General features: G+C 39.3%; 4 protein-coding genes and 1 long non-coding RNA gene across 12 annotated transcripts; 3 read left to right on the forward strand and 2 right to left on the reverse strand.

Annotated features, from left to right (window-relative positions):
* Positions 1-2,292: 2,292 nt before the first annotated feature.
* Positions 2,293-64,867, forward strand: RAF1 (Raf-1 proto-oncogene, serine/threonine kinase). Of its 7 annotated transcripts, XM_083352663.1 has the most exons (19): positions 2,311-2,465; positions 17,221-17,311; positions 27,223-27,453; positions 34,359-34,465; positions 35,215-35,317; positions 36,891-37,048; positions 41,570-41,665; positions 42,431-42,584; positions 43,544-43,603; positions 45,454-45,481; positions 46,358-46,482; positions 47,551-47,668; positions 52,348-52,432; positions 54,947-55,123; positions 55,849-55,895; positions 56,793-56,911; positions 57,781-57,912; positions 62,903-63,037; positions 63,789-64,867. In XM_083352663.1, the coding sequence occupies exons 2-19, from the start codon at positions 17,276-17,278 to the stop codon at positions 63,927-63,929; spliced, it is 2,052 nt and encodes a 683-aa protein (XP_083208789.1). In that variant the 5' UTR covers positions 2,311-2,465; positions 17,221-17,275; the 3' UTR covers positions 63,930-64,867. The 7 variants fall into 7 exon arrangements, with proteins under 7 accessions (XP_083208793.1, XP_083208789.1, XP_083208790.1 ...); XM_083352667.1 differs by lacking the exon at positions 27,223-27,453 and having other exon boundaries at positions 2,293-2,465; XM_083352664.1 differs by lacking the exon at positions 43,544-43,603 and having other exon boundaries at positions 2,312-2,465.
* Positions 64,868-65,500: 633 nt separating this feature from the next.
* Positions 65,501-82,277, forward strand: LOC310634363. Its single transcript, XR_014491213.1, has 3 exons — positions 65,501-65,633; positions 72,852-73,133; positions 81,909-82,277. It is a non-coding gene; the product is annotated as an uncharacterized lncRNA (long non-coding RNA).
* On the reverse strand, positions 72,407-91,841 carry MKRN2 (makorin ring finger protein 2). The gene is made up of 8 exons (XM_083352673.1): positions 91,691-91,841; positions 90,236-90,364; positions 88,924-89,111; positions 86,346-86,653; positions 85,096-85,310; positions 84,105-84,215; positions 73,517-73,661; positions 72,407-72,759 (listed from the first exon to the last, which is right to left on the reverse strand). Exons 1-8 carry the CDS (start codon positions 91,717-91,719, stop codon positions 72,616-72,618), a joined length of 1,269 nt encoding a protein of 422 aa, XP_083208799.1. The 5' UTR covers positions 91,720-91,841; the 3' UTR covers positions 72,407-72,615.
* Positions 91,842-94,392: 2,551 nt separating this feature from the next.
* Positions 94,393-101,787, forward strand: MKRN2OS (MKRN2 opposite strand). The gene is made up of 5 exons (XM_083352675.1): positions 94,393-94,677; positions 94,975-95,024; positions 96,979-97,141; positions 99,019-99,284; positions 100,802-101,787. The coding sequence occupies exons 1-4, from the start codon at positions 94,460-94,462 to the stop codon at positions 99,251-99,253; spliced, it is 666 nt and encodes a 221-aa protein (XP_083208801.1). The 5' UTR covers positions 94,393-94,459; the 3' UTR covers positions 99,254-99,284; positions 100,802-101,787.
* On the reverse strand, positions 101,229-117,187 carry TSEN2 (tRNA splicing endonuclease subunit 2). 2 transcript variants are annotated; one of them, XM_083352670.1, is made up of 12 exons: positions 116,570-117,187; positions 114,614-114,834; positions 114,427-114,508; positions 112,976-113,012; positions 108,398-108,884; positions 107,860-107,937; positions 106,748-106,798; positions 106,118-106,256; positions 105,042-105,078; positions 104,083-104,194; positions 102,775-102,864; positions 101,229-101,462 (listed from the first exon to the last, which is right to left on the reverse strand). In XM_083352670.1, exons 2-12 carry the CDS (start codon positions 114,800-114,802, stop codon positions 101,406-101,408), a joined length of 1,359 nt encoding a protein of 452 aa, XP_083208796.1. In that variant the 5' UTR covers positions 114,803-114,834; positions 116,570-117,187; the 3' UTR covers positions 101,229-101,405. The 2 variants fall into 2 exon arrangements, with proteins under 2 accessions (XP_083208796.1, XP_083208797.1); XM_083352671.1 differs by lacking the exon at positions 106,748-106,798.
* Positions 117,188-144,179: the final 26,992 nt, after the last annotated feature.

The following is a 144,179-nucleotide window of genomic DNA, read 5'->3' on the forward strand; positions in this document are numbered from 1 at the left end:
ATTCTACATAAGGATTTTGCCTCAGTTCAAAACTAGATTTGTCCAATTGGATGAGGTTAGCTCTTTGATAGCGATTCAGCTTTTTCTGGCACTCAGCCACTTTATTTTAAACTCTGAGAAAAGTTACTTTACACAACACTGGAGATTGCGGGAGGTCCATTCTCTCACCAGCCTCCTCTTGGCTCAAGCAATCTATTTTTTTCAAAGCAGGCATTGGAAAAAAAAATTGCAAGCAGTCTAGCATTTTGCATATTGACTGGTCTCCTGCCAAAGAGAAGGGGGAAGAATGTGTGTCAATTTCACCCTGCAAGGGGTACAAGGAATTGCACATGCCAAAACAGTGTAGCTTATCCTTGGCTGCATTTTAATATAGAACTTCTGGTATCTGTGTGCCTTGCTTAGGACTTATTCCCCCACTCTAGCTATTATAGCATCATAGCACTATAACATACTAAGTATTGAGAAGTCATTAATTGCAAAATTGCCAGTATAAAATCATTAGATTTTAAATACTTTAGTATGCACCAAAGTGAATGCAAGGCAACTTGGATTTTTTCCATCACAGCAAAATCATTGCATTTGGAGGGGGGAAAGGAGAAGTATATATATGGATCACTCTTTCTCCATTCTTCCCTCTCCTCTCCAGGATCCACAGGAATGTGGGGCACCTGGGACACTGTTTTTTTGCACTTTTTGTTCAGGTGGAGGGAGCATAATTTTTGACTTCTGGTGGTCACCACATATTTTCTGTGCTTTAAGAGCAGCAGTGAAGACAAATGTGTGTGCTTCAAATGTGTCTTAGAAGGAAACAGATAGAAAAACGATGGTAATGTAGAAGGGTCCTTAGTTTCTTAAGTGTTGAAATACTTTTCCTTTTTGCTCCCAATGGTGCTTTTAAGGATAAGTAGAGATTGATTGGATCACAGTTTCCACCTCATTTCTTCTACTTTCCACTCCCTTTGGATATGCTTTCCCCTCACATTACCCCCTCCTTTCCCTTCCCACTTTAAATAGCGACAGACAGCTTTTGTTTTTTAAATTTGGCTATGCTGCAGGCTAAGTTGTAATTGCCCTCTGCATTATTTTTTTCAGGAACGCTGCTCCATTCTTTTTACAGTGTTGGTGGGACTGATTTGGGAACGTTCTGAGGTGAAAAGCGAGATTCTCTGCCTCTCAATCTTGCCCTTAGGCTTAAACTAAGTACTCTGGCATGGCCATCGCTCTGGAAATCATTACAAAATGATAAGATTCAATCATCACACTATACAATGGTTTGAAATTGAGTGAGCCACATTTTAGTGGGCTTACGCACGCTAAATCAAATCAGGGCTTCGTTTTTTATAACAAGCCGAAGACCTTATTGTTTTCCGATTTACGAGCACACCTTGTTTTTGTTTTTTTAAAATTGTCTATTTCATCCTATGTGACAGGTTGGGTTTGCCCAATACAGACTAAGCCAGGGGTAGGCAACCTTGGCTCTTTTATGACTCGTGGACTTCAACTCCCAGAATTCCTGAGCCAGCACAGCTGGCTCAGGAATTCTGGGTGTTGAAGTCCACGAGTCATAAAAGAGCCAAGGTTGCCTACCCCTGGACTAAGCTGAAGCCTGCTTGCTTAACGATTAGAGCAAACCTAGTCTGTACGTTAGTTTGTGGTTCAGTGAATTTTGAAGTAACCCCCCCCCCCGGGCAAGCACCTGGATTAATTCAAGCACACCAGGCGCTGGCGTCTTATGTTAACGCAGCCCTAGATTAATCAATTGCTTCCAGTCTTAGTCGTAGTAACTCTCCGGTCTCAGAAGTACGGACAAGCAATAATGCATTCCTCGGCGTATCAGCTGGAAATGGCAGGAAAACGGAGGGGAAATGGCAGGAAAACGCCCCTCTTGATGTTCCATTGCAGGGGTCTTCAAACTTGGCCCTTTTATGACTTGTGGACTTCAACTCCCAGAATTCCTCAGCCAGCAAAGCTGGCTGAGGAATTCTGGGAGTTGAAGTCCACAAGTCATAAAAGGGCCAAGTTTGAAGACCCCTGTTCCATTGGTTAGAAGACCTACATGAAAACGAGGCACATCTGGGAAACTTAATCCACCTAAACAAGATTAAGCAGCAATAACACTGAGCACCTGCCGCGCTCTCTCCTAACCGGGACTATTCTCCCGCCTCTCTTGGCGGGGGGGGGGATTTCTGGCCACCCCCCCCCTCCTCTGGCTCCCCGAGGGTAGAAGTCGCAAATGGCGGCGAGACAGTCGGGAGAGCCCCAGGGGCGGGGCAGAAAGCCGCTCGAGACGCTGAGGTCTCGGCGCTCCAGACTCGAGAAAGCGAGCGCCGAGAGCTTGGATGGGTTTGCAATAAATGTCTCGCTGTATACCCGGCCGCCATTTTAGATGACGAGAGGAGTGGGAGGCTTCGAGTGAGGGAAAAGCCCTCGCGGCGGGGAAGCGACAGCACCCGAGAAGCGGGCAGGTATGGCGCCCGTTTCGTGCGAAGGGTGTGTGTGTGTGTGTGTGTTTGTTTCGCGGTCGGAACCCGGGACGGGATCGGGTGGAGTAAGGAACGCTTGGCTGCCGGCTGGAGAGGAAAGGGGTACGTGTGTACGGTGCACAGTAGCGGGGCTCGGACAAACTGCGGGAGGAGCAGTTTCCCCCCCCCTCCCAGCCGCGTTTGCAGCTTGGCTTCTGAGTTTCTGCCTCGGGCGCTTGCAAGGAGCGCCGAGAGAAAAGGCGTCTGCATTGGAGTGGGCTGCAACCCCGCTGCCGCCGCCGCCGCCGCCACCGATCTCGGCTTGCTTCGCCCTCTTGCACGGGATGCCTGCTTTGCAGCTTGTCTGCGAAGGAAGGCGACCCAGTGGAGGAGTCTGGTTTTCTCCCCGTTTGCTTTTGCCATTTTGGGCTGGCTCTCTCTCTCGAGCTGCTTCCTCATTTTCTTCTCTTCGGGAGGAGGGAAAGAGTCGGAGCATCAGCCTGTCCTGTCGGGGGTGGGGGGGAGGACTTGAGTCCGTGTTGGGGACATCTTGTCTGCTGGCGTCCGAGGCTGCGGGACCTCCGTTTATTAACAAGGGCAGAAAGGGATGCTAGCCCTTGCCGCTTGTTGGTGCTGCCGCCTCCAGCCAGCTGTCATCGGGACAGCAGGTTGGCGCGCTCTGGCTTTGCGGGGTTGTGCGGAGCATCAGAAGCGTCGGCTGGGCGGGCGTTGAACGAGACTGGTGAGCGCAGCGGGACCCCGCTGAGCGAATCCCCCGGGAGAGGCTTTGGAATTAAACCTGCAGGAGACAACGAAGACGGGAAAGGCTCTTGCTAGGTGGAGAAAAGAAAAAAAAGAGAGGCAATTGCGGTTTGCCGCCAGGAGATCGAATAGAGAGGAATTTGAGCTGCCCCATAACTTCTTGGTATAATTTATGGCTGATGGGGAGTTGTGAAAACGATTTTGGCTGCGTCGAAGTGAAACGTTCTGGAGAGAATCTATTCTTAATTTTATGGCTGGGATAATTCTCGGTGGGTCCTAAGAGGCATGCCTATTTGCCTTGGTTTTACCCTATTTAGATTTTCTTGGTCGCTAAGTGCCCCCCCCATTTATAAAAGATCAAAGAAAGTGAAGTAATACAAACCAAGCCAGCGATGGTAATATAGGTTTGCCTTGAATAGTCTTGTGTAAGTAAGAATATTACTTTCCACTAATAGCTCAGATTTATCAAGATTGAACTAAACTAAAAGTTCTGATTTGAGTGATATTTACTTTCAAGTAAATGTGTTTATGATTGTAACATGAAAAACAAAATGGATTACTTAAAACAACAGTGCTTCCAGTCAAAAGAAAAAGAATAAACTGCTTTATGTCTTTTCAGGTGAACCTCTATGAGCCATCTGTATGGCAGTACATACTTGATGAAATTGTATTTTAACTCATGAAAGGTGTGTTTTTCACTAGGTGGATTGATACATTGTTCTAAACCATGATTTACTTAAAACTGATTTGTTAAGCTACCTTGCAGGGATACTAAATAAGATAATTAATTGTAGCCTAATGGCTGAATTCATATATAAAGCTAACTCAAAATGGAACAAATATTAAAACTTAGTGAAGCATGCTTAACCAACTTGAGGAAAAAACCTAATTATGTACAGCTGTTGTTTAAGAACATAGACATATTATTGGTTTACCTTTCTTTAGGCTACTTGTAACATGGGTGCTTGTGTGGCCATTTAATTCTAATAAAAACTATATTAGCATTTTTTTCAGAATAAATCAGATGTATCATATGTACACAAACTTAGGCATATGGTGGCTGTTATGTCTATGTATTAGACTTTTCAGTACTATCTGAGATATTGTGATATTTATGATGTGTGAGTGGCTATTCATGTTCCAACATGGTGTTCCAGTACAGCTGTGGTGTAACCAAAATTGCTTGAATACTGGCAAATACTCATAAAACTATCAATTAGCAATGTGTTCCATTTACTGTACATAATTACATTTAAAAATGTTTGGGGCCTCTAGTATATTTTTAGATTGTGAACTGATTGAGGTTGGTTTGCCGACTGCTGGATGGGTGTGGTGTTAACAGTAATTAAATTTGTTACAGGATTTTAGACCCAAATAATATTATCATTAGTTATATAGAATACATGAATCAAGGAAACATTTTTGCTAGCTATAGAATAGGTAAAAATCTAAGGACACAGTAACTTAATAGAGGAAGAAGTATATCATTATATTAATATTTAATTGATATGGATTGAAAAGTTTTTTTCCATTCAGTTCAATTGTTCTACTTCTTGTAGATTGCCTGGATAAGTAAGTCCCTGAAGTTCTTTGGCAAGGTTTTTCAGAAGTGGCTTGTCATTTCCTTTTTCCTAGGGCAGAAAGAAAGTGATTGGCGTAAGGTCACCCAGCTGCCTCTTGTCTAAAGCAGGAGTAGAATTCACACTCTTAGTTTCTAACTTGATGCCTTAATTACTAAATCAAAAGTATATAGTCCTCTATATGTGTATTCGGTATTTATGAAACAGATTTGCAGTCAGTTTTTAAATAAAGTTTAGAGTTGGTATCCTAGTTTTTTTTATAAGGTTTCCTTCTTAAGTAACCACAAAATAAAGCCCTTTCCCCAGGCTTTTTTTGCTTGCAATAAAATGTGTATTTGTTTTATCCAATCTTATCAGCAATCTCAAATATCCTAAATTATTCTAATTCTATTATAACATCTTTGCATTGATTATTTTATTTTAAAAAATCTTCATTGAATTTGGCAATAAAATATTAATAGGGCAATGGATATTTATGGACTGAAAATTTGGGATCTTAGAGTTAAATGGTTCAGTATACATTGAATTTTAAAAGTCCATCTCAATTCCTCTCTCAAATTTTTCATTGTAAAGCACAGGCCAGTGGCAATGCCAAAAAAAAAAGCTGTGATACGTTGTGACATGTCACGTGGCGAGTTTGACACTCGTGTTGTAAAGAGTCGCTTGACAATGAGACGGGCAGCATATAAATGTAATGAATTAAGGAATAATGACACAGCTCTAAATAAAATATGTTATAAATTTTCCAAAGTTCCAAACATGTCCTGTTTGATTTTTATATTGCTACAATTTTTATTACCGTATATTTAGGAGGGAATAAAAATCTTCCACAGCCAATTTCATAGGAAACATTGCTGAGAAGGTTGTGTAGATAAGAAAGAAGAGTATTTTACTTATGAATGGAAGACTCTTTGAATCTATTGAGCTTCAGGTTTTTTACCTTGATTCATATAAGATATAGTGAATTGCATATAACCAGTCTCTATTTCAGACATCCATAGCACATAAAACGCAAACCAAAAGTTAAACTAGTAAAATATATATTCTGTCAGTGAACCTGGAGACCCCAGGCTGACATGGAGCGGATCAAGTGGCCATTGTGTTTGTGCCTGTATTGCCACCCCTACAAGATTGGAGTCGCTATGTGTGAGTTAGATGGCCATATAAAGGTGTTTAAATAAAATAAAATTTACTGTTAAAGATTATAACTTATAAAGTGCTGGCCTGTATTTGAAAAGATTTGTTGAAAGTAATGTTCCAGTAGGTTTCATTTACATCAGACAAGCAGCAGATAACAGAATCAAGTAATTTTAGAAATGAGCTGTAATCTAAAGGAAAAACTAAAGGGAGAGTTGAATGCAGGAGAGCGATTGAGTTTTCTTTCTCAACCTTTTAAAAATTTGCTGAGTTAGCTGTACTTTGGTATTGTAGCCAAAGAATTATAAAAAGAAAGCCAGCTAATGCTTCAGACTAAGCAGCATCCATATAGCTGGAAGACTCTTCTTTGGCATCTTTCATAGTGCTATTTTTAATTATTCCAGAGGATCCCTTGTAATTTTAAGCCAAAGGAGAGCAATTGAAATTTGTTTTATTTGTTTTATACCCAGAAAAAATATCTAATAGGATAAAAAATGTGATTATTGACCACCTTAATGCTTTGCTTACATAATGCAATGAAAACTGATTTTTTTTCCGGATGTATTTCTGGTTCGGCTTTATTAGTTTCCTTGTTGATTTTGAATATTAGCTTCTTCATTTTGTAGAAAAAGTTTTCTAGAAACCTTAGCACTGTAGTGAGATTTTTATTAAAATATATAATTGTGTCAGAGACATGTATTACAGCTTTCCCTGACCTATGCATTTTTTAAGATGTTGGACATCAACTCTCAGCAATGTTGTCTATGGAGCTAGAGATTTCTAAGAGCAGAGAAGGCTGACTTCCTAGACTCCATCAGATAAAATTCTTTAACCGACAGGGTCCATAACATATGCTTCCTGCATTACTGGTTGGGATGGGTTATGTAATTGGAACAAGACGATTCTTCAGGTAATCTGGTCCTGTGCCATTAAAGGGCTTTAAAAGTGAGGACCAATACCTTGAATTGGACCTGGGAGCAAACTGGCACCCAATGCAGCTCATGTAGCAGAGTTGTCACATGTGCAGCCCTTGAGGGATCCAAAACTGCTTGCATGGCCACATTCTGCACGAGCCGAAACTCCAGGGTATTCTTCAAGGGTACTCTATGTAGAATGCATTGCAGTAGTCCATATTCTTCCAGTTTCATAAGATCGGGGAAAACAAAGTGTTTCAAAGACCTTTGTGATTCTCACAAAAATCAGACCCAAAATCTTGTTAAATGTGTGTACTGTGATTCCAGAGAGTAGACATGATAGGGAAAAAAACCCTATATAAAATGTAGCCATTGCGTCATATAAAAAGTTATGTGACCTTTATTACACAATTGAGTTTGCTACAAAGGAATGCCGATTTCAGTGATGGCTAAAATGAAAATTGAATCCAGGGTTTCCTTACAGTATTGATGCTCCTCACTGGTATATTTCATTAACTCAGTACAGGTAGTCTTCAATTTACAACAGTTCATTTAGTGACTGTTCAAAGTTACATCATTGCAGCATCGCCATCATGTTTTGATCAAAATTCAGATGCTTGGCAACTGGTTCATATTTATCACAATTGCAGTGTCCCAGAATCGTGTGATCACATTTTGTGACCTTCTGATGAGCAAAGTCAATGGGGGAGTTAGATTCATTTAACAACTTTGTTACTAACTCAACAGCTGCAATGATGTCACTTACAACTGTGGCAAGGAAGGTCATAAAATGGGGCAAAATTCTCACTTAGCAACAAAAATTTTGGGCTCAATTGTGGTTGTAGGTCCAGGACTACCTGTAGAATTATTGGTAGAGAAGCCTCCAGGGAAGTTTTACATTGGCATTCTGTTGCATGAAAAGATAGAATTAATTAGAGACTTTACTTGGGAATGTGTTTATATGTGCATTTATTTCTGGACTGACTAGTCTTAAATCAGGTCTTCAACACCATAGCTGCTTCCTTTTTGTGCCAACCAGTTAGGCTTTTCATGAGAAGTAATCATGTTGTTCTTTATGAAGAAATCTTCATTCAGGGGGTTTCCTTATGGATGCAAGATGAACATTTTGGTACAGAAAAGAGAAGGTAGATGCGTCCTGTTTTGGGCCCTGGGATTGCAGACAGCAGCAGCCTGCCTTGTATTTGCTTAGAAATTTATACATTGTGTATTAGAAATCTTATGACTGGGTGTATGAGAGATTCTTCGTTGTTCGAGTTGTAGATATCGATAAAAATTTACAAACCAGACAGTTTCATTTAAGGCTGGCAGTAATTCCTCGCCTTGCAGCTGTTTGAAAAAGTGCTACAACAATCAGAGGGATTTCAACAGTCTGACTTTGCTGTACACATGATTGTTATCCATGGGAATTCATTTATTTACTTGGGGTTCTATGGTACTTCAGTGCACAAGAATCAGACTTACAATTCTCATTCCTAGTTATTAAGTTTAAAACAAACTAGATCCTAAAACAATGACTAGTAGCAATCAGGAAAGCAACATAGTAAGATCACTAAAAAAATCATAAATTGTAAAGGGAAAGAAATGTGTTGTTTGAATTTGTCAGGTTAAAAAAATAACATCTTGCATAACTAGAACATCTTTTAGATGCTAGCATTATTATGCCAGACTACTGTTAACCCATGATAGTATTATTAGTTCATCTCTTATTCTTATCCATATCAGAAAATTTACACATTCTCATCTAACAGGCATAAAAATGAATGAGCAGTTGAGAAGTTCTTATCTGGTGTGCTAAACTGTCACCATTTTGACAGAAAAATGTTAGTTTATTATAGAAATTCTGTTTAGCATATTTTGCAAGATTGCTGTGAACTTTGGGATTCTTTTGACAATGTACTAGTTTAACAGAATTTCATTGGGATTTGATATGTTTTGTATTCATGGAATCATGGAGGTTTTCTAGCCCAACCCCCTGGTCAAGGCAGGAGACCTTATACCAGGGGTAGGCAACCTTGGTTCTTTTATGACTCGTGGACGTCAACTCCCAAGGAATTCTGGGAGTTGAAGTCCACGAGTCATAAAAGAGCCAAGGTTGCCTACTCCTGCCTTATACTATCCTGGTCAAATTGTTATCCAGTCTGTTCTTGAAAACCTTCAGTGATGGAGAACGTACAATTCTGGAAGGAATACTGTTCCATTGATTAATTGTTCTCGCTATCAGGAAACCTCTCCTTACTTCAAGATTGGATCTCTCTTTAATGAGGTTCCACCCAATACTTCTTGTCTTTCCCTCGGGTGCTTTGGAAAATAAGTTAACCCCCTCTTCTCTGTGACAGCCTCTCAAGTACTGGAAGAGAGCTGCAATGTCTCCCCTCATTCTTTTCTTAGGCCAGACATACCTAGTTCACAACCATTCATCTTATGGTTTAGCCTCCAGCTCCCTTATCATCTTTGCTACTCTTCTCTGCACACTTTTTTAGACGTTTAAACAGTACAGTTGTATGATCTTTTTATTCAGAAGTTGCAGCATGGTGACATATCCATAGAGTATATAGAATAAATAGAATTTTCAGTCTTCATAATATTGCTTTTAGGCTTAAATCTGCTAATTGCTACAGGATATATTTAGAATTAATCAGTTTTCCAACTAAGCATAGTCCAAGTGCTTTGGTGTTCTCTACAAAGGATTGAGTAAATTGTTTTGATACTAAGCACAGAAGAATATCTACTTGGTTTGCGCATGATCTTCTATTATTCCTTTTCCTTAAAAAGATCAGATGTTAAACATGCAGGTATTAAACTTTTCTTGAATCATCAACACCTGTTTTCCATCCTATTATTGAACAGCTAATACCATACAGATACTCCTAGTGACATTCTTTTTTTTTTACTTCAAAGACAAATAAACATTTTGTACATGCTCCTCAGGAGGTTGCCATATGACTAAACCAACCAGAAATTCATAAGCTATAAACATAGGCTGAATGTTCTTGGAGGATCCAATCTGAGTCAGTCAACGGGACCAGAGGCTTTTTCTTCCAAGCTTTTGGACTCATCTTGGAGTCGATCCTCGGGGAACTTCTCTATTTCATGCCTACCTAAACATGATTATTCAGATTGTGATGGCCTGTCGGAACATCTTCAGACAACCTGTATGACGTGGATTAGATATTTTATGTACAAGTAGTCCTCTAGTTACAACCATTTGTTCAGCAACTGTTCAAAGCTATGGTGGCATTGAACAAATGGTACTTATGCTCAGCCACTGAAGTTATGTCCATTGGAGTGGGGTTCCCCCCCAACAATCACATGATCAAATTTTGGCATCCTGCCTGCACTTATGAACTACACGCAGGGGTGTCAAACTCAATTTCATTGAGGGCCGCATCAGCATTGTGGTTGCCCTCAAGGGGCCGGGTGGGTATGGCCAGGGTGGGTGTGGCCTACTGGGTGGGCGTGGCTAGAGTGCATATGGCCTACTGGGTGGGCGTGGCCAGCTCTACATCGTTCGCATCAAGGGGGCCTGGGCAGGAGTGGGACAGATCTGAGGGTCTCTGGCAAAAGGAGGGTCTCTGGGCCAGGGCCAAGGCAGTGGGGGCCGTTCCCTCACTGTTTCCAGGATGGCTTTGCGGGCCACATGAAACCACTTCGCGGGCCGGATCTGGCCCCCGGGCCTTGTGTTTGACATGTCTGAACTACAGGGATTCTTCAGTTCCCGCCAGCTGCTTATTCCCTTCTCCCTGTCTGACTGCCCTGCATTGTGGCATTGCTCAGTGGTGGTGCTGGGATAGTAGAAGCTCAATCTCGGCTCGATGCCCCTGGGCCTAGCCACAGCCTTGCCACTACCACTTAGAAGTGCCACCTCAAGCCCCATGCTGGTGCCAGCCACTCCAGCACTATAGTGCAAAGCCCCAGCTCCCCCATTGCCCTGTGTTCCACTATCCTGCTGCATTCAGCCGATCTTTGATATCTCCACTGCTGATGAGGCACATCTGGCTTGGCCCTGTGTAAGGCAACTGCTGGCTGGATGGCATGGCCAGCAAGCTCAGGTGGAGAGGGCTGGCAGAGCTGCCAGAGAGGGTGAAGTGTAGGGTGGCAAGACAGATAGGCTGGCAGGGCGGCAAGGTAGGCAGAGGCAGTGGTGTGCAATATCTGAAGCTAATACAGTGAAATTAAGTGTAATAGACTTAATTGAGGCCAGTTGTCTTTTGTTTCAGGTTGCTGTAATTATGCAAATGAGTAATAACTGCATAGGTTATAAACTTAAGGTAAAACTTAACCAGAAGGTAAAATATTTTGAACGCAACCAATTAGTTTATGGTTTAAGGTTTTGTTTGGGTCCATTGCATCCAAAGTCCCTTAAATGGGGACTGTTAAATGGGGGTCAGTTAATTTGAAGCTGTACAGCAGGGTTGTCAAACTGCCGGCCCGCAGGCCGGACACGTCACAAGGAAATCACGCCCACCCCATTGCCGGCAGTGGGGAAAAAGCTCCGATACACGTGATGTCGCGAGTTTGACATGTCTGCAATACAGTATTATAAGCAAAGGGCAACCAAACATACTAACAAATCATGGTTTATAACTGATTTACTATCCTGACGTGTTTGTGCATACTGAGCTACAATCCTGGGTTCAAACATTATAGTTATTTCTTTCTTCATTTGGTCACTTGTCTATAAATACAGTGGAAGTGAATGGATTGAATACAATAATATGCCATCAATGCATGTTAACTCTATTATTTTTTTTTCTTTCTAACTAATTTCTATTCATCAGGGATGTTACCTATGTGGAAGTCATCCAAAGCATAAGTTGTTTAGGTAGAATTCCTCCAAATAATTAGTACTGCTTTTGCTTCTATTCTTATAATATGCATATAGCCGTACCCTAATTTTTTTTGTAAAGTTACCTATTTTACCTTGGAATCTGTATGCCTAGGGAGAAGTTTGAAATATGGGTTTTTTAAAATTGGTCTTTTAGGATACATTGGGCTTTCTTGTGCTATTTAGGAATGAGAATATACCCCTTGATGTTCTGGAGGCTCTTGCATGCTGGGAAAATAAGAGAAGGCAAGCTACTGCAGTCTCTTAATCTATTAGTCAGGGTTACTGCCCCATTCAGTTTGATTAAACTGCTTTAAAGTTTAATTCATAGATTGCTGCTCATGAATTTAACAGGTCAAAATCCTTTTGAACCAATCATTAATTTAATTTTAAGATCTCTTTTGGCATCTTAAATTAGTAGTACTTATTTTATAAAAAGCTGTTCTCAACTAAATGGAATTTTCTTATTCAGTTGTACGGTACTATTCTCACGAACATTTATTTAGGAATTCCTAATCCTACATTTTAAAAGCTTGTATATTAAATACGCTACCATTTTTTACTTCTAAAATTATTTTACTATTTTGTTGATTTTGAAACAAATCATTTTGATAATATTTCACTGGTGCAAGTATGCACAAATGGTAAATTTTTATCTTTTATTACTCTAAATTCTTTAATAAGTAAACATTTTGCATATTCTAGAGATTTTTTACACGAATGTAATCCGTTTATTTGTATAGTGATTCTAAATTTTTTGAACTGTATAACCATGTATCTGTTTGGTCTTTATTAAATCTATAGACCATTTTATTTCCAATTGTGTTCCTTTATTGAAGTTCTGAAATATTGAAAATTAAGCTAGTATCATTATAAGCGTGTTTGTGCTTATACTGTAATTAAACATGAGTGTTATATACATTCTTTGTGCTAAAGCTGCCAATTATATCAATATATTTTCTAATAAAATGTCACTAATAGTTTTGAAAAGAGTCTCTTTGGGTGATCATGAGTTCTAATCCTGGCTTAGGCATGAACCCAGCTGGGTGTCCTTGGGTCAAACATACTGTCAGCCCTAGGAAGAAAACAAGGGCAAACCACTTCTGAAATCTTGCTAAGAAAACTTCAGGAACTTGTCCTGGCAGTCACCAAGAGTTGAGACTGACTCGAAGGTTAAATAAGTAATTCAAACTATTATAAAAAGATAAACAGATGAATCTTGAATAAAGTGTATGTGAATGTAGAGTGAAAAATATGTTATATGCTCATTTTTCTGATTTTAGAATATCTGTATAAGTAAACAATCCATTGAATTAAAGGATTTGAAACCTTGATATGCAAATTATCATTACTAGATATTAGTATCTCCCATCTTTAAAACATGTTGAAAGCTGAGAGGCGGTGGGACGGAGTGGGTGGTGCGTTGAGATTGCCTGCCCCAGCGTGTCCGCGGGCAAACTGAGAGATGGTGGGATGGAATGGGCAGCGTGCCTCCCCCCCGCCTCCCCCCCAACTCTGCCTCTGTTCTTGGACTTACCTGTACTACATGAGCTGCGGCTGCTGCCAGACACCATTGGCCCCTGCATGCTTTTCGCTGCCTTGCTGGCCACCCCCCCCAGGTTATTTTTGGTGTACGGCTTATATTAGGTGCACCCTAAAAAATCACTAGGGCTTTTTTTCTGGGTGGGGCTAATTTTCAGGGAAACACAGTATATATCAAAACAGCAGAACAAATTGGCAATTGAGATGTTAACCAATATGCTACCATAGTATCTAGAGATAAGCTTACTCAATATTCTTCCCTCTCCAAGGGAATAATACTTAGGTCTTTAATTGCTGGCAGGGTCTGCGTGATCTGAATTCTGGATTAGCAGACATCTGAAACAGCATGGAATAGATAATTTATGAATAAGTTCTCTCCCAGTTCCAGTGTTGTAACAGTCAGTGAAAACATACCACTAAATTTCATTCTAAATTAACTTTTCATTAACATTGCTCTTCTTTTTCCAAATAAAATACTCTAACCACCATCCCTTGTGTTTTTTAATTTTCATCTAAAACCTACTTTGTAGAAATGTAATGTCAATATAGCTCATATTGCCACTTTAGTAAATTCTGAGATATCTCTACTTTGATGAAGTAATGTGATATTGAAGAAATTAAAATGTTTTCATGTATATTAACTATGATGCAAGTAAAACTTACCTTAATTTTCTTCTGATCCTATTAATATTTGCATTAATTGCAAAATCAATAATCCTCAAATAATTTTGGCAATATTTTAAGAAGCACTACATAAGAAAGGAATTTGAGACTGTTTATAATATGTCGTGATTCCAGAGCCACTGTGTTCTGTACCATCAAATCAACTTCCAGTTTTTGAATATGTTATGTAACAGTTATTCTCATTAGCTCATTTGAATTAACTAGAAGCACAAGCACGGTATCTTTCCTCCTTACAAATTATTTCTCTATCTTTTATATAGAAATCTTTAATAAGCATAATTTGAATTTAGTTCAACTTTTATTTTGAAAAATATTTTTTTTCAGTTATAGTGAGATGTGTCAAATGGTGTTTTTCAGAAGAGTATTAATGGCCAAAGTGGTAGACATTTGTTCCATGTTGTACATTACCATTTCTGCCTAACTCTGCTTCAGAAGATTAGAGTACTTTCCAGAGCAGGGCATGCAGAGTTTGTCCTGAAGAGAATTCTGTTAATTAATTTGCAGTTCAAGCTTCTCAGTTTTCTTCTCTTATCAGACTGTGTTTAGCTTGTGTTTTCAGCATGTTGCCCTTCATAGCAATGTTTAAATAACATGCATATTTTCTTTACAGGATTAGAAACCATTAACCATGCAAATACAGAAATATAACTCCAGTATTTGTACACATTATCCATAGAAAAGAGAGATTATTCTGATTCCCAAGTTCATGAAATATGCAGCATTGCATTCTTTAAACCACATACAGTATAAGGTATGACTGAAACGATGCAGCTTTTTCAAGTTGACTGCATTGAGGGTTAATCTTGTATTGATGGAAGAGCTTTTTGTAGCAGAGTACTGAACTGGTGGGGTGGAAGATTGGAGGTCTCTTGGGTTTCACACTCACCCAGTCTTGTGCCTTGGGGTTAGCAGCTTGGCAATTCCCATTGCCAGCACCTATTTTCCCGGGGTGCCTCACCTGGTATCCACCCTGTAATTTAAGTTTTAATATTAATTGCTATGGTAAAGTAAAAGCCCCTAAATTTACAAGAGTGTGGTTATTAAGGTGTGTGTTTGTTGTGTGTGTGTGTGTGTGTGTGTGTGTGTGTGTATCTTCATCAACTTCCCCTTAATGTAGTGGAATTGTGAATACATTTTAAAAGCCCCCACCTTTACAAGAGTGGTCTTACTAAGGGATTAGTAAATGAATTTGGTAAACAATTCTGATATTGCAGAAATAAGAAATTATTGCAGAAGTAATATTATAAGTATCATTAATGTCAGTTAATAAAAATCCTGGATTTATATATTGTGTAATAAATAGCTGGGTTAAAAGCCTCTCTGATGTGACATATCTCAGAATTACATTTAAGTAGTCTGAGTAAAAGTTATAGAAAACACATTTAAAATACAACATATATTTTGCATAGTTGATTTGAATCAAATAAGATTCCCTTCTTCCCCCATCTTTCAAGTCCTTTGTGTTGCTAATTCATGTCATTGCCATAATTTTCGTAAAGTTAGTGTTTTTCTGTGATTAAAAGACTAAACTACAATGGTTTACAATTAATGCTGACATAATATATTGGCATCTGCTATTATGGTTATTATGACATATACAGAATTTCATGAACCACTAGTTTTCATTTTTCCACTTCAAGGTATTCAGAGAAACTTGAACTGAGTTATCTTACAATTAGAGGAGTTCCTTCTGTTTATTAAGGGGACCCCCAATCTAGAGAACTTGGCAGGACCTAGTTCTAGGGAGAAGATGGGTCTTTGCTAATTCAATATTTAATCTACATCTCTAGGATTGATAGCAGTACCCTTTGGTGCACATTTTTAGCATTTCTTTTACTATGATGATGATTAAAACTTTATGCTTTGTATAAAATTGTATTTCTGAAGAAGAATGCTTCTCAAGTTAAGTTATTAAATGTTATAATGCAGTAGTAGATTCCTGGGCTTGGCAGAGGCTTTTATTAGATCACTAATTCTCAACCTGTCGTCTGCGGACCCCAGGGGGCCCACGATGTCACAAGGGTCCATGAAGGCTTCAAGAAATGTTATGAGTTAAGTCTTAGTGGTCCATGGCCACAAAAAGTATTTAAAGGGGCTCTGTGGTGAAGTAAAGATTGAGAACCTCTGTATTAGATGATCTTCTAGATCCCTTGCTAACTTTATATTTTATGAAATGACACTGGGTGATGGAAAGAATGGGCTAGGCTGGGCTAGTACGGATACTCCTGAACATACAACGACAACTGAGCCTAGAATTTCTGCTGTTAAGCGAGACATTTGTTAAGTGAATAACTGCAGTTGATAAGTTAGTAACCCGGTTGTTAATGAACCTGGCTTCCCCATTGACTTTGCTTGTGAGAAGATCGCAAAAGATGATCACATGACCTTGGGACACAGTCATAAATAGGAGTCAGTTGCCAATCATCTGAATTTTGGTCCCATAATCCTGGGGATGCTGCAAAGGTTGTAACTGTGAAAAATGGTCACAAGACACATTTTTCACTGCCGTTGTAACATTGAACAGTCACTAAACGAACTGTTACAAGTTGAGGATTACCTGTAGAAGCATGGGCAGAGAGATTTTAAAAAATTATCTTGCTTTTTTTCTCATGGTTAACGGTCCTTCAGTAATCAATCTATCCTCTACACCAGGGGTTCGCAACCGGGGGTGCTCGTACCCCCTGGGGGTGCAAGACGATATTCCAGGGGGTGCGAAAATTTGGGTTTTCAAAATTATAGTGTATATGCATAATTTGTTGCCATTATTTTTAACTTTGTAAGGGGTGCAAGAATGTATCAGAAGCGTTCTAAGGTTGCAGGGTATAGAAAAGGTTGGGAGCCGCTGCTCTACACTGACCTTGAATCTAATGTCTGACCCCAAATCTAGGCAATTTTAAAAGAGTTCAAACAAGCATCTTCTGTGGTTGTAAAAAATAAGTGACTCTGGAAACTAAAAAGCTTGTTGATAAATCTTACTGATAACTAAGGGTTCAGAATTAAACTGAATTAAAATTCTGAAAATATTCTTTTAAAAATGCATGTGTGGGATGTAAAACTTTTGGTAGACAAAACTTTTTTTTCATGAGATTGTAATTAGTCAGGGTACAAGCTCAGTGATATAGTGGAACTTGAGACCAAAGAGAAATGTTGAAGCTTTGGTGTGTACTAAGATGGGAAATGGAAATTTATCACATTGAGGAGTTGTTAATTTGAGCAGATTATATATGGTATATCACTTTAATGTACCTGGTGTGGCCTAGTTATGATCAACATATTGCATTTGATATTCTTAGGGCTGGAGCACATAGCTACATTTGCCATGGTGGAGATGTTGCTGAAAACGGGAGCATGGGATATCAGTGCATGATCACGGAGCTCCACACAGTAAGTACTTCTGTATGTTCTAGCCAGGATGGTGATGGCAGCATCCCCGTGGCAAAATATGTGCACTCCAGCCCTTAGTTTTTAATTGTTGTGCCATCTCAGCCCTTGAAAATAAAGACACTTGAAAAGAAGAAATTGACACTTTGAAAACGAGAATCCGGGTTGATAGGTATAAGTTTTAGAAACGAACATCATCGAATTCTGAAGGATTAGGGCCGTGGTGGCGAACCTATGGCACGCGTGCCACAGGTGGCACGCAGAGCCCTCTTTGTGGGCATGCGCGCTGTCGCCCCAGTCCTAGGCCTTCAGCTGGGTTTCATAAAACATTTTCGCTTTAGGACTCCGCCATGTGCAAAAAAAAAAGGTTCAATCAATTTAACTTCTCCGGTTAAAAAAAAGATCTCACAATGTTGGAATTGATTGATTGAACTTTTTAGTCCCACCCAGTCTACCGTTACCACCGTAGCCATGCCCACCCAATGGGCCACACCCACCCAATGGGCCATGCCCACCCATCACCCAAGGATACATAATTGGGTTTTGTTTTGCGGTTTGGGCACTCGGTCTCTAAAAGGTTCGCCATCACTGGATTAGGGTATGAAGTGCAGGTTTTACAAAGTAAAGGCAAAAAGCAACACATAAAAATCTGGTACAAATATGGTACAATCAGTAAAGATTACGGTATGTCTCTGCCTTACTGTATGTGGAAGAATTCTAAAAGGAAACTCCAAATTCCTGATTACATTTTCAGAACTATTTATACTTTTTCATGTAGTTTACTAGTTTTAGTTGTTTAAGGGATTACAGGGTCATAAAAATGGAGTTTTTTTAGTTGTTTAATTGGTAAGACATTTAACTTTCCATGAAAAAGTTAAACATTCACTTTTTCCTAATAGTCATCTCTCTCTCTCTGTTTTTGGAAAAACATGTTTGTGTACTTTTTAAAAGAAAAAACAGTTCATACAGATCTTCCTCAAAACCATTCAATTTATGGCTGCTGCAGAGATAATATAAAATTTGTTCGGTGCCCAAAATGCATACAATTCTTTTACGGGAAATGGCATCTCATTTTTAAAGGCCCATTAAAGCCCAGAACTTTCCCATTGTGGAATTTTGAATAAGGGACTGTTTATATCTCCCTTCAAAGAGCCATTGGGCCGCCATTATATAAATAAATGCCCAGCATTATATGAGAGTATGCTGATAATTTGGTGGTGATTACATGCTTTGTAATATTTATAGTTCAAGTTCAGCATAACATCCTCAGTTCTTGATACTAATACCACCAGGTACTCTTAAACCAGTTTGATGGCTGCATTATTTTGATTTGCCATAGTTTGTGTTACATCATGCAAAATAAGTAATATGAATGATCCAAAAGGAAGTAAAGAAGGACATGGCATATTTTGATAAGAATGACAAAAGCAGATTTATTTATTTATTTCTACCTGATAGTAACATAGATGTCAGTATATTAAAAGCTCACTGATGTAGAAGTTTGTCATCTTAGTAGGGTGAGATATTGGTATAAAATTATTTTTCACAGCCACACAGAGCAGAAGCTAGGGATTAAATGTACTTAAAAAAATCTGTCTCATATTTGTTGCTTGGTAACTTTCCATTCTTAGGGACGCGGTGGCTCAGTGGGTTAAGACGCTGAGCTTGTCGATCAGAAGGTCGGCAGTTTGGCGGGTCGAATCCCGAGCGCCGCGTAACAGAGTGAGCACCTGTTACTCGTCCCAGCTTCTGCCAACCTAGCAGTTCGAAAGCACGTAAAAATGCAAGTAGAAAAATAGGGACCACTACGGTGGGAAGGTAACAGCGTTCCGTGTGCCTTTGGTGTCTAGTCATGCCGGCCACATGACCACGGAGATGTCCTCGGACAAGCGCTGGCTCTTCGGCTTTGAAACGGAGATGAGCACCGGCCCCTAGAGTCGGAAACGACTAGCACACATGTGCGGGGGAACCTTTACCTTTACCTAACTGTTTCCATATTATAAATTAGGATATAATTTATTTATTAGATTTTTCTCCCACCTTCGTTAGAGGAAATGAATTTTCCTCTAACTGAAATAATATTAGTATTTTTTGTGAGAGTTTCATGTGAATTTTATATCTGATATATAAAAAAGACTGGAAATAGCTAAACTCTTTTATTGAAAATAAAATATTGATGATGTATTAATTTCTGCTTAATATTGTTTCTGTGAATTGATTATCTCAGACTTCTGTGTGGTACGTCTGTTTTTGGTACAAGGAAATTTAAACCCCCTAAAATGTACACTATATCAGACTGTTTACCCAAAGGAATTATTTTTGCCAACTCATGTACTTTTGAGATACCTTTTTGAAGATTCATAGTACCTTCCCAAAAATCATAGATTTATTAAGGAAGGCTAGTGATATTTTCTAATACCCTGTAAATATTTGGAATATCTGTTTTCAAAGATTATGTTTGGTATGAGAAATGGCACAGGGAACTGTACATGAGTTGGCAAAAATAATCCCTTTTAGTTAACACAACTGAATAAATAGCCTTTCCACAAATGTCAGGTCAATGATAATATTTTTTGAACCTCAGATTCTTATAGTGAATAGGTAGTGCACCACCATAACTATAAAATCCAAAGATGAGCCTCTAGCATGTTAAAATTTCTTTGTTAAGAAACTGAGCTAAGACTAGAAAACTTCATGTCAAATATCTACAGTCATGAAAATCATTGGTGTCACTTGCTATCTCTCCATCTAAACTACTTCATAGGTTTGTTGTGAAGAATATATTTGGACAGTTTTCTTGATTTTCTAGATAAAAGGTGAGTTATCAATGTTTTAAATGAATAGCATAGACAAGGAATATCAAGTGCAAGTTGTGAGTTGTTTGATTTTGCTGTGGTGAACAACAGACATCAACATTTGAAGGCTGATAATGTTTCACCTCCTTTGCCACTCTTGATAAGAGACACTGGCTGAACTGGCAGTTCAATGAACTGTTCTTGATGTCATTATTGACCTATAAAAATGTTGATATTGGAATCACTGCAAATGTACTAATGTAATAATTATATTACATTATTTAATGTAATATGTGAATAATTTCTGCATACATTTTAGAAGCGCTTCACCAGAGATAGTTTTCTAAAATATACTAATAATTGTCATAAATTTTGTAGGCTTCTTGGATCTATTTTCCTCTAAATCTTATAGTCTATTAAATGAACATGCAAAATAGAAATTAACCAAAAGAATGTTTAATACACTGAAACCCATGAGAACGTGCTGAAATGAAATTCAAATTATATGTGATCATGACTCAACAATCTGTAACATAAACCTAAAAATGCTTCTGTGAAATAATTTCTATTTAACACTTAACCCTTCCCTGATCTGAGGGCTCCCTATAAGCAAGAATGTGATCATGGTTGATAAAGGTTCATTTAAATCATAGTTTATTCCTTTGATTCAAACATACATTTACATAAATAACTAATGTCTCAAATACATTTGAAATAGTAAATTTGAAACATTTTATATGATTTCACATATTTACCCATGGGACGCGGTGGCTCAGTGGGTTAGGACGCTGAGCTTGTCGATCAGAAGGTCGGCAGTTTGGCAGGTCGAATCCCGAGTGCCGCGTAACAGAGTGAGCGCCTGTTACTCGTCCCAGCTTCTGCCAACCTAGCAGTTCGAAAGCACGTAAAAATGCAAGTAGAAAAATAGGGACCACTCCGGTGGGAAGGTAACAGCGTTCCGTGCGCCTGTGGCGTCTAGTCATGCCAGCCACATGACCACGGAGACGTCCTCGGACAAGCACTGGCTCTTCAGCTTTGAAATGGAGATGAGCACCGGCCCCTAGAGTTGGAAACAACTAGCACACATGTGCGGGGGAAGCTTTACCTTTACATATTTACCCATAGTCTCAAACTGAAGAATGCTATGTTTGAACCTAACTGAATTGCATTTAATAATTTCTGAAAAATAGATTCAAAATATTCCAGAAAAATTCTATTATTGTATAATAATGCAGCATTGTTGAATAAATTATAGTTGGTTGGATTAATTCATTGTGCTAGACGTACATTGTGTTTTATAAACCACAATAGCTATAGTTATTGAACATATTGTCATAGTGTAACAAGGGATGGTCTTCTACAGCAAAATAACAAAACCAAACAATAACAAAAAACAGGATTAAGAGAGTCTTGTGGCACCTGAAGGATTAACTATTTTATTATAACGTGTAGGATTGTATTTTGCATGCCATATAATTATTTCCATTTTTTTCTTTAATAATCACGCTTATTTTAAATGGTTTTAAATGCTATTCAAAATGTTTTGTTTTTCCTCCAAAATAATGTAAGCTCTAGTAAGTATACGGTGCTGAGATTCTTACACTGCTTAAATGTCAAGAAAAATACATAAAAGCTGAGAGCTGTTATTCCGCCACTAGAACCCAAAACCCACATTCCTGTATGTATTGTCAGTATGGAATGTCTGTATGCATGATTCATACAAAAATGTTTGTTTATTAGAATACTAACACTGTAAAATAGCACGTCTTTTAATATGGGAACTTTTCCCACAGAGAAATATAACTCTGGAAAATGTCCTGTCTCAATGCTTATTCTATACTATTTTCCTGTGCTGCTATCCCAATTCTAGGTTGGTTTTTGCCTTTCTTTGCCATTCAGTACTTAGCCAGAGGTCATGGAGGGACACCAGAGGCTGGTGCATTTTTCTCATCTGTTCTTTGTGGAGGTTGTCAAAGCATAGCTCCTTTCTCCCTCCTAGTGGCAAAAAATGTGATAAGAAGTCAGACTGGGTGAATTCATCTGTTCTCATAAAAATTTAAGTGAGTCATATTTGGCTGGAAGTGTCAGCGTGCATGTGTCTTATGGATGGTATTCTATGAAAATGACAAACCCCTCTGACCTTAACAAGGTGAAATCTCAGTGTTTGGTGTACATTGCAAAAATAATACAAAATAGGTCACATAAGTAAAAGCAAGATGCCACTAAACCTAATTTGGAATGGGTAGAATAGATTGTATTTTCTATTTTCACCATTCAGACTACTTGTTCTCTCCAATTTGTGTGCAGAATTCTAATTGTTGAAGATTCTGTTAACAAATTAAGCTGGTCAGTTTTTTTTAATGAAAATGACACTACCGTTTTAGAAATTGAAATAATATTCAGTACCGTATTTTCCGACGTATAAGACGACTGGGCGTATAAGACGACCCCCTACATTTCCTGTTAAATTATAGGGTTTGGGCTATACTCGCCGTATAAGACTACCCCTCTTCCAACGCACACCAAATAAAAATTAAAAAACATCAGATTTGATTTTAATATGGTAATTTTAATTCAAATGCTATGACATGCAGGTGCTTAGTAGGAAAACTGTCACTTATAAACATAAGGCTGTTTGTCATCAAACATCTAAACATAAAACAGTGCAAGTGGATTAATAATAATAATAATAATAATAATAATAATAATAATAATAATAATAATAAGAAGAAGAAGAAGAAGAAGAAGAAGAAGAAGAAGAAGTTGTTGGAGGGGACCTTTGAGGTCATCTAGTCCAACCCCCTGCTAAGGCAGGAAACCCTATACCATTTCAGACAAATGGCTGTCCAGTCTCTTCTTAAAAACTTCCAGTGTTGGAGCATTCACCACTTCTGGAGGCAGGTTGTTCCACTGGTTAATTGTTCTAACTGTCAGGAAGTTTCTCCTTAGTTCTAAGTTGCTTCTCTCCTTGACTAGTTTCCATCCATTGCTTCTTGTCCTGCTTTCAGGTGCTTTGGAGAATAGCTTGGCTCCCTCTGCTTTGTGGCAGCCCCTGAGATATTGGATCCCTGCTATCATGTCACCCCTCACCCTTCTCTTCGTTAAGCTACACATACCCAATTCCAGCAACCGTTCCCTATTTTCCTAATTCACTTTTTCACTTTTCCTAATTCACTCTAAAGCTTTCCCTGCACAGAGCCTTAAATAACACCAGCTGCCTGACACTTCCATCCTTCCGAGGTAGGTAAAATGAGGACCCAGATTGTTGGGGGCAATAAGCTGACTTTGTAATAATGTTGCTTGGGGGTGTGTGAAAGCCCTAATAAACAGGCATATACACAGAATGAAGGCTATTGCTAAGCACATTGATTTGTGCTTTAAATTGTAAGCCACCCTGAGTCTTCGGAGAACGGCAGGATATAAATGGGATTTTTTAAAAAAAGACCAAATGGGAGATCCGCTCCAGGTTTTTCAGCCAGTCCGCCCAGTTCCTGAGTCAAATGTGACCTTAGAGCTAAGCCGCTGCTCTGGCTGCTGCCTTCCCCACCTGCCTTTCAAGTTGGGATAGACTACAGCTGCTCTTCAACTTTAGAAGGAAAGACGTCCAGACCCCAGCCTGTAAAAAATCACAGACTGCAGCTTCTTCTCCAATTGGTCCCGCTTTCCCTGCGCAGACTAAATGGGAGATCCGCTCCAGGTTTTCCAGCCAGCCCTGTCCCTAAATTTTCAGCACCCGGCATATAAGACCGACCCCTGACTTTTGAGAAGATTTTCATGGGTTAAAAAGTAGTCTTATATGCCGGAAACTACGGTAACTGAATAGATAATTTTAAATTGTACATGCTTGTACTAATCTAATATAAAAGAATAGTGTTTAAATCCAGGGTTTAGTTCCTAGATCAAATGGGGAATATTAAATTTCAAGATCAATTTTGATTGGTACTGATAGTTAAAAGTATATTTGCTCTCCAGGCTATTACGGTAATAATGAGATCTTGTCTATGTCTGTTAACATTGTATTAGTATTTAACATTCTGTGTAGGCTGATGAAAAAAAAAATCCCTCCAGCATAAAGATAGAGCTACTACCTTTTAAAGAAGTTGTTAGCAAACAAATATGTCTTATTAGAACTGAAATAAAGTAGTCTTTGTAATTGATTAGGCAATTGTCTAATCAATTGTCTGCATTTAATTCCTGATAAATTGTAGTAAGGGAGTAAGAAAGGTAGTAAGAAAGGCACTAGTAGCTGAGTTGCCTCATCATTCTAGGTCAGAAACATACTTGAATAAGTAACAATAGCCTGGTCTGTCCAGTACTAAACTCCAGTGGGTAGACTCAGTTACTATCTTAAGACACATCATGGCTTAGCACAATATTTACAGGGAGTGCAGAATTATTAGGCAAGTTGTATTTTTGAGGATTAATTTTATTATTGAACAACAACCATGTTCTCAATGAACCCAAAAAACTCATTAATATCAAAGCTGAATATTTTTGGAAGTAGTTTTTAGTTTGTTTTTAGTTATAGCTATTTTAGGGGGATATCTGTGTGTGCAGGTGACTATTACTGTGCATAATTATTAGGCAACTTAACAAAAAACAAATATATACCCATTTCAATTATTTATTTTTACCAGTGAAACCAATATAACATCTCAACATTCACAAATATACATTTCTGACATTCAAAAACATAACAAAAACAAATCAGTGACCAATATAGCCACCTTTCTTTGCAAGGACACTCAAAAGCCTGCCATCCATGGATTCTGTCAGTGTTTTGATCTGTTCACCATCAACATTGCGTGCAGCAGCAACCACAGCCTCCCAGACACTGTTCAGAGAGGTGTACTATTTTCCCTCCTTGTAAATCTCACATTTGATGATGGACCACAGGTTCTCAATGGGGTTCAGATCAGGTGAACAAGGAGGCCATGTCATTAGATTTCCTGCTTTTATACCCTTTCTTGCCAGCCACGCTGTGGAGTACTTGGACGCGTGTGATAGAGCATTGTCCTGCATGAAAATCATGTTTTTCTTGAAGGATGCAGACTTCTTCCTGTACCACTGCTTGAAGAAGGTGTCTTCCAGAAACTGGCAGTAGGACTGGGAGTTGAGCTTGACTCCATCCTCAACCCGAAAAGGCCCCACAAGCTCATCTTTGATGATACCAGCCCAAACCAGTACTCCACCTCCACCTTGCTGGCGTCTGAGTCGGACTGGAGCTCTCTGCCCTTTACCAATCCAGCCACGGGCCCATCCATCTGGCCCATCAAGACTCACTCTCATTTCATCAGTCCATAAAACCTTAGAAAAATCAGTCTTGAGATATTTCTTGGCCCAGTCTTGACGTTTCAGCTTGTGTGTCTTGTTCAGTGGTGGTCGTCTTTCAGCCTTTCTTACCTTGGCCATGTCTCTGAGTATTGCACACCTTGTGCTTTTGGGCACTCCAGTGATGTTGCAGCTCTGAAATATGGCCAAACTGGTGGCAAGTGGCATCTTGGCAGCTGCACGCTTGACTTTTCTCAGTTCATGGGCAGTTATTTTGCGCCTTGGTTTCTCCACATGCTTCTTGCGACCCTGTTGACTATTTTGAATGAAACGCTTGATTGTTCGATGATCACGCTTCAGAAGCTTTGCAATTTTAAGAGTGCTGCATCCCTCTGCAAGATATCTCACTATTTTTGACTTTTCTGAGCCTGTCAAGTCCTTCTTTTGACCCATTTTGCCAAAGGAAAGGAAGTTGCCTAATAATTATGCACACCTGATACAGGGTGTTGATGTCATTAGACCACACCCCTTCTCATTACAGAGATGCACATCACCTAATATGCTTAATTGGTAGTAGGCTTTCGAGCCTATACAGCTTGGAGTAAGACAACATGCATAAAGAGGATGATGTGGTCAAAATACTCATTTGCCTAATAATTCTACACTCCCTGTAAATGAGAGTCTTGATCAGTGATTATTATAAAGAAAGCTTCTTATATAGTATACAAGCCTTTAATGGTGTAACTGGGGATTAATTTCTTTCCTAAATTGATGCCCCTAGAGATTCCTACCAAAATCATACCATTGAAAATTGACAACTAAATATACAGGAATTCAGGGATATAACTTTTTCAGAATGTTTTAGCTTAGCACATTTACTTTACTTTTAAAACTAAAAACCATGGTCTCCTTTTACAAAAAAGAAAAAAGTTAAAAATATCCGAAAATGTCAGTCGTATCCCCTCTATTTTATTACTGTCATATCTGCTGAAGCCAGGGGATTTTACTTTTTTTTTAAAAAAAGATTGGCCTTCATGGACTGAAATAAATTCCTATGGTTTACAAAGAAGTACATATAACCGAGATATATGGATTTCCTTTGAGAAAAAAAGGGAAAACAAATTATTAATTACTTAGTATATTTTTTGCCATTGTGAATGATTTTGGTCCGTTGATTCAAGGAACTGATAATGTAGAAAGCTTAGTGATATACAGGTAGTCCTTGATTTAACAACCATTCATTTAGCAAGTATTTGAAGTTACAGTGACACTGAAAAAAGAATGACTTGAAAATGGTACTCACGCTTACAACCATTGCAGCATCCCTGTGTTCATGTGATCAAACTTTGGAGACCTGGCCACTGGCATGTATTTATGACAGTTGCAGCATTCAGGATTCACATGATCACCCTTGATGATCTTCCTACCTGATTTCCAACCAGCGAAGTCAATAGGAGAAGCCGGATTCACTTAAAGATGGCATGATTCACTTAACAGCTGCAAGGATTAGCTTAGCAATCATGGTAAAAAAAATTGTAAAATTGGCTGTGACTCATTTAACAACTGCCTTGCTTAGTAACACGTTCTGGTCCCAATTGGGGTCATAAGTCAAGGACTACCTGTAAACAGTTGGTCCTATTGGTGGTTATAATGTGCTGCTCCAGAAATATGTTCATGTACCTGTGTATATCCACTAAGGCAAAATAAACTCAGTTGATGATGAAGTTTTCTTATATTTAATAAGTGAATTATAAATCCTTCACTATGCATTGGTGTTGCAAATACTTTATAGCAAAATAATAAGCTGGTTTCGGCATGCTCTTGAGGAGACTTGTCTTTCTTTTAAAGGTTTGGTTGCTTAAAGCTGTTTCAATGGACCACATTCCTGGAGCTTGGAAGACTCTTCCTGATGGAATTGGATTAAAGGATTCTGTCTTCAATGGATCCAGTTGTATTTCACCTACCATTGTTGAACAATTTGGTTATCAGCGCAGAGCATCTGATGATGGGAAACTTTTAGATTCCTCCAAGACAAGTAATACTATTCGTGTTTTTTTGCCTAATAAGCAACGCACAGTGGTGAGTCTGTTTCTTGTTTTGAGCAAAATAAAAGATTCACTGTTTTTCCCTACTAGTTCATTCCAGTGCCCCAGTAGTCTAAAAATGTTCAAATGTGGAAGAGTCCAGAATGGATACACTGACATTTTGTTCAACGTGTTTACTCAAAATATACACACCATAACTTTGGAGAGAATAGTGAGACTAGTGTAATTTCTCTGAATATATGTATACCTGCTCTTATGAGTAGGTCCTGCTAACGTATCCTTTCTGGATGGTTTCTTGTATTTTGCTCTTGGCTTGAAAGAGACTACTGAGTTGAACCTCAAAGAATTTTAGACTTGTATCCACGTCATGAATATAGATCATTAAACTTTGCAGCAAAAATCACATAATCTCAGGCAAATTAGAAAAAATCTGAAATGGATTCTTTTGTTAAATGGCTGACAAGCTTCTGGACATGGTAATGATAAATTTAGATAGCATCTTAATTTTATTCATAGAAATGATCTATAAACGTGTTTCTCATCTTGCTTTCTTCTCTGACATCCTATTCAGGTTTTTTTTTTGCCAGATATGGAACAGGGATGGCATTCTCTGACCCTTCCCTGTTTGTACAAAGTTTAACCTTAGCTTGCCTATAGTTACTAAAAAGTGCTTAAATTTGAAGTACCGTATATACTTGAGTATAAGCCGACTCGAGTATAAGCCGAGACCCCCAATTTCACCCCCAAAAACTGGAAAAAGTTATTGACTCGAGTATAAGCCGATCCGCCGTTCTGCAAGCCTCTGCCGCCAGCAGAGGCTCGATCCGCCATTTTGCAAGCCTGAATACACAGGAATACCCTGTGTGGCCGCGGCTCGTCGGCAGGTCTCCGTTCCTCCTGCCGACCTTTGGGGAGGTTTGGGCGCCTCCCCAAACCTCCCCAAACCTCGGCAGGTCTCCGTTCCTCCGCGCAGACCTACCGACCTTTGGGGAGGTTTGGGCGCCTCCCCAAACCTCGGCAGGTCTCCGTTCCTCCTGCCGACCTTTGGGGAGGTTTGGGCGCCTCCCCAAACCTCCCCAAACCTCGGCAGGTCTCCGTTCCTCCTGCCGACCTTTGGGGAGGTTTGGGCGCCTCCCCAAACGTCCCCAAACCTCGGCAGGTCTCCGTTCCTGTTTGGGGAGGTTTGGGCGCCTCCCCAAACGTCCCCAAACCTCGGCAGGTCTCCGTTCCTCCGCGCAGACCTGCCGACCTTTGGGGAGGTTTGGGCGCCTCCCCAAACCTCCCCAAACCTCGGCAGGTCTCCGTTCCTCCGCGCAGACCTACCGACCTTTGGGGAGGTTTGGGCGCCTCCCCAAACCTCGGCAGGTCTCCGTTCCTCCTGCCGACCTTTGGGGAGGTTTGGGCGCCTCCCCAAACCTCCCCAAACCTCGGCAGGTCTCCGTTCCTCCTGCCGACCTTTGGGGAGGTTTGGGCGCCTCCCCAAACGTCCCCAAACCTCGGCAGGTCTCCGTTCCTGTTTGGGGAGGTTTGGGCGCCTCCCCAAACGTCCCCAAACCTCGGCAGGTCTCCGTTCCTCCGCGCAGACCTGCCGACCTTTGGGGAGGTTTGGGCGCCTCCCCAAACCTCCCCAAACCTCGGCAGGTCTCCGTTCCTGTTTGGGGAGGTTTGGGCGCCTCCCCAAACGTCCCCAAACCTCGGCAGGTCTCCGTTCCTGTTTGGGGAGGTTTGGGCGCCTCCCCAAACCTCCCCAAACCTCGGCAGGTCTCCGTTCCTCCGTGCAGACCTGCCGACCTTTGGGGAGGTTTGGGCGCCTCCCCAAACGTCCCCAAACCTCGGCAGGTCTCCGTTCCTGTTTGGGGAGGTTTGGGCGCCTCCCCAAACGTCCCCAAACCTCGGCAGGTCTCCGTTCCTCCGCGCAGACCTGCCGACCTTTGGGGAGGTTTGGGCGCCTCCCCAAACGTCCCCAAACCTCGGCAGGTCTCCGTTCCTCCTGCCGACCTTTGGGGAGGTTTGGGCGCCTCCCCAAACCTCCCCAAACCTCGGCAGGTCTCCGTTCCTCCTGCCGACCTTTGGGGAGGTTTGGGCGCCTCCCCAAACCTCCCCAAACCTCGGCAGGTCTCCGTTCCTCCGCGCAGACCTGCCGACCTTTGGGGAGGTTTGGGCGCCTCCCCAAACCTCCCCAAACCTCGGCAGGTCTCCGTTCCTCCGCGCAGACCTGCCGACCTTTGGGGAGGTTTGGGCGCCTCCCCAAACGTCCCCAAACCTCGGCAGGTCTCCGTTCCTGTTTGGGGAGGTTTGGGCGCCTCCCCAAACGTCCCCAAACCTCGGCAGGTCTCCGTTCCTCCGCGCAGACCTGCCGACCTTTGGGGAGGTTTGGGCGCCTCCCCAAACCTCCCCAAACCTCGGCAGGTCTCCGTTCCTGTTTGGGGAGGTTTGGGCGCCTCCCCAAACCTCCCCAAACCTCGGCAGGTCTCCGTTCCTGTTTGGGGAGGTTTGGGCGCCTCCCCAAACCTCGGCAGGTCTCCGTTCCTCCGCGCAGACCTGCCGACCTTTGGGGAGGTTTGGGCGCCTCCCCAAACGTCCCCAAACCTCGGCAGGTCTCCGTTCCTGTTTGGGGAGGTTTGGGCGCCTCCCCAAACGTCCCCAAACCTCGGCAGGTCTCCGTTCCTCCGCGCAGACCTGCCGACCTTTGGGGAGGTTTGGGCGCCTCCCCAAACGTCCCCAAACCTCGGCAGGTCTCCGTTCCTCCGCGCAGACCTGCCGACCTTTGGGGAGGTTTGGGCGCCTCCCCAAACGTCCCCAAACCTCGGCAGGTCTCCGTTCCTGTTTGGGGAGGTTTGGGCGCCTCCCCAAACCTCCCCAAACCTCGGCAGGTCTCCGTTCCTCCGTGCAGACCTGCCGACCTTTGGGGAGGTTTGGGGAGGCGCCCAAACCTCCCCAAAGGTCGGCAGGTCTGTGCGGAGGAACGGAGACCTGCCGAGGTTTGGGGAGGTTTGGGGAGGCGCCCAAACCTCCCCAAACAGGAACGGAGACCTGCCGAGGTTTGGGGAGGTTTGGGGAGGCGCCCAAACCTCCCCAAAGGTCGGCAGGTCTGCGCGGAGGAACGGAGACCTGCCGAGGTTTGGGGAGGTTTGGGGAGGCGCCCAAACCTCCCCAAACGTCGGCAGGTCTGCGCGGAGGAACGGAGACCTGCCGAGGTTTGGGGAGGTTTGGGGAGGCGCCCAAACCTCCCCAAACAGGAACGGAGACCTGCCGAGGTTTGGGGACGTTTGGGGAGGCGCCCAAACCTCCCCAAAGGTCGGCAGGTCTGCGCGGAGGAACGGAGACCTGCCGAGGTTTGGGGAGGTTTGGGGAGGCGCCCAAACCTCCACAAACAGGAACGGAGACCTGCCGAGGTTTGGGGAGGTTTGGGGAGGCGCCCAAACCTCCCCAAACAGGAACGGAGACCTGCCGAGGTTTGGGGAGGTTTGGGGAGGCGCCCAAACCTCCCCAAAGGTCGGCAGGTCTGCGCGGAGGAACGGAGACCTGCCGAGGTTTGGGGAGGTTTGGGGAGGCGCCCAAACCTCCCCAAACAGGAACGGAGACCTGCCGAGGTTTGGGGAGGTTTGGGGAGGCGCCCAAACCTCCCCAAAGGTCGGCAGGTCTGCGCGGAGGAACGGAGACCTGCCGAGGTTTGGGGACGTTTGGGGAGGCGCCCAAACCTCCCCAAAGGTCGGCAGGTCTGCGCGGAGGAACGGAGACCTGCCGAGGTTTGGGGAGGTTTGGGGAGGCGCCCAAACCTCCCCAAACAGGAACGGAGACCTGCCGAGGTTTGGGGAGGTTTGGGGAGGCGCCCAAACCTCCCCAAACAGGAACGGAGACCTGGGGAGGTTTGGGGAGGCGCCCAAACCTTCCCAAACGTCGGCAGGTCTGCGCGGAGGAACGGAGACCTGCCGAGGTTTGGGGAGGCGCCCAAACCTCCCCAAAGGTCGGCAGGAGGAACGGAGACCTGCCGAGGTTTGGGGAGGTTTGGGGAGGCGCCCAAACCTCCCCAAAGGTCGGCAGGAGGAACGGAGACCTGCCGAGGTTTGGGGAGGTTTGGGGAGGCGCCCAAACCTCCCCAAAGGTCGGCAGGAGGAACGGAGACCTGCCGAGGTTTGGGGAGGTTTGGGGAGGCGCCCAAACCTCCCCAAAGGTCGGCAGGAGGAACGGAGACCTGCCGAGGTTTGGGGAGGTTTGGGGAGGCGCCCAAACCTCCCCAAACGTCGGCAGGTCTGCGCGGAGGAACGGAGACCTGCCGAGGTTTGGGGAGGCGCCCAAACCTCCCCAAACGTCGGCAAGTCTCCGTTCCTCCGCGCCCTGCCTGCCTGCTTCTTTCCGCTGCAGAAAGAAGCAGGCAGGCAAGGCGCGGAGTTTGGGGAGGTGCGCGCGCACCTCCCCAAACCTCCCCAAACTTCGGCAGGTCTCGGACGGCGGTGGCTTGGGAGAGGTGCGGGCGATCCCGGAAGCACCAAAGCCTCGGCCGCGCACAAGTCCTCGGTAAGTTTTTTTTGTTGACTGGAGTATAAGCCGAAGTGGAATTTTTCAGCCCAAAAAGTGGGCTGAAAAATTCGGCTTATACTCAAGTATATACGGTAGATTGTGTACTGTAAAGAAACCCGATATAAGAGTAAAGCTACTGGGCTGTCTACTGTGAGTTTTTTTTTTTAAAAAAGGCAGAAACTGAAACCTCTCATGTCTATTTCCCTTCTTCCAGGGGTATTTTATTTTTTCCTTGGTTGCCTTGTTCTGCATAATTGCCTATTAGGATTAACAATTACCAGGTTTCCTCTCAAACAAAATCTAAAATTGTGAATTTGTTAGGAATCCATGCTAACAATATGAATTCATAGAATTTGTATTTTGTCTATTCTATATACAATTTTGGACAGTTTACAACAATATTCATAGATTTAAAGTATTGATTTAAAATAACAGAATAACATAGTTGGAAGGGACCTTGGAGATCTTGTAGTCCAACCCCCTAATGAAGCAGGAAATGCCTATACCATTGATAGTGAACCTTTTAGAGATCGAGTGCCAAACTGCAAGCCCAAACCCACTTATGTATAGTCAGGTGCCAGGTGGGCATGGCCCATTGGGTGGGCATGGCCCATTGGTTGGCATGGCTGCGGTGGTAACAGCAGACTGGGTGGGACTAAAAAATTCAATCAATTCAAACTTTGCGAGATCTTTTTTTTCCCCACAAGAAGTTGAAATTGATTGATTGATTGAACCTTTTTTTTTTGCACACGGCAGCAGAGGCCTAAAGCAAAAAGGTTTTATAAAACCCAGCTGAACGCCTAGGACTGGGGCGACAGTGCGCGTGCCCACAGAGAGGGCTCTGCGTACTACCCGTGGCACACGTGCCATAGGTTCACCACCACGGGTCTATACTTATTCATACAAGAAGAGTCTAATCTCTTCTTTAAAACCCTCCCATGAGGAGCACCCACAACTTCTAAAGGCAAGCTGTTCCACTGATTGTTCTGCCAGGAAATTTCTCCTTAGTTCTAGTTTGGTTCTGTCCTTGATGTGGGGTAGCCACTCACTCATCGGGATGGATTTAGGAAGTCATTGTGATATCACTAGAAGAGAACAGCCAGCACGTTTTTCAGTGGTTTGGGAAATTTAAGATGATTTTAACGTGAGGATAAACATGTTTCACCAGCACAGGTCCTTTGCTTGTATTCTCACCTGTGTTTTATTATTTTTACCTAAAATTGGACTTTGGACAGAATTTGGACAATTTGTTGTTAAAAGAGCCTTGGTGGAGCAGTGGGCTAATGCCTCCTTAAGTAACACCAGCTGCCTGCAATTAGTGCAGGTTCGCATCCCACCAGGCTCAAGGTTGACTCAGCCTTCCATCCTTCCGAGGTAGGTAAAATGAGGACCCAGATTGTTGGGGGCAAAAAGCTGACTTTGTAATAATGCTGCTTGGGGTGTGTGTGTGTGTGAAAGCCCTAATAAGCAGGCATATACCTAGAATGAAGGCTACTGCTAAGCTTGTAAGCCACCCTGAGTCTTCGGAGAAGGACGGGATATAAATGGAATTTTAAAAAAAATTATGGTGGATTGATTTTGATCCATTTTCTCTAGTTTTGGAGCTTTTTATGTGGGAATGTGAGTGTTTTAGTTTATAGAGGGCTTGTGCTCCTGTTTCTCTACCATTACTCTCCTAGTTCTTAACGCAAAAGTCACACTTGGTGGTTTAAGCTGCCTAAATGAGTACTTGAGGCCCCAAAAGAGCAGAATGAATTCCAATGCAACAACAGCTGTAATAAGCAATAAAAGAGCAAGGGGTTAAATCAGTACGTCAGTATATATAAATCTATCAAAAAAATTAGCTTCCTAGAACTGAAGATTTTCTCAACTTTTAGAAGGATTTTAGTGAAGAAATGAGATCATTTCCAAGTGAATGTAATCCAAGAATTTAGGTGCATTCACTTAGAAAGGTCACCAAACATATCATCAAAATAAACTAAAGGCCTTCAAATACAGTTTCAAGGCTGTAAAATCAGGTGTAACTCACTTAAAAACAGCCTTGCTTAGCGACAGAAATTCGGATCCCCTATTGTGATCAGAAGTCAGTATATTCAATGGATTTTGCAAGTTGCTTGAATTTAGTTTTTCCAAGGTAAATGCATACAGAATTACGGGGATAGATGCAAAAAAGAAAGAAAGAAAGAAAGAAAGAAAGAAAGAAAGAATTGACAATAGTAAGGAGCTGAAATTTCAGTTCTATATGCTGCATTGAACTTAAGAGTTTACCAGCATTTAACGCATCTGGCTATTGTCTAATGGTTTGAGTCTTCCAAAGTTTAAAAACAATTGCTGTATAATTGAAATATGAAGATTAAGAAGCTAAATAATAGTTTATACTTTTGGAATTAGAAAAACTTACATTTTTGTGCTTAACAGGTCAATGTACGTAATGGAATGACTCTTCATGACTGTCTTATGAAAGCACTCAAAGTTAGAGGTCTACAGCCAGAATGCTGTGCTGTTTTTCGGTTACAACACAAAGGGTAAGAATTTGAATTAAGTTGATTATAAATAATTTCTTCCCATGAGTTTATTTAAGATAATATTTAGTCTATTTCATTTCATATAGCAGTTACAGATTCTTCTCTTAAGACAGGACCTTTTTTTTTTAACAAATCGGTTATGATTCTTGCTTTAGGTATTCCTCTGCCTTTTATAGGACGAGATCAAATAATTCTGCACCAGGCTGCTGGAGAGGATAACTTCAGCCCCTCTAAGGCTTATACTGAAGGCCACATTGGGCCCAATTCATGGATGATGTCAGTTTCCTTTCTTCTCCTGAATGTGTATTCCAGATAACTTAAGGTTCAAGTGGTTATATAGCTGCTGCAGCACCATCTTTAACAAAGTTAGTGAAGATGTCAAAATAACAACAGATACAATGATATCAATATGGAAGTGCAAAAATTATGTGTTTGTATACTGTACTGATGGCTGACCTAATTACAAAATGATGGTATTTGTATGATGATGTTTCATATGTTTTACCACGTGCCACCTTTGGCCTCCCAGCAGATATCCAGGGACAAGTATAATATTAAGTCTTGTTGCTTGCAGTTTTTGAATACTTCAGCCTAGAAAGTAAATATATTATCATGTGTATCTTAAGGTAGTTCTGTTTCTAACTATTATTTGAAATAAATGAAGTTTCCAAATTGCTTTTTGCATAATTCTAACGTCTTTGGAAAGTGAATGCTTGCAGATATTTAAGAGGTTTTATTTGTTTTTGTAGTAAAAAAGCACGATTGGATTGGGGTACAGATGCTGCATCCTTGATTGGAGAAGAATTACAAGTTGACTTCCTTGATCATGTTCCACTTACAACACATAACTTCGTAGGTTGATCTTTTGTATGTATAAAACAGGAAATGCTTTACGGAAAGCAGTGCTGCTAGATTTCTATACAGACTTTATCCTATTGTCTTCTTACAAAATAAACATGTAAATTAGAAAGCTATAATATAGAGTTTTCTGGTCTTTCCAATATTGAAATAAAATGAACTGTTTTGTTCACTAGTCTTGTAGCATATTGTCTTTTTCTTTCCTACAATTTTTTCTTGCTTGCATTGGACATTTTTCCTTGCAAGATTAAGAATTATGAAGTGCAGTTTAAAAACTCTCCTTTCTTAATGTCCATTAAGATGGTCACAAGTGTAATTATAGTTAGATTTTATACCTAAAGTAATCAGGTGAACTACAGAGTTCCTCCTTTGATCCGTGCGTCAGTGTCTACATTGTTTGAAAGTTATTTTTTAACTAATGGAAATAACACAAACTAATTTTCTTAACCACTTAATATTTTTTCCATTCTTTATGCTCCTCTATAGTTCTTAGCAGCAAATTTGTGAATGGGTTTTCCTGGTGCATATATACATATACATATACATACAACACAGTAGTCAAAGATATTCTGACCTTCCTTTTCTTGCACGAAGAAAGAGGCAGAAAATACACTAAGTTTTGTTGTGTTATGGTCCTCTAGGCACCTGAATCATTGCAGTTGCTGTGCTTAGTGCTTCTTCCAGTCTTGGTCTAATGATTGTAATAGAACACTCTCACTAATCAAGTACAGGCATTACAAAATGAAAGTAAGAAGGGAGCATGGGACATGCCAGTTTCAGCTCTTTTTTCTGAAACTTCTCAAAATTGGTGAAAAAGCTGTAAAGAAAGACACTAAAGTTTGCTGACCGTGCAATCCTCTGTATGAAATGTGCAGTTCTCTGCAAAAGCCCTTGTCATCAGTTTATAAAGATTGGAACACACAGTTTCATGATCCTTTCTCATTTAGTAATGCATTCATTGGGCTAGGATAGGGGTAGGCAACCTCGGCTCTTTTATGACTCGTGGACTTCAACTCCCAGAATTCCTGAGCCAGCCATGCTGGCTCAGGAATTGTGGGAGTTGAAGTCCACGAGTCATGAAAGAGCCGAGGTTGCCTACCCCTGGGCTAGGATATATAAAGATACTCAAAGCATTTTTTTAATCCATCTGTAAATTTAGCACAGCTTAGCCTCCCTGAAACTTATGTCCCCTTGGGTATGTTGAACCTCAAAGAATCTTTGCAATTGATGTGGTACATAGTGAGAAGAAAAGGTAACTGTGAGCAAACGCAATATGTACTTATTTTTTTGGGGGGAGGGGGAGGAATTAAAGAAAAGTTTGAGAATTTCTTCTGTGTATGATATACATGCAAACGGATAGAAAACTGAGCATGTATTTGTTTCTGTGTGCTTATTAAAATTTGATCATGATTTGCTGATTGTTATAAAAGTTCAGTGCCCATGAAACTATACTGAAACCATTTGAAAATATAAACTAAAGTTAGTTTTTGAAAACACGTTTATTGAAAGTTGTTTGCTCTTCATAATTGGCAACATAAGTGACAAAACAATTGCAATTGTTTTTTAGGCACGGAAAACGTTTCTGAAGCTTGCATACTGTGACATCTGTCAGAAGTTTTTACTAAATGGATTCCGATGCCAAACCTGCGGTTACAAATTCCATGAGCACTGCAGCACAAAAGTTCCAACTATGTGTGTGGACTGGAGCAATATCCGGCAACTCTTGTAAGGACTTGTTGAAGTAATTGCTTTGGGAAAAAAAAGCAAAAAAAAAAAAAAAGCTGGTCACCCTATTATTGATGAATTGCCTGTTTGATGATTCTTTCCTAAACTTTTGTGTAAAAACTGCAGAGAATTTTTCTGAAACTTTAAAACTCCTTTATTTGATATTGGCATTTCATTTGCCTAGTTCAGGGGTAGGCAACCTCGGCTCTTTTATGACTCATGGACTTCAACTCCCAGAATTCCTGAGTCAGCTATGCTCACTATGACTCAGGAATTCTGGGACTCAGGAATTCTGGGAGTTGAAGTCCATGAGTCATAAAAGAGCCGAGGTTGCGTACCCCTGGCCTAGTTCCTATAGAATGCCTCAATCTGTGATTTGATATGCGCTAACTATGTGCATGTCTTTTTAATCGCGCACTCTAGCTACATCTTTTGCACTTTTTATTTGTCCTTAGTACACCTGGCAGGAGCTAGGCTTTGCCAGTGCAGTTTCCCTAAAGTACTCAGTTGTTTGTTTTTCTTTTGTTTTTAATCCTGGTGCTTGTTTCAACAGGTATTATCAGGAATGGGGAAAAGTATTTGTAAAATTAGCTGCCCCGCCTGTTTGTTTAGAATCTTTGTCATTTCACTCACTGCTGCAACTTTATAGCTAAATTTATAGTATGTTGTGTTGCTCAAAGATACAAAGCAAAGTACTTATATAGAATCTAAAAACAACTTTTAATTTAACAACTTTATTTTATAGTCTGATTCAGCCAACATGGAAAAGCAAAATGTGTTTTATTTGATTTTGGTGTGGTGAATCCAATCATAGTGTTTTATAGATTGTGATATATAGCTTTCCATGTCTGAGCTAAGCCAAATTTGTTCAGTAAACTATAATTAACGAACCAGTGAGCAAGGTCTACTAGTCTTTTGGTAATTTTTTACTGTTTTCTTTGCCAGTTTTTTTTTGTCCTAGTTCTGACGTTGTACTAAAGATCTCTGCTAAAGCTAATATGATTCTTGTGATAGAATAATAAGTTGCTCCTTTTGTAAGGAATCTGCAAAAGCATTTAAAATCAAAATGGTTTGCTTTGAGTTCAGAATGGCTGTTCTGCATTCATTATGTGTTGTTTCAATCATTCTGATAATTTTTGGAACTTGAAATCCACCCCACCCCCCCGAAACCTGAAATAGCATGTTTCCAAGTAACTGTTGGGAGAGCCTCAAATTCAAAGTTGTTTGAATCCAAAAAATTTTCCATACCCCCTTGTCATTTTTCAGTTATTCAGTCACTTCCAACTTGGTGCTATCATTTCACCATGATTATCTGTCAGTAACTGTTTCTTTGAATTCTTACAAGCTCATGTTTCTGTCATCAGTGATAGTATGTATCCACCTGATACCTTTCTCCCAAATTATCCAAGGTAATCTAAACAATTTTCTCTAGTAACTATAGTTCAGAAGCATTTCTTTGTTCAGTCTTTTTGATGGTCCAGCTTTCAGAGTAGCATTTTACCACTGGGAAAGTCAAGGCCTTGATTTCTACCTTTATGGCCAATTTGATATCTCTGCACTTTAACATTTGATTTAGGTCTATCATCATCTTTCAAGTACCAAACAACTCTTTTACTCCGTATTTTGCTTGTACTGTAGTTTCTTGGTCATCATAAAAATACTTCAAAAGTTAAATCAGTTGGACAGGTACACCCATGTTTTAAGGGCTATTTATAATTAGTTGTGATCTTCACAGTCAAAAAAGCCTTTGTTTGTATAATAGAGAAAATATAAGCATCTTTTTTGGAATTTTCTTGCCTTTTTTATTATCCATCAGATCTTAGCAGTATGATCCTGAATGCCTCTGATTTTTCTGAATCCAGCATGTTCATTTGGCAGTTCATGTTCCATCTATTGTTGAAACCTGGATTGTAAAATCTTGAGCATTATCCTATTGGCAAGTGAGTGAGATATGTGCAATTATTCAGTACTGTAGTGTGAAATTCTACAGATTGTTCTTTTTCAAAATTGGAAGATAAACGTATTTCTCAATCTTTGGTTATTGCTGTGCTTTTGATAACCAGTAAAAAGTCACATATAGTTCTTTATCTGCATCATTTTTACAAATTTTAAGTAATTTGATTGTTATTTTATCAATTTCTGCAGCTTAATTTAATTGTTAGCAGTATTTCCTAAAACCCATTTAAATTCACTTTCCAGAATATCTGGTTCCAATTCAGTAATCAAACTTTTGTATATTTGATTTTTGGATATATTTTTTTATAATTCTTCAATATATTTGGACTATTTTTTTCTTTATATTTTCTTTCTTCAGTAGATCTTTCCTTTTTTGTTTTTTATTATGCCCATCTTTGTTTAAAAGTTTTCCTTCGTTTTTTAAAGTTTGTTTCTTAAATCTCTTGTCTTTCCCATTTTTATCCTCCATTTGGGGAGCACTGTTTATTTAAATGTAACTCTATTGCTTTGTTTTGTTTGAGGCTAAATTTTCCCATTATTCCAGATACTGTTTTATTTCCAATTTTGGCATTCCAGTCACTTATAATTTATGATAAGTCTCTTTTTGGTTTTGTGTTGACAAAGTGCTGCAAGTTGTCCCAGAAAGTTTGCTTCCTCTGCACATGTGGTTGGAACATAGATTTGGAGCATCCAGTAGAAGGCTTGATTCTGTGAAGTATCATTCCAGCAAGTTTCAGTGTGCTGATTCCCAGAATTCAGTGTTCAATCTTGTTGAGGTTGCAGCACTGAACTTTTTCTTTTGCTTCTTGACACATCCTTTTGGCTTTAATCTAGCCACACAATAAATATTGGTGCTACTTATACTTGCATTATGCTCTTCTCCAGGAGTTTATTGCTGATCTTCTAATCAGGGTATCTTGTCTTTTCAGTATCATATTGATATCTTGTGGTTGCGAATGTCCATGTGGTTTTCTTGTCAGGGCACTAGAACAGGTTACCGTTTCTTTCTCCAGTAGATTGCATTTAGTCTGATTCCCTTTTTTATGACTTTCCTGTCACAAGACCCTTCTGGGAATGAATATTCCAATAGCATAGGGCTCATTGCATTATTCAGCTATGCAAGCCTCTTCACTATTACATAGTAACAATCCAATGAAGATGCACATCTGCATTCTACCAATTACATACATGTGCTGTTACTTTCTATTTAAGTAAAGGGTTAACTGGGCATTTCCTTATAAACAAGGCTGACCAGTAAATTAAGAAGAAAAAGGGAGAGAAAGAGATGTGAAGAGTGAAGAGGTTGAAGATTGAGACAGTCAAGATAAATATATAAATAAAAGAAGATTGGAGCACGTGAGATGACATAGAGCATTCTGTTAATAAAAAAATGCACAACTCTGTACTTCCAAACAGAAGCATTTTGTCTATATTATCTGTTCAAAGATATAGCTTTAATTGTTTATAAAAACTGATTCTCAAGATAAATTTATTTATTTATTTATTAGTTGAATTTATATACCGCCCTATTCCTGAAGGACTCAGGGCGGTTCACAGGGCAAGTTAAAAACAATACAAAAGAGAGAATAAAATAAAATTAAATTAATACAAGCCCATAATTAAGATAAAATTAAAAATTAAAATTAATTTAATTTAATTTAATTTAATTAATATAATTTAAAATCCCTCAGTCCAGGCCAGACAATTCAAACAACCAGGTTTTTAAGTCCCAGCGAAATGAGCGAAGGTCGGGGGCAGTCCGAAGCTCCATTGGCAGTTCGTTCCAAAAGGCGGGCGCACTCACAGAGAACGCCCTCCCCCTGGGAATCACCCGCCAGCACACTCTAACCGGCGGAACCCTAAGGAGGCCTTCCCTGTGGGCGCGCACAGGACGATGGGAAGCTGATGCTGGCAGCAGGTGCTCCCGTAGGTAGTCTGGACCCATGCCATTTAGGGCTTTATAGGTCATCACCAGCACCTTGAAATCTCACCCGGAGGGCAACTGGAAGCCAGTGCAGCTCGCAGAGAAGAGGTGTTACATGAGAGTATCGGGAAATTCCCATTACTACTCGCGCAGCTGCATTCTGCACCAGCTGAAGCCTTCGAGTGGTCCTCAAGGGCAGCCCCATGTAGAGAGCATTGCAGTAGTCTAACCGGGAGGTCACGAGCGTATGAGTGACTGTACGTAGGGCATCCCGGTCCAGACAGGGCCGCAACTGGCGCACCAGGCGAACCTGGGCAAAATCATGAGGACCAGAATATAACTCCTTATTCCCTTCCCTAAGATACTATGCTATCAAGAAAAACAATGAGAGAAGATTGTGTTGGTAAAAGAATTCTAAGTTTATCATGCTAAGTTCTACTTTGCTTAATCATGTTTTGCACAATACCTTCTAGTTATGCATACTGTCCCATGCAAATGCATTGTTAAACTTAAGTACTGTATTAATTGATTATGATTTTTCCTAGGATGATTTTTTTGAAGAAGACAACACAGTTGTCCTGGTTGAAATGTTAAGATCTCTTGAATTCAGTAATTTTATCCTTTGAATGCTTTGATTTTAGATTATTTCCACATTCAAATGTTGGTGATAGTGGTATCTCAGCACCTCCTTTGATGACTCGGCGAATACGTGAATCTGTGTCTCGGATGCCTGTTAAGTAAGTGGCCCTTTTAAGTTGTATTGTGTTAGGTTGTTACTGTTTTTGACAACATTCATAGCAGTAATGACATAAACTGATGTTTTAAAAAATCATTTTGAATTTCTGGGCAAATTTCATGCGTGTAAAATGGTAAGGTGTTTTGGAAAGAACACTTCATCTCAAATTGATTCACTTCTTCAGTAATACTTCAGGCTGTCCGCAAAGTAGTGTAGCTTTGCACAGTCACTGTAAGTTAAGAAGTGATTCCTTTGCCTCTCAATCTAAAGGAGTAAGGGCTTCCACTTCACTTCTCCTCACCCACCTATCTGCTGGACTACCTGCTGCACCACCCCACCCACTGCCACGCCAGCACACCACATGTTACTACCAGCTGTGCCCTTCTTTTGTGCCACCACAGCCAGGGCCTTTTTCTGGGAAAGAAGGCCCCAGCCAATAGGGATGCACAGTGCATACCTGCCCAAGCTCCGGAATGCACACCATTCACTGCACCTGCCTCCTGTCCACCACTCGTAGTTCTCACCCCTGGCATGTGGGACATTGCTAGAATGCTCCTCCATATGTGGAGGAGGGGAATCTCTGGTGTAAAAAAACCCCAAGGTGGATTAGTTGTGAAACTATGTTCATTTCCAAAATAATGTTTTATTTCTAGAGAAGTATATTATAAAACTTCTTATTCTTAAATAGGTTTTACAGATTCTCACAAGTTAATGCTAATCTCTTTATACTAAAGCATGCATCTATAATTTTGTTTTCTCTCCTTAGTTCTCAGCATAGATATTCTACACCACATGTCTTCAACTTCAGTGGAACAAATCCTTCTCCTGAATGTTCCCTTTCCCAAAGACAGAGATCCACTTCTACCCCAAATGTCCACATGGTCAGTACTACTATGCCTGTGGATAACCGGATAATTGAGGTATTCTTACTCCCTGTTATTTAGTTGGTATTTTACAATATCTAACTGTATGTCTACTTAATAACTCATAAAGTGGTTTCATTCAGATGCATTTTTTTCTGATTTTCTAAACCATTAAGCTAAATTGTATGCCATTTATTCACTGTGCCCTCCCTAAGAAAAAATATTTTTCTCAAACATTTCTCAGGCAACATGTTTTTCAAATGTCTTCAGCTAGTAGCTACAGAATTTACAATTGTTAGAGACAGGGCTATGTTAGAATTTTCAGCTCCTTGTTCTGATTCCATGAATGTGGGTTTTACTTTGTATTCATGTACTTGTGTTGATCTGCCTTTTCTGGAACAGATAAATAGGTTATGTTCTCACACCTAGAAATGCTTAAACAAGCAATGAAATGTTTCCTAAAGTATTGAGGTGAACAAAGGGGGGGATGATTTTTCCATGGAGTCCATGATAATTTTGTGGGTTTTTTCCCCTTGATTTTTCATTGAATGAAGTTGGGCATTTTTGAGAAATGAAATGTAATTGATTAGTTTAATTCTACTTGATTTTGCACTGTTGGGGTTTTTTCACGTGTTTTTCTTATAAAGTTAGGTGTTTTGTTTACTCACAACATACTTGAATTCTTTTCCATTGGTTCGTTTTGCCTGCAAGTTTGGCTTACAGCAGAATCTTACTACTCTCCAATTTTGGGGAGGAGGAGGAAGATAATTTTGAGAACTTCCCTTTCAGGAACTTTCATGGTCCATGGAAGGTCTGCTTGGCTAACTTTGTGAGGCGATTGCATCAGTTTTAAAATTCTTGCAGTTCTTAGATAATGTAAACCTACGCTTAGCTACTACATTAACTCTTCTCCCACCCCCCAAATCTGTTCTATACTTCTTTCATCTTGAGCAGCTGGAAACTGTTTTTTTACTACTCCTTCTGTTCTTTTCTTATTTCTCATTGCTTTGAACTAGAATAACAGCCTGAATGCTTCTCCCAGGTCCTGGTGCAGACGATTCTGTTTAAGGGGAAGAGTAGGTATTATCTGGATGCCTTTGCTTGGTTCATTTAACAAAACAGCTGACCCAATTAGAGTGAATTAACTGAAACTTCATATTGAAGTACTAGTGTGGCATGTTTGCTTGACCCTAATACAAAAATCAGGGCTGTTTATATTTAGTAGAATTTCAGTTGCAGTACAGCACTACAGATTAAGATCTGAACTTTTTCATTTCAGTGTCATCCTCTTATATTTTCTAATTGCTGGTTAAATACATATACAAAAATAGAGCCAGAAATAGCCATCCGTTTACTGAGGAATCAGTATAGATTCTCACTAAGTAGTTGAATGGGAATCTGCGTTCACAGTTCAGTTTATATAAAGTAAGATTTCAGCATAACATTTTTCTTTTAAAATAGAATACACAATACATAATTGAAGTGAAAGTGATTTTGAAATTGGTATAATTTCAAAATGGCTGAAATACAGCCATTTATTTTTAGCATTAGCAATTTGGGACCTTGGTTATATGTCTTACTGATAATAGAATTGTTTTTTTAAAAAAATATTGGAAAAACAAGCTGTGTTCTACATAAATCTACAAGAATGTGCAATAGTTGCTTTCAGTCCAACAGGCATCATTTTGTGAACCTTGTGTGCACGTGCTCTTTTCCCTTTACACATGTGCAAGAACTGTTTTAGAAGCTCCGCTGATTATCCGAAACACAATTTTTATGCCTTGCAAAAGTAAAGTGAAAACAATAAATAAGCTGTTTTTATACATCATTCTTAGGACCTGAGGTTGTTCCCAGTTGTCTTTTTTATAACTGAATCTTTTCATAGATTATGTAATTCTCACACAGGATTCCATTCAACTTTTTCACAGCTTTATTACAAAACTGTTTGAACCTTCATTATTTCTGTTTTGTGGATTGTATTCTCAAACCCACTTATCTTTCAAAAGGTTCTGAGTGGTTTGTAGCCAATTTACAGGGACAGACAAGTTCATCAACAGCAGAAGTGCCTTCAAGCCATTTTTTTTGCCCACATTTTGACCTTGGGTTTGTTTGTTTTCCAGAGTATTTTTCCAGAGTATTTATGTCTTTCTGTCAATTATCCAAATATTAATTTGGATGGTATTGGACAGATGAGGAACAGTACAAATGTGTGTTTGATCACTGCTGTGCATGTTTACATAGACTAGCATGCGTAACATTAAGGAAGAGAAAGACAAACCAGCTCAGCTGCAGCAGTGCTAGGCTGGAGGGCATCTGAATTTTTTACAGATCAGCCTGTTGCTATGTTTTCAGCAAAGTATCTGCTTTAGACACTACATGGGTGTCAAACTCGCCATGTGACGTGTCGTGACGTATCGTGACTTTTTTCGCATTGCCGGAGATGGGGTGGGTGCGGCCTCCGCATGATGCAACCGGCCCGTGGACTGGCAGTTTGACACCCCTGAGACACCAGGATAAAAACCATTTTATGCAAAAATGAATTTGAAATATTAAAACCGTCCTATGCATTTGTTCTTGTCTTGGTTTATCTATTTTGGATTGCTTATAAATGACTTATTAAAATAATTTCTAAGCAGGGCACAAAAATGTGGATAACTATTTTGACATTCCTGTACAAACTGTAAAGAAATAATTTGGGCTTCAAGTTCAAAATTTTGAACGCTAAGCATGTTATAATTGCTGAAAGTGCAATTAGGGTTCCTTGTGCTTTGAATTGCCAACATCCCTTCTCTCTATATGTCTTGGCTGATGTTTGGAAGTCTAAAATCAGAGCTGCTGAGTCAGATTCTCTTACAGAGACAGTTGCTACTCTGTTCTGTTTCTCACAGAAGTATATATTGAAAGAGGTTTTTTCTCTCTGTTTCAGGATGCTATACGTAGTCACAGTGAATCTGGTGAGTGTGTTCACTAAAATATAGTAACTAGATACTCCTTAAAAGTGTGAAATGAAGCAGCCCACAACTTTCAGTTTTCCTGCCAGAATGGACTACTTCAAATGTTCCAGATTCATTCCTCTCCAAATGTATTTCTTGGGAAATGGGAAATGTGTCAAAATGATCTTGAAACCAGCACTTTTGGAAATGCTCAAACTATCCAGAATACTCAGGTCAGACAGAATGTTCTGCTCTATTTTGCATATAGCAAGTAGTGTATACAGATAGTCCTTGCCTTATGACTCCAGTTGGGACTGGCAGCTCCGTCACTAAGTGACAGTAGTTAAGCGAGACATCATGTGATGATCGGGGGATGCTGCAGTGATCATAAGTACGAGGATTGGTAGTAATTTTGAGCACCATCACAACTTTGAATGGTTGCTAAACAGGGCAGCTGTTTAGCAGAGGAGTAAACAGAGGACTATCTGTATAAGGAGAGAAGCAATCTGGATTTAAGGAGAAACTTCCTGACAGTGAGGGCAATCAATCAGTGAAACAGCTTACCCCCAGAAATCGTGGGCGCTCCATCACTGGAGATTTTTAAGAAGAGACTAGACAATCACCTGTCTGAGATGGTATAGGTTCTCCTACTTAAGCTGGGGGCTGGACTAGAAGACCTCCAAGGTCCCTTCCAGCTCTATTCTCTTTTATTCTACATAGGAAGTGCTAGAATGTTGCTGACCAGTATAAGCTAGCATTAATATTGTCAAGTGCTGTTTAGTCTTTATACAATATGGCATATATGCAGGTTTCATGCCAGTAATTGTCTACAATCTTTGCTTGTGAAGGCGTCCTGTATTATTAGAATCTATTACTTTTTTCTTTGAATATTTGAAGCATCACCGCCAGCTATGTCAGGAAGCCCCAACAATACAAGTCCAACAGGGTGGTCACAGCCTAAAACACCAGTTCCGGCTCAAAGAGAGCGAGCTACAGGAGCTAATCCGCAAGAAAAAAAAATAGTAAGTATAAAAATATAATTGCATGAAATGAATATAATACAGACATCAAATATCTGCACATGCAAGTCTGATTTGTATATGCGTATAGTTAAATGTTTCTTACTTAACCTGAATATTATGTGAGTTTCTAAAAAAAGTTATGAGCTTGTCAAAATTGGTGTTTTCTCTTTAGCATATCTCAGACATGTCAAACACAAGGCCCGGGGGGGGGGCTGGATCTGGCCCGCAAAGTGGTTTCATGTGGCTCGCAAAGCCATCCTGGAAACAGTGACGGAACGGCCCCCACTGCCTTGGCCCTGGCCCAGAGACCCTCCTTCTGCCAGAGACCCTCAGATCTGTCCCACTCCTGCCCAGGCCCCCATAGGCACCCTTGATGCAAACGATGTAGAGCTGGCCATGCCTGATGGGAATTCTATTTGCAAGTTTGCAGATGAAATCTCAAAGCTTCCAATAGATCTTCCCTCCCCATAACTGTTCAAAGAAAGAAGAGGGTAAGAAGAGGATAGGCACTAGCATCCTTTAATCAAATTAAACAAAAGACGTAGGGCTTTTATAAAATAAAATGTTTTTCTTACTTTTACTTGAGGTATTCTCTTATACCTTCTATGTTAGAATTGTAACAGTAGCTCTTGAGCTAGAGTAAATCTTGCTAATTGGCAACAATGCAGTGAGTATTAGCAAAGAAGCAGAGGAACAGCAATGAAATTGCATTTATTTTTAAAAGAATGCACGGTAAGTTCTGTAGCTTGAAACATTTTCTTGGGAACAAAATTATCAGATGATCCACAGATTTCTGAACAGAAAGCTAATAATTTAATCCTCATTTTTTACACTACATTCTGTTCAGAATTTAAATTCACAATTCAACTTTGCATGTTGTATGGCCAATACAGGTTGTGTATTCAAATATCATGAAACATATTTCATATATGCTTTTAATGAACTCCTAAAACAGGGGTCCTCGAACTTGGCCACTTTAAGACTTGTGGACTTCAACTCCCAGAATTCCCAGAATCTTAAACCATGGATTCCACATCAAGCTATCTGAAATACTTGCTTGTTTTGCAGAGACCACGCGGACAGAGGGATTCAAGCTATTATTGGGAAATAGAAGCAAGTGAAGTTATGCTGTCCACCAGAGTTGGATCAGGCTCATTTGGAACAGTTTATAAGGGAAAATGGCATGGTAGCTATTTGAGTATTTTTTGTTAACTTTTGAACTATTGTTAGTATATATGCAATAGCAAAAATATATTTTTGGCTCTCTTTATCTTTAATATAAGGGACGTGGTGGCTCAGTGGGTTAGGACGCTGAGCTTGTCGATCAGAAGGTCGGCAGTTTGGTGGGTCGAATCCCGAGTGCCGCGTAACAGAGTGAGCACCTGTTACTCGTCCCAGCTTCTGCCAACCTAGCAGTTCGAAAGCACGTAAAAATGCAAGTAGAAAAATAGGGACCACTACGGTGGGAAGGTAACAGCGTTCCGTGCGCCTTTGGCATCTAGTCATGCCGGCCACATGACCACGGAGACGTCCTCGGACAAGCGCTGGCTGTTCGGCTTTGAAACGGAGATGAGCACCGGCCCCTAGAGTTGGAAACGACTAGCACGCATGTGCGGGGGAACCTTTACCTTTACCTTATTTTTAATATGTATTTGTTTCATAAGTAAGTACTAAGGATTGTAATAATGTTTTTGATGAGTGGAGTGATATCCCAAATAATAGATTTGTTATTTTTTCCAAAAGTTTATAATAGGACTAACAGTACCATCTTTTTAAAAGTCAGGAATAGTGTATGTAATGGGGTCCATGGATATTTAAGATGCAATAGTATCTTCAAGTTCCTAGGTCTTTCAGTTGTGTTGAAATAAGGACAGGGAAAAGAGACGATGCAGACATCATCATAGGTAGACATGTGACTCTCCTGATGCTCTGAAAAGGAATGACAGTAAATAAATGTATATGTATATTTCTTTCCTGTCTTTGTGCCTATGGGATAGAGTGATTATATATAAAGGTACTTATTGAGACCTGAAGCTAAAACTCAAATACTTTAGCCACCTAATGAGAAGGAAGGACTCACTGGAGAAGAGCCTAATGCTGGGAAAGATTGAGGGCAATAGAAGAAGGGGACGACAGAGAATGAGGTGGCTGGATGGAGTCACTGAAGCAGTAGGCATGAGCTTAAATGGACTCCAGAAGATGGTAGAGGACAGGAAGGCCTGGAGGAACGTTGTCCATAGGGTTGCGATGAGTCGGACACGACTTCGCAGCTAACAACAACTTATTGAGAAGAATGCTAGTTTGCTAAAGGAAAAGCTGGCTTGACAAAGATCAAATGTTTATATAGGATGCAGATAGTTCAGGTTTTCATTGCTTTAATTCTACTTTGTGTGTCCATATCTAATAGTCTGAATGATACTTTTGTCTCCTAATCAGCCATTTTTACTGATTAGGAGAAAACCCAACATTTCGTAACTGGAAAACTTCTACTTAAGAATTCATCTAGGGTGCAGCACATAAGCAGGGCAGCATTTGATGAGTACCCCAGACTAAACTGAATTGAATACAGCAGACTAAATAGGGCAGGGGTAGGCAACCTCGGCTCTTTTATGACTCATGGACTTCAACTCCCAGAATTCCTGAGCCAGCTGGCTCAGGAATTCTGGGAGTTGAAGTCCATGAGTCATAAAAGAGCCGAGGTTGCCTACTCCTGTAATAGGGTAAAGGGAGTTCACAAGTCACGAGCCCTTGGAAGATAATATATGGTCTAAATTTGTTCCTCAAGCACTTAACTGAGGTTAAAAACAAAGCTAACCTGATAGGGTTCTACATTTGTTTCTTTTTCCTTAGAAAATTATGGATGGGGGGAAAAAAGCTGGTTCGTGGTTTTTCCTAGGATCAAATTTTAGTTAGTTTTAGATCATCTAATTTAGATGCAGAGCATCTAGGTCAGTTGCCTAATTCTCTTTGTTATCTCAACTTTCTTTTCCAAACTCATTGTAGATATACTGTTCTAAGGGCAACAAGAGCCAAATCCTTCCCAAAAGAAAGATTATTTCTTATTTTGCCAGAATAAAAAGAGACTAGATTTGATGATTAAGAACTTAAAAGCATAGCAAAATGCTCTCCAAGCATTTAACTTTATCAGATAAATGCCATAGCCTTTTCAACTACAGATTTTTAATGAATTCTGCAGAGATCTAAGTTGTTTTCTTTTTCTTTTTTTTCTTTTTTACATTTTGGAAAAGTTAAGTAATAAAAGAAAAAAAGGGAGAAGGAATAGAATAGATACATCTAAGACTAAGTACATACATAGCAGTATAATCCATTTCATCCATGTTGTTGAACTTTATGTAAATTTAATATAAAAATTATATTAATATAATATATAAAAATTAAGAAAAATAAAGACTTTTAAAAAAACCAGAAAAATTGTCTTTTAGAAGCATTCAAGCAGCTCCATTCTTTTGTTCTCCCCCCACTGACTGCTACTTAAGTGGATAGATTTTCAAAAAGAGCTGTTAGATGCATGCTAGCCAGGTTTGATCCTTGCTGCCTTTAAATAAGAGCATCCAATCTTTGCCGAATCCAGAGCAGAAAAGACCGGGAGAAAGTGGAATTACTGGTTTGGCCCAGCTTTCATATTAAGAAGAAGCTTAGCTATGTATTATATTTGCTAGAGGATGCTTCTCTGCTCAGAGTGGCCAGGACAATTATTGACATTTTCCACCATAAAAATTGTGCTTCAACACATCCTTTCCATTACTCTTATGAGGGGAAAGTTATATATGCTATTGTTTGAACCTTTTAAGACTGGGAGAGTTTCCAACAATGAAACAGTGGCTAGGATCCAAAGAGCTACTTAACAGCCCCCATGTGCTTGGGTATTCTGTGTGAGACCTCCCACTGTTTCTTTTTAATTGAATAGACCCCTGGGCCATTGTGCAACTTGTTCTGAGAATTTTCTACATTTTAACAGTGTCGGCTGGCAGCATTCAAGGTAAGGGAGGGAAGGTGAGAAGGTTGCTGCTTCACAAACTGAAAGAATCTTCAGGTTATATAGCCGATGGAGATTTTTGCACTCTGATCTGTACTTTATTTAAAGCACAACCGATATTTGTCTCTGTGCAGATTCTTAAGAATACTTAGCATACCATCTGCAAAGAGATGTACAGTATTTGTTTTTTACACAATCATTTACTATATGTAACTATGTTCTTTAACTTTTGATTGGCTATGTGCCATTACGTGAGTGTCGATTCTTAGTAGCCACATAGATTTTTTTCCATTATGACCACCATGTTCTCAGAAGTCTTCTCTGATGCCAAAGTTCAAAAGCATCAACATTCTTCCTACCCTACTTCTTCAAAGTTCAGTTTTATTTCCATAGAACAGAGAATGTTCTATGTCATAGGTTATATAATTGCTTGCCCTATTGTAATTTTTGTAGGTATAGACCAGGGGTAGGCAACCTCGGCTCTTTTATAACTCATGGACTTCAACTCCCAGAATTCTATGCTGACTCAGCTATGCTGACTCAGGAATTCTGGGAGTTGAAGTCCATGAGTCATAAAAGAGCCGAGGTTGCCTACCCCTGGTATAGACACATCATAGCATTCATTCATTCATTCCTTCCTTCCTTCCTTCCTTCCTTCATTCATTCCTGCTCTACAAGTGGTAGTCTGTGGCGTATTTTTTGATTGCTGATAGCTTCTGTCTTTTAGGATCAATTAACTACAACTTCAGTATCTTCATTATCAGTTCTAAGGCTGGTTATTTTGCCTGTTGTCATTAGTCTATTATTCTTTATAATAATTTTAGTTCCAGCTTTTTACTCTGCTCCTTGACTTTTATCATTAGAGCTTGCAAATTCTTTGTGGTTTTGGTTATCAGAGTAGTGTCATCAACATAGTTCAGGCTTATTGACCCTTTTCCTCCAGTTTTAAATGATCAACTTCCAATCCAGCTGTCCTTAATATATATTCAGCATATAGGCTGAATAAATAAAGGCAGGGTATATAGTTGGGTCTCACTGCTTTGCCAACCTGGAGCCAGTCTGTATCGCCATATTCTGTCTGTACTTTTGCTTCCTGACCTGTATATATGATTATCATGTGGACAGTAAGATTTTTATTTATTTTTTATTTTAATCCCATTTATATCCTGCCCTTCTCCGAAGACTCGGGGTGGCTTACAATTTAAGCACAAACCAATGTGCTTAGATGTTCTGGGATTCCTATTTTACTAAACACATAGCTTGATGTGATCAATACAAATGCCTTTCTACAATTAATTAGTTCTTTAACGACAATTTTAAAAATATTAGTTAACTGAATAATATATTTAATGGTATGTAAATATTTTATATATGAACTGCTTAAAATTTGAATTTGTTTTGAGGGCAAAATAGTTGTTTATAATGTGAAATCCACATCTTGGTTCTTTGGGATATTTAGAGTTCAACACTATATCTTTGGGTCAAAAGAGGCCAATTCAGAGAGCTTGTATCAAAACAGTTTATTCCACACTGGAACTGAGTTGTTTCAAAATAAAAACGGAGCATTTTTCATTCAAACCACTTTGATTTTAGCTAAACTAGTATTGTCTCTGAGGGGAAAAAATGCTTTTGTGCTTTTCAGTCTGAAAAGTCCATTTTATAGATGTCTGTCAAGGAGTGTACATTTTTATGAAACAGCCTGATGCAGAATAGTTAAACTTCTAGTTTTGTACTTTCCACTGTAACTGGCATATTGTTTTCAAGTTATCCCTTATCATAACAGCTGTTGTGTATATACATAAAAGTTCTGCATTTGAGACTTCCATGAATGATTTTGGTGTTATGTTTATTATTGATTATTTTTGCAGGTGATGTAGCAGTAAAGATACTAAAGGTTGTAGATCCAACCCCAGAACAATTCCAAGCCTTTAGAAATGAAGTAGCTGTATTAAGGTAAAATATTACTGAAATTTTAATACACTTGAAAGGGCTGGTGAGGAGAATAAAAAAGAAAGTTGGTTGATTGATTGATTGATTAATTATGTTCTATCAAGTCAATGTTGATTCTTCGTGAGATAGATCTCCAGGATGAAAAAATGAACATTGTTAATGTAATAATTTTGACAAATATTTCAAGGGGAGCTATCTATATAGAAGATAGTTCTTTTTCATTTTAGGAATTAAAATAAAGGCATTGAAATCAGCATGCTTTGTTCACATATTTGTACTGTAATGCAGGGGTCCCCAACCCATCGTCTGTGGACCAATATTGGGCCATGGCATTCCAGCAACTGGTCCGCACAAACAAGCAAAGCCCCACCCGTTGGATGCAGGCAGCATACAAAACCATGCACTCTCCGGTCCGCGGAAAAACCTTTCTCCTGGTGCCCAAAAGGTTGGGGACCTCTGCTCTAATGTAGTCTCTATATACATGGGTAGTAACAACTTTGAGTTTAGCTATAATGTTGCATTTATTCCAGATTCCTGGAATTTTATGTTGTAAAATAAAATGGAGAAAATTCCAGAATGTCATTGTTAGAAAACATTGTTTCTTAAAATTATCCTGCCAGTATTGTTGCTTAGACTGTAGTAAAGTTTAAAATACAATGTATTGCACCTACAGATTAAAGCAACTATCAGTAATAAAATAAGTACATCAAAATGTGTGTATGTGTGTGTGTACACCTACACACACACACACACACACACACGAAGGTAATATATAAAAACATATAAAATTTATTAACATAAAGCAATACTTGACTTTCCTGCTTTAAGCAATATGTACATTCCATCATAGCCAATATATAGATTCTAACTACCAAAGATTTCTTCCTCTTCATCAGTTAATATAAGTTGTCATCCTCAGTTCTGCCTAATTTTATGATTGGAGAAATATATACGTCTTGAATATTTCTACAAAGCACAGTAGTACCTGACCTACAATTTTGAAGAAATACATCTGGAAGAACAGATGTAAAGGTGCTGTAATGGGCTAATGTGAAGACTCTTTCTGATTTGTGGAAGTGATATTAAATGATGGAAAGATGCAATGCTTTTTTTTCTGGTTTTACTGGGATAAAGTGAGGACAAATCTATCAGAAATCATTGTCTTTTTCACATTGCTTGAGGAATAATTTGATCTATTCAAAACCTATTGAGATAAGTATTAAGTGAAAATCAATGGTCTTAGAGTTCTGCTAAGCAATTTCCACGAAGAAGACTCAAATTTACTTTAAAAAGTCAGAATAGTAATTAATTTAACCCAATGGTAATGTTTTCTATATGAACTTAAATTTTAATTGATGCCATTCCAAAGTCAAAGGACTGAGTTTGGGACTCATTATTGGACCAGAAATATAAAGTATTCAAAAATTAAATAGCTATGCTTCAAATGTTTTTAATCCACCCACCCAAATGTTTTTAACCCACCCTTCTCTCATACAGAAAAACTAGAGATGGCAGCTGTACTTCTTTTCAGTTTGTCTTTCAAATACTGAACTCTCCAGCATGGAAAATAGTTCTTTCGAATATTAAACTCTATTCAGCATAGAAAACAGTTCTGAGATATTTCAGTCTCTTAAAATGTTTCATAACTTTCCTGTTAATTTACTATATTGAGAGAGTCTCTGTGAAAGACTATTTTTTACAATTTATCAGTTGTTAGTTAATAACCAGACAGTTAATTTTAATGCTCTCCTCGGTTAAGATACTGTAATAGCTGTATTATCTTTTGGCAACAGACCGTATTAAAGCCTGATTCCAAGCTGTATTTGTCCCAGTTGCTTATGTGGTGACACATAATGGGCTGTGTGCCCAAAGCTCTGCTTTTCAAATGATCCAAATTTTAGTACTGTCAGGCATGGAAAATCAGGACCACACAGGAAATTCCAAATAAACTGGTTTATTATTAACCATGCCAATGTAGAGGAATCTATTCAACTATCTTGGCATTAGATAACGGTCAACGAAATTCAAGGGGTGTTCGACTTATTTCATTTGTGGCTATGTAGATTCTCTAGGCTGATTCCTCTTTTGACTCTGCCCCCTGGTTCTGCCACTCCTTCTACAGGTGCAGTAGTGTTAATATTGTTAGTGGTCTTAATCTGTGATTTTATGAAGATATTAAGTAGATGGGAAACAATATGAAATGCTGTGAGATATAAATGGAAAGCAATGAAATAAACTGCTAAGTACTCCTTTACAAATTAAGGGACTCTAGCATGTTGGGGAACCATGTGGTTCTACCATATACCAATAAAAGCAGTCCAAATAACTTAAAAGAATATTATTTGGAATTATAGCAAAACAATACTAAATGTCAATATTGAGGACTTTAGAAGTTCATTTGTATCACACATTTGTTTTACATTACATTGTATGTGGAGCTGGACTTTCAGCATTTTTTATTGATGTTAAGATGTTTAAAAGTTCAGCTGAACATGTTTTCTTATTTGTCTCTGGTAGGAAAACTCGGCATGTTAATATTCTACTATTTATGGGCTACATGACTAAAGATAACCTGGCCATTGTCACACAGTGGTGTGAAGGAAGTAGCCTATATAAACACCTGCATGTTCAGGAGACCAAGTTTCCAATGTTACAACGTATTGATATTGCAAGACAGACAGCACAAGGAATGGAGTGAGTAGGCTTAATGATAACGGAACTTGTTGCATTAAGAGGTTGTTGAAGTGTGGTTGACTGCTCAGTAGAAGAAAAATGATGGGGTCACTTGTGATGTCAAGTGACCCCATTGCTTAGAGATAGTAGTCTAATAAGAATATTTGTAGCTCAGGTTTGAAATGAGGGGGTCCTTGGTGCTTTCTGAGCTTGGTGGTTTTCCTGCAGACATTTCATTATCCAAACTAGGTAACATCATCATTGCTTGTATTGATATTTGGGTAATCAGGTAGCAATCTCTGGTTGCCATTAAGCAAGGACTTCCAACTTTCTGCCAGCTTCCAACAAGCAAAATCAGTGAGGAAGCCAGCAGGAAATCACAAATCTGGATAGCTCATCAGTGGCTGCTGTGGCACGATGCAAGTGGCAGTCGGGTGGGGGTGGCTTCTGCCACAAGTCAAAACCGGCTGCTGCAGCGCCACACAAGTGGGAGGGGTGGATGCTATGGAGTATGAGATGCTTGGGATCTTATACTCTGTTACTTGGGCTCCTGAGGAGATAAAGCTTTTGGAATAAGAGTGACTTACAAAACAGCTCCTGAATGAGTCGTCATAAACTGAGAGCTTCCTGTATTTCTCTTTGTATGGAAAGAAGATGGGTAGAATTGTTCGTCTAAAACAGTTTGGGGAAATTGTGCTGCTTATTGCTTTCAAAATTTCTAAAAATGTATCAAATTCTATTTATAGCTACTTGCATGCAAAGAATATAATACACAGAGACATGAAATCAAATAGTATCCTTTCTGCTTGAGAGATTTCTAGTAGTCAATTGATTAAAGCAATAAAGAAGCTTACTACTGCTAACTAAGAGTAGTAATTTCATGAGATCAAGATGATTGCTGTTGACAAAACAAATGAATCTTTTTGCATTCATTTGCTATTTTGATACGAATTAGGGCTGAAAATTTAATATCAAAAAGTCGCACTGCGTGTAGACCCTGGTGGAAAAGTGCTCATATGTAATTGTTAGACTTCATGCTAATGGACAAATTCTTATGAAGCATTTTTTGGAAATACTGTGGCCTTAAGACAATACTTCTCTGCAAAAATTGATAATTTAATTACTCTAGAGAACTAAAGAACAAAAATATTCATAAATACACACAGTAAATAATAAAATGTTCATATCATAAGTCCTGTGAGTGCCAAACATTCAAGAAATACACACTGTATTCCTTAGTCTTTCTCTCAAAACAAAATGACAGTAATAAGAGGGAAAGGGTTGTTGGCCTGTTTAGAGAGACTGAATTTTGTAGATGGGAAGAGGGGCAAACAATGATCTTTTTATTTAGCAAAACACAAGCATAAATATCTCAAATGTGCTTTTTCAAGAGGCAACTGGACTTCCTTGTTTTTCTTTGAAGAAGTTTCACTTCTCATCCAAGAGCTGAAGACCTGGATGACTGAGAATCTCCATAGACATAAGCATAAATAGTAGTTATCTTTTTGAAAGGCTGATAAAGAAGTATACATAAGTGGCTCCTTCGATTAACATATATTTTATAAGTACATTAATTAAATATTATAATTAACTATGGACAGCCTAAACAGATTGGCTGACCTACTTGCAAGTGGGACAGTGCTTGGTAATTCAAATTATGGTCTAGATGTGTTCCTTAACAATTGTGAAGATATATTTCTTCATGAAGACCGAACAGTGAAGATAGGAGACTTTGGTTTGGCAACAGTGAAATCCAGATGGAGTGGTTCTCAACAGGTGGAACAACCGACAGGATCTGTCCTCTGGATGGTAAGGTCTCCAATATAAGTGAAAAAGACGATTAAATTATGCATCATTGCTCCAACGTGAATGAGGATTTATTTATATACAACAAATTTGGGAAAAAAATCCCCAAAATGTAGTGCTTTCTATCCCATTACAACTGTTTTTGCTGTTACGAAAGAACCAGGTTTCTGGTGCTGCAGTGTTAATAGTATATTTGTGTTTACAGAATACAGGGCTTCTCAAACAAATTAATAATTTTGCTTTGATCTCATTTGGATTCAGGTCCAAACTATATAGCCTGCACTTATGCAAAAATTGACACTTCCCACCCCTGCCTTTGGAATGTGAGGGATCTTTCCCTATTGCAACCGGTAGTATTTTTTTCAACCTTCCATTATTTCCATGCATAAGATTGGTGCTGGGGAAAGATCTGATCACAGTCTTCTGTATATGTCCAATTCTATAGGCAACACGGGATATTTCCTTTGAAAATCCTGTGTAGAGGTGCACAGTCTTAGGTGCATATTCTTAATTTAATTTGCTGGTCAGCTATCTGTTCACTGACAGATATCATAAAGAGAAAAATGTAAGATAAAGTAGTCTATACCCAACCATTCACTTTAAATTATGCTTCATGATTTTTTTAAACCTATGACCTTTAATTTAGTGGACTCTACTTTTTATTCCTTTTCCATGAAAGGTAATAGTGAATGGGAATGTATGTATGTTTTTGGACCCAATTTAACTGCATTAGAAAATTATTTTCAAAGTTTAACACTCTTCTAGTCTGTGAAATTATGGTTGTCGGGTGGGTGTGGACAGAGAAGTATAGGTTTTGGGGTAGGTTGTTCCATTATTATTATTTTTTTAAAATCATTTTATGTTTTCTAAAGGCACCAGAAGTAATTCGAATGCAAGACAGCAATCCATTCAGCTTTCAATCAGATGTGTATTCTTATGGAATAGTACTATACGAACTGATGACAGGAGAGTTACCCTATTCAAATATTAACAATAGAGATCAGGTGAGAAATTATTATTTTTTGATAAGGGGCTTTGTATTTTTGGAGTAGGAAGCCAAAGTAGGAAGCCAAAAGATAACCGGAATAACAGGCAGGTTTGGCCTTGGAGTACAAAATGAAGCAGGGCACAGGCTGATAGAATTTTGTCAAGAGAATACGATGGTCATAGCAAACACTCTTTTCCAACAACCCAAGAGACGGCTCTACACATGGACATCACCAGACGGTCAACACAGAAATCAGATTGACTATATGCTCTGCAGCCAAAGATGGAGAAGCTCTATACAGTCAGTAAAAACAAGACCAGGAGCTGACTGTGGCTCAGACCATGAGCTTCTTGTTGCAAAGTTTAGGCTTAAATTAAAGAAAGTAAGGAAAAGTACTAGGCCAGTCAGGTATGAATTAAATCATATCCCTGTTCAATATACAGTAGAGGTGACAAATAAATTTAAGGAATTAGATCTGATAGACAGAGTGCCTGAAGAACTATGGACAGAGGTTTGCAACATTGTACAAGAGGTAGCAACTAAAACCATCCCAAAGAAAAAGAAATGCAAGAAAGCAAAATGGCTGTCTGAGGAAGCTTTGCAAATAGCTGAGGAAAGGAGGGAAGCAAAAGGCAAGGGAGAAAAAGAAAGATACGCCCAATTAAATGCAGAATTCCAAAGAATAGCTAGAAGAGATAAGAATGCCTTCTTAAATGAACAATGCAAAGAAATAGAAGAAAACAATAGAATAGGGAGGACCAGAGATCGGTTCTTCAGTGGTTCTCCTCCTATCTCCTGGGACGTTCACAGTCGTTGGCAGGGGGGCAGAGATCGGCCTCGAGGCCTCTCGTTTGCGGAGTTCCTCAGGGGTCGGTCCTCTCGCCTCTCCTGTTCAACATCTACATGAAGCCGCTGGGTGAGATCATTCGTGGTTTTGGAGTTGGGTATCATCAGTATGCTGATGATACCCAGCTTTTTATTTCGACCCCAAACCACCCCAGTGATGCCCTCGACGTGATGTCCCATTGCCTGGAGGCGGTTCGGGTCTGGATGGGGAGGAACAGGCTTTGGCTCAACCCTGACAAGACTGAGTGGCTGTGCGTATCGGCATCTCGGGAAACCCAGAGTATTCCATCTCTTTCTATGGGGGGGTAAGTCATTACCCCCCGTAGATAGGGCCTGCAACTTGGGAGTCCTCCTAGACTCACAGCTTTCTTTAGAAGATCATATAGTAACTGTGACTAGGGGGGCCTTCGCCCAGGTTCGCCTGGTGCGCCAGTTGCGGCCCTATCTAGGCTGGGATGCCTTGCGTACGGTCACTCATGCGCTCGTGACCTCTCGGTTAGACTACTGCAACGCTCTCTACATGGGGCTGCCCTTGAGAACCACTCGGAGGCTCTAACTGGTACAGAATGCAGCCGCGAGAGTCGTGTTGGGAGTCTCCCGATACTCCCATGTTACACCTTTGCTCCGTGAGCTGCATTGGCTTCCAGTTGTCTTCCGGGTGAGATTCAAGGTGCTGGTAATGACCTTTAAAGCCCTACATGGCATGGGTCCGGAGTACCTTAGGGAGCACCTGCGGCTGGCATCAATTCCCTCCGCCCAGTGCGCTCCCAAAGAGAGGGCCTCTTCAGAGTGCCACCCGTCAGAGAATGCTGACTGGTGACCCCCAGGGGGAGGGCCTTCTCTGTGGGTGCGCCGGATTTGTGGAACCGTTTACTGGTTGAGCTCCGGATGGCTCCCGACCTCCGCTCCTTCCGACGTGATCTAAAGACCTATTTGTTTGAACAAGCCGGCCTGGTCTGATGGGTTTGGGTCTTATTATTGTTTTTAATGTATTGTAATTTATTGTTGTATTGCATAGGGCATTATGTTTAATCTTTTCTTAATTTTTGTATCTTTGTATTTTAGTATTTATTGCCCTGTTCACCGCCCTGAGTCCTTCGGGAGAAGGGCGGTATACAAATTAAATCATTATTATTATTATTATTATTATTATTATTATTATTATTATTATTATTATTATTATTATTATTATTATTATTATTATTATTACACTCAATTTGCCAGCAAATTTGGAAAACTCAACAGTGGCCACAGGATTGGAAAAGATCAGTTTACATTCCAATTCCAAAGAAAGGCAGTGCCAAAGAATGTTCAAACTATCGCACCATTGCACTCATTTCACATGCTAGTAAAGTTATGCTTAAATTCCTACAAGCTAGACTCCAGCAGTATGTGGATCGAGAACTATCAGAAGTACAGGCAGTATTTCGAAGAGGCAGAGGAACTAGAGATCAAATTGCTAACATACGCTGGATCATGGAGAAAGCTAGAGTTCCAGAAAAACATCTACTTCTGCTTCATTGACTATGCTAAAGCCTTTGATTGTGTGGATCATAACAAACTGTGGCAAGTCCTTAAAGAGATGGGCGTACCAGACCATCTTATTTGTCTCTTGAGAAACCTATATGCGGACCAAGAAGCAACAGTGAGAACTGGACACGGAACCACTGATTGGTTCAAAATTGGGAAAGGAGTCCGGCAAGGCTGTATACTGTCGCCTTGCCTATTTAACTTATATGCAGAGCACATCATGGAGAAAGGCAGGGCTAGATGAATCAAAAGTTGGAATTAAGATTGCCGGAAGAAACATCAACAACCTAAGATATGCAGATGATACCACTCTAATGGCAGAAAGTAAAGAAGAACTAAAGAGCCTCTTGTTGCGAGTGAAAAAGGAGAGTGCAAAACTTGGGTTGAAACTAAACATTAAGAAAACCAAGATCATGGCATCTGGCCCTCTCAATTCCTGGCAAATAGATGGGGAAGAAATGGAGGTAGTGACAGATTTTATTTTCCTGGGCTCCAAGATCACTGCAGATGGGGACTGTAGCCAAGAAATTAAAAGACGCTTGCTCCTCGGGAGGAAAGCAATGGCAAATCTTGACAGCACACTAAAAAGCAGAGACATCACCCTGTCAACAAAAGTGCGTATAGTCAAGGCTATGGTCTTCAGTTGCAATGTATGGCAGTGAAAGTTGGACCATAAGAAAGGCTGAGCGCCAAAGAATTGAGGCCTTTGAACTATGGTGCTGGAGAAGACTCCTGCGAGTCCCTTGGACTGCAAGGCGATCAAACCGGTCAGTCCTAGAGGAGATCAACCCTGACTGCTCTTTAGAAGGCCAGATCCTGAAGCTAAAACTCAAATCCTTTGGCCACCTAATGAGAAGGAAGGACTCACTGGAGAAGAGCCTAATGCTGGGAAAGATTGAGGGCAATAGAAGAAGGGGACGACAGAGAATGAGGTGGCTGAATGGAGTCACTGAAGCAGTAGGTGTGAGCTTAAATGGACTCCAGAAGATGGTAGAGGACAGGAAGGCCTGGAGGAACGTCGTCCATAGGGTCGCGATGGGTCGGACACGACTTCGCAACTAACAACAAAAATTTTTGGATCAAGTTTTGTTTTTAAATTATATAGATTTTCCCATTAAAAACAGACTAAAAATATGCACAGATAAGAATTGTATTTGGATCATATCTATCTTGTATGTTATTGCATATTTTCTCAATAATTTTGCAATGGTTCCTGTTTTACAGTGCCTCAAGCCAGTGTAATGCCATCATCTTTGTCCTAAGCTCCTTCTTTGTGAGCCTCTACAGGATTCATGTATTAAAAATACAAAATTAGAATTCCTCTATACTGAACTATGCTCATTGGTGTTTTCACATTGCATATTCCAAGAACTTCCTTTAATTTTCCTTGGTCTTCCCCTTTTGTATTCTATTTTACCCAGAGATCATGAATCATTATGCTAGTTGGGAGAAAGGTCTGAAATTGTTTCAGAAGAGTGAGATATGATGGAATTAATTTTGTAAAAAAAAAAAATCTTAACTAATCCAGTCGCTAAAGAGAATGATCAGAGAATGATCAGAGCATGCTAGATTTTAACATTTTCATTTGCCACTTTCCTCTAGCAAGCATAATAAATGAGTAGCCTTCCTCCCAAATGGAAGCTAAAGAAGGAGGGATTTGACTGGAAGCATTCCAAATCCACGGAAGAAATGCTGTGATTAAATTGGACAATTCTTGGGCACCAAATGGAGGATGTGAAAGCCCGTTCCTGGCTGCTGATTAATAAACAGACTGAAAATGGTGCCACTATGCAGCAGTAAAGTTGATACATTCCTGCCTTTTTCTTCAAGGGATGAAAGGGAATTTATATCTAGGGGTATAAATTTATATCTACGGGTGCCTTGTGCCCCTTTTGTCAGTTGGACTCTGAGCACTTGGTCAACCTGGTCTAGTCTAGTCTAGTCTAAAAGCTCTGTCCAGTGAGGAAGTTTTAAGAAGCACAATGTTCGTTGCTGAGCAAAGGTATCTGCCTTGAGAAGGCTTGGAAGTCTAGTCACGGCTTGAATCCCCCAATTGTCCTACTTGTTGAGTACAGCAGTTAGACATTAATGGATAAAGATTTCCTACTCTTTGGTTAGCTTCTACAGTCTATGTTGTAAGGTGAAAACAAATGCTTCAGCAAGGTCTACATTTCAGGAAAGTTATACCTCCATTCTCCAGTAGCAGAACTGAATAGGTGCAATGTAGGCTAACTCTGCATCAGCACATCCTTCTAATTATTTACTCCTCGATGTGAATTAATATAGAATGGTTTTTTACATTTTGCTCGAGATGGCAGCTATAGTTTGCAATTCTAGCACCTTTCATCCACTTTTTTTATGCCATAACAGTCTGTTTCACTAATTGTATTTTTCTTTTCTTAGCCTGGCAGTGACTCTGATGGAACTTAATTTAGTGCAGTAGTAATGGCTATTGCTGGAAAATGCAAAGGGTTGGAGGAATCCTTTTTGTATGAAAGGCTGCCGCCCAGAGCTTGGCAGCTGCTTATTGACTCTTTTTTCCCCCCTTCATTTTTTTCATGAGAATTATGAAAAGTTGATGCACATTTATAAAGTTGACATACATGTATGTATTTATTTGTAATTCGTAGATCATTTTCATGGTTGGTCGTGGTTATACATCGCCTGATCTCAGCAAACTATACAAAAACTGTCCAAAAGCTATGAAGAGGCTTGTAGCAGATTGTGTGAAAAAAGTGAGGGAAGAGAGACCTCTTTTTCCACAGGTTGAGTATAGTTTTACGATACATTTGAATAAAACAAGATCAGGGGAAAAAATTGCATATACATTCTGTGAATTGCAAGTTGAAAAATAAAAATTCTGCTCTGTCACGGAGCTCTTTGATTTGGAATGATCATGTTATATTGTAATGAATGATAATCAGTGTTTTAATTTTCAAAATGTACAAAATTACCAGCTCATAAATTATTCCCATGATCATCAACTGAAACTAAACCTATATAGATTCGAAGGGTTTTTTTTGTATCTGTAATGTTAATGTAGGGACGCGGTGGCTCAGTGGGTTAGGACGCTGAGCTTGTCGATCAGAAGGTCAGCAGTTTGGCGGGTCAAATCCCGAGTGCCACGTAACAGTGAGTGCCTGTTACTTGTCCCAGCTTCTGCCAACCTAGCAGTTCGAAAGCACGTAAAAATGCAAGTAGAAAAATAGGGACCACTACCGTGGGAAGGTAACAGCGTTCCGTGTGCCTTTGGCGTCTAGTCATGCCGGCCACATGACCACGGAGACGTCCTCGGACAAGCGCTGGCTCTTCGGCTTTGAAACAGAGATGAGCACTGGCCCCTAGAGTCGGAAACGACTAGCACGCATGTGCGGGGGAACCTTTACCTTTACCTTTAATGTTAATGTCTTTCTAATGTTCATGTGCTGAATATAATATTCAAAATATAGTCTATGTGAATGTGTTATTTCTGAAAAATAAAAACATTTCTTGCTTCCTTTCCCCATCGTCTTCCAGATATTGTCTTCCATTGAACTGCTGCAACATTCTTTACCCAAAATTAACCGAAGTGCTTCAGAGCCTTCTCTGCATCGTGCAACTCATACCCAGGACATAAATTCCTGCACATTGACTTCAACAAAGTTACCTGTGTTCTAGGAGATCCACATGCAGTCTTCACAGTTCTCCCCAATAACAGTTATTTTATAGCAGTTGTGTTTTGAAAGCTTCAGTCTACAGAATTGAACAGCCAGCGTGGGATTCCCCTGGGTGCCAATTTTAAGAGTGAGCTGCTAATGAATTTCTGCTGTTCTAAGCCTACAGGGACAAAACTCCGTGTTGCCTTTTGCTACAGTTTATCTTATGGAAATAGTGCACAGACTGTATAAACAGAAGTTCTATTGCTATTTTTTATAGATGCACTTGAGCCTTATTTTTTCCCCCCCATATGCAAAAAAAAAAAAAAAAAAAGACAAAGGAAAAAAAGTATTACTTTTCTGGTTTCAACTCTTGCATTCTGCTGAACAAACTGTTATTTTTTGTATAGCAACAGCATTTGAGAAAAGGCAATGCAAATGGTGCTGTTTTTCTTATACCTTAAGAACATTCTGGCTTGGAGAAATCATAAGTAAAATGCCAATTTATAAAAATGACTTAAGGGAAGAGGGAAATGCAAGTTCATGGAAGTGTCCCCGACTGAGCATTTGTCATAATCGCTTAATATTTGTGGTTAAAGTTTCATCACTACAAATAATTTTGCACATAGAAGAAAAAAATCATTTTAAGATGAGATGTATATTATAACTAGCACTACTCCCCAGAAGCTGGCACAATCTTGCTACAATCTTCATAAGGTAACATAAGAAGCTTATTGGGTACTTCAGACTTGTTTCTTACAGCACCTGGAGGGTTCAGTAATATAGACTGAAAAACACAACCCTTTTTTTCTGAGATGCACTATAAGGAAATTTGGCATATACAGGATTTTTCCTTGCTGATATGAGTTTTAATTTGTTTTTATTGCTCTGAGAGAAAACCATTTATTGTAAGCCCAGTTCTTCTCATTATCTTATTTTAATAAATAAATTAAATTTAAATTTGTCATTAATAATGGTTTTTTTAACTGTTTCACACACAACGGGTTTGGTCTCTCAATATGTGCATGTATGTGTTTATCCAATTAAATCCATAAATTCTACTTTTATCGAATACTTTTAAAGGAAGGGAATAAAAAATACTGAAGCAATTCTTTTTAAAATGCTATTTCTTAAAAAAAAAACCACTGTATTTACAGCTTTTCACTGTGCATTGTCCCACAGATACTTGACATACTTTGCTGGGTTCAGACTTGCACTTGACCAAATTCCATGAATGTGGGAAGGAGGAGGCAGTGATTTGTTCTTCAATTCTACTGTAGGCTTCTGTGCCTTCTAGGAAGCTGCATGGGCACTGGCAGTGGAGGCTGCAGGGAGAAAGATTGTTTGGCCAAAAGTATCGCTTCTTTCCCCAGCTGGACCTCCATGCAGGATTCTGATTTTCTATAGTATACGAAGAAAATGTCTTTCTTCTGATACTCATTACATACTCATAAAAATTCCCAGTGTACTTCCAGTCTCTTGTTAAACTGGACTACTGAAGCAGACCGTTGAGTCATCCAATATATACGTTAATACTAAGTAATATTAATATTAATAATATTAATAATAATAATAAGTAGTAGTAGTAGTAGTAGTAGTTGGAAGGACCTTGGAGGTCATCTAGTCCAACCCCCTGCTCAGGCAGGAAACTATACCATTTCAAATGGCTGTCCAGTCTCTTCTTAAAAACTTCCAGTGTTGGAGCATTCAGAACTTCTGGAGGCAGGTTATTCCACTGATTAATCGTTCTAATTGTCAGAAATTTTCTTAGTTCTAGGTTGCTTCTCTCTTTGGTTAGTTTCCATCCGTTGCTTCATGCCCTGCCTTCAGGTGCTTTGGAGAATAGCTTGACTCCCTCTTCTTTGTGGCAACCCCTGAGATATTGGGACATTGTTATCATGTCACCCCTAGTCCTTCTGTTCATTAGACTAGACACACCCAATTCCGGCATTGTAAAGTGGTATTAATATTTTACGTGAACTTGGTTCCATCTCTGTTAATGCAGGCTAGCACTGTGTTGGTTTTTTTGGGAGCCGCAGCACACCACTGGCTCATATTTAAGTGATTGTCCATTAGGACTCTGAGATCCCTCTCACATTTGCTACTACTGAGCAAGGCACAACCTACTATACCTGTGCATTTATTTTTTCTTGCCTAAATGTAGAACCTTACTTTTTTCACCATTGAATTTCATTTTGTTAGATAGTGCCCAATGTTCAAGTCTGTCATGATCCTTCTGTATCTTAAGCTTGTCTTCTCGAGTATTGGCTATTCCTGCCAACGTGGTGTCTGCAAATTCTATGGAATCTTTTTGTTGTTCTTTATCTCAGTGTTCTTAAATTTTTTAAGGACACGGAACGTTTATCAGTCTGTCTGAACATGTTTCTTCTTCAAAAGAAAAGATATTGAAACATGTTTTAGTGATACTCTATTTTCTCTTACATTCAACATATCAGGTATAAAGTCTTTATAGTATATATGAACTTGCATATAATGGCATTATTTCACCAATGTCGAGTGAGATTAATAAAAGAAATTATAGTCCATTTTGATATTTGGTCTTGGTTGTAGTGTGCAATAAGGATTCACCTTGAAAAAGATAGCAGAAGATATTCATGAATGCCTTTTTACTTAAAAATTAGTATCTTCCTCAAATTTTCCACCAATTTTTTTTGGTTTTTTTTCCAATTAATTCAGTGTGATATTGGAGGAGACACTTGTCAACTTATTATTTTTGAATAGGCCAGTATCACATGAAATTGAAGAGACGGGAGGAGAGAGGTTTAAATAGAACAGACTGATACATACTACTGAGTATTGAAAGTTAAAGCAATAGCTATAGTGCTTAGACTTATATACTGCTTCATAGTGCTTTACAGCCCTCTCTAAGCAGTTTACATAGCATATTCCCCCCCCCCCGGCAAACAATCTGAAACCTCATTTTACAGACCTCGGAATGATGAAAGGCTGTCAACCTTGAGCCGGTAAGAATTGAACTGTTGGCAATCAGCAGTCAGCAGAATTAGCCTGCACAGCCCTTGCATGTCATTTAATAATGGCCAGAAAGAAGCCTGGTATGTTATTGCTGTTGTTGTTTTTTAATTGCTGCAAAGAAATTAGAATTAAAGGGGCAGACCAAGGGTTTGGGTGTGATATGTTATGGTTTTATTTTGAGAATGCATAGGTGCTTGTATGCAGTACTGTGCCCACAAGTCATAATGTTGCTGCAATTGTGCAAATAGAAGGATTATTATATTAGCCTGTGATGGTTAGCTGAACGCTGATGTGCACTTTACATTCTGTGCATGTTCTCATGTTAATGATGAGCTTCAGTGTACATTTAGAAATGCAAAAATCTGTTAAGTTGAGCTGATTTGCCAGCCTTCAATACATTCGGGCATTCCATGCGTGTTTTGTCTTGTTACCATATTACTTCAATTCACAAGCACCAACCGTTTTTGTAGCCAGTGGCACACTTCTATGCAAGTAAAACATTAGCAAAAAATAGTTTGGTTGCTTTTGTTAGATTTGTGCCTAGAGACATATCAATACTTACATAAAAATTGGCCAGACATTATTTAAAACACACAACTTCAAAATATTAAGATTTTATAGGGGAAATACACTGTTTGAAAGAAATATTGAAAAAACTGACTGCATTTTATATTCTATAATCCAGTAGTTCTCAATCAGAGCAGTTTTAAGGTTTGTCAATTGCAAGTTCCAGAATTCCCCAACCAGCAAGCTGTACTGCTGTAATCTTATTGCAGGGGTCCTCAGCTTTGGCAACTTTAAGACTTGTGGACTTCAAAGCTGGCTGAGGAATTCTGGGAGTTGAAGTCCACAAGTCTTAAAGTTGCCAAGGTTGAAGACCCCTATCTATTGAATGACATAGTGTCAGCAGTTCTCCAAGTATGGTCCCTGATCCCCTTTCAGGTCAAATAATATTTTAACATTTCTCAGTTTTAATTTATAATACAGCACATATTGATAGATATAATCAGTGTAAACCAAAACTCTTTGGAATCCTCAATCGTTTTTAAGAATATAAAGGAGACCTGAGAACAAAATATTTGAGAACCAATAAATGAGTCTTTGCATATTGCTTCTTGAGAAGGGCTGTTTGTTTAAGTAAGAAATTCTAATCTGAAGAATTTTTTCAGTTAGAGTTGTGTTCTCTTTAGTTTCCTGTGGCTGAAACTCCATCAGATTTTATTTGTCTACTGGAATCTCTTAGTAATTTACTATAAGTTTTTGAGCTCTGAATTATTGGAACACCACCAACTTGAAAAAATCCAGAGATTAATATGAATTTGCCATGATTTTATCCAGTTTTTAAAGATAAATCTGACAAATCTTATATGAAGACACACTCGATCTAAAAGAACCCTATAGAATAAGAGAAAGAACTATACTGCTCAAAAAAATAAAGGGAACACAAGATAAGACATCCTACTATTAAATACAGTACATTGTGTTGTTTAAGTGTTCCCTTTATTTTTTTGAGCAGTATAGTATGTTCTGTTCTATGTATCTGATTACAAAATATTAATGTAGTTATAGCCACATAGAAGTAAAAACTAAACATTTCTATTTCAAAACTGTGTTTTGTAGTAATCATGCTATCAGTTGCAGTTTGAAAATTGAAGATCTAGAACTTGCAAAGTTAGCAAAAGGAGACATAAGATAACTCATTTTATCTTCCTTGAATGTTTATTGGCTCAACTTTAAATTAAAATTATTGCCCTCTGAAACTCTTTAGAAGTCAAACACACATCAGTCAAAAGAACAGTACTTTCTGTGTTAGAAAAGTAACCTGAACTCAAACCTATGATCTATTTAAATAGAACTACTCACTAAATAAATTGGCTATTTAAATATAAATGGAAAAGTTAATTTCCTCTGCAAATTAAGTTTGTTGAATGGTCTTCCATTTTGCTTAATTTTTCAATGAAGTAAAATAATCTTTGGAGTGATTATCAGCCAATATATACACAGAAGAATGTAATTTTTCATACAAATAGCATAGATTATTCTTTTTGATCAACTGGATGCTGGGAGTTCTTGAAAACGAATGTATCTTGGGCTAGCTATAATCAAGGTTCTCTATCTTGTAGATATTCTGAAGAATGATACATTATTTATTTATACAGGTATAAATAACCTTTGGCTCAGGTTTTAGATGGCATATAGGCATGACCAGGACCTACTTTTTTTTAGGTTTGGGTGAATTTAAAGGGAGGGGGGAATTCAAACAGATGCCTTAAGTCCCCACGAGGTTTAAAGTGTGCTTTTTACAAATCTTGCCAATACAGAACAAAAATGAGGCTGAAGATATTGGTTCTGCTTATTCTGCAAAAGGTATGCTGGCAAATCATCCCTGGGCTGTATTTTTGCACCCTTTTTTGCAGTTCTTCCAATAACATTTCAAATTCTAAATCTGTGGTAAGAAAGCTGCATATGTTCAGTAGCATTTGAAGGACCACAAGCCTGGAATATTTAATAAATTATCTAGTAATAAATTACAGCAATAGCCAATATAGTCTTCAAATAAACTTAGTCTGGGTCAGAAAGTGACACTGACAAAGAAGCAAGTTAATTATTCAGTCTGCTTGGATATTTGTCTACAACCTTTAGGTCAGGGGTGTCAAACTCAATTTCATTGAGGGCCGCATCAGCACTGCGGTTGCCCTCAGGAGGCTGGGTGGGTGTGGCCTGGGTGGGCGTGGCAAGCTCTACATCGTTCGCATCAAGGGTGCCTATGGGGGCCTGGGCAGGAGTGGGACAGATCTGAGGGTCTCTGGCAGGAGGAGGGTCTCTGGGCCAAGGCCAAGGCAGTGGGGGCCATTCCCTCGCTGTTTCCAGGATGGCTTCGCGGGCCGCATGAAACCACTTCGTGGATCTGGCCCCCGGGCCTTGTGGTTGACATGTCTGCTCTAGGTCAATCAATTCCAACTTCACGATCTTTCAAGAGAAGTTGGAATTGATTGACCTTTTTCCCCCAAAAAACCCCTTCGTTTCCTTATACACAGCAGCAGTGATGGATTGCGAAGGAGAAACGGCATGGGGCTGGAAGTGAGGTAAGGAAAGAAAGGCAATTTCTGGGGGGAGCGAGGATTTCTTTCGTTACCTGCCCCACTTGTTCTGGGGCTGCTTTCTGCTCAGACACGTTGCTATTGCCAATGGCTCGACCGCCCACTTCAGCGCCCTCCCTTCCCAGGCCTCCACACTCCACCTGCTGCTTTGGTCAGCTTGTTGGCTCCCACCTCAACACCCTGCCCACCGCCATCCAGCATGGCCGCCTCTGGGTTGCAGGGGCTGCTCTGGCATGGGAAAGGGATGTGTCCCACCCTCCCACCACCATGCAGGGTAAGGTTGCTGCGCTCGCCCCTGCCCAGATGCCCTCGCCTCCCCCAAGCGGTTTTTTACTAACCTGCTTTTCAGCTGTGTTCCGTTTCTCCGTTCACTTCAGCCTTTGCCGCGCTTGTAGGACTATCTGTAAAAAAAAAGTTCCATCAGACTAACTTCTCGCAAGATCTCACGAGGTTAGAAAGTCTGATAGAACTTTCTTTTTTTTACTGATAGTCCCACAAACACACGACGAAGGCTGAGAAGCGAACGGAGAAAGAGAATGCAGCTGAAAGGCAGCTTAGTAAAAAACCGCTTGGGGAGGCAGGGGCAGGTGCGGCAACCTTACCCTGCACAGGTATTGATTCAGGTTGCTCATGGACAGGGGCCTAGGACTGGAGCGACGGTGCGTGTGCCCACAGAGAGGGCTCTGCGTGCCGCCTGTGGCACGCGTGCCATAGGTTCACCACCATGGGCCTAAATAGTTAATAGTCGCCTCAGCAACTTCAGCCAATCTCAAAATTTAAGCAGGGTCAATCATGATGAATACTTTGATGGGAGACTACTTGGGAATTCTAGGACTGTATATTAAAGTGAGGGATTACTTTTTTTCAGAAAACAATAACAAATAGACTTGGTAATGCCTGCCAAGAAAAGTACATGTTTCCTGCAGTTACCAGGAATATAGGACATTCTTTTTAATGTTATATTAAAGTTCAGTTAATATCAGGCAGGATAGGACAGTTACCAAAAGAGTCATTCATTCTGACAGGGACTGAAATTTCCATGCAAGAAGATTCAAAACCCAGAAAGTTCTTTGTGTGCAAATTAGTACATGCACCCACTAGTTGGGACTGACACGAGTCATGGTTTCCCAGTACCTGCTATCCTCCTATATAGTATGGTATCAGTGAGGGCTGTTTTGAAGGCTGTACACTACTACACTACTACTACCACACTACTAGCTTCCACTAATGGGACTGGCATAAGAGAACATCTGAAAACAACTGAAGATTTTTGCAATACTTTGGATGTGAAGGCAAAAATGCACAGCATTCAGAAAAAGACAAAGCTGCTTTAAAGAGCTGCAGAAAGGGGCTCCATGAGCAAACATGCTGCTCTAAAGCCTCTTTTTGCCTCCAAATCTGAAATGCAGCATGGTCCTACTTTTCAGGCATTGTTCAGACGGTGCTACTTTTTAAAAAAGTTAAATTATATCATGTGGCAAAGCACCAGTATTCTAGCAATGCCTATTATGGCCATGAGAGCCAGTTTGGTGTAGTGGTTAGGCTAGAAAGCAGGAGCTCATCTGTTTTAGTCCTGTTTTAGGCATAAAATCAGCTGAGTGATCTTGGGCCAGTCACTTTCTCTCAGCCCTAGGAAGGAGGCAATAGCAAACCTTTACTGAAAAATCTTACCAAGAAAACTGCAGGGGTTTGTCCAGTCTCCAAGAATTGTACACAATTAAATGGAAAGAAAAAATAACTTGTATATAGATTTAACAGATTTTAGTTCAATATTTGAACTTAGGCATATTGAAACTAAAACAATTATTTATGAAAGGCCACACACCCCCTACTTGGAGCTAACAAAGGAATTCTCTACTTATATGTGTAAGTAGAATCTTGGTTATTGCTTCCAAGAAAATCATATAATGGATTATTTTGACCATACTTTCATTCTTACATATTTCATCCCTACATATAATCTTAAATGTTGCTATTTATAGTTGCATTAAATGTGTGCAACTCAAACCAGGAGAACTGTAGCACAGCTAGCGCAGCGAATGTTTAAAGAACCATGCTGCTTATGAAATATATTAGCGATACTCATGCCCATTTTTTAAATAAAAAAGATCACTTTTTTAAAAAAACACAAATGACCATGTGCAGTTACAAACCCTTCAGATAACTTGTTTTTTTGCTAACAACCCTGAAAACAGTTTGATAGTTTTAAACCACACTGATATATTTGACATGGATAATTAGATGTATTTTTCCGTTCTTTTATTAAGATATTATGATTATATTAAAAGACAGCCTCTAAATACTTGAATCTACCTCAAATCTTAGAATACCAAGGTTTTTTCAGTAAAATGGGAGTAAATGTTCTTTTAAACTAAAAACACATTGCTCCCTTCTAATAGAAAAGTTCTTCTCTTCATGATTACATCTATCACTTTTATTCCAAGCACTCATTTTATGATGTTTCAACACTTTTGCTCTACAGTGACACTCATACTAGAATTTCACCAGGACCTCAGTCTCCATGGCACAGTAATTCTAACATTGTGGTACAACGTTACCGAAGAAACAGAAGGATCAATATGAAAGAGACACGGGAGAGATCTTGTGGTTTTTCTAGGGAGGAGCAGCAGATTCAGCATCTGTGCCAGAAAGATGCATAAAAAGCTCTCCAATCTCGGATACATCATCATTGGCAACTGGCAGCGTTCTGTTTTCTCGGTCTTCGATAAAATCCCACAGACGAACAGAGTTGAGGAACTAAAACAGAAGGCAAAAGTTACACATATCTCTTACTAATATATTTAAGGTATTGTTTGGATTTACAACTACAACTTTTTTTTTACAGCCAGGGCAGCATTCCAACAGCTCACTGCACAAGGAGGCTGAGGAAGGAAGGTGCAGTGGAGTGTGCAGAAAGGCCGGGGGAGGGTGGGCTGGCACCAGAGTGACTTCCAACCTTCTCTGGCAGCTTCCCTGACTTTGCTTGTGAGAAACCAGCAGGGAAGCTTGCCAAGAGTGATCACACCACCATGGGATGTCACAATTGTTAAGTGCAAGCTGGTTGCTAAGCAGCCAAATTGCAATCTTATGACTGGGAACTGCTGTGACAGCTGGGACTTTGAAGACTGGCAGTAAGTACTATTCACTTTAGCACTGTCACAACTTTGAACGGTTACTGAACAAGTGGTCAGTAAGTGAGGACTGCTGTATATCATTTCCAAAGCTGTTGGAGCTACAATTGCTAGACAAATAGCTCCATGTACTCTTAAATGCACACGTTTTAAAATTATTGAGGTTAACTGGTTCTAAAAGGGAAACAACAAACAACAAAGGTAGGAACTAAGATTATTATTTGGGGATCACAGATAGTGTTCCCCCTTATCCCGACTATTCAGTTCTTTTGAAAATAGCATGTGCTGCCTCAAAATGTTTAAATGTAGAAGGAAGGAGATTATTAGTGACCTCGGCAGTTTTGGGAAGCTAAGACAGGAGACAGAGTTGTGTATCTTCTTACCCGGACTGTCCCCTCTGAGCTGAGTTGCTTTCGTGGCTTCTCTGGCTCAGCCCGTCTTCCGTCTGGATAAGCATGGAGATACAGACATTTCCCCCCAAATGGGCAAGTCCCCTTTCCCTGCTCAAAATACTTGCAGGCTTTTCTCCTAGAATAAGAGGGAGGGAGAAGAATGTGTATCAGGGTTACTCATGTGCAGACTGACCGTTCAACTGATTATTAAAAACTCAAGGAGTTTAATGAAGCCAATTTGCACATAGAAGATTAATCCTGAAAGAGAGTCTGATGCATATTTTGGGGACAATTTCTGAAATGTGAACTGTGATGACAAAAGTATAAAGGAAAGCAACTCGGTATTTAAGACCTTTGGCTGTATTGATATGCTGGAATAAACACCAACAGCTTTCCTTTTCTCTCTCAGTTAATATTGGCAATAACCCTCGCTGAACAATCTGTAAGTGTACAGGGTTACAAAACCATTTCTCTGACTGCCACTGTCAAAATGAAACGTACCAGATCTTTGTACCTTCTTGTTTTTTCTGTAGTCATTTTATTCTATTTTAGCCCATTTCTCCAATTTATAAAGATAATTTTGAATGTTACTGAATGGTATTAATTATCCTACCAAATTTTATGTAATCCGAAGTATGACAGACATTCTCTCTTCTTAGTCAACCACGGAGTTAATAAAGATGTGGAAAAGTCACTAGGCCCATATAATAATAATAATAATAATAATAATAATAATAATAATAATAATAATAATAATAATAATAATAATAAAAAAAATTCTGGAAGGTACCTTGGAGGTCATCTAGTCTAACCCCCTGCTCAGGCAGGAAACCCTATACCAGGGGTAGGCAACCTCGGCTCTTTTATGACTCATGGACTTCAACTATGCTATGCTGACTCAGGAATTCTGGGAGTTGAAGTCCATGAGTCATAAAAGAGCCGAAGTTTCCTACCCCTTCCCTACACCATTTTGGACAAATGGCTGTCCAGCCTCTTCTTTAAAAATTCCAGCGTTGGAGCATTCACAGCTTCCGGAGACAGGTTGCTCCACTGGTTAATTGTTCTAACTGTCAGGAAGTTTCTCCTTAGCTCTAGGTTGCTTCTCTCCTTGACTAGTTTCCACCTGTTGCTTCTTGTCCTGCCTTTGGGCACTTTGGAGAATAGCTTGACTCCCTCTTCTTTGTGGCAGCCCCTGAGATATTGGAACACTGCTATGTCACCCCTCGTCCTTCTCTTCATTAAACTAGACATACCCAATTCCAGCAACCGTTCCTTATATGTTTTAGCCTCCAGTCCCGATCATATTTGTTGCTCTTCTCTGCATTCTTTCTAGAGTCTCAACATCTCTTTTACATCGTGGTGACCAAAACTGGATGCAGTATTCCAAGCATGGCCTTACCAAGGCACTGTAAAGTGGTATTAATATTTTATGTGAACTTGGTTCTCTCTCTCTGTTAATGCAGCCTAGCACTGTGTTGGCTTTTTTTGGCAGCTGCAGCACACTGCTGTCTCATATTTAAGTGATTGTCCACTACGACTCCAAGATCCCTCTCAGTTACTACTATTGAGCAAGGTACACCTATACAGTACCTATGCATTTTATTTTTCTTGCCTAAATGTAGAACCTTTTTCACCATTGAATTTCATTGTTAGATAGCGCCCAATGTTCAAGTATGTCAAGATCCTTCTGTATCTTAAGCCTATCTTCTGGAGTGTTGGCTATTCCTGACAGCTTGGTGTCGTCTGCAAATTTGATGAGTTCCCATCTATCCCCTCATCCAAATCGTTGATCATGTTGAAGAGCACTGGGCCCAGAACAGAGCCCTAGGGAACCCCACTACACAGTTCCCTCCAGGTAGATGCAGTTCCATTGAGGACCACACGCTGAGTACGGCCGGTTAGCCAGCTACAAATCCATCTGGTGGTGATGCTGTTTAACCCACATTTTTCTATCTTATCAAGTAGTAAGTTGTGATCTACTTTATCAAATGCCTTACTGAAGTCCAAGTAAATTATATCCACAGCATTCCTCTGGTCCACTAATTTTGTCACTTGGTCAAAGAATGCAATAAGATTTGTCTGGCATGTTCTGTATTTGACAATGTTGGCTTTTGGTAATAACTTTGTTTGCTTCTAGGTGGCCGCTGATTCATTGTTTATCTTTTCCAGAATCTTCCCAGGTACAGAGGTCAGGCTGATAGGTCTGTAGTTTCCTGGATCCATTTTTTCCTCTCCTGTTTTGAAGATGGGAACTACATCATCTGTTTTCCAGTCCTCTGGTAGCTCTCCAGTGCTCCAGGATCTTTGAAAGATATAGTTCAGTGGTTATGAGATCACATCTGCCAGTTCCTTCAGAACCTTGAGGTGTAATCCATCTGGTCCTGGTGATTTGAACTTGTCTAGGGTGGACAGGTGTTCACCATTTTCTTGCCTATCTTAACTTTGTTAAATTTATCATTTTGCAAAGAAAATAACAGAAGTGAAAGACATTATATTCCCACTTAGACTTATAACCAAATCACTGAATCTTTTCCAGTTACATCTTTGCAAAATATAAATTCACAGGATCTTTTTACCTGGCTGCACAAAGGGAGTTATTCCATAGGTTACCTGGAGAACATTATCGGTAAACAATTGAACAATCAGTTTTAATAGTCGCTCTTTAATTTCTATGGAAATCTATACATTATACACTTCAAACACAGACCATAATCTAAATTATGTAATATATATCTAATCTGTGCATTCTAATCAATGTTTACAGATTTCAGCTCTAGATTTATTAACAGCATAGCTCCTGATGTGACTGATAAGCAAAATGCTCGATAAATAGAGAACAACATAAATTAAACAATGAAAGTTCAACTTTTTAAAGAGTCACACATAAAACGTTTTAGAGGCTAGCAGTGAAGGTCACAGAACTACAAATGCATCATTTTGTTAAACAACATACTTTTAACTAAATACTAGATGAATCATTACTATGTGGTGCATACTGATCACTGTTTTTTCAAATAAAAGCAGGCAGTTTGGTGAAATTTTTCATCCCTCAACTTACAATTGCCTTGACCTACAACTTAAAAAACAGAAAGAAAAAAAGATGATACATAATTTACTTGATGGAAAAGGTTATTTACAATATAAAAATGAAGAAATAAAAAGATAGTTAAAGAATTCTATAAGGAACTGTATGATAAAGAGGAGACTTCAAGAGAGAAAACTATAAAATACTTGGAAGAAAGTAATCTTCCAAAGATTTCAGAGATATTTAAAAATATGTTAGATGAAGGTGTTACAATGATGGAAATAACAGAGGCTATAAAGAGACAAAAAATGGGAAAACTCCTGGTCCAGATGGACTTCCGGCAGACTTATATAAGAACTTACAAGAGATATTAAGCGAACCGTTGAAAGATGTTTGTAATGGACTTTTATTAGAAGCTAAAATGCCAATGACGTGGATTGAAGCAAATATTACTTTAATACCAAAAGAAGATTCGGATTTGACTCAGATTAAGAACTATAGACCGATTTCATTGCTCAATGTGGATTATAAAATTTTTACTTCAATAATGGCGGAGAGATTGAAAAAATACTTGACTGAATGTATACAACCGGATCAAAATGGTTTTTTTTTTTACCAAAGAGACAAATTAAAAATAACTTAAGAGTGATAATAGATGTATTGGAATACTATGAGCTACATCCAGGGAAACAAATGGCATTAATATTTTTAGACGCTCAAAAGGCATTTGATAATCTTTCATGGCAATTTATGATTCATCAATTACAAATAATGGACTTTGGACAGAATTTTATAAATATGGTAAAAACAATATATAATAAACAAACAGCCAAAGTGATTGTGAATAGATTGTACTGAGAGCTTTGTTATTCATTTTCACTTTGGAAGTTTTAAATCGAAATATAAGACAAGATACAGAAATTAGAGGATTGGGGATAAAGGGTGAAACATAAACTACAAGCATTTGCTGATGATTTAGTATTTATTTTGGAAGAATCCTTGGAGATGACCCCAAAATTGTGGGGGAAAATAGAACAATATGGTGAAATAGCAGGATTAAAAATAGAGAAAACCAAGATAATCGTTAAGAATCTTACGGATAAGCAAAAAAGCCGAACGTCAGAAGTAACAGAGGTACAGATAGTGAAAAAGGTAAAATATTTGGGTATATATTTAGCAGCTAAGTGCTCAACAATAAAAGAAGATAATTACATAAGGTTATTGAAACAAAGCTAGACTTGGAAATGTGGAAGAATTTAAAACTGTCATTATGAGGAAGAATTGCTACAGTTAAAATGAATATATTGTCTATTTTATTTTTGTTTCAAACAATTCCAATAAAACTTGGGATTTTTTTTTCCAAGAGTTGAATTCATTAATTTTGAAGTTTGTATGGCAAGGAAAGAAAGCTAGAATAAAGATGAAAACCTTGCAAGATACTAAGGAAAATGGAGGCTTTGGCCTATCTGAGTGGGCTTTGTATTATCAAGCATCTGTATTAACATGGGTGAAAGAATGGATAATGCTTAGGAACAAAAGGTTGTTATATTTGGAGGGACATGACTTACAATTGGGGTGGCACGCTTTTTTGTGGTATGGGAAAAACAAAATCCATAAGTATTTTCAAAATCAATGTATTAGAAATGCTTTGATAACAGTATGGGAAAAAATTAAAATGAAAATATATGTAAAAATTCCAGGGTGGTTATCAACAATTGAAGCTGTTTCACACACAAATTTGTTAGATTTTGAAAAAATTTAGACATATAGAGATATTTTAAATATTGATGGGACATTAAAATCGAAACGAGCTGGAAAATCAGGGCATTAACATGTCATGGTGGGTACGCTTACAAATACAAAATAGATATGAAAAAGATATGAAACTGTATGGATTCTATAAAGAACAAACTGTATTTTATAAGATATTATTAACTTCTGATGAGATATTAAGAAAATGTATATTTTTTTGTTAATTTTAGAGATGGAAAGTGAACAAACTAAAGAGACAGTGATAAGGTGGGCGAAAAACTTTGGTTATAATATAGAATTAGAAAAATGGCAAAAATTATGAGAGAGAAATTATAAATTGACAATGTCAACTGCGTATAAAGAAAATCTGTATAAAATATTGCAAATCCCCATGACGATTGGGAATGGCAGCAGATGTCTACTCGGAGGGCCACATCAACATCTGGGATCACGCCCCCGCTGTCTTCGAGTGGTGGCGTGCTCCGACCCTCCGGTTGGTACCCTTTTGTCTGGGGGTAAGGGGGATCAGGCCCTTGAGCTCAGGCTGATGTATTTTAATGCCAGATCCGTTGTAAACAAGGCCCCCCTCATTCGAGACTTGATCGAGGAGGAACACGCGGATCTGGCATGCGTTACGGAAACCTGGTTGGGCTCAGAGGGAGGGGTCCCTCTGACTGAGTTATGCCCTCTGGGTTTCTGTGTGCTACACCAGCCATGGGCTCAGGGCAGGGGCGGTGGGGTGGCGGTGGTTATACGGGAGACCCTATGTCCGCGGGAGACCACCATTGTGCAGATAGGCAGGAGTGAATCCCTCCTGAGGTGTGGCCCTCGGGCTCAGTTGGGCCTGTTGCTAACATACCTGGTGCCCAGCTGTGTGGCAACGGCCCTGCCCGGGCTGCTGGACACCCTCTCAGGGTTGGCGGTGGAGTTTCTCAGGCTTATAGTTCTGGGCGACTTCAACCTGCCTTCCCTGGGAGGGTCGTCAGAGTTAGCTTGGGAGTTCATGGCTTCCATGACGGCCATGGACCTGACCCAAGTAATTCAGGGCCCGACTCATGGGAGGGGTTACACTCTTGACCTGTTTTTCTTATCTGGACAATGGTTGGATGATCTGGGAGGGGACTTGCCAACTATTGTCCCCGTCATGGTCTGATCATTATCTTGGCGGATGCCCTAGTGGAAGCCTGGGAAAGGGCGGCCACTGGGGCACTTGACCGAGTTGTACCCTTGCGGCCCCTGACCCGGTGCAGATCCCAACGAGCTCCATGGTTCTCCACGGAGCTCCGGGAGATGAAGTGTCAGAGACGGGGTCTAGAGAGCAGTTGGAGGTCCACCTGGTCTGAATCTGACCGATTGCGACTAAGATCCTTTACAAGGTCTTATCTCGTGGCGATGAGGACAGCGAAGTCTAATTACTTTGCCGCCCTCATCACATCCGCAGATAATCGCCCAGCCGCCCTGTTTAGGGTGACTCGCTCTCTCCTTAATCAGGAGATGAGGGAGAAGCCCTTGCAGGGGCGGGCCAAGGAGTTTAGTTATCATCTGGCGGACAAAATTGCTCAGATCCGGACCGGTTTGGACTCTGATTGGGCAGAGTCTGACATGGAGGAATCGAGCGGTCTTGAGCATGTTATCTGGACTGAGTTCGATCCTGTGTCTCCCGATGACATGGACAGGATCATGAGGAGACTGAGCTCCACCACTTGTTTATTGGACCCGTGCCACTCCTGGCTGGTTTATGCGGCCCGGGAGGAGACATGAGGCTGGTTCCAGGCAGAAATAACTGCTTCCTTGAAGGAGGGTATGTTCCCTGCCACCGTGAAGGAGGCGGTGGTGAGACCCCTCCTCAAAAAGCCTGCCATGGACCCGGCTGTTTTAAATAACTATCGTCCAGTCTCCAACCTTCGCTTTTTGGCGAAGGTTGTTGAGAGTGTGGTGGCGCATCAGCTTCCTCTGTTCCTGGAGGAACTGATTATCTGGACCCGTACCAATCGGGTTTCAGGCCCGGATACAGCACAGAGACGGCATTGGTCGCGCTGGTGAATGATCTCTGGCGGGCTCGGGACAGGGGATGTTCCTCTGTCCTAGTCCTATTAGACCTCTCAGCGGCTTTTGATACCATCGACCATGGTATCCTACTGCAGCGTCTCAGGGGGTTGGGAGTGGGAGGCACTGTTTTACAGTGGTTCTCCTCCTATCTCCTGGGCCACTCGCAGTCAGTGTTGACGGGAGGGCAGAGGTCCGCCCCGAGGTCTCTCGTTTGTGGAGTTCCTCAGGGGTCGGTCCTCTCTCCCCTCCTCTTCAACATCTATATGAAGCCGCTGGGCGAGCTCATTTGTGGTTTCGGGGTGGGGTATCATCAGTATGCTGATGATACCCAACTTTTTCTTTCCACCCCGAACCAACCCAGTGATGCCCTCGATGTGATGTCCAGTTGCCTGGAGGCGGTCCGGGTTTGGATGGGGAGAAACAGGCTTCGTCTCAACCCTGCCAAGAATGAGTGGCTGTACGTACCGGCATCTCGGGTTAACCAGTTTGTTCCATCATTAAGGATGGGAGGTGAGGTGTTACCCCCGTTGATAGGGCTCACAACCTGGGCGTCCTCCTGGACTCATGGCTCAATTTTGAAGACCATATAGGAGCCGTGACCAGGGGGGCTTTTGCCCAGGTTCGCCTGGTGCGCCAGTTACGGCCCTATCTGGACCGAGATGCCCTACGCACAGTCACCCATGCGCTCGTGACCTCCCGGTTAGACTACTGCAACGCTCTCTACATGGGGCTGCCCTTGAGGACCACTTGGAGGCTTCAACTGGTGCAGAATGCAGCCGTGCGAGTTGTGATGGGAGTTTCCCGATACTCCCGTGTAACACCTCTTCTCCGCGAGCTGCATTGTCTTCCGGTTGCCTTCCGAGTGAGATTCAAGGTGCTGGTGATGACCTATAAAGTCCTAAATGGCTTGGGTCTGGATTATCTGAGGGAACACCTGCTGCCGGCATCAACTTCCCATTGTCCTGTGCACTCCCACAGGGAGGGCCTTCTTAGGGTACCGCCAGTAAAGGATTGCCGGTGGGTGACTCCCAGAGAGAGGGCCTTCTCTGTGGGTGCGCCTGCCCTCTGGAACCAACTTCCGATGGAACTTAGGACTGCCTCCAACCTCCGCTCATTCCGCCGGGACCTGAAAACTTGGCTCTTTGAGCTGTCGGGCCTACACTGAGGGGTTTTAATTGGGCTTTAATGTTTTAACTTTTAAATTTTGGGCTCTAAATTTAATTAACTGTTTTAATCAACTGTTTTAAATTTTTTAACTTTTGTATGGCATGATTTTAATTGCCCTGTAAACCACCCTGAGTCCTACAGGAATAGGGCGGTATATAAGTTAAATAAAATAAATAAAATAAATAGATGGCACTTGCCTCCAGCAAGATTAGCAAAAATGTTTAAAAATGTATCAGGTAAATGTTGGAAATGTAAACATAATTTAGGTACGTATTATCATATCTGGTGGACATGTGACAAAGTAAAGGCCTACTGGAAAAAAATACATGCTTGGCTAGAAAAAAATATTAGGAGAACATGTAGTATTTAATCCTGATTTTTTTTAATTAGGTATAGTACCAGAAAAGATTAATCAGCAAAACCTATATTTGGTTTTACATATTATAACCGCAGCAAGAATAAGTTATGCGCAATGCTGGAAGAATGAACGAATACCTTCAGAAGAAGAAGCAATAAAAAAGATACTGGAATGCGCAGAGATGGACAGATTAACTATGAGGCTAAAAGATAAAGAAGAAACAGAATACTACCAAAGCTGGAATTTATTCTACAAATGGCTAGAAGAGAGAACCAAAGAGTAGGACTTGATTATGTATTAGCGTTTTATGAACCCAGATCACACGCCGTTTGAAAAATTAACATATGTATGTAAAGCAAAAGAAAAACAATAAAAAGCTTATAAAATAAAAAACACTGATCAAAATATCATGTTTCTTAAGCTTATTCACATTTTCATTCTGAATTTGCTATTTGTAGAACATATTTGATAACTTCAATAAATCAATGAAAGATGTTTTACCAAAAGAATATGATTTGAAAACATAGTCCTACATATATGCAAAAGATTTGGGCTTAGGAAAGAAAAAGATTTGGAGATGCTTTTAATGACCACTGTCTGGCAGATTTGCAAAGTAAAACAAGGAACTAGCAAGTTTGTAGTAGTATGTGGCTAATTTTTAGTTGCATGCTGGAGATGTGCACTAAATGATCTTGTCCTAATTCAACAGTTTCAGAAAGACTTTGAGTCTGATAAACTGAAGGATAAATTAGTAAAACGGAGCATACCAGAGAATTTGAAACCATTGTGCTGTATGCTAAATGATGGATGAGTTGAAGCACAGAAAGGATAAAAGAGATTTCATGGCATTTTGTATTTCTGCTCCTACTGCCTCCTTGAACTCCAGCACAGTAAACCCATGTAAATAGGACTGGTGAAGTAATCCTTATCAGTAGTGAAGAAATAAAGAAGGACAGATCTTGATTTATGTTTTTGCTGTGGAGGTCTAGCCATGGGTTGTCTTGCCAAACTTTCTTCCTCCGAGTTGGTTGGAAAGCGCAATACTAGTGGAACTGTGAGGCACCTCCCAAATCACTCCATAGCCTCCTCTTTAGGAAATTCCACAGTGTCTTCTCCCAAGAGTTCAGCAAGCAGGCCCCAGGCAATTCCATCCTTCCGAGGTAGGTAAAATGAGGACCCAGATTGTTGGGGGCAATTAAGCTGACTTTGTAATAATGCCGCTTGGGGTGTGTGTGTGTGAAAGCCCTAATAAGCAGGCATATACATAGAATGAAGGCTACTGCTAAGCTTGTAAGCCGCCCTGAGTCTTCAGAGAAGGGCGGGATATAAATGGAATTAAAATAAAATAAATAAAATAAAATAAATTAAAAATGGCTCCGATAAGGAACAATAGGCAAGTGCATGTTATTATCCCTGTATTTCTTCACATCCCATCAACACAGAAATACAATAAAGAATAATATTTGTATTTCAGAGCTGAAATGGGGGCGGGGGTGTCCCTTGGTGCTCTCTGAGCTTGGGTGTTTTCTTGCAGATGTTTCATTGCCAAATTAGGCAACACCATCAGTGCTGGTAAGGAATGGAGTTTGTTCAGTTTATATTCTAGTGGCCTGTCAGTGTTGGTGGGGGTGGTACTGGGGATTCTTTGTTCGGGGGTTCTTTGATTGGGATAATATTTGTAGCTCAGGTTTGAAATGAGGATTGGGTATCCCAATCAAGGAAATGCCAAGTAAGCCAACAGCAAACAGCCCAACCAAAGAACTTCCAAGACCACCCCCCACCCACACGGACAGGGCAGGCTGCTAGAATATAAACCGAGAGCAAACCCCACTCCTTACTAGGACTGATGATCTTGCCTAGTTTGGGTAATGAAACGTCTCAAAGAAAACTACCAAGGTCAGAAATACAACCCTCCGCTCTTTTAGACTCTGGTGCAGTGGCTGAGTTTGTAGAAGAAAGTAAGAGCGTGTAGCATGGATTATCCACAGAGTGACTAGAGATGTACATGCTTATTGAAATGATTTGACTCTTGGTGGGTCAATACGTTGGTCCTACTTTGCAACACGCAACTCCGCTTCAGTTGAAAATAAACGGTCGTACAGAATTCTTTCTCCTCTTTACAGGGAAGTCCCTGTTTACCGTACGCTCATTAAGCAAGAGTTTCAAGCTGCACAGCACTGAACAAAAATGTCCTACAAATGGCCTTAAATGCTTGAACGTATACTTACCCAACCCCCTGCTTAAATGCTTCAATTAGTTCGTTCTTTTTTGTCTGATCTTCTACCCAGTACACACTGGGAATGACAAACTCTGATATCACACGGCATTCTGGACAGGACCTTGAGTAGCAAAAAGAAAAGCTGGTATATTGCTTGTTGAAAAAGCTATTTTAACTAACTCAAAAATGGAACAAAAAGCAACCCCTCCCAAAGGTTCTCTGAATGAATTACCCTTGCACTGGTCATGATTTTTAAGACGTTTACAATGTAACTGTATTAAACCTAAGCATTCTCTTTATTAAGAAAAGTCCCTCCTATTTGTGTTTTCCGATCTAGGTTTTCATTCCTATGGCTTAACTTTTTATAATAAAAGTAAGCTTTACAGTGTTTGAAAAGCACCTACTTCATTTCCTGGAAAGTTCTATATTTACCCTTTTGTTGGTCTCCTTAGATTTTTTTTTAAGTGGCAGAACTAGAATTTAAGAAATAATTAGCACCATCCAACTCAAAATCTGCTGGAGAACTCCATCAGTTCCATATAAATATTGAAATAAAATAAAGACAGACTAGCACTTGGAGGGACATCATAATTACCCCAACTAAAATGTGTCTGAAAAAATGAATAGAATTGTGGAAAACAGCAGAAATGTATTGTGCTGAATGGCATTAATAATGATGCAGAAATCAGCCGGCACCAAACATTAGTTTGTAACCTGATGCCCAAAGGAAGATAATCCACTGGAAATCACAGTCCCAAAGCCCACTCTAAAGCCAGTTTGAAATTAATCAAGATAATCTGCAACTAAGAAATCCACCCTGTTATTTTTTTTTGTTCAACTTACGTGTCTTTTGGTGAATATAGAACTGTAAGTTAAACCATTTCCCCTTGTCAACTGTCAGCTATTCTATCATTTATTTAAGCTGCAAGGACTAAACTGTTTGAAAGGAAACAAGTTAACAAACTAAGTTTTGGAAGGACAGGCAGGCTGTGGGCACTTACTTGATGATGGGATTCTCAAACTGCTTGACTCCTCTCCACTGACGGATACAGGACAAACAGTAGGTGTGGTTGCAGTTAGAAAGGATGCCGAATCTTCTTTCCGAGGCTGACGGCTTGTCGTAAACCACTTCCATGCAAATACTGCACACTTTGTCCTGGCTTGCCTGGAAGGCAAAAGCTTTCTCCATGTCGTGTTCAAAGTTAGCCATGCACATCTAGGTTGGGAAACAGAAGGCAAAGACAAAGGAGAGGAGTGTTTGCTCTAGACTGATCAAACAGAATGCTCACAGTAAAAACACAAGTTCATTAAAATCAACGAGGCTTACTCTGACATAAATACAGTAGATGCAGGACTGTAGCTGAGAAAGGGCTGTCTTTGCATACAGCTGAAGGCTTTAAGTGCTAGCATCTCAATTTTATTAATAAGAACCATTACTAATTAAATTGGATTACATAATACCAAATAACCTTATTAAAAACTACCAGTCACTTTGTTCTTACTGAAAAATGGGACATGATCCACCACCATAAATAACACTGGCATTTGAAGTGCCAGACAGGAAAAAAAAATTGATACGGATACAGGATGACAATTTGGATTTTAAAAGGAACTGAATAGAATTATGCGATAACAGAATTGTACCTTTTATAAATTATCAACCTAAATAAATGAGCGCATATTTCTTACACAATAAGCCACAAATCACAGCATGATATGTGAACCAGGTCGATGTGTATAGGAAAGCTCCACAACATGCAGCCAATGCAACAGATTAACAAAGTTTGCCACAATAAGTCATAAGCTGAACAGGAATGAATCATTTTTAAAATTTGTAAGTATTAACTTTAATGTAATATGTAATATGGTTATGCCCTTGTGGACAAGTTGAGTTTCCTAAGCATGCTTTTTTTCACTGATAATTTTAAAAAGATATTTGAAGTGCTCGTTTCCCCAGTACTGATTTCAGACCAACCTATAACCTGTGCTAATACCCAACCCCTCCCATAACATATGCAGTCATTATGTTTTGTGCAACATCCATCAGGAATTGGCCACTAACATAGCAAGAGCTAGTAAATCAGATGAGGACCAGTTCCACATTTTTACACGCACATATAATTGTTCAATCTTTGTCATTCTTATATTTTACATCCTGTATTATTAGTTAACATGATATTTTTGCCAGTTAAATAATGATTTTATTTGAAAATAGCAGAGCCAGATTAGTTTTATTTCTGGTCATGTTTACCTTCTCGTGTGCCTTCCTCTGTTCTGGATCAAAGGGATGGAGTACTTGCAACCCACAGATTTCACATACTTGCCCATGGAGGTAGAGGCACCGGTCCCCAAATTGGCACATGCCAGCTGCTGCGTAGGGACATAGCTGTTCATCATATGCATATGAGCTACCAGGTTCAGCATCATCTTCAAGCCCGCTGCGGATAGCATCTAAATACGAATGGGGCTTTGTTTCCGGTGTGTCAGCTGGAATACTGCAACATGCCAAGTCACTTACTGCCCCAGGCCTTGTCCTTTCTTCACTGGTTCCACACAAGTCTTAGAAGGAGAAGGAGAAGGAGAAGGAGGAGGAGGGGGAGGAGGAGGAGGAGGAGGAGGAGGAGGAGGAGGAGGAGGAGGAGGAGGAGAAGAAGAAGAAGAAGAAGAAGAAGAAGAAGAAGAAGAAGAAGAAGAAGAAGAAGAAGAAGAAGAAGAATATTTGATTGCATTAAAAACAGGCCACGATTCTCATGAAATCCCTATTCCAAAACAGGGGGAATTAGCAAGTATTTCTAAGCTTGACTTTTAATAACAGCTGATGCGCTTCCATCAAACCTGGTAAATCTGCTTTCAACTTCAAAGCATAGTAATTACTATAATCTCCAGCGACATACTGTAAAACCACAAAATTATGGCTATTAGTTGCCTAAAAAACCATGCAGCAGCAACATAATCTCTCAAGTTTACAACACCACATGAAAATCACTGCAGATTAACAAAATACCAGTAATGACAACCAGAACTTGTTTCAAGGACTTTAGAGGTGAGGTTTGAGCATATTTTGGCTGCAACATGAGTCTCCAAGCACAACACTTACTATTCTCCCTCTATAAGTAGCAGCCATCCAATCAGGGAAAAGAACATCAAGGAATGCAATATAATACCACTAAAGGAGTGAGAACTGGGGCTAAATCTATTTTCTGACTTCACCCATTATGAATCAAGTCTGCCCTTAACTACACAATGCAGGATCTATTTCTTGGTCGGTCTAGCAACTGAGAGAATACGGGACCCAATGATTTTCTTTTTATTTATCCCATAAAAACCCTCTGGATATTAAACATAAATTTTAAAAATGATTACAATACAAACCACCAAAAGCAAGTCTTAAAATATTCAAAAGCAGAAGTCAGGTTATTTAAAAAAAAAATTCAACTGGCGCCAGGCAAGCTTCTAAGACAAGGCCACTCTATATCCATGATGCCAACACTGAAAAGGTCTTCTTTGTCAGATTTCATTTGCCAGAAATAGTAACAAAATGGCTTCGCCCTATTTGAAGCTTTCTTACATAAAGGTTTCTTTACCACTATGATGAACGGAATACTGAGAATTGCCATACATATCCAAAGACATATCCAAATGTGCCTGGTTCTACAGGGAGCTAGCAAAAGATGGCAATCAAGTATTAAGATGTGCCTTGTTATTTTCAGATGTCTGGTGAAGCAAATGCTTTGGATGTATCCACCTGTTCTGTTCCTACGACCGGCCCTGTTTGTGTGTCAGGGACAACCCCTTTTTCCTTTTAACAATCAATAGGCTGGAAAAAACCCAACCCAAATTTATTTACAGTTCCAAATAATAAAGTCTTTCAAACAAAAAAGCAGAATATTTTCTTCAACCAAAAATACATGATTCAAAACAGCCAACAAGAGTCAAACAAGAGTCAAACAGATTAGCAAGGACCAGGATTCTCTTTGAATGTCTCCAAACGGTTGCCGTCAGCAACCAGCACCCACCACACCTTCCCCTTTTATTATCTGTCCCAAGGCGTGGCTTCTCAATGCCTTCTCCTCCTTTCACTGAGTTGCCTCATTGATTTTCTCTGCTCTACTCTTTCTTGATTGCCTTCTGCTTCTAGAGTCTCTGAACAAATTCAGCTGTGACTCCTCTGAGTCCCACACCTCCTCCTCACAAAGCTGAGCCTCATGAGGAACATGACTGGAGGGGCCAGGCTGAGAGTCCTGCAGTGCATCAGAGCCTCCCTCTGACACCGAAGGCTCTCCAAACCCCCCCCCCCCTCAGACTCAGCTGCTGGGACAGGCTGATACTGAATCACAACACCACCCTTGCCTTGAATGACTGCACTTTTTTATAACATACTTGCCATTATTGGCAAATGAAATGTAAGGGGAATGGATACTGTTAAACAACAAAGAAAAACTACTGATTATCATATACAACTTGTTAGTTTTCATAGTACAGTAGAGTTTTTTAATAGAAAAAAATAGGTCTATTTGGTTTAAAATGACTGAAAAAATACGACACAAAGAACTAGTCAAGTCCAGATAGATGGCTGACCAAGGCTGACTTCAAAAAGCTAAGCAGGTTTAGTACTTTGATGAGAGGATGAATACTGTACCAGGATTGCAGATTAAACTTAAAAAAACAAACAAACTCAGAAGGCAATAATAAGCAACTTCTCTATTGTTACTAACAAAACTATACAGACATGTCTGTAATGTAACCAGTAGAACCAGATTGAAAAACTTTACACTTTAAAGAACTAAAGCAAATCCATTTTTTTTAAAAAAAGACCCATTCTTGCTCACCTCTGTCCCTGAGCACTAAGGTTTTCTTTTCACGTTTTCCAGATTCATGTACTTTACTTTTGGTAACAGTTGGGTTTTGCTCTGATGGAGAGTTCAGTCTTTGGAATGGTGGTGCAGAAATGTAAAGTGGTCTAGAACCCACTGTGCCCCCAGATGCAGAGGACCCCAGAGGTTTGACGTGATCATATCTTAACAAATGAGAAACAACAATAATGTATAAATAGCACAGGGATTTATTTCAGCAAGCTTACTGAACACAAAGGTAAGACTGTGCTATTGCGGAATTTTCAATGGTTTCAAAGACAGCAATACTTGCAATATGGATTTGTTTCACAGAACTGATCATCTCAATGCAGAAACCTAAATTATTCTAATCCTAGGAGAAAGATACCGAAAATAAAAGTAGCAAGAATTAACAGGCTTTTAGTTATTTAAAAGCCTGTTACTGATTTTATAATATAATAAAACTATACGTAATGTAAAATTCTTATCCTGTGAAATTCAAAATTCAATACAACTTAACTGTAAAGAATATAATGATATATAGAACTCCAAATGATTAAAAAACCCACCCTTCATTCGTGGTAATATTTAGTAGTCCGATATAGACATTCATTAAATTCAATACAGATTATTGTCATATAATCTAGTTTAACAATGCTAATTCAATCTGATGAATTTAATAAAATAAATATTCAAGCATGTGCAGGATTATGACTTTAAGATGTGGATATATAGAAAGTAAATAAGAATCTATTGGTGGATCTCTGGATATTTTATAATAGATCAGGATTTCTGATTTCTCAGTAGTTTAACATATAATTTATATCTGAACTGGATTTTGAAGTTCAAGTAAAAAAAAGAAAAAACCCTACAAATTCAAGAAAGTCTTTCCTCCTTTTAATAGTTGAGCCTTATAGTCTGAACATTGCATTATTAGTGTACTTTGAGATTGCTATGTTTTGTTACTTATTTGGAAGCAAGACCTGCTGAATTTCACTTATTTTCGAGTAGATTTGCATATGATCAGGTTTTAGAAAGTCATCTTGGTAAAAATAAAACCTATTTATGGACCACATCTCTGTGCAGTTTCTTTTAAAGCAGTTATCAAAATTCTAAAGTTCCTCTTCTAAAAGAGGCTTTCCCAGATTCCTTCAGCTCCCAATCATCTCAGCAAACAGTGCTAGTAAGAAATTATGAGAATTGCACTGGCATTAAGTACAAGAAGTACACAAACAATAAGTAGCTTCTTAAATGTCTTTAACATGGTAAATTAACTGCAGGTTTTCTCTTGGAAACCACTAACTCATACTTGCAGCGAGTTCCATAAGCACACTGTCCTTTTTGATAGAATTTGCAGATAGTAGATCGTTTGCTTGTAGACAAGTCATGGGAAAACAGACACCTATTTCCTTCACGACATACTCCTTGTATAAAATACCTGCAATAATATATATGTAAAGTCATATACAGCAACAGATGTCAAATACATAATTCTTTCACAATTTGTCAAGTACATGAATAAATCTGCCAAGATTTACTCGAGAAATTTCATAAAAGCAGAATGTGAATGTATATTGAAATACACAAATATCCTAAAATGAGAGGTAGGTTCTTAAACACATGGCTCAAATAAAGTTACACTGATTTCTCTAGGAATGTTGTTTTATTGGCAGCTTTTAAAAGAATGTGCTTTTTTGTTTGTTTTGTTAGCGGCGAAGTCGTGTCTGACCCATCGCAACCCCATGGACAATATTCCTCCAGGCCTTCCTGTCCTCTACCATCTTCTGGAGTCCATTTAAGCTCACGCCTTCTGCTTCAGTGACTCCATCCAGCCACCTCATTCTCTGTCGTCCCCTCCTTCTATTGCCCTCAATGTTTCCCAGCATTAGGCTCTTCTCCAGTGAATCCTTCCTTCTCATTAGGTGGCCAAAGTATTTGAGTTTCAACTTCAGGATGTGGCCTTCTAAAGAGCAGTCAGGGTTGATCTCCTCTAGGAGTGACCAGTTTGATCGCCTTGCAGTCCAAGGGACTCGCAGGAGTCTTCTCCAGCACCACAGTTCAAAGGCCTCAATTCATGGCGCTCAGCCTTTCTTATGGTCCAACTTTCACTGCCGTACATTGCAATAAAAGAACGTATGAAATCTATTTTAAGATTCTGAATGCATGTAGTTTATATCCTAAAAAGCTTTTCCTGATTATCAATAAGGAGAGACTTTGGGACACATCAGCAGTCCACAGGATTAATGTCATACTTCTATCTCTGTGTCAAACTTCAATCTCTTATGATACGGCACCAAGAGAACCACCTGACATTGACTTGTAGTGATGTTTCTGGGCCAACTGCACAAAGGCCCTGGCCTTAAGACACACTGTCCTTTAGGAATTATTTAGGGAAAATCAGGTTTAGATTTTTAAGGGGGAATCAGTAACCCTCAATAATCCTCCCTGTTCTGGAAAAAGCTCTCCTACGTGTAACAGGCATTTCCAAGGACTACAAACACACACGTGAAAGAGGGCCACGGGGGGGGGCGTGAAAGGGTTGGGATGGCGAGTTAGCGGAACAAGGACAGGAAACCATCCTCTCTCCAGCTCTTCCCTTCCTCTCGCGCCTTAGTCGGCGAAGAGAGCGGGAAAGGAGGCAAGAGACATCTCGGTCCCGTCACTCCCCCTCCCGCTTCCCCGTGGGCGGAGCGTCTCCAAGCGCCCGTCCGTTTTTCGGGGTGGGGAGGAAGGCAGAGAGCGCTCCTCTCAAGCGGTAACTGACCTGCAGGTTATGTCCTTCGTGCTGCTCATGTCTCCTTTGGCACCACTCCTGCTTCGGTGTCTCCTCCCTGCGCGGCTCCTCGCATTTTGGTTCCGCTGTAGCGCCGGGGAGGGGAGAGGAAGGGAAAGCTATTTGGGAACCCAACAAAGAGAGCCGGTCCTTTGCTACAGGAACTGGTTTCCGGCCGGAAATTATGAATGAAGCACTCCACCATAGAGCAGGAGAGAGAGGCTTTCCTTCACAACGGAGAGGGTGGGCGGTATAAGAACTTTTTAGCAGGAGGGCCGCTTATGATACATTAAATATTGGAAGGAAATCGACCAGACTGACAAATTATTGGAAAGCTGCGTTTTAATAAAAACTGTCAGTCGGGAAAAGGACGGCCGGCCTCCTGCTTTTTTTTTTTTTTAGCTGCCATAGACTAACGCGGCTCCCCAAGTATACAGTACATTCAAGAGCAGGGCATAGAGATCCGGAAGGCGGGGAGAGCGGCCTCCTGGCGGAAGCGAGATTGTCGGACAGAGTGCCCCTCCCCCAGTTTAAAGTTAGGTTTCGGGACTTGCTACTTATGGGATATCTGTATAGTTCCTTTTGCCTATCTGGCAGGGAATGGTGGGGAGGGGCGGGAATGCACAACCAGCAACAGGAGAGGCCCTGGTTTTTGTTCCAAGGATGCTTTTTCACGAGGCAACTGGACTTCCTTGTTTTTGTTTGAAGACCTTTCGCTTCTCATTCAAGAAACTTCTTCAGCTGAAGAAGCTTCTTGGACGAAAAGCGAAACGTCTTAAAAACAAAAACAAAGTCCAGTTGCCTCGTGAAGAACACCTTTGGGATAACCATGACCTGGATGACTTGAGAATCTCCATAGATGTCTGGTTTTTGTTCTTTCATTTTTGAGGTGCAAAGGACATTCAGTCTGCTAGGCCAATATAGATATATTTAGTTGCAATAATAAGTTGCAGCAAAAAAAATGGTGTAAAACTGGAACATCAATGAAATTATCTTGATATACCTTGAAGGATAGAGCTATATAGATGCATCAGAACTCAACTTATAAAATGCATTTTAAATGAGCAAGTCTATCTTGTATATGTACACACACAGAGAAAATATGAATATCCTAAAACTTCAGTGTATGTGGAATACTTGAGAATGATTCTGGCACTGATATAATTATTAAAGGTAAAAGGTAAAGGTTCCCCCGCACATGCGTGCTAGTCGTTTCCGACTCTAGGGGCCGGTGCTCATCTCCGTTTTAAAGCTTGTCCGAGGACGTCTCCGTGGTCATGTGGCCGGCATGACTAGACGCCAAAGGTGCACGGAACACTATTACCTTCCCACCGTAGTGGTCCCTATTTTTCTACTTGCATTTTTACGTGCTTTCAAACTGCTAGGTTGGCAGAAGCTGGGACGAGTAACAGGCGCTCACTCTGCTATGCCGCACTCGGGATTCGACCCGCCAAACTGTCGACCTTCTGATCGACAAGCTCAGTGTCCTAACCCACTGAGCCACCGCGTCCCTATGATATAATTATTACCACATTTTAAGTCTGTAGTCCATATAATCCAAACTTCATGTTGGATTCTCCTTTTGAAGTTATCTTGTAAAATGTATAGATTAAAAGGCAGAGCATAGAGATTAGGAAAGTGTTACAGCAGTGTCATGACTAAAGGTAAAGACAGGATATCTTGTTAAATGAACCTGATCATGTAAGGACAGCAACTAGGTATATCAAGCAATAATTGGAAAATCAGCATTTCCAGATGGGATACAAATATTTTTGATCTTATGTCATTTGTAAGGATTTATAATAGATATATTTGTGTATTATTATGTGGAGACAGATAACCTATGCAGATAGTAGTTTATTAGTGATGTCATAACTAGAACCAAGGACAGAACTTTTTGGAAATTTTGTGGTATTGGTTCCTTGTACTGTCTGATATCTGGCAGCTTATGGGAAGTACCATATGCAGCTGTTTCAGATCTGGAAATCTTAATTTTTATCTGGTCTTCACAAAGTCTTCATTGTGAGTTGTCTTCAATACTTTTTTTGCATTCATAAATCTGTATTATTCAAATTAATAGAATACTAATAAAAAGAGATAGAGTCACCTGGTTTTGATAACTGTATGATAAGCCAGCATTAAATTTAAGGTGCTGATCTTTCCTGCCAAGGACAAAACCAATCTTTCCCAATCTGGTTTCTTCCTGATAATTTGGTACTGCTGTTCCTGAAAATCTCAGCCAGTGTAGCCAACAAGAATAGTAGGGTTGTATTTAGAAAGTTTCAGGTTACGACTAGAAAGTTTTACATTTTTGCCGGTGGTACAAAAGTCAGAAGATTTGTGTCAAGAGATGGTAGCAAATCTAAATTTGTTTATTCTTCATTAGAATCAAGGAGAGAGATTCGCAAAGATGTATCTGCTTACCATTAATTAACAGGAGTTTATTCTACAGACTAAAAACAGACAAATGTGGAGGTTTCTATTTATCAAGTCAGCACACAAGTACCAGATACAATTAACACAAAAAATGAATGCTATCTCTTTAAAAGCATGTCCAGGGAAAAGCTGTCCCTCCCATATCTTGCACCTCATTTGCTAATTCAGTCCACAGTAGAGGAATAATTGGTACTGGGAGCTGTCAATCTCAACTAACCCCTTCCTTCCTTCCTTCCTTTCTTCCTTCCACGTCCAATTCTACTGACTTCTCTTTATTAAATACAAGTTGGAAAGCAGGTTCATTTATCCGAGGAAGGACTAATCATGCAACCTTTGGATTCAGAGAGAGCCTTAATTAAGGTCACCCACTGTAACAAAGACATTTTTTGTTCCTTTGTTCCAGAGAACTGCCCATTATGTGGGCAAAGGCTGATTTACAGAAGTCTGGAAGAAGCCCCTGTCAGTATTCCAAGCCCATTTGTTAACGGACACGGAGAAAAATGTTCTTTTTTACTGAAGCCCACTTTAGGAACATTTCTAAGGTATGGATCTTCCTTGTTATTCTATGTTTGGAAACAAGCCACGTAGAAGCTGCTTTCTATCATTGCTGGAATATAAAGGCAAGTACCGATTTAGAAAGGGTGGATTCTTTACATCTAATTACTGGAGAGCTTTTTACTCAATTAGAGCTTTTTAGAAGTAATTACTCGTGCTAATAAAATAACATTTCTATCTCTGATTGTATTTGAATGGCATTATATCCAGCCTATTTTTTCAAAAATTCTAATAAAAAAAATCTATAATGTTTTTCCAAAATGAAACATTAAATGTCTTTTCAGAGATTATGATGGAGATTCTGATCTTCATGTTGGAATAACCAGTACCAATGGTAAGAAAAACTTCTAATTAACTTTCTAATATCAAGTATCCATGCATTATAAGTATATTGAACAGGACATTTTGTATTTTCTATCCTGCATAGTAGTTTGATTACATGCCGTGCTGACACAATATGAAATGGCCTCTATGAAGCAGTGTCACCTAGTGTGGGACCTAGGAAATGTACCTTCGTTGTCATAGCTCCTGCCTCTTGGAGGACCCAGAGATTTGAGGGCCCCAATCCTACTTACCTTCTGGAAAGTCATAAAGACCTGTGTTCCCCCTCCCCTCAGGCACTGTAACCAGGATGTTCTGTGAAGTTTAGCATATATCTGTAACTTGTGTAGGTACATATAATAGTTTATGATGGTGTATTGTGGAGAAAATCTAGTTTGCTGAGTTGCCACCAACTTCATGACACATAATTATTTGAGTTTTTTTCCTCTGCTTGCTGACCAAAATTCCATTGATTTAGTTGGATAGGCGTATACATTTGTTTAATAAACACAAGTCCTAGCTACAGCTAGGAAGAGTGTTTTTTCAGAATTATAACATAAGTAAGAGAAAAACTGCTTCCTCACTAATAAACCATGAACATCTACAGTTTCTACTAACTCTGATATCATTCCATTCTATTCCATTGGAAGCAGCTTTAAGACACAAAACTCCTTCCCTTGAGTTCAAACACAAGTCTCCAGGCAAGTACAGTTTTGCTGGTTTATCCCTCAAGCCTTTTCCAATTAGTTTGGCCCATATAGCTCACTGCTTTTGAGCAAGAAATTTAAATAGTAATTTTTTAAAGGCCGTTTGATTTTAGGTTGGGGATATGCAAACTGGCTTGCTAGTAGTGATGAGAAGCAGCTGCATATGCCCAATCCTCTTTTCAAACTATCTAGTAATCTATCCCACTGACAGAAAAGCCGGGAGGCAACATACCTTGGGGCTGGATTTACTCGATCACTCTTCTGTGCCTTGGGCCTAGTAAATTAATGAGCCTTTGAGAAAGACAAAGGGGGGCACTTTTGGAAGCATTATGGTTTTAAAATTATTAATTTTAAATGTTTGCTAAATCTCACAGTTCTGACTTGCTTGCCAGGGCTAGGATGCTCTTTGTTCAAGGAAGAGTTGGATGCTTGCATACTTGTACTGACATGTGAATTAAGATGGTTCTCTGCTCCTCCATTCTTCAGGCCACTGCCTTCTTTTTATACAAAGGATGCAAAAGTATCATGCAGAGGCTGTGCCCACCCCAGCTCTGGCAATGCAAAAAAAGTTGCGATATTTATTGACGGCTTCGGTATCTGTTCTGTAGCGAACATTGCTGGGCCCTTCTGTTTCTCACTTTTTCAATTTTTTTTGTTTTCATTATCTTTTTTCTTTACCTCAAATCTAAACAATTTTAATTAAAGGAAGTTTCTCACTGAACATAGGGTAGATATATAGCCTATTCATTAAAATTTCACCAGTCTCTTCATTTTCTGATATTTATGTTGAATAATGAGACAATCTTTCAGAATTGTCCTGCGTTTTGGGCATCAACATGTAGGTTAAGAGTGCATGTTGTGCACATAAGGATGCAGCTTGTAGAATGGCAGGCTTCTAGAACAAGCCTGAAAGATTTAATTATATGATTCAAAATGGGAAGATAGATAAAAGATGGCAAACTCTGAAAGATTATTTCATGTTTAAAAAGTAAATATAGCATTCAATTATTCTATTTCTTAGAATAATCCTATTGCTCAAAATGATATATTTTAATGTTTTTGAGACACCAAAAGCTTAGACAATTGGATGGTCAGAAAACTACATTTGGTAAATATTCTTTGTTCCACTATTCCACATTATTCTTATAACTTCTGTATGTCTGTAAAGGAAATGAAAATATTACAAGAGATAGCCATTAAATTATCATTGTATATACAGCAATTTTGCCCTTCTGATCACATATTTTGTTGTATTTGTAGGTTTGGTATATAATTACAATGAAACTGGTATTACTGTTGCTGAATATGGATGGGAACAATGTGTAAGCATTCCACTTGTGCAGCCTGATGTGTATGGCCTCCTTAGTCAATGGGATACTTATCTAGAACAATTTTCAGCAACAGATATTTGGCTTCCACACAGGTATGGCATTCAAAATGGTATTTGTGACTCCATCTAATAGTTAAATTTTTGGACTTTGCTTAGGCTGTGAGTTACAGACGAGTCTTATGCAATCATTTGGAGAGAATAAACCCCTTCAGACCTGTTGTCTTCATTAACCTGTTTCAAGAAATAGAGGTAGTCCTGGGTTAATGACTGCATTGTTTACCAACTGTTTGAACTTATGACGGAACTGAAAAAGGTGCTTATCCCATGGTCACAGGATTGCCATTGCAATCTTCTCAGCTGGCTTCTGACAAGCAAAGTCAGAGGGGAAGCCAGCAGTAAATTGTAAGTTGCAACTTACATTAACATTGTGCTTAATGATGTGGAGGGTTGACTTAAATGACTGCAGGAGAACTGATGCTGTTCTCCAGGAACAGTCCCATGATTTTTCATTCAGTGACTGCATCATTGTGTGATGGAGTTCCCAGTCCAAATGTAGTGTTAAATAAGGACTATCTGTGTTTAAACAAGAGCTCTAAATGAACAGATTGCAGTTGAACCAGCTGACAAACTTTGGAGAAATTATTGATTATTCTACAACAGGAAGCAGTCCCAGTGTTCTATATTTCTATAAGTTAGATGCATAGGCTTCAATTATCACCAGGTCAAATAAGGTAACCCCCTCAGGTGGTAAGTGCTAGATGTTTGTTTTCTGAGATTTCTTCATTCTTCCAGAAGGTTTGGTTCAGGAAAAGAAAACTAGTTTCAGAAGCAAACTGGAAATCTTTTTAAAATATATTTTTCAAAAATTGGGATACAGGTAGTCCTCGACCTACAACCATTCATTTAGTGACCATTTGAAATTATAATGGCACTGAAAAAAGTTGACTGACGACTGTTTTACAATCGTTGCAGCATCCCCATGGTCACATGATCAAAATCTGGAAGCTTGGCAGCTGGCATGTATCAATGATGGCTGCAGTGTCCCGGGGTCATGTGATCACTTTTTGTGACCTTCTGACAAGCAAAGTCGAGGAAGCCAGATTCAACCACATAACTTAACTGCAGTGATTCACTTAACAAATGTGGCAAGAAAGGTCATAAAATGGTCATAAAAACTCATTTAACAATTGTCTCGCTTAGCAGTAGTAATTGTGGGCTCAGTTGTGGCCTTCTTAAGTCGAGGACTACCTGCATTTAATTTATTGGAATCTGAATAATTTTGAGCTCTTTGTCAATTGCAGAATTTTGTATGAAAGTTTCATTCCATAAAAGTAGCCTGTGTGGAAAAATAAATCAAATATCTTGCTATCACTGAAGGAGAGGAATTACATGACTTCCTAATGAGAATAACCTTGGTGGCTAGCATGTGTATTCAAAAATATTTTTTGATATGCAGAAAATTATAAACAGATTTTGTCACAATATGGGCATTGACTTTTCATCATAAGTGCAGCACCTTCCTACAATCAGCTAAGCAATCTAAATTTTTTCAGCCTTCCATGCCAGAAGCTACTAAACTCACATTTTCCAATAATGCTCAGAGGATGTACAGGACTAGTAAATAATTTACTGCAATATTCTTGTATGGCGGTATCCTTTGCCACACTTTTTCTTATTTATTCTATTTATCAGGCTGCCACTATTTATTTCTATTGTAGCTGGGCATGATACAAATTTGCAACTAAAATCCAGTGCCTGGCTTGCTTTTTTTTCTCCCTTATTTAGACTGAATAACAGGATCTTTGGATGTCTGTTTTGGTTAAAGAGCAGGATAAGTATGTTAAATAAGTTAACAGTTGTTTAGAATTCTATTCCCATTGAGACAATGATAAATATACCAGAAGTTAATAAAATATATAGTAATTATGCAGGAGCTTTGTTACTTTGACTCATTTCTCTTTATTTAACAGGTATGAAGAATGTTCCCATAATTGTTATACTTACGCACTAACATTTATTAACTGTGTGCTGAGTGCCCAAAAGCAACAACAAGTGAATAAAAATGAATTTGCAGAGAAATTTGTAATTCCGCGAACAAGAAAAGCTTCCAAATATATCACTATCTACAAAGAAATATACAAGAATGGTTTTTATGTTGTTGACCATCCTGCTCAAAAAGGCAGTACTTCTACCAATGCCATTTGACTTTAAGACGAAGCACCTACCGGTACTGACGGTAAATAAAATTAAAATATTCAAGTTAAGACACATAAGCATTATTCTTATCTTGTTGTAAGGAAAGTGGGAATCATTACCATCATACTTACCGTATTTTCCGGCGTATAAGACGACTTTTTAACCCCTGAAAATCACCTCAAAAGTTGGGGGGGTCGTCTTATACGCCCAGTCGTCTTATACGCTGGAAAATCAGTGGGTGGCGTGTGGCGGGAGCCGGCAGGGCAGTCCTGCGCACGCGCGCACACCCCAGCTGCTCCTTAGCAGCTGGGGAGTGCGCGCGTGTGCAGGACTGCCCTGCCTGCTCCCGCCCGACGCTCTTCCCTCTTGAGGCAGCATCGCTCCCCGGCTCCTAAGGAGTCCTCGGGGATGCTGCCTCAAGAGGGAAGAGCATCGGACGGGAACCGGCAGGGAAGTCCTGCACACACGCGCGCACCAAAGGTATCCCAAAAAATCCGCTTTTGGGATTTCCTTTTTTAAATCAACGTCATTAGGAATGCTAATGGCCCATCTGCCGCCTTTTTTTCTTGTGAATTCTTCTTTGTGGGCAACCCCGCTGGCTTTAGTTGCCCTGTGGAAACGCGCATACACCAAGAAAGGAGCAGCAACCTCAGTGGCTCGCTGAGCAAACCGATGGATCTCGCCCGGTTATACTTTCCGCACTAGAAGCAGGTAAAGAGACGGCTCGTTCGTACGACTGTTACGCCTCTTGCGCGTCTTACGTGGGATCTTTCTTGCCCCCCTGCAGCAGGTCAGCCGTACAAACCCTCCGCTCCAGATTGCATCAGAAACATAACTCTATGGCCCGGTTCTGTCCCTAGACTTACTTACGTACAGGCGGACCGGAAGCTGCGCCAAATGGCTGGCTCAATGGCGCCTGCGCGCTGTCGCTTTTCGCACCCGGCTTCGCCTTGCATAGAGGGAGAGGCGCCTGTGCGCGCCTTGGGCCCAAGAAGGATTTTGGTATCGTGTAGGCCGGCTCTTTAGCCGGCCACAGCAGCAGGTACTGGGGCTGGTGGTAGGTCAGCTATGCGCGCCTGATTCGAGGGGCCGGCCTCGCCTAAGAGAGTGCGGCCGCTGGGCTGCCCCACCCTGCGCTGAATGGGAGAAGTTCAAGGCCTGGGGGGGAAGCAGGAGGGGCGCCGGCTGTGGCGGGGTGGCGGCTGCCCTCCGGCGCTGCCTGCTGCCCGGGAAACGCTGCACCTCGGGGGCTGGCAGAAGCGCAGGAGCAGCGGGAGGGCCGGCGGGGCCAGTCGGGCCTTCGCCTCCTCTGCGACGGACAGGGAGGGCAGGGCATGTAAGTATTTTCCGGCGTATAAGACAAACAATCTTGAAAAACTTCTTAAAAGTAGGGGGTCGTCTTATACGCCGGAAAATACGGTAATTGGACAGAAATCCAAGAGAAATCAGAACTATTTCCTATTATCCATAAAACTGCAGAAACTGAATCACAATGTAATCTTTCCAATAAGCATCTTTCTGTCTGAATAATTATATTTATTATTATTTTCATTTAAGGACACTGATATGAAATCTAAGAATCTACGGATAGAAAAAACAATCCATTCACTGGGATCAAGAAACCCTTTTTGTTGGAAGTGGAAGACAATTTTTAATAATTCTTTCTCTACTCCAGATGGCACTATACAGCAAAGACAATGACATTTTTCTTTCTCTTGGTGTATTCATGAATAGAAGTTAAGGAAATTCCTACGAAGCAACAAAATTAAATTCAGCATTCATAGACTCATAGGATTGGAAGGGACATGTAACTACCTATCAACCACATCAATAATGTAGCAAAAACATTTGACAAAAGTAAAAAAAAAATTTTTTTGGTTTAATTTTAATTGATTTAAGCCATCTCCAACACATGGCAAAACTAGAAAAACATTTTAACCTAAGATTATAGTAGAGGTTTATTAACTCTACAAGTATTAAGCTAATAGTCATAAAACATGCTCATGTTGTCACTATCCATTTGAGCTTTCATTAAAAAATCAAATTTGTAGCGCTCTGTATTATATACGTTTAATATACACATGCTAAAAGGAGGAATAGTTAAAATTTATTTAGTTTGTTGCAATTCTATTAATATTGCTCAACTTTCTGATTCCAATTTTCATAGCTCTTCTTGTTCACGTTCACAGGATGAAACCCAGCGATTTAGGATCAATTCCTTTAAAAAGACAGACACGGGTTATAAAATACGTAAAATATGTAAATGTTGCTGAATAATATTGTTAGCTAATATATATATTCCTATTGAAGAGATAGCATTTGGGTTGCTTCTACCTTTTGTAAGTATTTGGTTCACACCAAGCTATAACAAACCAGAGACATGATCATTGGCACAATTATGAAAACTACTGAGACGATTAACAGAAATGGAAAGATGATTCTTTCCTAAATATTGCTTCCCTGTGGTCCACATATAATGGCTGCTTCATCTCTAAAGAAAGTAACAGTTGATCAATGAAAATACAATCATTATTTTGAAAGGCCATATTTGTGAATTTGATTATTTGTGAAATTATCTTTGTCATCCTGAAATCAGTACGTGCATCACTCTCATACTTATTAGCAGACAAGCAGTGTGGAAAATCACTAGAATTCCCCAATGTGCACATTCCCTATTGAGGTTTCGGCATTCGGTAATTTGGTATTTCTGGCATTTTTACAGAAAGTAACTACCACTAATAATTGCCTGTACTACTTGCAATAGCACTTCCAACATCATTTGGTTGACCTTCAGATTTTTTTTTAAGATCATCCTACTATTTGATGAATGTTTTACGTAGCTGAGATCTAAGGTGTTATTTTTAGAATTGTGCATATGAATAACATCTTTTTCTCTTTGAACATATTATTCCAGTATTGGGAATGCTTCATAGACTTCTTGTGATTTGATGGGGCTGTTTCATTTCAAGATAAGCTCAAATTCCTTTAAGATTAAAGAACAGAATATCTTGCATTCAAACCAGTATTTTCCAGTTTCATTTTACTATACCAAAATGTATTTTTGGCACTGCTCTTTCAAACGCAATTACAGGTAGTTCTCATTAGTGTTAAAAATTGATATTGGCAACTTGACTGTTAAGCGAGGCGGTCGCTAAGTGAAACTGTGGGCTTATGATCTTATTTAAGCTTTCCTTTGCTTTACAGACCTGAGAAGGTTGTAAATCTAAAGTTACAAAATTACTTTTTCATCACTGTCATAACTGCAAATGGTTGCTAAACAAACCAGTCACTAAATGAGGACTACCTGTAACTTATTGTTGGACAAATTAGTTTAATGTATCCGGATCATGCATCATTCCTATTTCTTAGGGAGAAAAGATGTATTTTAATCTGTTCTAATATATATGTTGATTTTAGAGGGCTGATAGTGAATAAATGACACAGCATGTTTATTTTCTATAGCAGTAAATAAATAAACAGTTCCATGTTCATTTCTGACAAAGCATTAAATTGGGAGGAAACATACATACCTGGACTTTCATTCTTTTGAGACATTCAGGTGAAAGCATTTCTTTTTCATTCATATCAGATGGCTTAATCAAATAGCAGAACATGAGTTCCTGGTGACAAATGTTATCAAAATGTCAAGTAAATGTAAATATAATAGCTGTTTCTCCTGAAAACTTCAAATTACGCTTCATTCACTCTTTATAGCAGTAATGGGATAGACAGCATCTATTATTATAATTAAAGCAAGGGTAAAATAGTCCTTTTGTAAGAGGGTGTTTTATTCAAAGTCTTCCTAGTTTTCAAAAGAGCACTGGACGCTCTTGATCATTTTACTGCATGCGGGGAAGCTCCAAACCATTAGGTGATTTTCTAGAGCTAATTTTCAGTGGAACCAAGGTGAGAAAAATGCTTGTGTAAAATCAGGGAACCTAGAAGGATATGTAGCACTTTGTATTCGAAGCCAAAATGTACTTTGGAGTGTGCAGGTATGGAAATGTTAGACCTACCTGGAACTCCTGAACGCAGCGGTGTCTTTTCCTAGGATTATGTGGCTGCCTATTGCAGCCCAGTCCAATTTGGTGTAAGGACATATATTGTATTTGTGCCCCTGGGTCTTCAAAAGCATCATTTGGCTTTAAATCTGAAGTGCAAAGTCCTCAAAATTGTGTTTCTTGGCCTTCAGAGATAACCTTCATCTATAGTTACTATAAATCAGTTGCTTCCTTCCAGCCATGTACTCTTTCTAAAAGGTACAGTGGGGATTATCAACTTTTATCCTAAATAGTATATTGGGACAAACTAAACAAAACTATACTAAACTAAATGCAAATATACTTGAAAAGTGAGCTGAAAAAGCACTGAGTACATAAGTATTCAAGGAGACCTCAATTATTAGAGAAATACAATCTGAACCACTCGAGTTCTTAAAAACTAGAAAGCTGAAATTCAGGATAGCAGCAGGTCACCACTATGAAAGTTTAGTCCTTTTTTTTGCTCTTTTTTGGAAAATGGAATCTAAAATCTGCTTCGTATCAGTGATGAAATATTAAAGATGGAAAAGAACAGAAAATCCATCACAACAGCCTCAGTCAACCAGACCACATTTGTGATTGCTTTACAATTCACACACTGCAACATTTATATGAAAGATGATTTTCCACTGTTAAACAGAAACATACACACATACACATATGCTCATTTATTGCAAAAGTATTGCAAAATTATTTTACTACACGCTTTATACAATTTCTCCTACTGTACTTAAAGTTATACACCCAATTTCCTCTATAGCATTTTTGGTGTATTTTAAAATAATTATTATTGGCTACCTTGGAAACATTTGCTGTAGTTCTGTTCAATCCAGACAAAGTTTTCCAACTGAATGGTCTGTGCAATGATCCATCAAAATCATCATTAATTAATTCAGCAATCACAGAATAGCTGGAAAATAACCCCCAATATCTTTTTTTTAGAATGAAAAAAACATGTATTCAAAAATCACAATCAAAATAGCTTAACTACTGATGGCTCCTTCAGCATAATTTAAGAATCCGTTCAGCAAACAACAGTATACTAGATTTCTTTTCATATTCTTTTAGTCTCTTTTCTGAGATTAGTAAATTAGGGATAGTTTCTCACAGTATTCATTCAAATAGACAAGTAGACTATGTAGATTAAAGCTAAGGTAAAATCCAATGTAACATTACAATGATGAGGGCATTTATACCCTCCCCTGGCCACCAAAGCCATTTTCCCCCTTTCCAAATCACCTCTGGACAACAGCAAGGGTCCCACAGAACAAATATTTCTGAGGAGAGGTACTCATCACCACCCACTTTCATGTTTTAATTACTTTAATTAGTAGAAGCAACACTGGTTTGCCTTCATCAAAGCAGCATTTGAAGTCCACAAGGGCAGCTTTTAATAAAATGCATACTGATAATACAATATAAGTATGCCAAAATCAACATAATGTTTCTTTGTTTGAAATTCCTATTATTGAAGTGTTTGAGACCCTTATTTGAATCTCAGGGCATGTCTAGGGCTATTCTGTGGGTAACAGAACACTCCAGTGTAGGATTGGTTATCTGAATGTTCTTACTGAAGATGGCTACCCATGGGCTCTCCTAATTTGAGGTTATTCCTAGCTTAAGCTTTGGAAAAACAATATTCTGAATTATATTAAAGCAAATTAGAAACAAACATAAAATCATATTTTCAAATAACATCAAAATTAAGCACAGTACATAGCGAAAATAAAAACTATATCCAAACTTTAATGCTATACCTGGCATGGTAAAAAGGAGGGCCTTTTCGATATAGCACTACAACAAGAATAAAATGAACATTCATTTACTACAAAAGTCATGTTTTTTGTTCTCAGTTATAACAAGATAAGATTGTGGTAACCCATTATAAAACTTTGAGAATCTAAACCACTTTATAATAAGATGAGCTTGTATTCTAACCAGTTATAACATGAATGTACTCAAAATAAGTAGAAATGATACCACATTCTTATTGAAAGTAAATTGATTTTTGACTTCTATCTACTAAAATTTTCACGTCAGTAACCCTTAGCTGGGCAAAATGGTGCATCATAGGGAAAAACCTTTTGAGCCAAGATATCTCAAGTGGGCTAACTTACAGAATGCATCTAAAAACTGGGTCCCATGACTCTCCCATGGAACTGAAATTTGATAAATTTTATAAAAAAAATATGACAATTTTCATAAAGCATTTTATGGCATAATACAGAAAGTCATAAAACATTTCCAGTGGTCAGTTCTTAATGTCTGACTATGCTACACAGTTCAACTGGGCTTTGTTCAGATGCATTCTGAATATCTCACTGAAATTTTAAGAACTTTTCAAATAAATTAGAAGCCCTGCCATTGTTGAAGGCGTTGAGGAACCTGGAACCTTATAAGGAAACAATGAGCCAAAGGATCACAGGCTGTTCAGTATAGTTTTACTGATGTACAGTAAGAAAATATAATACATAACAGAACTTGCCACTTAATACATCAATACAATCATATATTCACAGAACAATAAAGCCCAGCATTATTTTTTGCCAACATTTTTCTGCAAACAGCACAAATCCATAAAATGGGATTTTTAGTCTAAAAACCACACAGGGAAGAATACAGCTGCCTTCACATAATATACCGTATTCCAAGAATATGACAAGCAAACGTAACTATACTTAAAATATGCCAATATTCCTAGCAGCAGAACATCAACCCCACTAAAGAATGACTGAATGTAAAGAAAGAGGAACATTCATATGTTCACAAGTGAATGGACCCACTCTTGTAGAGTTACTTCATTAGGTGCTAATAATGAAATACTACTACTTACACAAATCAGTTCCATATTTCAGGCCAACTTTAGGGACCCATCCTTTACTGCGGAAGTAATGATAAGCAATGTAGGTAGCCTTAAAATTGGGTTGTGCTTTACTAAAAAGGTCCCATAGCTTCAAGATAGATAAAGGTTCCTTAAAAACACAACCATATTATTATTGCAAATAATTATATTCTACTATTATAGAAATGTCATAAATAGTGCTTTGCAAAATTATAAAAAACAAAATAGAAGCCAAGTCTGAAATTAGTTATAAAAAGCAGACAACAGTAGCTTGGTAGGGCTATTATTTCACAATGATAAAAGTTCAACAATAATTTCTGAAAAAATTGTCACATACACTTTCTTTTTTAAAAAAATCATTGCCTCATACTTGTATAGAAGTTAACCAGTCAGTTTTAGGCAAAAATATTACTTCAGGAATGCAGCCAAAAATTATTTATATACACAAATAAGTAAAATTATTTACATGAACAAATAAGTAGTATTGCTCCTTTATATTAAAGGAAAAATTAGCATCCCTTTTTAAAGCTGCTATAAATAATGTGCTTCATTATTTGCTAATAAGCAGTACTCCAATCAGCAGAACTCAAGAATTACTACTGACAACAGGCATTAACTTACCTCACTGCAATAAATATTTAAACATCCCAGAGCATAGACCAAGAAAAAAGCCTAAAAATGACATCAAATAAAATTAGTTTGTGCATGTTTGAAGTATTACGAGTGCTAGGAAAGCTTCCTTATATGATTAAAAAGGAAATCATATTTAAAGATACAAAATTATCCTACAATATCTACAATTTGATAAGAAAATGGGATTTAGTTAGATTTATTTACATATGAATAAGCAAGCATATGATTACAGAAACGTATTTCTATAAAGCAGGGGTGTCAAACTCAATTTCATTGAGGGCCGCATCAGCATTGTGGTTGCCCTCAAGGGGCCGGGTGGGTATGGCCAGGGTGGGCGTGGCCTACTGGGTGGGCGTGGCTAGAGTGCGTATGGCCTACTGGGTGGGCATGGCCAGCTCTACATCGTTTGCATCAAGGGTGCCTATGGGGACCTGGGCAGGAGTGGGACAGATCTGAGGGTCTCTGGCAGAAGGAGGGTCTCTGGGCCAGGGCCAAGGCAGTGGGGGCCGTTCCGTCACTGTTTCCAGGATGGCTTCGCGGGCCACATGAAACCACTTCACGGGCCGGATCCGGCCCCCGGGCCTTGTGTTTGACATGTCTGCTATAAAGCAATGATAATAACAGAGACATTTTCCTAAGCAAGTTAAACCGAGGAAAAAAGGATATTCTTTCCCTTATGTACTACCACAAAATGGAAGCAGTCCAGAGAGGAATAAGCTTCCATTGTGTATATTAGTGCTAAGCAACAGAAATCCATTGCTGAAGGATGAAATCAGAGTAAAACCTCAAGGAACAAAAAGGAAAAAAGAGTATGAGGTGGTAAGACTTGGTGAGTCAATTTTTGCTATCATGCAACATTTGGTGGCAGATGGATCGGTAACTCTAGATACTTGCTGCTTAACAAAACTTCCCACCATGGAAGGATTTGCTAGACAATATCACTTTGTTGCTCCAATTATATGTGCATCTATTTAATCTCCCAATCTTATACATTTGCCTGTAAGTTTTCAGTTTAGACTTTTGAAAAAGAGATTTCCTTATAAGGCTTTTTCCTAAAACAGTATATGGAGATGCAAAGTAAGAGAGAATATAAAACTTACCTCTTCTAGACTGAGTTGCAGATATTCAAAAATCCTGAAAGGATTTCTTCTGCATACTAATTTTGCTTTTTTCATTAACTACAAGAAAAGTAATAAAAGTTATAAGGAAGCAATCTCTGTAATTTACATAGCATCAGCTAAAGGTCAGCCATCACAATGAATTATATTTCCTTTGTGTCATAAGACATCCTTTTGATCTTTTCGGCTTTTCATTCCTAAATCCTCAAGCTTTTGCTCTAACATTATAGTAGATCTGCAGGCAAAGACATGACTTTCTGGATGTTCCTATTCAGTCTCACTGGTGTTGCAACAACGCTTTGGATAGGACAGAGGGATTCAACAGGACTCCTGAAGTAAACTCCAAATGAAGCTATTATTACAGAACAAATGGCAAAGATTTCTTGCTGATATCCATCAATTGATTAGTTTCAGAATCTCTTAAATAATAAAGGGGTAAAGGACATCTATAAAGCAAAATACCCAATTTAATAATTTTAAAATTGACTTTACCATTACCATTACATCAAGCTATACTTACATGCAATTGCTCACTGGTTTCCTCTTCCATACACAAATCTGATTCTTTTTCTTCTATTAATAGAAGCTCATGGTCATATTCACTATTACTGAAACAATGAGATTCTGGTTCAACGTAACTGTCTTCTCTGCAGCTATCATACATATTGAGAGAACATTGTTGTGGTGAAGGAGTTTTAGCTAAAATGTTAGGGTCTGTTATATCTGATTCACTACAGTCATGTTTGACTAATGGATCACAATGTGAATCATCTCTGAAAGACACTGTGTTATTCCCATTAATTTCAGATGAAGTCATTAAGAGCTTTGCTTCTTCTTTATTAGCTTCCATTTTAAATGTTTCTTCATCTTGAAATCCATTACTTTGTCTCGTTTCTATTCTCAGATTAATTTCTTCAGTATAATTTTGCATGATGTTGTTAATTGTGGAGTCATCCATTCCCTGTTCTGACAGACGTTTTTTAGCCCATTCAACACAGTCCTGGTATCTGGAACAGAAGAAAACAGAAAGTATGGGCTCATAGTAAGCAGAAGTTCTGAATAAATGTATGAACAATATAAAAATATTTGTAAAACAAATGATCACTTCTCAAGTTTTATTGAAGTCTTAGGTATATTAGGAGCCCCTCTTTGAGGGACATGGGTGGTTTAGAAATATGAAAAATAAATAATATCTAGTTTATTTAATCATATATTATATATCCCTGGATACTCGTTAAACATTCTTACCGTTATTCTTATACTGCACAACATACAAAGACTACAAGTATGTTTGTCTTTCTGGGTTAGTTAGGATTGCCTTATGTGAGAAATCCACACCTTCTGACATTCTCAGTGGTGCATAAAGAATGTACTATTATCCACTCAAGCTTTCATCTTCTGATCAAGACAATAGAGCTAAGTGGCATTGAGACAAATACATTAAAAATTCACTACTGTAACGTGTTATTGAACGATGAGACCAGTAATTTCATTCTTTTACTCCATTTCTTTTATGATTGTTGTATTATTTATTTTATGTACAAGTTACTCTTGCAACTTGACCATCCGGAGGAAAAGCAACTTGTAGATAAAATAAAAAATATTACAACAATGTCAGATGGGAATTGCAGAACTGAATCTGAATTGCAGTTTGAGTTCTAGGGTCTTAATTACATTTAGGATACATTTTAAGGAATATTTGAGAATTATTTTCTTTTTAAAAATGCAATACATTAGAGGAAATATTTAATTTCATCTTTATTTGTATTAATTGTTCAGAAGGCAAACTCTTTAATTAGAAATTATTACATTGTTATTTGAGAAATCAAGATTTGGTAGTATTCTTTAGAGACAATGGCTATATTGTGCATTATTTTCCCACAGAGAAGGTTGGGTTTTCTTGATAAGACTGTATGTACACTTTGACTATCCAAGTAAGCTTTTAATGAAATACTGGTTTTTAACTGAAATGTCATTCATGCTGAGACTGAATCTTACTATTTTCAGTTCTAGCAACTAATATTCTGCTGTTGCCTCCTTGAGGTCAAAGTGCCTCAAGTGGTTAAATCAAAGAAGACCACCACTGTGGTTATGCTTATTTTGTGTTTCTTCCACAACCATTTCCACTGTATGTTTAGAAATTCAGCAACAATCCTAGTTTCTTGTGGATTGAAGCTGAAATGAACTGAGACTCATGTAATTCTAATCTTGTAATAGAGAATGGAAATGAGACCAGAGGCAGCGCGTGATCATCCCTATAGGTCACTGCCATTAGATTCACGGTACCAGAAAAACTTTGAAATGTATAATGCTGGTTTCTTCTTGACTGCGATATGGAGTATGCTTCAGAAACATTACTGATACCCATGTTTGATGGCTGCCATAGTAAATTCCAACACTTTCATTTTTTTTATTGAAAAATTTTACAGTACATTTTTGAATACAAAACCTCTCCCCTCCCCCTCCCCTCTCCCCAAACCTCCCCAACTCTCCCCTCCCCGACTTTCCAGAGCTAAATACAGGGTATAAAAATACAAACAAACAATCTAAAATATGCAAACAATAAAATATTAAATTCTATTGCACTTTAACTCTTAATAAAATAACTACAAGCTAATTATACATCATATAAATCCACTACTTATTCAAATGCTAAATAAAACTTTTTAGTCCCATATTTATTCTGGATATAATCAATCCATCTTCTCCACTCCACAATGTATCTCTGTTGCGATTGGTCTTTCAAATACGCTGAGATCTTTGCCATTTCCGCCAAGTTGGAAACTTTTAAAGTCCATTCTTCTATAGTCGGCAGTTCTTCCTTCTTCCAATATTGCGCTACTAAAAGTCTCGCTGCCGTAATTAAATTCAACATCAACTTAGTGTCCACAACGGTAGTATCTGTGATAATACCCAATAAAAACAGTTGCGGACAAAACTTTATCCTTTTTTTGAATATTTTTTGCATATTCCACCAAATTTTAATCCAAAAAGCTTTAACCCTTTTACAAGTCCACCATATATGAAAATACATTGCATCCTCACAACCACACCTTCAACATTTGGGCTGGCAGTTCGGATACATACTTGCTAATTTTTTAGGATCTAAGTGCTACCTATAAAACATTTTGTAAAAGTTCTCTCTCAAGTTTTGGGCCTGTGTAAATTTTACATTTCTCACCCAGATCTTTTCCCAAGTATCCATTGTAATAACTTCTTGAAAATTCTGAGCCCACTTTATCATACAATCTTTAACAAGTTCTGTCTCTGAATCAATTTCTATCAATGCAAGATACGAGTCCCACCAGGCTCAAGGTTGACTCAGCCTTCCATCCTTCCGAGGTAGGTAAAATGAGGACCCAGATTGTTGGGGGCAATAAGCTGACTTTGTAATAATGCCGCTTGGGGTGTGTATGAAAGCCCTAATAAGCAGGCATATACATAGAATGAAGGCTACTGCTAAGCTTGTAAGCCGCCCTGAGTCTTTGGAGAAGGGCGGGATATAAATGGAATTAAATATCCTTTTTATATGTGCTTGATCTTGACCTCTCTAATTTGCTTTACCAAATTTTCATCAAACATTGAAAAACCAGTTTTCTGGTCCTCTTTCCACCTAGCCTGTAATTGCCCATACTGAAACCAGGTTTGTACAATCTTTTCTTCTTTTAAAATATTATATGACTTTAATTGCCATACATTCCTCTCAAAACTTAAAATTTCCTTATATATAGTCACATCATGTTTAAATCCAACATTTATATTTTCTATTGCGTGTTTAGGTATTGCCCAAATAGGTATCTTATAATTTAACTTGTGTCTGTACTTTTTCCAAGCTCGCAACACTTTCCAACACTTTCATTTTTAAATTGCTCTGATGCCTGCATTCATCTTTTGAAAAAAAATGGAATAAATTCCATATTCAAGCCACTATTTCTAAGATTCTGCTAACACATACTTAAATTTGTGGTTTTTCAGCATATTTCTTGAATATTTTTTACATTACTAAGAAACAATAGCAATGTCAGATGTGACTTTCACAACAGAACATAAACCTGTTTCTGAATAGACAAGCAAATTCCAAAGAGTAATTCTCTGAAGCAGTATTAAAGTTAGTGAGGAATAAAGCACAGACAATTTTTTTAAGATCATCCTTCATGAGAATGTATGGGTGCATGCTTTCTGCTCAATTATAAAATCTGGGTCTGAAAATCTGTAGCTAGTCCAAACTCTACTGCTGACCAGGTATGGCCAGAAACTGTCCTCCATTCAAAAAGGCAAGTTCAAATGTGCAACCAGCTTAACTGCTCCAGAAGAAAGTGTTAATTCCAAGACGGAAAATCACCGATAATTCTGGAAAGACAGACTTTGCTCAAATTATAATAGAAAACAAGCCATAATACGATTTCTTCACTAACCAACATTTAAACAAGTCAAAGTTCCCTATATCAAGCCCTTGTAACAAAAGTGCAATTCACCTAGAAAATTTTGTAATTGTTTTCTTGATATGAGAACAAGGAAAACAGGAGACCACACTTGATACAATTTGTTAATTCTGAAGCACGATTCAATATACCATATTGCAACAGATGACTGCTAATCTAATACTCAAAAGTATATTCATGATGTTATTCATGGTAATGAAATGCTTGTAAAAAGACTACCAAGCTGAGAGAGCACCAAGATGCCACAGTTCAACCCTGAATTACAAATATTCTATTCTATTGGTAATACTTAAAAGCATATCAAATTAGGCCTTAAATCATGGGTGTCAAACTTGCCACATCGCTTTTTTTGCATTGCCAGAGCTGGGGTGGGTGCAGCCTCCACATGATGCAACCGGCCCACGGACCGGCAATTTGACACCCCTGCCTTAATCATTGCTTGATAATTTTTGGTTCAGAAAAACCTGTCCATATTTAGATTTCTCCATTTTAATAATTGGAATGATGATGGTACAAAGATTTAATTGAGGAATCAAAGAAAGAGTACTTTGCTTCTTTAAAGTATCTTAACAATGAGACAATACTTATTAAACTGTAATTTTTATAGTTACTAAGCATGCTCAAACTCTAGCTAGACAAAGTGGAAAAAAACTTACTTTTTTGATGAGATTATGGGCATATTTAACTTAGCATCTGCAATAAAAAGTATAATTACTATTTTACATAATATTTGAACATTATTAACATAATTTGGATACAATTTTAGAAAGGCATTTATAATAAGGTATTTACTGTATAATATTCAAAATGCGTTATGAAAATTACATTGAATGATGGGAGAGGGACAGTATATAAATAAATGGGGTAAATAAATCTAGAAATATGCTGATCTCGAAATAAATTTGAAAAATGTAGCTGTCTCTTAATCTGCACAGAGAACGCAAAGCAGCACTGTTGCAATATTGCGTAACCCTATGCCTACCACATGCTTTTTAAAATTAATCTGGGAAGAGTCTGAGCTGGTTACTACTGAGGAAATGGACACAGGTCCTCAGGGATGCCAGTTTGCTACTTTTGTGCTGGACTGGTGCCCCTGCTGGTTGCTTAAGATCCTCCGGGAGGTGACATGCAGTTGGGTCCAAACAATGATTAATGACTTACTGGAAGATGGGGCAGGGCTACCTCCCTCGAAGGAGGCATTAGTACGCCTGTTTCTCAAGAGGCCTTCTTTGGATCCAACTGAGTTGGACAATTTTTGTCCATTCTCCAACCTTCCCTTTTTTAGGGAAGATTCTTTTGAGGGTGAAAGGCCAGGTTATTTGTTGAACTGTCTCTCCCAGAATATCTATCTACTTTTTCAACTGGGTCTGATAGGGTGGGCGCATGCCAGATCCCTTCCTTTAAATGTTACCAACCCAAAGGACCAAGAAAGTGCTCCTTCCCTTTACAGCCCCTGCTTTATGAAATACCCTTTCCCCTGAGATCTGGCAGGCCTCCACTCTCCTAATCTTTTGAAAGGCTTTGAAGAGCTGGCTTTTCCTGCAAGCATCAGAATAGGGTGAGGCTAGAGCTCAGTTCAGTTGAATGTGACTGTGTAGGAGAGTACTGCCTTTAGGGTGCCAGGAACTTGGGGGGGAGGGGGGTGCAGGAGACCGGTTGTTGCTGTTCTGTGTTCCTGTCCAGGATTCTGGTGGAGCTATATAAGTCTAATACATATATACACATATGGCATACATCAGGGGTGTCAAACTCAATTTCATTGAGGGCCGCATCAGCATTGCGGTTGCCCTCAAGGGGCCGGGTGGGTATGGCCAGGGTGGGCGTGGCCTATTGGGTGGGCGTGGCTAGAGTGCATATGGCCTACTGGATGGGCATGGCCAGCTCTACAACGTTCGCATCAACGGTGCCTATGGGGGCCTGGGCAGGAGTGGGACAGATCTGAGGGTCTCTGGCAGAAGGAGGGTCTCTGGGCCAGGGCCAAGGCAGTGGGGGCCATTCCCTCACTGTTTCCAGGATGGCTTCGCGGGCCACATGAAACCACTTTGCGGGCTGGATCCAGCCCCCGGGCCTTGTGTTTGACATGTCTGGCATACATACTTCAATTTACCTTTCCATTTAGCAGTCATCATAGGATCTGAAATACTATATTCTGGTCGACTTCTTGAAAGAATACCTTTTCCAAAAAATCCCTAGAAAACAAGCAAAATTATGATAGCACTCATTTAACAGAACATTCTTTGTTCAGACAGAAATGCAGGATAATGGCTTATACAGATAAAATGAGCCAAAAATACCTTGCTATATAGCTGTTCTATATCTTCAGGACTCTTCACAATTACATTGTTATTTATCAATTCAGCCCGGCACATTTTATAAACTCTTCCGTGACTGCCTTCTATGGAAGGAGAAATAGGGAATGGAGATTCATATGATTCATATACTTTTCTTTTCCTTCTTGGAGGATGAAAAACTGCTTCTGCCATTTTGTATTATCTTTCTCTTTCAATCGAAGTACCTAAGGGTAAATAGCATAAAGAAAGAAACCATCAGTCTAAAATTGCAATCTGCAGTCATGTGATGTTCTTAATCATTACAGATGAGTTGATAGAACTGAGGTCACACATCCATCATAGTTATGTGATATCTCACTAAATAGCGATGTTGCTTAGTGATACTAGTCCCAATTGCAGTTGTTAAACAAAGGCTGCCTGTATTCTTAACAGTATGCTAAGTGTTGCGAAGGTCCAAGGCTTAAAATAGTGGAAATACCAGAGACCGAATATGGACTTTTATGCATGATAACAGTATGGCTCTCTACTGAGGTACAGGCTCTTCCCAAAACACAAAGTCTATTTTGAATCAAATATAGCTTCAGGGGATGACATAGAGCCATCCATACTGGAACCTTTGGCAGTAATATGAGTACTATCTTATTTTAAAATATATCCCCACTTTCTGCTCTAGTCTCTATCTTAGCCACTTTCAATGCTGTCCCCCATCCACATATTATTTTATTTTATTTTATTTTAATCCCATTTATATCCCACCCTTCTCCGAAGACTCAGGGCGGCTTACAATCTAAAGCACAATGTGCTTAGCAATAGCCTTCATTCTATGTATATGCCTGCTTAATAGGGCTTTCGCCCCCCCCCAAGCGGCATTATTACAAAGTCAGCTTATTGCCCCCAACAAACAGGTTGGATCATGCTTAGCATTTCTGGAGGCTGGTGCGGAATGTCTAGTGGCTGCTAGATACTGCCATCTGCTCTGGCACTTTTTATAACCTTTCACTCAAATCCAAAATGGGAAAGGGAAAAAAAAGACACTTGCACAAGTTCTTCTTTTATACAGACCATAAGCCAACTGAGGGGAAAGTCATAATATATCGCCCCCATGTAGACATGCATTTTTTCCATTATCTTGTTTAGAACTGTTAAGAACCTTTATGGTTATTTCAAACAGTGATTATAAATGGGTTTCTGCAGGTATGTCCTACTCTTAGAAAGTAAGAAAGTCCACATAGACTTCTCTGCAAAAATGGAAGTAACAAGAGCTTGTTTCCCTGAGGAAAAAAACAACAGCTCCCTTACTTCTAGATTTTACACTCAGATTTTCTATGCCTTCTCTAAGGAGGAAAAGCAGGCATGCACTATATGAATTTGTTACTATGTAATAGGTTTAGAAATTCAAAATATCCAATTGTTCTCATATTATTAATGCTAAAAAATAACAGAATGTTTAAGTTCCTAATTAAGTTGCTATGAGCATTTTAAAAAAATAACCTGTATAGTGAATAGAAATCCAATTGGTGCAAGCACAGGAGCCCTGTATCCCTGATTTGGTCTCTATAGTCTTCACTTTAAAATAGAATTAAATGTTTTTAAAGTAACTTAAGAAGTGGGGCTCCTTATCAGAGATTTTTTGTAACCTTTTCCCCCCCCAAAGGATAGCATTTACAATCAGATCAGAGTCTCTGCTCCGCACATAGATGATTACGACTGCAGTCCTTACTCCCAGTTTGCGCTTTATGGGTTCCCGTAACTGAAAGCGGTTATAGCCAAATCGGATTTCAAAGTAATTTCTTAAGCAAGGAAACCCAGCTCCCTGCGACGGATTCTTAATTCTTGAAGAGCATCCCGCTCCTCGTTCATTCACCGCCCAGATAGTTCTTTCTTTTCTCGAAAGAGCCTCCAGGTTTGAAGCTCTGCGGAAAAAACCCCGCCGAATGGCGCGTAGTTAAAAAAGCAAACCTGGTGCAATCGTGTTCCGGGCGACTCCCAACTAAAATCCCGAGGGAATTCCGCTTCGTTTGGCCAGAGCCGCAGAGCAAGTTCCCTTTTGAGAAAAAGCCCCCGCGGAGGGAGGATTCTGCTCCTCTTTCCCAGGCAGTTTACCCAATCCAATCCCACCCGCCAGCCCGCCGAATCCGCGTTCACACGACACACGTGCCTGAGATTAAAGGAACCCAGGTTTATCCCGAAAGCCCCATTTTCTGAGTTCGCGAGTTAGAACCCCAAGCGGGAACTGAGCTTTGGCGTAAAACAGGGCTAAGTGCCCCTTGCAAACGCTGCCAAGGCGAAGTCAAAGCAGGCTAGCACAACTTCTCGCCGCTTCCTTGGGAGCACCCACCGGCCTGGCTAAACACCGAAGCTACCCAGGTTAGGCCTAGTTAATGCGAGGACAGGAGATAACTCCGGAATCCCAGGGCTGCAGTCTCGAAGGGGAAATCGGAAAGCAACCCAGCGGAAGGCACTGGCGAACCAGACCGCCCAGAATACAACAAGGCAAATCCCCTATGACACGGGTAGGCAACCTCGGCTCTTTTATGACTCATGGACTTCAACTCCCAGAATTCCTGAGTCAGCATAGCTGACTCAGGAATTCTGGGAGTTGAAGTCCACGAGTCATAAAAGAGCCGAGCTTGCCTACCCCTGCCCTACGACGTCGGTAGAAGTGGAACCCGACCAGAAAGAAACCACCCGGCTTACTAAACTCCCGACATACTGGTATAATAGCCGAAGGTCTTAGTTTGACGACTGTTCTCATTTACGGTCCAACGTGGTTGTTGTGGCAACGGAGAAGCGCAGCGGAAGGCCGTTGGGAAGATGGCATGGATTTACGGCTCGGTTGCTGAGGCAACAGAGGGGCGAGGTAGAAAGCACGTGATTACGTCATCGCTGTTTGTGCAACCACGTGCCTTTCATGCGGTTGACTCGACTCTGGAGAGGTCTTGGGGTGGGGGGAGGGGAGGCTCTAATGAATCGAGTCTAGGTATTGCACGTCTGTTCGTTGCAATGGTGTATCGGGAGATTATTTCTGCGTAATCTCTGAACACGTCTCGCTATTTCTTTCTCTGCAACAGTTACAGTTTTCCAGCCAGCTTTTTTCCAAAACTGGATTTATAATGTGGATGTAAAAGCACTTTAAAATGTCAGAAAACATAGTGATGCGTAATAAATTGAATATCTTTTTTAGGATTCTGAGGTGCATAGCACACATAGAGGCACACACGCATTGTGCCTTCGGGTCAATGTTGATTCTTGGGGACTGGTCGCTACATTTTTCTTGATACAGTTTTCGATAGTGGTTTACTTTTGCCATCTTCCTAATCAATAATAATAATAATAATAATAATAATAATAATAATAATAATAATAATAATAATAATAATAATAATAATAATTTTATTTGTATACTCCCCTTCTCCCGGAGGACTCAGGGCAGTGAACAGGGCTGAAAATCATCCAGCTGGCTTTGTAAAGCAGGACTAGAACTCATGGTCTCCCCATTTCTAGCCTGGTGCCTTAACCACTGCCCCAAATTGAATCAAATATCTGAAATACAAAGAATATAATGAAACACTATAAATAATAAACCTTTATTGTCAAAGTACAACATGTGTACATTGAGATTAGCTGAGCCTCCCCCCCTGCTCTCTCCCCCCAACACACAGTGACAACAAACCCTCCATCCCACCACACCATGTGAACCAACTACACCACACACCGGCCTCCCAAGTCAATTCAGCATAAGATTATGTCCCATTTAAAAGCCTAACAGCCCATGGATAAAGCTATTTTTCAGCCTGTTGGTACGGCTGGCTATATTCCTATATCTCCTACCGGATGGTAGGAGAGTAAAGAGATACCGTCCAGGGTGTGAGTCATCCCTGAGAATCTTCCTCACTCTTCCAAGGCAACGAGCCTTGGCGATGTCATCCAGTGGTGTCAGGGAACAGCCCACAATGTCTTGTGCTGTGCTCACTACCCTCTGTAATACTTTCCTATCCGCGGCTGTCAGACCAGCATACCAAACCACAATACCATACGAGAGGATGCTCTCTATAGTAGAACGGTAAAAGAGGGTCATTAGCTGTTGTTCTACCCTGTTCTTCCGCAAGACCCTAAGAAAGTGAAGCCTCTGTTGGGCCTTTCTAGCCACCTGAGTTGTGTTAACTTTCCAGGTCAGATCTTCACAGAGGTAGACTCCCAGAAATTTAAAGGAGGAAACTCTCTCTACACAGATCTCCCCGATGTAAAGTGGGGCAGGTTCCTCCTTTTTTCTCCGGAAGTCTAACACCATCTCTTTCATCTTGCCGATGTTTAGGTGCAAGTTGTTGTTACTACACCATATGGATAGTTTTTGTACCTCCGTCCTATATGCTGTCTCTACTATTGAAATTAATAAATATCATGAATATGACTATTTGGAATATAATTAAATTTAGTTGCTGCCCATCTTGCCATGGAGCTGTTTTAGGTGGTTTATAATAAAAAAGAGAAAGTTTAAACAAAGTGAAAGTAAGATAATAGAATAAAATAAACCAGGGAAAAAAGGGAAAATACATCAATATGACTAGTAAAAATGTAGGTGAGTGGGGAGGAGGTTTTGCCTGTTTTGCCAGTTCACTAATCTATGAAATTCATAATGGCATCAAGGAGGATAACTTTTCAGTGTTACTCCTCTTTGCACCAAAGTAAAGCCCAACAACAAAATGAGCTGAGTTTTAGCCTCTTATATTATTTTTAATTTGTTTTAACTCAAGTAAGCTGAATTGAGTTACCTTCATACATACAAATTGAGAAATTAAAGAAATTTCAGCAGCAAAACATGGCTATTTTTCAGTCTCTAACAAGGCTATTTGTACTTGTTCTCTGATAATGCTTTTGGCAATAATTATCTTAAAGATCAAATTTGTGCTTTAAATTATTTTTTTGGGGTGGGGGAAGGCTCAGAAAATAATATTCCACAGTCATTTTAGTTCCAATAAGTATAACAATATAGAGATTTTACAATTCATGGAGACTTTTAAAAGTTTGAAATGCCCATTTGTTGCCAGAAATAGATATGTGTCAATATATTTAGTTGGGGTTAATAGCAGTTCACTTTCTTTCACAGTGATAACAAAATTGCTCAAGTTTAACAGCCCATTTAAAGAAAGGTCAGTAACCTGGTGTATAACATATGAACTTCCTTTTAGAGGTCAGAATCATTTGGAAATACTTCATAGTATTACCTGTAATTGCTTTATATTGAGTTTAGCGGTTTATAATGGAAGATGAATGTATATTGCATTGACCTGGAAATATAATAGGCTTCTACAGGGCTTTTTTTGTCATAGAACGCCCAGAACGGAGTTCCGGCACCTTTTTTGGATGGAACCTTGTAGGGTAGGCAAGGCGGGTTGTATGACGTGTGTGAGTTCCAGCATCTTTTTTTTTTTTTTTACAAAAAAAGCACTGGGCTTCTATATCAAAACAAAGATCTCCCCCTCACAGATTAAAGGAATACCTAAAAGCTACTCCTTAGAGGAAAAAATGGCAAGCTGAAGACAGCTTGACTGAGGGTGGAGCTAATGACCATGACAGAATGGAGTGATGATGAGTGAATTGACTCTTCATGATTCCTTTCTGGACAAGGAGACCACTTGGGATTGCCCACAAGTGCTTCAGACAATTACTCCTCATGAGAAGTCTGCAAGCCAGTGATCTCCAATGGATTTAATGCTCTGAGAGATGAGGGAATGCCACTGTAGTTCAAACCACTGTCGGTGCCCTTAAAAATGTAGGGTTCACATACTTTTCTAATCACTTTTGTAAATGGCTTGTTAAGACTTTCCATAACATAATTCTATAACAAGTTTTGAAATATCCAAAGCCATAAAAAGAATAAAATAAGGAAAGCACCAAGGCCTGATGGATTACTAAGTTTATACTATAAGAGTTTTAAAAACCAACTTTTTCAACCACTTAAAAGCATAATGAATTACAGGGATCTGCTATGCCAGAATCTTGGAAAGGGGCTAATAGTGCTTTATTACCAAAGGAAGGATGAGATTTAATTTTAAGAATTATAGATTGATTGAATAATGACTATGAAATATTTACATTGATATTTTCTGATAGAGTAAAGAGGATTTTACAGGACTTTATTCCTGATGATCAATGTAACTATTAAGAGATAATCTCAGAACTGAATTGCATATAGTAGAGTAACTCAATGACACAATGAAAAAGGTGGCACTGAGGGACTTCTGGTTTTGTGTCGTAGAGACACAAAATTGCGGGGCTCTGCGCCCCATGGCTGATTATGCCCTGCCAGGGGACCCTAAATGGGTCTAAAGTTGCCCCAGAGAGGTGACAAAGAAGGAGGGGCCCCCCGTAGATCACAGAAAGACAGCGGTCGATCCGTTTGATCCAGGGGAAGCCCTTCAAACTGACAGAAGAAAGGCTAGCTGTACCTCCTTGACTAGCCCAAGCTACCAGCAGATAGGAACTATATAAGACTTTGTTGTTTGGACCTTAAGATTGGTTGGTTGGATAAGACAAATATATGGGGATTATGGTACTTGTGAAAGATTATTTGGAGGGGGGAGATAAAATGGATGTTGCATACCTAACTATAAATAGTAGGAAACCACACCCAAGATTCCTTTCTGAAGCTCCCAGCCTGGAACATCAGAGACCTACAGGAGTAATACTTCAAGAGAAGGAAAATATCTTCCAGTAGGAAATGCATGCTGTGTTGCAACTAATTCAAATGACAATTGTTTCAGATCATGATGAGATTAAAAACAAATTAGATGACATAAATGAGCACATTTTAACCATCTTCACAACTAAAATACTCTCAGAAAATGATGACAAAGAATGAACAAATAAATCAAACAATAGAACACAAATCAGAGGAAAGTGACCCAAAGTTGGAGGCTACAAATGAAGGGAATCACAGCTCAGCAAAGTAAAATTTGCAAGATTCTACTATAATACTGGAAATGGAAAAGGTATTTTATAGGACTTCAAAATAAACCAGAGGATAAGAAAGAAGATCCAGTACAATGGATTATAGAGACACCAGGAAAACTACTAGATTTTGGGGGACAAAAAATGAAAAGAGAAATTGAAAGAGAAGGAAAGTGGAAGCTCTTTTACAAATACAAATAGGCAAACTCCCCCTCACAAGTATGCCACCCAATCTGTCCTCCCCATTCCTAATAACATCCATAAAATACAGGAAGAATTCCCTGGCAAACTGAATACACTGACTTGGAAAGTTATTGGGCAAAAGAAGAAGGCTAAAGTTAGATTTAAGAGAACAGATGACCTGATTTACCAGATGGAGTACTATATGACTAAACACTTATTTGGCTAAAATAATAGGTAAATTTTGGATATAAATGGGTCCTATAGTAAGAGGAATGTGATTTATTAGTATAGTACTTTTTATGACATGAGAAATGTAGAAATACTGGGATGGCTTATGTGACCGAAATGTCTGAACATTTAAATGTAATTAATTTTGAGAAAATTATAATTGACAAGAATGTTTTGAATGTTGAGGGGGAAGTTAAGCTTAAATAACCTTGAAAACAGAAACTATAGCGATTTAATAAAATGATTTTTCGCAAATACATCTAAAACATAAGTCGATTAGAAAAGATGTTATACACTAATGTTAATGTTATTTGTATAAACACTAGAAAAATGTTTACATTCAACTTTGTATTGAAAGTACCAAGAATTCTATTTACTCAATGTTGGCAAAAGGAAAATACTATTGGAAGAAGAGAAGATCAAGGAAATGTATCACTAATTTGTTGATTATGGAATCATAGAAATTAACTATCATTGATTATTGTTAAGTATATGTCCCAGACAAAACATTGCTTACCAAGCACTAAAGATTGTTATTGTAAAAATTAATAAAATATATTTAAAAAAGAGAGAAAGGTGGCACTGAGTTTTCTAGATGCTGAGAAAGCTTTCAGTATTTTGAATTGATCATTTATGCTCAAAATTTTGGAAAGTATAGATTTTTGGGAGAATTGTATTTAAGGGAATAAATCAATGTATACATCTTAGAAGACAAATATTACTGTAATAGCAATTTAACTAAATCATGTAAGATACAGAAGGGGACAAGACAAGAATGTCTTTATCCTTGTTGCTTTTTATTTTTGTTCTCGAGGTTTTGAACAGAGACAGAATGAGAAAATAATGAGACTGAAAATTTAAAACAGATTTACAAATTCATAGATTTTGCTGATGATTTAGTTTAGTTTTTGTTTATGAGAATGGGATTGAACACTTAAAGAAATTGAAGGCCTTTGGAGCATTAGTTGATCTTAAAATAAAAAACAAAAAGCAAATATGTTGTTTAAAAATATGAGTATACAAGATCAAAACAGTCTAAAACATGGCTTTAAAATTGAGAAGAAGATTAAATATCTGGAGATCAGATGAACTAATATAAATTGTCTGATATTTGGGAATAATTATATTAAGGTATGGAACAGTATTAAAAAGACTTATTGAAGAGGGACAAGTTACAACTGTCATTATTGAATAGAATTTCAGTAAATAAGATTAATGTTATGTAGGATGTTCTTATTTCAGACAATACTGATATTGACCACTGATGTACTATTTAAACAATAGCAAAAAAGATATTTAAAAACCAAGAATTAAGTATAAATCGTTGTAACATGCTAAAGAAAGAGGTGGGGTAGGATTATCTGATTTAAAATTGTATTTTGCTGCTTGTTGTCTGATATGGCTGAAAGACTGAGAAACAGGAAGACGTTCGAGTTAAAAGAACATGATTTGAGATTTAGGTGACATGGCTGCTTATGGTATGATAAAGTTAAGCTTAATGTAGATTTTAATAATTCCTTTATGAATCTCTTTATTAGGTATGCATTTGAGGATTTGGAATAGGTATAAAACAAAGATTGGCTCCAAAATTCTTTTATGGTTATCACTCCAGGAAGCTTTTGTTAGAAATTATAATTAGAGAAACTTGGTTGACTTATGCTGATTAATTGATTTTTTTCTGAAGGAGAACCTAAATTGAAATCAAGTGTATAAGCAATTCTTTCTGATATTAAACCTGAAGAAACATAAAAGGTTGCCATGTTCTGTGCAGTGACGTACAAAATTAGACAACAAATAATTAAGAGCAATTGAACTTGTTTGAGCAGGGAATGGATGATGTACCTTTGGTATTAGCACCTAATAAATTGTCAAAGATGTATAAAGGAGTATGAAACGTATGTTGGAAATACAGTCTTCATTGGTACTTTTATCATCTTTGGTAAATACGTAATAAAGCTTAGAACAACTGGGACCAGGTATATATCGCAATTCGGAGAAAGATTTTTTCCATACAATTTTAATATGCATTTATATTTAATTGAAAGCACATTTAGAATAGAATAGAGCTGAAAGGGACCTTGGAGGACTTCTAGTCTAGTCCCCTGCTCAAACAGGAGAACCTATACCATTTCAGACAAGTGACTGTCTAGTCTCTTCTTAAAACCCTCCAGTGATGGAGCGCCCACAATTTCTGAAGGCAAGCTGTTCCACTAGTTAATTGTCCTCACTATGAGGAAGTTTCTCCTTAATTCCAGGTTGCTTCTCTGGTCAATTTCCAACTTTATTTTCTTGTCTTGCCCTCTGGTGCTTTGGAGAATAGTTTGATACTCTCTTCTTTGTGGCAGCTGGAAAACTGCTATCATGTCGCCCATTTCTTCTTTTCTTTAGACAAGCCAAACTCAAGTCCTGCAGCTGGTCTTCCTATGTTTTACTATCCCCGCCTTTGATCATTTTAGTTGTCTTCTCAGAACTTTTTCCAAGGTCTCAGCATTTTTTATAGTATGGTGACCAAAATTTGTTGCAGTATTCCAGGTGTGGTCTTACTAGGGTTTTATAAAGTGGTACTAATACTTCACGCGATCTGGATTCTATGCCTCTGTTTATATAACCCAGGATTGTATTAGCTTTTTTGGCTGCTGCTGCACACTGCTGGCTAATAGTCAAGTGATCATCCACTAGGACTCCAAGGTCCCTCTCACAGTTACTGTTTTTGAGCCAGGTCTCGCCTAATCTGTACTTATACCTTTGATTTTCCTGCCTAAATGTAAAACTTTGCTTTTCTCAAAGCTTGCTTTATTGCTTTTAACTTGCTTTATTGTTCCAATCCCACTTTAGAGATGAAAGCCAGCTGGGTTACTTTAGGCCAGTCATTTTCTCTTAGTTAAATTTGCCTCACAGGCTTGTTATGGGGAAAAAGAGGAGGAGGTATTATGTATGTTCACTTCCTTGAGATACTTATAAAGTAATAAAAGTGGGATAAAAATCTAATAAATATTTCACAAGCACTGCTTATTTTTGTTTTAGCTATTTTATTTCCCAATTCTTAGCAAGGATTCTGTCCTGCATATAATATGGCAACAGCAGAGAAAGAAAAACTATACTTATTTCACAGACCCAGAAATGGCATGGCAGGAAGAATATAAAATTGTCTGAAAAATAACAGAATGGCAACATATGTCAACATATTTCAGTCCAACTGAGTGCCATCGAGTTGTTCTTTTTGTATTAAAAAGCTACATATTGGTATTGGTATAGAAAAGCTGACTTTTCATTTAAATCATGCTATCGCTTATATAAGGTTGGTTTATTGCAATGATACTTTAACGGTATGTCACTTTGCCAAAAAAGGCTCATAAAGCAGAGATTATCTTACATGCTTTACATGCCATTAAAATTTAGCTTTGTTTTTAATTCCTGCCAGTTTCTCTAAAGGCATTTTTTATATCTTGGTTCACCCACAAATTTGGCCTGTTACGATAAGGATTTGCATCATTAAATCCAGTGGATTTATGGATAAGGATTTGCATATTAACAAACATTTTATTGTGGCAATCTATAGGATTCTGCTTTTATAAGTAGTACCTGCAAAATGAGAATGTAAACTATAAGCACCATAAAAACAACATTTGAATGTTAAGACATGTTCTTTTAAAAGAATATTAACGTTATTAAAATATAATCTCACATGTGATGCAAGAAACATCCCCCAATCAAATGAAGGGGGTAGGACTAGAAGACCTCCAAGGTCCCTTCCAACATCATCATCATCATCATCATCATCATCATCATCATCATTATTATTATTATTATCATTATCATTATTATTAATCTCACAGTCAGCCCGATGTTCAGACTGGATTTGGCATTTTTGTCTACCTATCGAGTCCTTACCAAGGACCTGGGATAGGCAGATGTGGATGTTTGATGTTATTAGAGATATCGTCGCAGGATGGAAGCAGTTCCTAGTAAGGCCGCCTTTTGCAATTGACTAATGGCGAATTTGTCAATGCCAATGGTGTTCAGTATGACAACGGTGCCACGTCCACTATCCAGACTTTTTTGTCTTTCTTATTGACAATTGTTAAGTCCGGGGTGTTATGTTGCAGGGGCTTGTCTGTTTGAATTCTGAAGTCCCAGAGCAGTTTAGTTTTGTCATTTTCTATGACTTTCTTTATTTTATGGTCCCACCAGTTCTTGCTTACAGGCAAATGATATTTCTTGCAGATCTTCCAATGCACCATTGTTGCTACTTTGTCATGCCGGTGCTTGTAGTCAGTCTGTGCAATCTTCTTGCAGCAGCTTACCAGGTGGTCCACTGTTTCTTCAGCTTCTTTGCATAGGTGGCACTTACTGTCTTTTGCTGTCTTCTCAATTTTGGCATTGTAAGCATTTGTCCTTAAGGCTTGGTCTTGTGCAGCCAGAATTAGTCCCTCGGTCTCTTTCTTCAACTTTCCTGCTCTTAGCCATTACCAGGTCTTGTTATTATCTGCTTTCCCAGCTATTTTTTTAATGTACTGGCCATGTAGTGCTTTGTCTTCCCATGCCTCTATTCTGTTCTTTATTTGGTCTTTCTTGTAGGCCAGTTTGGTCTCTCCAGTAGTCAGTAAGCCTTCCTGATATACTAATTTCAGTGCATCTTCATCATTGTCCTTCAGATATTCTTCCAAAGCCATTTTTTCTTCTTCAACCATCTATGTACTTGCATCATCATCATCGTTGTTGTTATTATTTTTATTATTATTTAAAACAAACTTTTTCTTCCTAAAATGGCATCCCCAAAATGGCATTTCAAATCTTTGAAACACAACTTCTTCTATCTCAGCCCGTAGGGCAATATGTCTCAACCTCAACACCTGTAGTTTTGGAGAATTCTGGGAGTTGAAGTCCAGACATCTTAAAAGTTGCTGAGATTGAACAAACCTGCTATAGGGACACATATCAAATTGGGAGAAGGAGCAGAATCAGCCTAGCCTGACTGGGAAGAACTGCTTCAGTTTAATTTCAAGTGAGGAAGAAAGTTGGTGCAGGGGACCTGATAGCATAGAATTGATATTGAGTCAAAACTACAACAATGGATTATCAAAACTGATTTAGGAATTTAAATATTAAACATTTTAAATTATAACTGAAACTAATTAATAGCCCATACTGTATTTTAGCATGACGGCTACACACTGTACTTGCTGATAAAAAAATGGAGTGCTGCATTCTGAATTAAATCTAACCTTACCAATAGCAGAGAACATTTGTAGCTCAGAGTTGAGCTGTGGGTCCATGCTGCTCTCTGAGAGCATCCAGGACCCCACAACTGTAACTTTGAAAAATTCTAGATAATGATAATTCTAGATAATTAAATAATGAATTCTACAGCATTAATCTTTTGTCAAGTGCTTATTTTAAAGGCTCAACAGGGTCTGTTTTCCATCCTTTTATCTTCTGAGCCAGCAAGGGTAAGGCAACCAATTAAGTTCTATTTCTCAATGAAAGTACAAGTCCAGTGTGTTTTGCCATTGTATTGTCAAGGTGTTCATTCTTTGAAAAAAAAGGAATAGATAGAGCCACTAGATGTCCCCATTTCAGTAATTTTCACTGTTTATCCCTGATTTAAAATTAATCTTCCTGCAGAGTAGTTTATGGGAATGTGTTTATAGCCTGCTGAAAATGTCAACAGAAGGTGAGGCATGCCAAGTTAGTTATTAATGAATGACATTAAATCTCCCACAAATCTCTTAAGACCAACCTCAATCTGATTTCACCTGTAAAACCAGCAATATCACATAAATGTTTTATTCTTAAGTTCATTAAATACTTTAACTGCAGTTGGGTGTACATTTTATTCACGCACCCAGTTTTGCTGTACTTCATCTGCAATACTGCCCAGAATTATGTCCTCTCTGAACATCTGCAAAGAACATCTAAGAGTTGGTTCATTGTCAGCATGGTGCAGTGTTTTGATTCTGCAAATTGAAGGACATTTCTGAGAGAATCAAACCTCCTTACCACATCTCCCACTGCAAGTTAGATGATATGGTGACTTGTTCTTATCCTTCAGAATAGAATTTTTCCAGAATATAGTTACTAGGCCCAAATCCTGAGAACTTTAATTATTGCTATTTCATGTGAGGTTTAAGATTCAAATAAGGGACGTGGTGGCTCAGTGGGTTAGGACGCTGAGCTTGTCGATCAGAAGGTCGGCAGTTTGGTGGGTCAAATCCCGAGTGCCGCGTAACAGAGTGAGCGCCTGTTACTCGTCCCAGCTTCTGCCAACCTAGCAGTTCGAAAGCACGTAAAAATGCAAGTAGAAAAATAGGGACCGCTACGGTGGGAAGGTAACAGCGTTCCGTGCGCCTTTGGCGTCTAGTCATGCCGGCCACATGACCACGGAGACGTCCTCGGACAAGCGCTGGCTCTTCGGCTTTGAAACGGAGATGAGCACCGGCCCCTAGAGTCGGAAACGACTAGCACGCATGTGCGGGGGAACCTTTACCTTTACCTTTACCTTAAGATTCAAATTTCACCAATTCCATAAAGGAACCATCTCAAGGATAAGGCTTAATAAGGGACAGGAGGATAATATAGGTCATAGTAGGTCCATCACATTTGTCAATATCTTTGGAACGTTGTTAGCTGTTTTACCTGAGCACTGCACATTTTGAAGATGGACTCGCTTTAATGATTGTGATCCTCAGAAACCATTATTCTTATAGTCATAGTGGAATGTAGCCTTTTCAGTGAAAGATGTTTAATTACAGCTCATGGGCTGATGGCTAATTGTTCTTCTCAGACATTTAGACTGTAATGTGTTTTAGCTCTCTGCCTGACTATTCACAGCACAGCCTAATTAAAACATACAAAAGTTATTATTTTGATTCAGCATGCATTTGTGAAAGAAGAATATAATATTCCACTTCTCTTTTTCTTTTCTCCTAAATGTATAGTGTTAACATGCACAGAATTTAAAATATTGAATTCAGTATTATTTTTAAAAACTGATTTTCAAGTGGGATGTTGTGACTCCTTGGGAGTGTCAAGAGTAATCTATGGGGGAAATAATAATTTTGATCAGGCTTGTTCAGGAAAAGCAGGAGCACACTCAGAACTCACTCACACTTTGCTCGGGGAACTCACAGTAGGGTTGCACAAGCTAAGTGAAGCAAACCCTGGAGTTATAAGAAAGAGTTAAATCTGGATGGTCCAGACATCTGTGAAAATCACCAACCAGTAACATGAAGCTGTCTGGGTGACCTTGGGCCCTTCACTCTCAGCCCTAGGAAGCAGCCAAGGACAAACTAATTCTGAAAGTGCCACATGGTCTTGAGCATGGAGTCACCAGGTGTCAACATAGACTAGGAGCTACACCCCGCCCCCCGCCTAATTTTAGTAGCCTGGTATAGGGATGCTAGCGTTAATTGGTGGTGATTGTAAACCTTATTCATACTTCATTTGTTGTAGGTTTTACTATTGTTTAATAAATGTTTTTATTGTAATCCTGCAAGATACTTCTGGCCTCAAAACACCTTAAACAAGAAAATAATAAAAATTGAATTTCTGTTGTTCTTAGAAACACTAGAGATATGTAGGAAGGCAGCAGAAATCAGTGATATTTACCAGTCAGAGATTAAAATTGCTTCAGAACTGTCTAGCTCAATGTTTTTCAAACTTGGCAAGTCTGGGAGTGAAAGTCCACACATCTTAAAGGCTTGCCAAGTTTGAAAAACACAGAGCTATACACAATGGAAAAGCAGGATGTGTGTGGGAGAAGGGGGGAGTTTCCGAACTATCCTAGAGCTTCAACCAGGAAAGTTCATGGTCACCTTTAGCCTACCTCTCAGGATTGTTGTGGGAAAAAATTGGAAGAATAGTGCTATATACATTGCCTGGAGCTCCTGAAGGAAAGGTATAAATAAGATATATGATATGATATGATATCATATCATATCATATGATATGATATGAATATTTGGCTTTTCCCTCCCACCCCAGAGAAGTTCTATTATTTTACCTCTGAACCGAACACAATGAATGATTTGGAACAGAACATAAATACTTAACTCTGTCATTATCATTTAGGACAAATGGGGAGGAGGCTTTGGGAGGGGGGATGTTCTTTCTTTAGGCAGAGAAAGTACCGGGTGCTAGGAGACAGCCTGGTTGTTAGGAAAACAGACCAGATTTTGTATATCAATAGAGTTTAAAATAGGCTGCTACCTTTAGGCATCTTGAGAGATGCTGTCCTCTCATTAGCAGGTTCAATTGCCAATCCAATCAGCTTTCCCACAGGGGTTGGGGGCGTGTCTGTGTCTTGCCCTTCATGGAAAAGATGCCTTGGCTTGGATTGTAGATTTGTCATTTAGTTTGGAACCATGCTTAAGAATGGGCCCAGTTAGATAATAATGATTTATTCTGAATTATTAATTCCAGGCATCAGTTCACTTTTGGCAGAAAATCTCAACTTGCATTGACTCCAATCAGGCTAAAATTGGCCCTTGGTCTTCCCTTTTTTGCAGGAATGTTAGAAACAATGCATGGACCTGATTCAGCAAAGTACAGCAATCAAGCTCATGTTTTAATGGGCTTTTCTATTAATAGCCCCATTGTATACAGTGTTATAAATCTGGCACATGCCTCAGAACCTTTTTGACCTGGTGCCTGTTTATTGTCTAAAATGTCCTAAAAATTTAAAAACTTCCAAAATAATTCAGAAAATGGGTATCCATTATCCAAAAGACAGGATAATGCCCTAAATAATCACCTTCTTAAATAGCGTGGAAGCAAAAAACCCCTAATTTTCTGCCAGAAAAGACATGTTGTCTTTTCTTAAACAAAAATAAACTAAAAAACATCCTCTTGAGAAATGTCCCACTTTTTAATATTTTCTTTCCGTTCTTTTTTCATAACAGGAAAAGGATTGCTGTTCCTTTGTTGAATTTGAAATAACACCAGCTTTATTCCATTTTTTTTACCATTTTAACAACAAAATACTATATGCCGAGGCATGTGCTAGGAAGTTTCTGTTTATTTAAAATACATTTATAAGCAAGTAAATGCAAACAATTGTTTCCCGTAACCAAATCACCCCAACTTATGGCAAAGGATTTGTCAAACATTCTGTCATGGCTTCATATATTTCAAAGATTCCCCTTGCCTGAGTCAGCCACCCCAACGTCTGTCCAATCTTCATTTTCAGAAGTGTACATAAAGTACATTATTATTTATTTTTAAATAACAATACTTTCATAGGCTACTAGGGAAAAATATATATTCATGTATACCCAGTTCTTGTCTTCCTAGTTAGACTGTGAGCTGACATATTTTATAAAACTGTGGAACTGGGTACGTATCAAGGCCATTGTTGCAGCTAAGATGCAAGTTTCAAATAATTCCATTATTAATTAAGATTCATTGGCCTAGAATTAAACCAGCATAACTGATGGCTATGAATATTTGGCTATCTCTAATGATACTATTTAACCTGAGTTTGGGATGAGGCTCCAGCAGCTCCCAGAAATCTTTTTCTGAACAAAGCTAGAAATGAATCTCTAATTAGAAATGAATCTCCTTCTAACATGCTAGTTCACTCAAGGTGCTTTTCAAGAGAAGAAATGGGTTGCAAATGATTCTGAAAAAGAACTTGTGGACCTCATGTCATAATTCCTGGAAACTAAACTTTGGTTTGGAGAGTTTCCAAAAATGCTGATATTAGTCTAAAATAGTGTGATAAATGAAGAGTATTATGTACTCCTGGTTTTCCAATATCAGTTTCTTTTCCATTCTTTAGAAAAGAAATTTCTGAAATTAGGAAAACTCCCATAACATATATAACAGCAGTGAGACTTCTATATGCTCAAAGGTGGAAGGGCTTTTAAGGAACTTCAGTGGAAGAGTGAAGTGGAAGTAAAGCTGATGGAATTCTTGGAGATGGCAAAATTGCCAGATTTTATTCAAGTAAAGATTTTGATCAATTTTATTTCTACTTGGAAACCACTTGTACTTTTTGTGAGAAACTGAAAGAAATTAATTTTTGATTTTTGGGATTTGATGACTAGAATTATAGAAATAATGTAGATTATTGTCAACTTTAGAATCAGGGTTTGATGTATTTTTATTTATATCTGCACCAAAGAAAGCAAGAAGTCATTCCTTTTCGATTCTCTTTAGTTTTTCTTTCTTTTTGCACTTTATCTTGCTTTTCCCCCCTCACTTTTCCTTTCCCCCCCAATTCTTCTTCTCCTTTTATTCTTGTTTTTTTTTAAAATTTAATAAAGTTACATGTAAAAGAAAAAGTCCTAAAACATTTAACTTGATTTCCACATGAGGCATCTCCTTCAAAACTGTGGGAAACAGAATGCTGGAATAAATAATTTCTGACCTAGGAAGACTTTTCTTATGCTTCTTATTCCAGAAATGTTCATTACATGGCTTCACAACTGAGTCCATTTTGACTGGGTTTTTTTCCTTCCATCTCTAAAAGCAGAATAATGCATTTGTGATCAAGATTTAACTTTTTTTCTCTGCTCACAGCAGTCTTCCTTAATTTGATGTGCTTCAAATTTTCTGGACTATTTACTTTCAAAATTTCCACTTATTAGCTGAAAATGTTAGAAACCATAGCCTTATGCATTTGGAAAGCAACAAAATGGATAAGGTGAATGAGGGCTGTGCATTGAATCTTATTTCCAGGATACAGTAAGTAAACAAATAAAGTATGTTAAACATCCTCTGAATATTTAAAGGTCATACTTTCAAAATCTTACAGAATGAGAAGGTTTTTTTTTTTTTTACTATTTTGCAACAGAAAAAGTAAGACAAAAGAAAATTCAGTATCCTGGTTAAAACCAACCTTCAGTTGCTACAAAAAGACTCTCAAAATCTTCTGATAGAGAATCAATTTTAAAAACGTTTAACATGCCATTTTTCTTCTTGGTGGGGGAGGTAAAGTAAGCAACAACATGATTCTTGTGTCTTGTGTATAACTGATTTGACTCAAACTTGTGTTGCCACCTATCTTTGCTTACTTTTTATTGAAGGGAATGAATGGGACAGCAAATGTTAGGATGACATTTTAAATCTATTTGTGCCTCAGTGTTCAGAAAGCAGAGTCCCTAGAACATATCGAAAATACTGAAGTACTGAAAGGAACTGATTTTATTTATACTATAGCTATCCAGAATTTATCAAGGTTGCAGACATGGCATGTATATATAAAAATTGCTAAGTAGTTAGTAGTGATTTACTCTTTGCTTTTCTCAGTAAATGTCTGCTTACATGGAATAATGCTTTTGTGCCTCAATAAGCTCCTTTTCTATTTTTTAAAAATAATAAATTATCTTTCTCACTGGATATTTAAGTCATGTTGTTCTAGACCGGCTTATGAAATATGCTCAGTGCTACTTGGCTTCTTCAGTGTACGCTGTTTTGAACTTTCCTTGACATTGGTTTGGGAGCCCTATTTGATACTAAAAGGGTGGAGAGAAATTCCCAATTTTGTATCTCCATTTGCCTTAGCAAACAAACCCATACAGTACATGAATGTAGGCATTTCAAAACAAGTTGGTCCTCTTTCCTTAACTTGTTGAATCTCCATAGTCATTATGACACACTGAAGTTAATGGAACAATTTCTTTAAGGCACAGTGAGTTTGTGATAATTTTGTGACAGTGTCCAGGTATCTTGCAGAACACCACATGCTACAGATGCTTCTGGTAGAGAAAGAGAAGCCAGGTGCAGCTTTCTTGCAGCAAATCGAAATGATGAGAGTAGTAGGGGCATACTTGTCACAGAAAATATGGCCTACAGAGGTAGCAGTGGTAATGGAAAAGCATGTATGTGTTATGGGTCAAATACTTTCCACCTAGATATCCATTGAAAATGAAAATGAAGAGAAAGTTAAACTATTTTCCACAGCACCTAAGAGCAGGACAGGAAATAACAGATGGAAAATTATCAAGGGGAGAAGCAACCTAGAACTAAGGAGAAATTTCCCAATAGAACAATTAACCAGTGGAACAACTGGCCTCCAGAAGTTGTGGGTTCTCCAACACTGGAGGTTTTAAAGAACAGATTGGACAGCCATTTGTCTAGGATGGTATAGGATCTCCTGCTTGGGCAGAGGGTTGGACTAGAATATCTCCAAGGTTCTTTCCAACTCTGTTACTCTCTATTCTGCTATAAATGATTCCTCTTTTACCAAAAGTACTTGTGAATGAATCAATTCTCAAACTGAATTAGTGCAACTCTCTCTAACAGAATCATATCTTGAAATGGATTTTAAAGGACCATTTTAAACCCTGGGATTCTAAGATCTGAAAAAGTGAGAAATAATTTAATTATTTAATATAATTAGGCATTTCTGAACAGAAATACTGTACACTGAATCAGCCCCAGACTTTAGAAAAGGTGGGAATATACATAGCTGCAACTACATGGAGAAGCAGGGAGAATCTTACAGGCTTTTTTTTAATGCTAAAGTTATTTTTCAGCTTTTTTGCCATATCTAGTGCAGTGAAAACAATGTGTTATTTGCCAGATTAGGAGAGGGGATCCAGAAGAAGGCAAGTTTACTTCTATTAAGAGTTGGTTTAGTTGGCTTACTTTCAATACTCTCTTACTCTCAGACAGCTTTTGTGAAATGCCCCTTTGTACCTTGTATGAATGGCATTAACCTGATATCAACAGTGCATATTAATAAAGCAAAAAAGGCAGCCAACTGGTCAATCGCCTACCACAAGTTCTTAATGAGATTGAATAAATTTTTGTAATGTACATGCTTCCCCTATCAATATCACATGGCTAATCAGTTACTATACTGCATCCTGTAAATTTTACCACTCAGTACCCAAATAGTTTTGGGGGTTATGCCAAGTCAGGAGCCCATTCCCAGATAGATTTTTGTAAAAACAGTACAAATCTGACACACACTTAATTGGCTATTTATAGGGAGACAAGGGATGCGGTGGCTCAGTGGGTTAGGATGCTGAGCTTGTCGATCAGAAGGTCGGCAGTTTGGCGGGTCGAATCCTGAGTGCCGCGTAACAGAGTGAGTGCCTGTTACTCGTCCCAGCTTCTGCCCACCTACCAGTTCGAAAGCACCTAAAAAAAATGCAAGTAGAAAAACAGGGATCACTACGGTGGGAAGGTAACAGTGTTCCGTGCGCCTTTGGCGTCTAATAATGCCGGCCACATGACCACGGAGACGTCCTTGGACAAACGCTGGCTCTTCGGCTATGAAACGGAGATGAGCACCGGCCCCTAGAGTCGGAAACGACTAGCACGCATGTGTGGGGGAACCTTTACATTTACCTTTACCTAGGGAGACAGAGAACTGGTGCAAGTGGAACAACACCCGGAGTGAGTGTTGGACAATTCCATATATCAGTGTGACTGCTGATAACAGAGTAGATTCAAAACAAGTCTCTGATGGATCCTACTTTGCCAAATTCTCCATAAGTTCTATTACTTAGGATCAAGCTATACCATCTTAAGAAGAGCCCTACTTTCCTAAGACTCAAAGCCAGTACTTAGTTCCTCTCCATAACCTATATGATCCAATCAGGTGCCATTGGGAAACCCACAATGCAAGATTTTTTCCCCCTTCTATGTCTGCTTCAAGATATTTCCACTATGTGAACTTTCCTTACTCAGTCTTGCCTTTCAACAGCTCCCTCCTCTTATCTAACAGTCTATATTTGTTCTGAGTGAATTTGGGCCTCTCACTTGTTTGGAAGGAGGAAAGAACCTAAACAGCAGGAATTGCAAGATCTGTGTGTTCACACACACTACTGTGAAGTAGTCCCAAGACCAATTATATAATATTTAGTATCTTCTTCTCCTTACACATTCAGAGACTGTAAGTAGGAATCATATGCATGGTATGCTTCAAAGAAGAAGAAAAGTTTTAAAAAAGAAGTAGAAAAATCCCAGTAGGAGGAATGAGTGGGACAGAACCTTAGAGAGGATGTGGAGTGGTGTTTACAAATTGTTGTTTTTAAACAACAACAACAACAACAATATCGTGAAAACATCCAGTTCAGAAGAAACCAGTACCTCTTCTATCGGTCACTTGACGAAAATAATGTCCAAACTATTGTTCTACCATGTAAAGAAAAAACCTTAAACTTTTGGAAAGAACTGTGGGAAAACCCAGTGGAACATAATAAAACTGCCTCCTGGATCAAAGATATTCAAAAACAAGCAACACAAAACAAAATGGAGAATATTGTAATAACCACTGATATAGTTGCAAAACAAGTAAAGAAGGTCAAGAACTGGAGTGCACCTGGCCTGGACGAGCTGCATGGATACTGGTTGAAACACCTCACCAGCCTCCATCACTGCATGGCCACTCAGTTTAATGAAATGCTTCAAAATGCCACAAGTGAAGAATGGTTAACAGCTGGTCGAACATACTTGATAATGTAAGACCCTGAAAAGAGCATAGAACCAAGGAACTACCGCCCAATTATTTGTCTGCCAACAATGCTCAAACTTTTTACAAGAATACTGGCAAATTCAGTGTTCAATCATCTGATGGAAAACAATTTGTATCCCACAGAAGAAAAAAGAAATTATAAAACATCAAGAGCAACAAAAGATCAGCTGCTCATTGACAAAATGGTACTTAAAATGCAAAATGACAAAAAACAAATTTAAATATGGCGTGGATTGATACAAGAAAGCATTTGACTCATTACCCCACAGTTGCATTAATGCATGTCTGGAAAACTTTGGAATCAGCAAAAACATCTGTACATTTTTGAAAGCAAATATGCAAAAATGGAAAACAGTTCTAACAGCAAATGGGGAGAACATTGGTGAAATCAACATCAGACGAGGAATCTTCCAAGGGGACTCACTTTCACCACTACTGTTCAACATTGCATTAATTCCATTGACAATAATATTACAAAACACAAAACTGGGATACCACATCTCAAGCCAGCATGGCAAGATAAACCATCTACTATACATGGATGACTTAAAACTGTATGTGAAAAGCCACACTGAACTTGAATCAATACTCAACACAGTTCAACTGTTTAGCAGCGACATTAGAATGGACTTTGGACTTGGAAAATGTGCTATATTATCCATGCAGCAAGGAAAAATGGGAAAAATAGAAGGAATAGAACAGGGAAATGGAAGTATTATGAAAGCAAAGTATTATGTATTATGAAAGCAAAGGATGATGGTTACAAATACCTAGGCATATTGGAAGCAGTTAACATCTTGAATGGAAAAGTCAAAGAGTCAACACAAAAGGAATACATCAGGAGAGTCCGCAAAATACTAAAATCAAAGCTGAATGCTGGAAATATAATTAAAGCCATTAATACAGTACATGGGCAGTCCCAGTGATACGCTACCCAGCTGGAATTATCAACTGGACTTTGACTGAATTGGAACACCTAGACCAGAAAACGCGTAAACTTTTGAATATGCACCATGCTCTACATCCACAAAGTGACATCAACAGGGTGTACCTGTCAAGAAGAATAGGGGGCAGAGGGCTACTGCAAATCCACCAAACTGTAGAAGAAGAGAAATGAAGTTTGAATGACTATGTAAATCAAAGTACAGAAAAATTGCTGCAGGCTGTGGAAACAGAGAGCATTATAAAAATAACAGAAACAAAGGCAGAATATAAAGAAAAATGGCTGAATGACAGATTAACTAGATGGAAAACCAAAGCTTTGCATGGACAGCATTTGAAAAATATTGAAGGAAAATGTGATAACAACTTGACATGGGCATGGCTTAAGATGGGAACCATCAAGAAAGAAATGGAAGGCTTAATACTGGCTGCTCAAGAACAAGCACTACAAACTAATGCCATGAAAGCAAAGATACAAAAATCTACTGACAATCCAAATTGCCGACTTTGCAATGACAAAGTTGAAACTGTTTCACATTTAATGTGTGAGTGCAGCAAAATCGCGCAAACTGATTACAAAGCTAGACATGACCGAGTTGCTAAACTAATCCACTGGGCATTGTGTAAAAAATACGACTTGCCTGTGTCCGAAAAGTCGTGGGAAAGTCGAGAATGAGAGGGTGAAGATCTTGTGGGACTTCCGAATACAAACAGATCACCATTTGGAACACAACACGCCAGATATCGCAGTCATAGGGAACCGAAGTGTACAGTTGATTGATATTGCTGTACCAGGAGATGCCAAAGTCGAAGAAAAAGAACTGGAAAAAATTACGAAATACCACGACCAGGCCATCGAAACTGTGCGATTATGGATGAACCATGTAACAGTGATACCCATTGTCATCGGGGCACTGGGAACTATGTCCAAAAACTTTGCAAAATACATCAAGAAATTGCAGCTTCCTGCAATAACTTCAGCAAAGCTACAAAAAACTGCGCTACTCGGAACATCTTACATTTTAAGGAGATACCTGGTTGATACCTAGGATGCTGGCAGCAACCCATGTCAACCATTAGTGCCAGTCAGTTTGAGTGTTCAGTTGACTGAGTTTCATGTTTTATGAATAAAAGTTTAATAATAATAATAATAATAATAATAATAATGATGATGATGATGATGATGATGTTGGAAGGTACCTTGGAGGTCATCTAGTCCAACCCCCTACTCAGGCAGGAAACCCTATACAATTTCAGACAAATGGCTGTCCAGTCTCTTCTTTAAAAAGTTTCTTGCCCATGCTGCTAGTGGCCTCCAATGAGAACAACCATTTGTTGAACAAAGAAACTGACAATGGCTATCTTTATTCACCTCCTTCCCATCATTGAGGGTGAAGGGTTCCATTGCTTCATTGTTATTCCAGACCCTTGTGATAACAGTGCGTTGTGCAATTAGCTCACATGAAGTAATAAGATGGAGGGTTTGTGTCACTGTAAGTTGGGGGTGGGGGCATGAAGAGAGGCTCAGCCAATCTCAATGTATACATGGTTGTACTTTGACAATAAAGGTTCATTCATTCATTCATTCATTCATTCATTCATTCATTCATTCACCTACCGCCTTTTATCAACCAGGCAAAGTTCCTAGCCGCTGTGCTATTTTATTACTGATTAAGAAGGGAAAGTAAAAGCAATTAGAATTTAAAATGATTGACAAGAAATTATTTTTTCTTTAAAGCTAGTTGTTGTATCTGCATATACGGTATATACATTTTGATATTTTAAGCACCAATATGTAATTTGACTTTATTTTGTGTGCAGTTGTGTACACATACAACATGTGTATATGCACCCAGACATGAAGTTAAATGATCCCCACACAAGCAGTTGTGAAAGGGGCAAAGTAATAAGGACATTGTCTAATAGGATTATATGATAGCTTGCATTTTGGATTGAATACCTTACAAACAATTACTACAGCATCTCAGTCTGGATATGTTTTCCCTAACTCTACTCTTAAGCTGCCAGGAAAGACTTAACCAATAACTGCAGATGTATCTTTTGCTTGCAGAAAATATATTTTCATATCAAATTCTATCAAACAATATTAGGAATATATATTGTAAAAAAGAAATCAGTTTCCATCCCAAATTTATTTATTTATTTATTTATTTATTTATTTATTTATTTATCTATTTATTTATTTATTTATTTATTTATTTACATTTATATACCGCCCTATTCCCTGAGGACTCAGGGCGGTTTACAGGGAATTAAAAAAATCCACCATACAAAAGTTAAAAAACCAAATTAAAAAATATTAAATTGACCCTGTATACTTAAAACCCCAATTAAAAATTTCTCCTCAGCCTGGGCCTGAGAGCTCAAAGAGCCAGGTCTTCAGGCCCCGGCGGAATGATCGGAGGTCGGGGGCAGTCCTCAGCTCCACCGGCAGCTGGTTCCAGAGGGCAGGCGCTCCCACTGAGAAGGCCCTATCCCTGGGTGTCACCCGCCGGCAATCTCTCACCGGCGGCACCCTGAGCAGACCCTCCCTGTGGGAGCGCACTGGGCGAAGGGCGTTTGATGCCGGCAGCAGGTGTTCCCTCAAATAGCCCGGACCCAGGCCATGTAGGGCTTTATAGGTAATAACCAGCACCTTGAATTTCACCCGGAGGGCAACCGGAAGCCAATGCAGCTCACGGAGTAGAGGTGTTACATGGGAGTATCGGGAGACCCCCATTACAACTCGCGCGGCCGCATTCTGCACCAGTTGAAGCCTCCAAGTGGTCTTCAAGGGCAGCCCCATGTAGAGAGCGTTACAGTAGTCCAAACGGGATGTCACAAGCACATGAGTAACTGTGCGTAGGGCGTCTCGGTCCAGATAGGGACGCAACTGGCGCACCAGGCGAACCTGAAAAGCCCCCCTGGTCACGGCTCCTATGTGGTCTTCAAAATTGAGCCGTGAGTCCAGGAGGACGCCCAGGTTGCGAGCCCTATCAATGGGGGGTAACACCTCACCCCCCATCGTTAGAGGTGGAATAAGTTGGTTAACCCGAGATGCCGATATGCACAGCCACTCAGTCTTGGCGGGATTGAGACGAAGCCTGTTTCTCCCCATCCAGACCTGAACCGCCTCCAGGCACTGGGACATCACGGAGAGGGCATCGCTGGGTTGGTTCGGGGTGGAAGAAAAAGTTGGGTATCATCAGCATACTGGTGATACCCCACCCCGAAACCACGAATGATCTCGCCCAGCGGCTTCATATAGATGTTGAACAGGAGAGGCGAGAGGACCGACCCCTGAGGAACTCCACAAATGAGAGACCTCGGGGCGGATCTCTGCCCTCCTGTCAACACCAACTGCGAGCGGCCCTGGAGGTAGGAGGAGAACCACCGTGGAACGGTGCCTCCCACTCCCAACCCCCTGAGACGCCGCAGCAGGATACCATGGTCGATGGTATCGAAAGCCGCAGAGAGATCTAATAGGACCAGGACAGAGGAGCAACCCCTGTCCCTGGCCCTCCAGAGATCATTCACCAGCGCGACCAATGCCGTCTCCGTGCTGTGTCCGGGCCTGAAGCCCGATTGGTACGGGTCCAGATAATCAGTTTCCTCCAGGAACAGAGGGAGCTGATGCGCCACCACACTCTCAACAACCTTCGCCAGAAAGCGAAGGTTGGAGACTGGACGATAGTTGTTTAAAACAGCCGGGTCCAAAGCAGGCTTCTTGAGAAGGGGCCTCACCACCGCCTCCTTCAAGGCGGCAGGGAAGACACCCTCCTTCAAAGAAGCAGTTATTACTGCATGGAACCAGCCTCGTGTTCCCTCCCGAGCCGCATAAGCTAGCCAGGAGAGGCACGGATCCAACAAACAGGTGGTGGTGCTCAGTCTCCCCATGATCCTGTCCACATCATCAGGGGAAACAGGGTCGAACTCAGTCCAGATAACGTGCTCAAGACCGCCTGATTCCTCCACGTCAGACTCTGCCCAGTCAGAGTCCAGACCGGTCCGGATCCGAGCGATTTTGTCCGCCAGATGATGACTAAACTCCTCGGCTCGTCCCTGCAAGGGATCCTCTCTCACCTCCTGGTTAAGGAGGGAGCGAGTCACCCTAAACAGGGCGGCCGGGCGATTATCTGCGGACGCGATAAGGGCGGCAAAGTAGTTAGACTTCGCCGTCCTTATCGCCACAAGATAAGACCTTATAAAGGTTCTTAACTGCAATCGGTCGGATTCGGATCGGCTGGATCTCCAACCGCTCTCTAAACCTCGTCTCCGACGCTTCATCTCCTGGAGCTCCACAGAGAACCATGGGGCCCAGCGGGATCTGCGCCGGGTCAGAGGTCGCATGGGTACAACGCAGTCAAGTGCCCTGGTGGCAGCCGTTTCCCAGGCCTCCACCAGAGCACCGACTGGGCTGTGGGTAAGGGTGATAGGTATAGGCCCAAGCGCCCTCTGGAACCAATCCGGGTCCATTAGGCGCCTGGGGCGGAACCACCTGGACCACTGCCAATCTACAGTGTTTGCAGTTTTCATATAAATTGTTCATCAAATAACAAGTGTCTCTGTATGTCTTCCTGTGTTGAATCATCTCAAATTTGTACATTCTTCCTTTGTACAACACCAACTGAACTTTTGGGAAGGGTCTGTTGTCCCAGACTATTCTTGAAAATGTAATCTGATTTCTTCTCAGAACAGTAAAGTGCCTTGACTCCTTTCCTTTTTTAAAATGAAATTTAAAGGAGTATGAGTTTATATAAAATTAGGCTTCAACCACTTGGCAAATTTCACCCCACTTTGCTGAAGTATTAGAAAATAGAATATTTTTCAGGTTTCCTATGTTAGTTATTGGGAGGTATCATTCTCACTTTGGATTCATTCCAAGTCTATTTTGACTACTCCCTAAAGTGACGTATTGAGACGGAACAAATTTTATGATCAGTGAGAACATCACTCTTCAATTTGCACCCACGTAAGTAAAGGTTGAATGCAACATATTTATTTACAGCATAATTTCATTTATCATAAAAGTGTCCTCCTCACAAAGCAGGATTGATTGTAGTTCTGTCCTGAAAATATATATAGATCATGGCAAGCCCAGGTTTACCTGTACAAAATACATGCTTCTTAAGAGTAGGTTTCCAGAGTGGTTCTTTTCTTATTATGTATGGTGTCCCTAAGGTAGTTGACCATCAAAGGTCATCTAGCCCAATATTTTGACCACACAGAAGATTAATGCTCTTGAAAATACAGATATTTTACATTTCTAGCAGTACTCTTTGCCCCAGACTTTTCATTTCATTGGCATTTGGAAAAATTTCATAATCATGTGGTCTCTTGGAATAATAATCTGACTAAATTTCTTGATAAATGACAAACACTATAGGAATTGTTCTTGGAAATCACCCCCAGTTGACATTCTGCTTTAAATACCCACCCATAGAGAAACAAAAAGATCATTAGTCCCAACACTGGAATGTAAGGGATACAATACATGGGGGGAAAATCCTGACACAATGACGGACAGCCAAGTTATCACTCTTCAATCTTAAACTAGACTTTATGTGGAGACCTTGAAGTGGCTTTCTGGAGATCTGATAGGGACCATGTTTGTTTAATGAAAAACAATTACATCTGCTAATTTAAGCTAAAACGCTTATTGATTTCTATGTTTACATATGGGGAAGAACAAAATAGAAAATTCCATTCCAAAATGCCATCCATTATTATGTTGCATAATCAGCAAAGTATTTGATGGCAAATGCAGAGAATAATGCTAGCATCCCACCCCCTCCAAATTTACACAAATCCAAATGTTGTTCCATGACCATAAAGAGATTTCTCATTTACTAACCCAATTTGCCATATAATAAGATGTTATGGTGGCATCTGTGGATCACGTCAAAATCAAGTAAATAAATCATTTGATTCTTAAAAACAACTACTATACCAAAAAGGACCAAAGTTTGAAACTGCCAGTTGTATTTCACCATATTGATTGTTAAATTATTAAATAAAGTGACATGGAGGGGAGTATATTCAGGAGTATAGCGCCAACAAAACTGATTGGAGAATTCATTTAGTAGCAACCTTAAAATAGAGTAGTGTAGCCTAGAACAACAACCTAGATGGCATCAGATTGTAAAGGCTGCATTAGGCTCTTCTAGAAGCCTCGATGGTTTCATTTTGTATCTAAGATTGCAGGTAGACCCAAGGCTGATCCCCAGGTTTGTTTTGCAAATATAAACAGTACCAATTGCTTGAATGTATTCCTATTTAGCTGTGGAATTTTCAGACAAAAACATTGTGCCCTCCGTTAAGTAAGAACTCTTTCCTTGATCCCACTCAACCATCATTGTGCATAGGCAGCCACAGCATGATGTTTCAGAAGAGCTGGATTTTTATACAAAAAGGCATTTTACAGCAGCAAAAATCTTAATGGAAGAAAAACAATCCACACCTTTACATCCCTGGGAAACTAATGGACGGGGTCTCCTGATTTCCCAACTGTAATTTCACATGAATGTCCTGCTCTTTATCCATACAAGAAATGAAAAACATAGTGGGATGAACTCAGAAATAATGGAGCAGTAACCCTTTAATTTTTTTTCTATTTTACTTGGAGAAAGCAGTTTGCCTTCTGGCAAGAAGTTGGGGGGTGGGGGTGGGAGAAACGGATGAAGCCAAGACACTTTGTTGCTTCCTGATGATCAAGTTTAAAGAATTTGGCTACAATCCAAGGTGGATTTCAATTCTTTTTAGGCCAATCAAAATTCAGAGAAGAAAATTTGGCCATTTATCAGCATGTGAAGTTTTAATGATTTAGACAACTTGTAT

This window comes from Vipera ursinii (assembly GCF_947247035.1).
Source record: "Vipera ursinii genome assembly, chromosome: 2".
Classification (NCBI taxonomy): Eukaryota; Metazoa; Chordata; class Lepidosauria; order Squamata; family Viperidae; genus Vipera; species Vipera ursinii.

Bases quoted from the DNA above. Each gene is read 5' to 3' on its own strand.
- RAF1 (XM_083352663.1), top strand. From the start codon at position 17,276: ATGGGATATCAGTGCATGATCACGGAGCTCCACACA. The intron at 46,483-47,550 runs GTAAGTATAAAA...CTTGTTTTGCAG, and splicing joins ATCCGCAAGAAAAAAAAATA to AGACCACGCGGACAGAGGGA. The intron at 55,124-55,848 runs GTGAGTAGGCTT...TTCTATTTATAG, and splicing joins CAGACAGCACAAGGAATGGA to CTACTTGCATGCAAAGAATA.
- MKRN2 (XM_083352673.1), bottom strand. From the start codon at position 91,719: ATGAGCAGCACGAAGGACATAACCTGCAG. The intron at 90,365-91,690 runs GTCAGTTACCGC...ATATTATTGCAG, and splicing joins ACGAAGGACATAACCTGCAG to GTATTTTATACAAGGAGTAT. The intron at 89,112-90,235 runs GTATGAGTTAGT...TCATTTGTTAAG, and splicing joins GCTTATGGAACTCGCTGCAA to ATATGATCACGTCAAACCTC.
- MKRN2OS (XM_083352675.1), top strand. From the start codon at position 94,460: ATGCAACCTTTGGATTCAGAGAGAGCCTTAATTAAGGTCACCCACTGT. The intron at 94,678-94,974 runs GTATGGATCTTC...ATGTCTTTTCAG, and splicing joins ACTTTAGGAACATTTCTAAG to AGATTATGATGGAGATTCTG. The intron at 97,142-99,018 runs GTATGGCATTCA...TTTATTTAACAG, and splicing joins GATATTTGGCTTCCACACAG to GTATGAAGAATGTTCCCATA.
- TSEN2 (XM_083352670.1), bottom strand. From the start codon at position 114,802: ATGGCAGAAGCAGTTTTTCATCCTCCAAGAAGGAAAAGAAAAGTATAT. The intron at 108,885-112,975 runs GTAAGTTTTTTT...CTTCTGTTCCAG, and splicing joins CCCATAATCTCATCAAAAAA to ATACCAGGACTGTGTTGAAT. The intron at 104,195-105,041 runs GTATAGCATTAA...GTTATTTTCCAG, and splicing joins CCTCCTTTTTACCATGCCAG to CTATTCTGTGATTGCTGAAT.